The sequence below is a fragment of the Phocoena phocoena genome, chromosome 1 (genome assembly GCF_963924675.1).
Source record: "Phocoena phocoena chromosome 1, mPhoPho1.1, whole genome shotgun sequence".
Taxonomy (NCBI): Eukaryota; Metazoa; Chordata; class Mammalia; order Artiodactyla; family Phocoenidae; genus Phocoena; species Phocoena phocoena.
Window position 1 is genome coordinate 146,095,968 of NC_089219.1, and position 144,179 is coordinate 146,240,146.

Sequence of the window (144,179 nt, forward strand, 5' to 3'; positions counted from 1 at the left end):
AAGAATATAATCAGAGGAGCTCCTATGTGGGATTTGCAGTCCAGATTTCACTTTTGAAAGTGAAATAACTTGAGTTAATCCATGTAGTCTTGAGTTAATCCATGTGGTCCTGGAAATAGCATTTCCAACCTCTCACCATGTCCTGCCAATTTTACGTCCTAAATTTCTCTCAAATCCATCCTCTTCCCCTCAACTTCACTGCCACCACCCCAGCCCAAGCTACTGTCTTCTTTTGCCTGGATACTCCAACAATCTAACTGCTCTTATTAATTCCATTCCTGTCCTCCTATACTTGGTTTTCCATATGGCAGCCAGACTGTAATCTTTAGGAAAAATTAGATCACTAAGGTGACCAACCTCTTGGTTAGCCCAGAACTGTCCCAGTTTTAGCACTGAAGTCTCATATCCCTCAGTCCCAGGCAAACCGGGATGGTTTGCCGTCCTAGGATTCTGCTCAAAACCTGCCAGCAGCCAATCATCCTTGGGACAGAACCCTTTATGATGGTCTACAAGGCCCTATAGGACCTGTCTCTTGCCTTCCTCTCCAGCTCATCTCATACTAGGCTCCCCTGTGGGCTTACCACTTCAGGTACACTGGCTTTATCTTATTCATGAGAACTTATGCTGCTCCTTTCCATCTCAGGGCCGTTGCCTTTCATTTCCCTGCTGGGGATGTACTTTCTGCCTCCTTTCACTTAGGTAACTCAGGTTCATCCTTCACATCTCAGCTGAATCCTACCTCACTCTGTTACTCGCCTCTAACACAAGCTCTCAGAACATTTTGTTTCTTTCCTTTTCAGCACCTACCACGGTCATATCATTACTCATTAGTAGTTTAATGTCTGACTCCCATACCAGGCTGTAGACACTGTGAGTATAAGAACGTGTGTGTTTTTGTTTGTCATTGTAGCTTTAACTCCTAGAATGTGCCTGGGACAGAAAAAGGGCTCAGTAAGTATCTGCTTCAGTTCCAATGCTAATGCCACAGGCTAGCCTGAAGACTTTCTGAAGCATTTGCCTGCTTGTAGTCTATTCACCTTTTAAACCATGAAGTCCACTACTGCCAAACTTATCTTCTAGATGTAGATACCCTCTGACTTTTCACAGCCACTGTGTCCCATATTGGTCTGTCGCTATGTCCCTGTATATAATTAGAAAGAGTATATTTATTAAGAGCGTGCTGTACACCAGCACTGTGCTAGATACTTTATATAATCTATTTGCTCCTCATAACCACCCTTGAGGAATGTTCTCCCTATTTTACATATGAGAAGACAAAGGCTTAGATTAGGTAACTAATCTATTAGGGTCATAGGGCTGGGGACCTGGAACCAGGATGGTGCCTGATGCATAAACACTTGCATTTTTGGCTTTCAATTACATGTTTTATGAATTCGAGTTAGGTTTGGCTGTGCATGACAGAAAAGTCAAAGTGTAATATTAGTGACTTAAGGAAGATATAAAATTACATCTTTCTCATGTTAAAGAGACCAGAGGAAAGCAGTCTGGGGTTAGAATGGCCTGATCACCAGGGACCCAGAGTCCTCCTATGTCACTGTTTGCTCATGTTAGCCTGTGACTTCCAGCTTCTGGTCCAAAATTGTTACTTGAGCTCTAGTTACCCTCATCCCTATTTAGTTAACAGGAAAGTGGAAGATGTAAAAAAGGATGTGCCCCCATCCTTTAAAGGTATTTTAGAGAAATCACAGCTGATATAAACACTTCTGTTTATATCTCATTGGACAAAAGATAGTCATATGATCACACTGCCCTGTAAAGGAGGCTGGGAAATGTAGTCTATGTCTTGGCTGGCTATGAGCCCAACTTAAAAAAAGAATCCCCTGAGTCAACTATACTACAATTAAAAAAAAACTTCTTGTAAAGTAGAAAGAAAAAAATGGATTGGGGGAAATAACCAGCATTGTCCAAACACATGCTATAGCACATTCTACTTCTGATTTTCAAACCACCTACAATTTAGTTTCCTCCTACATAACCTTCTTGTTTTCCGTCCTTCACTCCCCTAAAACCTTTGCCGTAATAGAGCAGTTCACTTCTCTGTCTCCCAGACAAATCAAGCTCATTTTAAGTTTTACTCTCCTTGCTCTCTTTCCTTCTTGGGAAGGCCTCCTGTCTGCTTCCATAACACCTCCCATACTTTACCCACCCGCTCACCTCCTCCTCCATGGAGGTTCCACTGACTCTTCCAGTCAGTATACTTTCCCCTTGTTAGAACTCCAATTGCAAACATCAAATGTCCACATAGCGTCGAGGCATTTCATTATCTTCTATAAGTCTTTTCTGTATTACCTTTCTTTCCCCCAAATAGAATGGGAGAAGCAAAATTCTGGGCACATGGAAAACACCGAATAAGTAAATACTTGTTGATTAATACATTACAAAAGTCTTGTTTATATACTCAAACACTTACCTAGACCTCTGGTTCATTCATGATTGCAAGTTAGTCTACACAATGGGACTTCCATGGTACCTATTCCATGAAAATATATTCATCTAATGAATATTTGTTGAGCACACATTAAAGGCCCCCATGGAAGAAGGCTTGCTCCAGGTTATCCATTGGTAGCTCTCACCTGGTTTCAAGTTTTGAGGTGATGTATGTTGTTCGTTGGATTGCAGCTCACTGCTTATCAAATGTTATGTATACACAAACCACCTGGGAATCTTATTAAAATGCAGATTCTGATTCGGAAGATCAGGGCAGAGCCTGAGATTTTGCATTTCTAATCCATCCCAGGTGACACCGGTGTTGGCAGCCCACACAGTAAATAGCAAGGTTTGTAGGGACCTTCAGAGCACCTGCCTCAGATCACGTGAAGATGCTTTTTAATGCTGAAGATCCCCAGACCCCACCCCAGACCGACTGAATCAGAATCTTTGGGATGAGGCCCAGGAATCCACATTTTAACAAGCTCTCCAGGAGATGATTATATACACTAAAGTCTCAAATTAAAAAGAACTGCAGATGTTTCTCATGATTAGGCATATTTAAAAACATTGAAATAGAGTAGGTACATTTTCAGAAGAATGTCATTCAATTCAACATGACGTGGAGTTGCTGAAGGTTTACCAAAACCTCATGTAAGAACTTAAACTATAGAATTACTATAAGTTGAGTGGCTCCAAACTTTAAAAATCCCATCCTTTTGTTGCAGGAAGGGGGACCCCTTCCAGGGCCTGAGAGTGGGCGCTTGTCTAACACTTGGAAATGAATTGTCCGAGGAGACACACTTACTGACAAAGCAAGAGACTATCGGGAAGAGGCGCCCAGGCGGAGAGCAGGAGGGTAAGGGTGGGTTCACGTGGCTCGTAGTGTCGGGTTTTACGGTGATGGGATTAATTTCCTGGTTGTCTCTGGCCAGCCATTCTGACTCAGGGTCCTTCCTGGCAGCGCGTGCAACCACTCAGCCAAGATGGATTCCAGCCAGGCGGATTCTGGGAGGTTGGTAGGACACGTGGACTGGTGTCTCCTCTCTCCTTTTGACCTTTCCCGTATTCTTCTGGTTGGTGGTGGCTTGTTAGTACCGTGTTCCTTACCAGGATCTCCTGTCGTAAAATAATTCATGCAAATTGTTACTGTCTTTGCCTGGCCAGGGTGGGCGGTTTCGGTCAGTGTTCCCCCTAACACTTGAAGAGGCAGCATTTTAGCCTCACTCTTTTGCCGATAGCCTTGTTTAATTCACAGTACTTAAAACGGGAGCTTGTGCTGAGAAGACCTCATAATAGGAAACCAAGAGATGAGGGATTCTTTGTCGACGGTTCCCAATTTACAATCACGTTCTCTTTCAAGAGCATGTGGGTTTGCATTTCCCCATAGAAATTATGTTCTAGGTGAGAGGAAGTAGAGAGGCAGGGCCTGCCAGGTTTTGGGGTGATGGAGGGTGGAACCCTCCCTCCAGGGCCTGCAGCTGGCTGTGCTGGGAGGGAGGAGCTGGGATCCCCCCAGCCCTACTCTGGGGTTTCTCCAGGCTGTGTGGTTGCCAGTAGCTGATTCTTAATAATTTAGATCTTTATGCTTTGAAGACAGAAGTTAAGAGACACAAAGGATTTGAAAGCATGTTTTATAAACTGTTTCTTAAAGACATTTCAAGAGAAAACCACTTGTAAAGAAATTATTTCCTTACCCTATTTACTTCGTTCAACCAGTAAGTACCTGCCTACTTCAGGGGGTTATTGGTAACACGAAGCAAGGCGTGTGTGTGTGTGTGTGTGTGTGTGTGTGTGTGTGTGAGAGAGAGAGAGAGAGAGAGAGAGCGAGCGAGCGAGAGAGAGAGAGAGAGAGAGAGAGAGAGAGAGCGCACTTTGTTGACTGCAAGGCACTGGGAAAATGCAAGGTGGCATGATTTTCATTACAACAGTCTCAGCCAACCGGCTCAGTCCCCAAGATGACAAATCAATCTTAAACACACAGTTTGAAAAGGAGCAGGGTGAAAATTTCTGCTCAAACCCCTTATGATTTAAGCTGATGAGAACTTCGGAAAGAGCCAAGCTGCACTGCTGAAGACTTGAATAAGAGGGGAAATTTAACCCAGATAAGGACAAGTTATAACGCTTTAGAGGAAACATTAAACACGCTATCAGACCTGAATGACTTGTTAACTTCTGATGCATCAAATCGTCAGAGAGCAGGTGGAGCAGAGAAAAGGTAGGCTGGGCAGGGAAGCTGGACCTCTGTAACCTGGCTAAGGGACTGCATGGGGACCCAGGACACCATAGAGGGTCACCAACCATTGGCCAGAACTGAGTAGTTTCCTGGGCTGTGGGACTTTGAGTGCTAAAATGATGAAAGTCCTAGGTAAATCAGGAGTTGGTCGCCTTAAGACCACAGCAGCTGTTTCTGGTGCTCTCTGGGATGAACAAGCCATGTAACTTCCCCATACCTTCTTTCCTCTGTTCATAAGTGAAATTATCCTGTGTTCCTCTTCCACAGGGGAATTCCTCTTCCTTAACAAATATCACTAAATTTCACCACCCCAATGACAGAACAAAGTGTTGTTTTTTCTTTTCTTTTTTTAATTTGTGGGAAAACCCATAAACATAGGATACTTATGAGTTAAAAGCTTCCAGACAAGTTAGGAGTCCGTTGTCAATGGTAGGACTTGGAATTGTGAAAGAAAGCTTCAGACATGTGACTCCATGGGATCTCCTGAGGATAAATATGAGGTCAGAGGAAAGGGAGAAGAAGCTAGTACAAAGCAGATAGGGTACTCTTTCCAGAAGGAAGTCAGTGCTGGGAAATTCTGTGGACACAGTCCAGGGAAATTGCCAAGGTGGAATTCAGGTTAGCTGTAAGGAGAGCGGTTTTGTCTGGAAGCTAAGCAGAATCCAGGACCCTGAAAAGACCTAACTTTTCTGAGGGTCTAGAGAGGCTGAAGAAAGTAGATTTGGCTTTAAACTGGAGGATGGACTGTGGAAGGACAGAATGATTGAAAGGATCAAGCTACTGAAGGACCATCAGAGAAAGAAGTGAGAAGGAGGGGCTGGAACTTGTTTGCAGTCTGAGTGGGGTAATGTGAAATTATGCACCTGGAACTTCTCAATCTGTACAGTTTATATGCCGAGACCTCCCTGTACTGCAGGCTCAGAATCAGGCAGGTAATTGTGCTATCCACTGCAACAAGCATGCAGAAGGGATGTGTGAGAGCAAAGAATTAAGTCAAAACTGTGGGGTGCTCTCTATATAAATGCAGTAGTTATTCAGAGAAGGGACTCTGGAGTCCTGGACAAGAAGAAGGACAAGAAGACAGCCTTCCCGTGGTTGTTAAAAGATGGTCAGAGAGAAAGAAGGATGGCTTTCCAGGTAGGGGAATAGCCAAAGCAAAGCTACGGAATGTGTTTGTTTAAAAGTAGAGAAGGCTGGGCTTCCCTGGTGGCGCAGTGGTTGAGAGTCCTCCTGCCGTTGCAGGGGACACGGGTTCGTGCCCCAGTCCAGGAAGATCCCACATGCCGCGGAGCGGCTGGGCCCGTGAGCCATGGCCGCTGAGCCTGCGCGTCTGGAGCACACGGGAGAGGCCACAACAGTGAGAGGCCCACATACTGCAAAAAAAAAAGAAGTAGAGAAGGCTGGTTAGGAAGTAAATGAGAACTGAAGTAGAATTTGACAATGTTTCCCAGCCTTTCATTTCACGGCAGTCCTTGACAATGGTGAAAATAGGTTGGGGTAAATGGAGGCCACCAGTTTGTACCTTAGAGTGCCAAGCTCTGCCTTGGGAACCTCACTGAGACACAGCAGCGTGCATGGCCCGTTGGTTGATAAACTTTAGGATAACGAGTGAGGAATCTGGTGTTGAGGTCCTGAAGTAAACCAGACAGAGAGAGTCACACTTGATTTGCTAGGACGTGTAAAAGCAATGTCAAAACTTGAGCAGGAAAATAAAATGTTAAAAATGGTACTTTAAGCCAAATACTACAACCACATCATCTAGGATGGATTTGGAGTAGATGATAGCTTGAGAATGAGGAAGGAAGATATTTTAATAATAAAAGGGGTAATATTATTTTGTACAATTAGTGATTTAGCTGAGGTGCTTCTAGCCACTGAAACAATCTTTTTTTTTTTTTGCGGCTGCATTGGCTCTGCGTTGCTGTGCCCGGGCTTTCTCTAGCTGCAGAGAGCAGGGGCTGCTCTTTGTTGTGGTGCGCGGGCTTCTCATTGCGGTGGCTTCTCTTGTTGCGGAGCTCGGCCTCTAGGTGTGTGAGCTTCAGTAGCTGTGACTCGCGGGCTCTAGAGCGCAGGCTCAGTAGTTGTGGCGCATGGGCTTGGTTGCTCCTCGGCATGTGGGATCTTCCCGGACCAGGGCTCGAACCCGTGTCCTCCGCATTGGCAGATGGATTCTTAACCACTGCGCTACCAGGGAAGCCCGAAACAATCATTTTTAAAAGGTTGAAATACATCTTAAGATGAAGTATTAGCAACATTTATTGCTTCTGGCCATGGTTTGGATAATGATGGTGATGATGACAATGATGATGATGTCACCATTCAAGGTATCCTACTGTCAACTTAAAAAAATGAAATGATTTAGTCTGAATAAATTAAGTAAACATTGAATTCAATTTTTTTTCCTACCAAATATAAGGCACTAAGCTAGACATTGGAAAAAAATGAGAAAGACAGGTGATATGGAACCTCTAATTTTAGCAGAGAACTGAAATATAAAACATCCAAGCCTGTTACAGTATGGTAAGCATTGGGATATAAGAATGCACACAGAGGAAGAATGAATTCTGGGGGTGGGGCTGGGGGTATGGATCCTTTGATATCTTAGCTGGACCACGAAGATGAGTAGAATCAAAAAGACACAGAGAGGGAATTCCTGGTGGGGAATTCCATGCTTCCACTGGTTAGGATTCCACGCTTCCACTGGTTAGGATTCCACGCTTCCACTGCCGGGAACCTTGGTTTGATCCCTGGTCGGCGAACTAAGGTCCCACAAACTATGTAGTGCAGCACCACCACCCCCCAAAAAAAGCACAGAGAAGGGAAAAGCATGAACAAAAAAATGCATGAGCTCGTATGTGTGAAGTTGCACAGTACATCCTTTCAAGACGGTGTGAGAAGGGAGTGATAAGAGATGAGGCTGGAGAAGAGTAGCATCCTCTGAAACTTCCTCTCAATCTCTCTTTCTCTCACCCTTTTGGTGGAGAGTGGCTTTTCTACCAGCCTCTCCTAGAGAGGCACTGTAGTTTGTGGTCAGGAGAATGGGCTCTGGACCCTGAGAACTGGGAATCCTGTCGCAGCCCTGCCACTTGCTGGCTGAGTGACCTGGGGCAGATCACTTAATCTTTACACCAGTAAAATGTAGGCCCTTATAAGGTCTTTGTGAAGAATGAATGAGTTGATGCATGGAAAGCAAGCACTGAGAACAGGGCCTGCAGTGTTGAAAGTGATCAATAAGTGTCAGCTATTATTACTATTTTAACATAATCATCAACAACATGTCATTATTTTAGTTATTATGTTAGGAAAAGACAATTTAAAATCTGAATTTGTCTTATTCTTAGGGGTACTACATGATTTCGTAGGTTCTGTCAGCGAAGGAACTTGCTGAAATAGCCTCTCCAAAATATCTTACAAGAATACTTCTCCACTACAGTACCTGGGAATCTACCAACAGAAATGCTTTTAAGGAAGTCCTTTATAAAATGTTAATACTTCAGGAAGAGGGAATGTGGGTTTTAGCCATTAGCAACTCAGCAGGGATTAGTTTACCACACTAGGCAGGAAAGGCTGGGCTGAACTAAGGAAATGCAATGTTGGATAGGTGAGAAAGAAGGTTCTAGCTTAAAGAGTGTTGTCTGTTGGGGGTGGAGGTCTTAGGTGGGGTCTTCAGTGCCCCTTGGAAACTAGGTACCATTTCAGTATCAAGAGGGGAAAAGGGAAATTAGTCGAAGAGGAGAGGGACATAGAGAAGAAGAGAGAATTGTTTACTTCACAAAACTGTTTAGGGTCAACCTTGTTAATAACAAGAGTTGCTGAAATGGCTTAAATAAAACTGTAGTCAAGTCTTGTCTAAAACATTTTAAGGTTATAAGTCCTAACATATTTTATGTAAAATGATTATGGATACTAATATAGAAGAAAACTATATATTATATATTTCATATATTTAGGTATATATATATCTCCCTTTTTGTTTGAAGTTAAAGCTGACAACAGTCAGAATGCATGACTGTCTTGGGTGCTAATTTCTAGGTTGCAACTGTTTCTAGTGATGTGGGAGGCTGGTATCAAATCATTGCATGTTTATAAAACTGCTGGTTGGGTTTCCCCTGAAGAAATATGAGGAAATATTTCATTGGCGCTTTAGTGCAGAACCCGGTAAAGGTAGGTGAAATGTTTTTATAATTGCCACCAGGAAAAAGAGAGAGCCCAGGAGGATTCTTCTGCCCAAGGGAGCTCCTCCCTGGTTATAATCTAATTTGTTGGATGTATGTGGACCAGATGGGTGGAATTAAACCTTCCCAGGTGTTGTGGTTAGATTGTTTTAAAATGTCTGGAGACTCTTGGAAATGCGAGAAGTCATATTTCTCTTTCAAAGGACCATCCTCTTGTGATTCAAATGTGGGCTTTTGAAACTGAAACTATAAGTCTTGTGGCTATAGGGTGGGGTCTCCTTGTTTTCCTTCTTCCCCTATTGGGCTATACTATAGGAAGATGGCAAAATTCTTAATTTATGTTTGTGTTTTGATAAACCTGGCTCTAAGGTAGTTGGATAGGGGACTGGAGGCTAGTTAGTCATTGAAGAAGGCCCTTGCTTTCTATAGATCTTCTACCCTGGACAACTGGCCATCCCAACCTTCTTGTTACAGTCGTTCAGAGCATATATGCATCTGTCTGCCTGTGGTATTGTGAAAATAAGCAACAGAAAAATCTCAGGAGGCTGTCTCAGTAAATTGAAAGCTGGCGGGGCAAAAAAACCATATAGGCAAGAGGGAGGTATTATATGTAAGGTAAAAGAATACAAAACATATATCTTAAATGAACTCTGAAATACAAGAAATAAATATAAGCGTCATCTGAAATTGTTCCCTGAACAATTGTTCCCTGAAGAAGCTAGACCAAATGCAGTTCCTTATCCATGGTAGGCACTGAATTGTCTGGAAACTGAACACGCTGCTGTGGTCAAGAAAGTTAAAAAGATAAGCCCTCTCATTCATCCTGGGCAATGAAACAGGACATACCTACACCTGAAACACGATGTGCTTAGCATGAAGATAAGTCTAATGAAGTTGGAGCCAGTCAAGAGTGGACTAGCTGAAAGATTCAAGATTAGGGTTTCCACATCTCTCCCATAAAAAGCCACTGAAATGGCAGAATTCTGCAGTGTACACAGTAGAAGGATGATGTTATGGTTGAATTGTGTCCCCCTAAAATTCATATACTAAAACCATAACCCTCAGTACCTCAGAATGTGGCTATATTTGGAGATAGGGCCTTTAAAGAGGTAATTAAATTAAATGGGGTCACTAGGGTGGGTGCTAATCAGTGTGACTGGCATAAGGACTGTTGTCCTTATAAGAAGAGATTGGGACACAGAGACAGACACCAGACACCTGCATGCACAGACAGATGACTATGCGAAGTCACAAGGAGAAGATGGTCCTCCACAAGCCAAGGCAAGAGGCCATAGAAGAAACAAACCCTGCCAACACCTTCATCTTGGACTTCCAGCCTCCAGAACCATGGGAAAATAAATTTCTGTTGTTTAAGCCACTCAGTCTGTGGTATTTTATTATGGCAGCCCTAGCAAACTAATACAGATGAGAACAGATATGATTAAATGATTTAAAATCATGAAGGGTCAAGAAAAGGATGTGATTATCTCAGGATACCTCTAGGTCAGAGTTTCTTAAAGCATGGTCTGTATACCCTACCTGCATCAGAACCACCTATGACACTTTTTAAAAAGCATGTTCTCAGGCCCCTGTGGACCTAGAGTATTAAAATTTTCTGGTATGAGGTCCAAGAATCTTTTTTGTAGGCACCACAAGTGATGTTTTGCATGCTGAAGTTTGACACCCACTGTGCAAGGTCTTGCCCAACCTCTGGCATGACTGATTGGTACTAATTACATCTCAGCAAGTGCTGGAGTATCTGAAGCTCTGGCAGATGCTCTGTGATCCAGGAACCGGGTACAGATCACATGGTAGGTTATCTCTCTCCAGGTGTCAGCCAGTGTTTGCCAGTATGTGAGGAATGCTGAATGGGATGGACCTAATGGAATCTTAGGGGAGTTTATTCTTGATTCTTGGAAGAATATATGCCTTACCTGTCTTACCCACTTAAAAGTATAATGATATATTTTAAACAATAATCTACAGTACATATATTATTTCTCTCATGAGATTTATTTAAAGATTCTATTGCCTGGCACCTAAATTCTAAGAGGAAATACAAGGAATAGAAAGGTCATATTTAACTTTTCCATTGCTATACATCATTTGATCTTATATAGAAAGATCTCTGACAAGGTCTATGCCTTTTTATGCCCTGTAAAGTTAGAATATAATATTGGTGAAATAGATAAGCAACATATATAAATAAAAACAAATGAATAATAAATGGAAAGAAATCTAATAAATTATTTCAGCCAGGCTCTGTGCTTTCATATTTCCTCATCACCCAAGGGAATAGAAATAGAATATATTTTTTCACATGTTCGTAAGGCGAGTTTTCTTTTCTTCATCTGTGAGCCAAAGAGGAGCTGAAGTTAAGGGTTGAGAGAGAGAGAGAGAGAGAGAGAGAGAGAGAGAGAAAGAGAGAGAAGTCGTTGAGAGTCCAAAACAAACACAGTGATAAACATTTTATAGGCGGAATAAGTGGCATTCTGATTTAAACATGGCAGTTCACTAGGAACACAAAAAAATGCGCACCCCCTACCCCCATTTAAGGGATATAACAAGATTTTATACTTTTTTTTCTTTTTAATACTGAAATTTAGGTAGGCCATATGAGAATGTTCAGATGGGCAGGCCATTGAGCTATTTCTCTATTTTTCTTCTGGTGGTCCAACCTTTGAAACAGAATGCAGCTACAGTACCTCGGGAATAACCAGGCCTGTCCGGGGTACTTATGGCCACAAAATTTTGAGCACTTACTCAATGACTGTCACTGCCTACGTGCTTTCCCCTCCTTGACTAACTAAATTTCAGTGTTTCTGTGTGGACCGCCCATTCCCACTGGATTCTTTTGGGGGCGGAGGGGGCGAGAGGATGGATGGGGCATCATAATTGTCATTAATGTGCTTCCAGGTGCTTTCCAGGAACAAGAGTTCTGGCACTTAACATGAATTGATTTTAAACTCTAGACCTTAATACTCTGGGGAGATTCAGAAGAAAAGCCATGAGAGCAACTAGGTTTCATTAGGAAAGAAAAGAAGACATTCAGTCTTCAAGGAGACAGCTTTCCAGTTTGGGCAGCGATCGCGTTTGTCAGGAGAGAAAGCCTTAACAATGAAAAACGGCTGTTTTGGCTAAAAAGTGGCTCTCAATTTGGACCAAATCACTCGTGTGGTGTAAGGATTGGTGCTCATTCCTAGATCTTTCCGAGTGGCCCTCTTCCTCGGTCCCGGGCTGAGGCAAGTCCCGGCCTAGGGGCCAGGCAGCCCCAAGGGCCTCGATCCGCGGACAGCGGGATCCCTGGCGCCGGCGGCGCCGGCAGCGCAGGCGGCGGGTTGAGCAGGCGGACGACGGCGGCCGCGCCTTCATTAGAGGGCGCTCTGGGGGCGGCTCTGCAGCAGTCCCGACTCCCGCCGCTTCCTCCCCGCCGCCCCTCCCCGTCAGCCCCGGCGAACGCGGCTGGGCCCTGGGGATCGAGTCTCGGCACCGCCGTGGACGGGGCGCGGGGCACGCCGCAGCCGGAGCGGGGCCGGGCCCCGCCGCTCCTCCTTCCGCCTGCCATGCATTCTTCCGGCTCCTCTGGCTCCCGTAGCCCCAGCCGGTGCCGGGCCAGCCCGAGGTAACCCCAGGCTCGGTGGGCTCAGGCCCCGGGGCTGCGGCGGGCTGGGCCCGGGGAGGCGCTGGGGGGCCGGGGAAGGGGTGTCGTAGTCGCGTGGCCCGGGGAGGCGGCGGCGGCGGCGGCGGCGGCGGCGGCGGCGCCGGCAGCGGCATGAGGGACGAGAGCGCCGTAGGCCCCAAGAAGGAGGCGGGGGTGCTGGGCATCCGCCCGCCTCCCCGGGACCCGCCCCGGTGACAGGTCTGGCCTCTGAGTCCCCGCCGTCCCTCTGTCCGCAGGCAGCCGCGAGGGGAGTAGGGCGTCCGCGCGCCCGCTCGCGCCGCGCCTCGGCCGCCGCTGCCGGGTCCATGACCGCGACTCCTCGGCCGGGGACACCCGCCGCCGCCGCCGCCGCGCAGCACCGCGTCCCGGGCCGCCGACCCCCGGCCCCACCGGCTCCCGCGCTCCACCGCTCGCCGCCCGCGCCCGCCGAGGTGAGCCTGGCGCGCGGGCCGAGACCGCCGCCCTAACGCTTCCACATCGCGGAAACCGCGGCGGGCCCCACCCGCCCCCTGAGCTCTGCCGTCGCCTCCTCTTCCCTGCTTCTTTCATCATCCCTGGTTTCCCTGCCCTCTGGTCGGGGCCGGTGCTCCTCATCCCTGGCCCTTTGCCTCCACCTCCTTCTGCTATTGCTCCCCTCCCCCTACTCCTGTCCTTAATCCTTTTTTCCTTATTATCGCCCACTTTCTTCCTCTCACCCTTTTGCCTTCTTTTCTGCCGCCCCCCTTTTTTTCTGTAAAAAAAAAAAAAAAGGAACACAAAACCCGATTTGCCGCAAATGAACAATTTTAACTTAACTCTTTTTGCTAACGCGAGAGACCTTTTAAAGGAATGAATCAGTGCAGGAAGGGTCGTGGTGAGGATACCGAGGTCGCAGTGTCTGGGAGATTTGATCTAGAGGTCCCCGTTTTAGTCGTCTTTTCACTCGTATCGTCAGTTTGGAGATAACTGAGCGTGTGTGAAGCAAGTGGGTCTATTTTTCTTCGTTAAAGTCCAACAGAAGACTGCAGTCAGACGCGGTGCGGGCCGGCCGCAGATTAGTTGGTGGGAATAGTGTTATCATTTGCTAAATATATTATGACATAGCTGTGCCTCCGTGAACAGCTCCCTTGACCTTGTGCGGCTCCTCCTCCCTTGCTCTCTGTCCCCCTCTGGAATTTCCCGGACAGATCGCCGAGGTAATACACTAGGAAAGCTTAGACCCTCGATTTTTTCATTTATTTTTGTGCTGGAAGTGATTTCTCTGTTGGTGACTATCTAGATGTGTTTAATCCATTTTCCTTTTTAAATGAATTTTCTTTTCATCTCAGAAAGACAGGACAGTCTCCAATGCGAGAATGGCTGTGACTTTGGAAGAAGCTCCGTGGCTGGGCTGGATCTTGGTGAAAGCCCTGATGAGATTTGCCTTCATGGTCGCCAACAACCTGGTTGCTATTTCCTCCTACATCTGCTATGTAATTGTGCTTCAGCCCCTTCGACTGCTGGACAGTAAGCGGTTCTGGTATATTGAAGGAATCATGTACAAATGGCTTTTAGGAATGGTGGCTTCTTGGGGATGGTATGCTGGATATACAGGTAAGAGTGGGAGCACTTTTTTAATGCATATTAAAAATTTTGTAATGTTATGCTTAAGTCAGGAGCCATGATTTAAAATATGTATATATATATATATATATATATATATATATTACACTTTGGGTGGAAGATGCTTTGACTATTGAAAAAATAAATAGAAAACAATTCTATTGAGTTGTTTTTTTCCAGAATCCTAATTTAGGAAGAATGATATTTTCAGAAGTATAATTTCATAATTATATATTGGTAAATTCCTTAAATACTGTTTTAAAATGATTGACGTCTATTAAAACCAGTATGTGAAAGCGCTCCTAGAGGAGTAGGAGTGAGTTTTATAGGGCTTCAGGGCTTTGAAAATGAAGAGGTGAGATATTTAGCCCATAATCATTGGGCATTAAGAAAAAGTACTGAGCCCCATTTGTGCTAAGATAGTTTAATAAGTTTTTTCACAGTGTGTCGTACTGTGTTCACATTTGAAGCCAAGCAAAAAATGGCTTTCTTTTCTGTTATGTGTTTCTTTTGTTTACTAGAATCTATGTTTTATCTCATAATTCTATATTAGAATATTAAGTATAAGAAATTAAGTTTTATCCCTGTTAAGCTAATTTATCTTCTGAGTGTCTTTTAGTAGATTTTTATTAATTCTATTCTGAAGCGAACTTTTAAAGAACTGAATAAGTAGTGGTTTTTTTCTGTTTATAAGCCTTATGTGCTTTGAGAACTTATGCCCCTGCTGTGAAAATTCTGTATTGTTTATTATATTTATTTGACTTTTTTCCTTTAAGAATTAGGATAAAGAAAAAGGCACTGAGGTTTCTGGCATTTGTCTTAGACATTGAGACTTTATCATAGAATTCTATAGCTGATAAGCTCCTTAGCGCTAGTGCCGCAGGTGCTGTAGGTCGTATCTTGGAAGAGTGAGGAGGGTACTCTTAGGGTGGAACTGCACTGCAGTTCCCCATTGAAAATTTTCTGTCTCCCTCTTTCCTGCCCAGGCTACATCTCCAGATTTTATCCACACGTGTGAGGGCTGACAGCACACAGCTTTTATGGAGTCTGACAGTCTCTTGCTAGATCAGAGTGCTCTTAGTTGCCCCAGATGAAGCCTTTTCTCCTGTCAATGCCATTTATTATTCTGCAAGACCTGAAGCCTGGGAAATAGTGTAGGCATTGCTTCTTTGTTATGTGTCTTGTTGAGATCCCAATGCTCTTTAGATACAGTAGGTGAACTTTGAGTCCTTTTTTTGGGACCTGGTGGTAGCAGTAGTAGTGGGAGAAAAAAAAAATGAAGTTTTCATCTATGGTGTTGAATTCTTACCTGAACTGCACTGCTGTCATAGAATTGCTTTGCTCTGTATAGTCTGAGCTTTCCCCAGTATGCTATGCGGTATGAGTGGCTTTGTTCTTTGCACAGTATACTTAAGTTTGCTTGTTTTAAATGAGCTCATAGTATTTTTAGATACAAGTTCTAGAAGTTCACTCTACTTAAAAATAATGAAATTACTGAAACACTTGTGCCTGTGTGTGTGTTTGTGGAATATTTGCGTATAAGTATTAGCATGATGAGAAGCTTGAAAAAAATAATTTGGCATTTACCTTGAGATTGTAAGGAGTGCAGTGGTGCTGATTGAAGTTAAAGTTAGTTATCCTGTGGCCACAGCAAGGCTGCAGTGTATTTTTAAGCATATTTTCTTGGGGAGTCTCATCCTTGCTGCCTATAGAACTACGCATTTTCTTTTGCCACCTGCTTGGAAGGTGGTCTTGGCATGATCTGCATATTTTAGTCTCTCTGAAGCATCTGCTCTTCTTCAAGCTACTGCTTTTTGACCATTTGATCAGTTGGTCTCATTTAAATATAGGATATTTTAGTATGTACATTTTAAATGGTCTTTCTATAAGCAGAATACTTCTAGAGGGTCTGGTCATAACAGAGCACAGTCAAAAGGTCAAGCAAATGTAGGAATGACTTTTGTTGAAAGCCACGACTGGGTCTAAAGAAGCAAACATAAGCAAGGGTTGGTGAGCAGATGTTCCCAGAAGGGTCTAGGAGGTTGTATTAGGCTTTGTATAGATTATGTGTTTTATTTCTTACCTTTGTATCAAGAGGAGGGTGGGCCTAAGTTGTTTTTTTTCCCCTTTCCCTGTGCTTAAGTTTCACAGATGGAAAATTGAACGTTGCCAAAGGAATCCTGCTCAGCAGATCTAGTGTGTTCACGTTCTAGAATAAAAATTGCCAAACTTTGTTGAAAAGCCACTTCTGAGGAAACTTTAAATGTTAGTTAACTAAATATTAATTAGGAAGCTGAAAATTGAATATTGGTATAGAATATATTTTCAAATTGTGTCATTCTGTCTAAGGTAAGTCAATTGCTCAGCTTTGCTGCTGAGGACTTAAGTTAATTATCTAATCTACACAGCCCCAAATGGTAGCTGCCAGCCATATATGGCTATTTAAATTTAAATTAATTAAAATGAAATAAATTTAAAACTCAGTTTCTCAGCCACACCAGTCACATTCCAAGTGCTCGGTACTAGATGGCTAGTGGCTACTGTATTGGACAGTGAGATAATAGAACACTTCCCTCATCACAGAAAGTTCTACTGGATGGAGCTGATAAATAACAGGTATGACATTCTCCTTTTTCTTAGAAAAAAATGCATTTTATCTTTATAAAAGAATATTTTTCTCAACATCGTTCTAAACAGATTTCTTTTGGGGAGGACAGGAAGATTTATTAAAGTTTTATAAAATTGTCCTTTAATTTGAGGCAAATGTCACAAAAAATGAGTCCTTTAAACTCAGACATGCTTCTTGCATGGGGAATGGTGAGGCTAGTAAAGCCCAAGAGCTTGACTGGACGTTCTTGTACTTAATCTGCGTTCTCAGAGCTGGAGTACTGTCTGTGGACACAGAGGAGGGAAAGGGATTTTCTGGTCTTTCTGCGTGTTTCTGACTTTACATCTGTTCAGGGGAATACATTTCTTGAAATAACTGAGAATGTTGGGGTTTCTTCATCTCTAATATGCAGCTAGGTAGTGATGATTGTTGTTATCATATTTCCTTTAGTGGGAAGTGCTGTATAAGCATCTTATCTTGAGGAAAAGTTGTATACTGCCTTGCTCTCTTATTTCAAGAGCAAACCAAAAAAAACCTATTACCTTAATTAATGATTCACTTCTACATGCTTCATTCAGATCTGGGATAAATCAGTACACTCCCCTGCCCTCAATTTAAGTGAAGATTGGCAAATATCAGTGAGAGATTTTGTTAAAATAAGATGTTTATTTTGATTTTCATTCACTTATTTTAATAAATTCATTGTTCCCCATCCAAACACATTTAATTAAAGTCTCTTACACAAAATAATTTAAAAATATTCAATGTAAGTGGAAGCTCCAGAATTTCTTGTGTAGGATGATGAGAGTCTTTTGGGCCACAGTCTGTCTGGAAGAGAGCTGAGGTGCCAGGGGACTTGCCACCAAGCCCCCTGTGTTTTGCTTAGCAATAGCTCTTTCCCTTAGATCGGGTATTTACTTTAGAGAAAGCTGATGGAGATTAGGTTTAGCTTCCTCCCACTCCCCAGTTGACAGCTGTCATGGCTCTGTGTTAGTCTTTGGGGGTTATTTGATTATTTGATAGTGTTTTACTTATTTTTGCTGGGACATTCGTTGTGTGAGAAAAATTAATTATTAGGAATTATATCTGACTTTGACATTTTAGAGAGAGTTTTAAAATATACCTTCTAGAGCAGTATTTTTCCACCTTTGAGTCATAAACCAATTTAATGTGTCAAGATGAACATTTGAAAAAAGTAAAATAGAAAATAATTAAATAGAAAATACCAGAAGTGTACATGTCTGTACTGGGCAGTGCTACAGAATACATTTTTTACTATGAGCCCTGTCAACATTTGAAAGGCATTGTTCTCGTGGAAAGAGCACTGAAATTTAGGAGAATTCTGGGCATCAGCTGTCTTGATCTAGCTTTAACTTTAGCATCTCTACTTAACTAGTAGGAGGGAGATCCTTACCTGCTCCCTGCCCACCGGGCTGTGAGCTCTCTAGACAGAGATGTGGTCTTCTTTACAACCCTAGAGCCCGGTTCATTGCCTGGTGCTCACAGGGTACTCTGTAAGTGTCTAAATATTTCTTGAATGATCCCTTCTTTCATTCTTGGTCCCAGCTGAGCTGCCTTAGCTGCCTGCCTTCCTGATCTTGATAACAGACCTTTCAGGAAGGTAGGCAGCTAAGGCAGCTCAGTCTGTAATCAAGATCATTGCAATCCACAGAATATAAACCCTGAACTGGATCATGTTTTTCACACACGTGCGCGCGCGCACACACACAAAAAACCTACAATACCACATTTGTTAATTTAACACACCTTAATTGAGCTTATATTATGTGTGGGAACAGGTGCCCTGGAGGTGTTGAGATGCATAAAGACATAATCACTGACTTTAAGGAGTTCACAGTAGCCTTGGTGGGGAAGACAGTGCCAACAACAATGAACACATCCTGGTATAATGCTCTAATGGATGTGTACCATGGGATGGAAGAGGAAGGGCTCCTGATCTCGCCCCAGGGGTAGGTGGTAGCAGAGAGGGAGTAGGGCATTTAGGAAAGGAGCAGCTTTACATTCTTTTATTTTTTCCATTAGGGAAATATTTCTCTGTGGGGCTAATTCTATCATCAGTAATTATAATAGATTTAAAAGATTTGAATAATACATCAGTTTGAAATTTATATCTTTGTGATGATAATATTAGCTAACATTTATTGCAATATAAGCCAAGCAGTGTGCTATGTGTTTCAGTCATTTAATGCTCACAACAGTCTTATCCGGTTGATACTATTATTATCCCCCATTTTATTATTGATGTTGAAATTGAAACAGATTTCACAGTTACTTCCTCTTATGCATTAACTGAGTTGATGCTGCCACAAGTGTATTTTTGTATTTATAGAGCCGTTATTGACCTTTATATAATATTCCTAGAATGTTTCTTAATTTTTACTACCCATATTTTTGTTTCTGAGGCATGAAATCTCTTTCTGAAGCTACAGATCTTTAACACCTGAAAGCAATATTATAGCTGTGGATTTCTGCAAGAGGTTAAAAAAAAATTGTTGCTTCAACAGAATAATTTGTAGTATACTATAAATTTCATAAAATGCCACTTCCTTAAGATTCAGAGAACAACTCAAATTTTAGTATTTGAGTGCTTGACAGTAGATTGTCATCAGAATAAGGAGTTACTGCATGCTTTTAGATCAACAGCTTATCTTGACATAAATCCAGGTGAGGAGTTTTCAGTAGTGTTTTGATTTTTATATGGAAAAATTTTTATATACCATTAAAGGTAAATATTACTAAATTCTTTAAACTCAGAAATTTGATATCTAGTCTTATTTCAAAAACTGTATATAATTGAGTAATTTGTTATAGTTTTTAAAAATATATAAGGCATATTCATTCATGTACACATACCCTATACATGCACTATTACAGAAGCACATGAAATGTTATTTGCAGTTTTTGTTTATAGGTAAGACTTAGATTCTGGAGTCAGAAAGAGCTGAGTCAAATAATTCCTACTTTCTTTTTTTTACATTTGCCGTGTATATCTTTGCCCATCCTTTTGTTTTCAAACTATTTAAATTATTTTGATTTAGATGTATCTCTAAATCAGCATGGAGATAGGTTTTGCTTTATGAGTCAATTTGAAAATCTCTTTCAATATGAGTTGAATCCATTTACATTTATTGATATGTCAGACATGTTTTGTCTGGGCTCTGTCATTGTATTTTGTGTTTTCTGTTTTTAATTATATAAATGTTAAGTCTTTCACTGTGTAGTCTTTCTTTGCTTTTTTGTTCTTTTGATATTTAGAAAGGTTTGTATTTTTGTCTTATTAGTTACTTTATAAGATATTTTTAGTTCTCTATTCATAGTAACTATTAGCTGTTTTCTATGAAGAAAGGTAAAATTCTTTTAAAATACTCTCTTCTCTCTTCCCCTTTCTCTTCTGCATCACCCAGTTTTACTCAATAGTGAATAGTATTTATTCACAATTGTATTTACATTTGCACTATTATGTATGCTTTTACTTCTACTGCTTGATTTGTGAACTTTAAGGCTATCTATTGACTCCCAGCTGTTAACATCAAGGTAAGCAGTAAGTTTATTATACTTCCTGCTCACTTTCTTCCTTCACCCAATTTTTGTTATTTGAATTTATACATTGTTATAGCCTATAATGTTTGTGTTCTATTTTATCACCTTTATCTCTTTCTGTTTTAGTCTTACTTTTTCAGTTAAATATATATATAATGCTCACCCAAGCACTTTTGCAGAAGTTTTTCCCAGTTATCCTGCGGCTGGTTAAAGTTTGTCCTCTGGTGGTTTCTCAATAACGAGTCATGAAAATAATATGGGAATATTATTCTTACAGCATTTTCAGAACTTCTTTTTGTTGCTTTACACTTAGGATGGCTTAGCAGGTATAAAATCCTTGGCTCACTCTTTCTTTCCTTGAGTATCTTACAGGTGTTGTGCAGATGTATTCTGGCATTAAATGTTGCTGTAGAGATGTGTGAAGCCAACTTGAATTTTTTCCCATGATTAATGATTTGATCTTTTTGCCTATTGGCCCCAAAGGATTCTCTCTTTGTCTCTAATATTTGGTAATTTTACTAGGATATGGTGGTGTAGGATATACTGGCACATGTGTGCCTTTTAATACGTAGATTCAAATCTATTTTTATTTCAGGAAAGTTTTCTTTAGTTATAACTTTAAATATTTATTTTGTTTGATCATTTTGGTTTTCTTTCTTGGTGACCCTAATTATATGTCTGTTGGATCTCCCTTTGTATATCTTTTTTGTTTATTATTTTCTCTTTAATCCTTTTAAACACTTTTTCATTTGTTTGTTTCTGTCTTTAATGTCTCTTACTGTGTCTTCTGCAGTGTCTCTTTGTTCTGCTTTCAGTTTCTTCTTCATTTCTGTGATGCTTTTGTTTTTTCTTCTGTTTCTTCCTTGAGTTCTGCCAATTCATGCTTCCTTTGTTCCTGTTGTCTAGACAGTTCTTCCTTGAGTTCTTATTTTATTTATGCTTTGTGAGCTTCTTCATAGTGGGGTGGCTTCATTGATTTTCTTAAATTCATGCAAGAATATTTAGTTATAGTTTTTATCTTCTCCATTGTAATGTTTTTCTAGCAGTATTGTTTGACAGCTGGTACGTTATGCCGCTCGTTTCTACCATTTTTCTTATAGTATCTCCAAGTCAGTGCTGTGCCAGTTACCTTTTTATTCCCTGTGATTTAGTGAATTGGATTTTCCTCAGTTATTTGTAGGAGGTGTGGGTGGGGCCAAGGTATATTTCCAGATTTCTGCCTCAGAGAGAGTTTTTTTTACATATGGCGCATGGGTGTGTTCTCTGTGTTGCCACAAGTCCTCTGCCTCTCCAAACCAGACTGAGTCTAGGAGGCTTTTTGCCACCAATTCTGGACTTCCCACTCCTTCCTTTGCAGCTGTGACTGGAGGGACACAGCCACAGCATGCCAGTGTACATCCCTCTCCTTAAGAATGTGTGGTTTTGCTGTTGCTTTCTGAGATCTGCCATTATTGGGCCCTCCTCATCACATGCCACACGTTCTGTCTCTGTCTCTGCTCTCCACTCCCAATATAGATTCTGTCTGATATCAGCTTTGTTTGATCTCAGTCATATCTCATGTATTTTGGAGTTTTTATATTTTTCTTTTTCTCCTAGGCTTGCTGGAAAAGTTTTGTGAGGTTTTCTTTTCCTCTTTCTCCTTGTTGCTATGTATATTTTCCAGGAAGATTCACGTCTATAACTCTACTGTGTTCATGCCAGAAAGTGCAACATAAGACTTTTATTCAGCTATGTAATTATAATTCAGTCAACTCTGTCTCCATTCTAATGCATTACTAGTTGATTATTATAAAATGGAGACCAACTTTATTACATAATTAATTTTCTTTAAGGTCTGTCCAAAAGCAAGAAATAGCCTCCCCAAGGTTTTTTTCCTCCTAAACTGTTTTGGGTTTTGGTTCTCAAACTGTTTTGATTCTTGGAATACTTATCACTGGAGTATAGTTAAGATATCCACTCTGTTTCCACTTGGCTACAGTCAGAAAATGTCACCAAAATGAATGGAAGAAGTAAGTTACCTTTGATACTTGAGTAAGGAATATGAATGAAATGTAACATTACTACTGCTCTCTAGGGTCTGGTCTATAGACCACCTTGAAGACTTTAAGGATGACTAGTGCCCCCAAATTTTGAAAATATATTTATAGTATATTATAATGATTAAATATATTAAGTATATATATTAGTAAAATAAAAAGTGTATTATCTCTATTAAATATAGTATATTTATAGTTTATCTGTTACAAACTAGCTACAAGAGTTTCTTTTCAGAGTTTGCAAACTAGTGGCCCTATTCAGCAGCTGATGGGCTTTATTTGATCTTCGCAGTATTTCAACTTTTCTTTTAATTAGTTGCCAACATTTCAAAATTAGGGGGATTTCCCAAAATGCAAAAGATAAAACCAAGATTTCCAGCTCTTGAGAAATTAGAAATCTGGCTGTGTGGGGCTCTCACATCCAGCAGCAGTTTGCTGGAGCTAAGTGATGACCGCCTCCTTTAGATGGGCCTGTGCTCTCCACTTCACCCAAGAGCCCACGCCTTCCTTGTTTTACTCTGGGCCTGCTTTGCTCGTTTACATTACCTGCCTGGACCCCAGAGGCTCAGATGATGTTCATTAAAAAAATACTCAAGTAACAATTACTAGGCTATTTCTGCTGGGCATATGATAGTTTTGCATTTATATGCCTTAATAGTGCCTATATACTAACGAGTTCTACCATTAAAACTGAAAGCTTGTTAGTGACCTCAGCTGCTGATTTCATGTAGCAGAGGCCTGCGATGAAAACTGAAAAATAAAGTTTCATTAGTAAGAACTGTGGTCACGGGTTTTTCAAGTTTCATGTACCGTATTACTAGCCCAGTGAAATGTTTCCTGTTATTTGTGCACTCGTTAATTAGTAGAATGTCTCAATTCTTCTTTTGAATATAGTCATATAAAAATCTAGATTATTAAAAATTGGTTATTCTCTTTGCTTTTCATGTTTTGAATATGAAAAACAAAGCAAGTCTAGTTGATTTCTGTTTCTTTAAATTATAGTGCAGATAATTTTAAAATAGTATTGTAAAAAGCATGCATAAATTTTAGTTATGAGGTTATACTTTTTCTTAAGGTTTGGTAGATCTGATCAAGTTTTGCTAGTAAAACACTTTTCCCCAAACTTTTTTCTTTCTTTTTTTTTTTTTTTTTTTTTGTGGTATGCGAGCCTCTCACTGTTGTGGCCTCTCCCGTTGCGGAGCACAGGCTCCGGACGTGCAGGCTCAGCGGCCATGGCTCACGTGCCTAGCCGCTCCGCGGCATGTGGGATCTTCCCGGGACCGGGGCACGAACCCGTGTCCCCTGCATCGGCAGGCGGACTCTCAACCACTGCGCCACCAGGGAAGCCCCAAACTTTTTTATTACTCATTAAACTTTAAGAAACCATTATGAATCAGGTATATAAACACATTTTGCATATGCTATTAACTTGGAGTTTACATTATTTGACACTTTAAGGGATAAAACACCTGTAAATTTAAACACATCAAGATGTTTTTGAATCATCAAAAGACTAAACTATGATCAATATAACTTTACTATATATGTTAAAAATTTATATATACATATATAAATTGAGATAGAATTCACATACCATAAATTTCACTATATTTAACAAATAAATGATTTTTACTATAGTAACAATATTGTGCAACCATCAGGGCTGACTAATTCTAGAACATTTCATTACCCCAAAAGAAACCCCAAACCCTTTAGCAGTCACTCTCCATTTCCTCCTCCGTTCAACCCCTGGCAACCTCTAATCTCTACTTTGTATGGATTTGCCTATTCTGGACATTCATATAAATGGAATTGTACAATATTTAGCCTTATATGTCTGGCTTCTTTCACATAGCATAGTGTTTTCAAGGTTCATCCATATTGTAACATGTGTCAGTACTTTATTCCTTTGTATGTCTGAATAATATTCCATTGTATGGATAGACCACATTTTGTTTATACATTCATCAGTTGATGAACATCTGGGTTGTTTCCACATTTTGGCTGTTGTGAATAATGCTTCCATGAACATTCATATACAAATTTGGGGGTGAACATATGTTTTCAAATCTCTTGGACCTAGGAGTCCAATTGCTGGGTCATATGATAATTCTATGTTTAACTTTTTGAGGAACTGCCAAACTATTTTCCATACCAGCTGTCCCATTGTACATTCCTACCAGCAGTGTAGAAGAGTTCCAATTTCGCCATATCCTCACTAATAGTTATTATTTTCTGGGTTTTTGTTGTCGTTGTTGTTTTAATTTGGCCATCATAGTGGATGTGAAGTGATAGCTCATTGTGGTTTAGATTTGCATTTCCCTAGTGACTAATGATGTTGAGCATCTTTTCATGTGCTTATATATGTCTTTAGAGAAATGTCTATTCAAATCCTTTGCCCATTTTTAAATTGGATTATTTGTCTTTTTAGTATTGAGTTATAAGATTTTTTTCTGTATTTGATATACTATACCCTGTCTATTTTTTCACTGGTTGCTTGTGCTTTTCGTGTCATCTAAGGAACCACTGCCTAATCCAAGGTCACGAAGATTTACACCTATGTTTTCTTTTAAGAGTTTAGGTTTTATGTTTAGATCTTTGATCCATTTTGAGTTAATTTTTCTATATGGTGTAAGGTAGGGGTCCAAACTTCATTCTTTTGCATGTGGAGGATATCCAGTTGTTCTAGCATTGCTTGTTGAAAAGACTATTCTTTCCATATTGAATGATCTCGGCACCCTTGTTGAATATCAGTTGGCCATATGGGTTTATTTCTGGCCTCCCAATTCTGTTCCATTGATCTATATGTCTGTCCTTATGCCAGTACCACACTTTCTTTATTACTGTAGTTTTGTACTAAGTTTTAATGTTAAGTATATTTTGCTGTATTTTAATTCTTTAAAAATTCATGATCCTTTTTGATATGTATAATGACTTCAATAATGAGGCTAGTTCACTAATCAGAACTAGTTTAAAGCTGTTTTGGGTTTAAAAGTGTTTACTGAAAACCGTGTTTTTCAAGAATTAGCATTCATAATTGGGTTAAATCACCCCTTTTTACCTCTGTGTTGAGGAAATGCTTACTAGCTATGTATTTCACTAGGAGTTGTCTTAGAAATAGTGTGATTAGGAATAACGATATTTCTTTCCTGTTGCTCTGTCAAGAAAACAGGACCTTTATTGTAGAAGTATCTTGTGTGATTGACCAATCAAATGCTTATTGACTGCCTACTGCCAGTTAGCAAAGTTATTGATTTGTATAATGCTGTGTTAGAGAGTGTGATTTAGATTAATTTCTACCAAAAGGATTTTTGGCATAGTTTCTACTTTGATGGATGGCTTTGGGAATAGTTGAGTTTGCTATGAACTATGTGTTCAAAATGCTCCTGCGAAAAGTTTTCTGAAAAATGGAGCTCAATATACAGATTTCCCGCTCATGTGATGGTTCCATTTTTTAAAGTTAATTTAATTTTAAAGTTAATTGAGGTCTTTGCAGAGAAGAAAATTAACTAGAAGCTAAATTTATGTTGTAGAATAAAGTATGGATTACATGGATAAGGAAAAAGGATGTCATTTTGAATGAGTCACAGGCTGTTTTTTATGGGTGGGATAGAATTAGTTTTTGTATATGAGAGACTAAATTAGGCAGTCATTTTAAAGCTGAAATAATCATTTAAAGCTGTTTTAAGCCTCAAATACTTATATACAGGTGTTGTTTTTTTTTTTTTTTTTTTTTTTTTTTTTTTTTTTTTTTTTTTTTTTTTGCGGTACGCAGGCCTCTCACTGTTGTGGCCTCTCCCATTGCGGAGCACAGGCTCCGGACGCGCAGGCTCAGCGGCCATGGCTCACGAGCCCAGCCGCTCCGCGGCATGTGGGATCTTCCCGGACCGGGGCACGAACCTGTGTCCCCTGCATCGGCAGGCGGACTCTCAACCTCTGCGCCACCAGGGAAGCCCCCAGGTGTTGTATTTTTAACAAATAATAGTTATTGCTAAATAAGTATGATATTGGAGACAGCACGACATATTAGAAAAAAACATTGACCTACAAAACATTTTTTTTAATTTATTTATTTTTGGCTGCGTTGGGTCTTCGTTGCTGTGTGCAGGCTTTCTCTAGTAGCCTTGAGCGTGGGCTACTCTTCCTTGTGGTGCGCGGGCTTCTAATTTCGGTGGCTTCTCTTGTTTCAGAGCATGGGCTCTAGAGCGCAGGCTCAGTAGTTGTGGCGCACGGGCTTAGTTGCTCCACGGCATGTGGGATCTTCCCGGACCAGGGCTCGAACCTGCATCCCCTGCATTGGCAGGTGGATTTTTAATTACTTCGCTACCTGGGAAGTCCCAAAACATTGACTTATGAGTTAGTATGAGTTTGAGTCCTGCTACCACCCATTGTTAGTTGTATAACTAGTTATAGTTACTAGTTACTTAACTTACTGAACTAGTTACTTAACTTCTCTGAGCCTCAGTTTCACCATCTTTAAAAATGGAGGTTATAATATTTATCTCTTGTGAAGTTTAAATGTAAAGTGAATAGCATGATGTTTCTATAAATAATAATATTATTACCATTATTATTATCATTATATTAATGCCTAGGAAAACAATTATATTAACCTTTGGGGGAAAGGTATGTCTAAATGAATAAAAGCTAACTTTATGGAATAGTTTTAGAAATACATTTGAGGATATTCACACTTAGCTAATAGTATATCTCAATATAGTTCTTGTGCTATAATCAATAAATAAAAATAATTTATTATTAGTAATTTAAGCCATAGTCTAACTAAAATATTAACTGAATTTTATGTTTGTAAATTATGAAATGCTTCAAAGCAATTTATGTTTAACTACATTCTAATTCATTCAGTCACCTATTCTAACACCAAATATTTGAGTGCCTTCTCCATCAAGCACCATGCTGGTGGTGGAAATAAAACAGTGACAAATAAAACAGGACAGCTTCTGTTGACTTTTTCATGTGGGAGACAGAAGGAGTCACATGATAACCGTGTAATCACAAGTATGAAAACAACAAGTATAGAGGCTATAAGAATAAGTAACAGAGAGCTTGTTCTGGAGATGATGGTGTCAGGGAGGAATGGCCTCCTTGAGAAGGTGATATTGAGACTCAGACTTCAAGTATGAGTGGACCAGGTGATGCTGGGGGAGGGGCCACATATACAGAGGATGAAAAGAGTTTGTCATGTTTGAGGAACAAAGGGAAGGCCAGGTTGGCTGCATCATGGAGTGAATGAAGAGCAGAGTAGTAGGGGTGTTGGTGTTGGTGGGGGTGAGCCGATGAGGCCAAGTCCACTGAGGCCTTGTAGTCCTTACTGAGGATTTTGAAATTTATCCTAAGAGGAAACAATGCAAGGATTTTAAGCAAGGGAATGATGAACCCAGGTTCGTATCTGAAATTTGTAACTGTAACGATGAAATCAGATTCGTATCTGTAATTCTGCCTGTTTTGTGGAAATGGACTAGAGAGAAGTGAGAGTGTGCAGGCGATACCCTCTGGAAGAGTCTCAGCTTCCCCAGGTGAGGAGATAGTTGCTTGGCCCAAGGGTGACGGCAGTGGAGATGGAAAGGTGAACTAATTGGAGAGTTTTATAGGAGGAAATCTGTCAAGACTTGCTGAGGGATTGAACATAAAGGATGGAATACATGCGCAGGTGATGGGGGTGACCATGAGGTTTCTGGTGTGAGATTCTGGGTGGATAGGGAAGCCCACAGAAGGAGCAGTGTCGAGAGGAAGGATGAAAATTGAGCACAGGCTAAGTGAGAAGCATCTAAGTGTAGCTCTGAAGTAGACATGGATATGCAGTCTAGAACTCAGAAGAGAAACCTGAGCTAGAAAGATAAATTGGGAAATTACCGATGGTATTTAAAGCCATGGCGATGGGTGGGTTCACCTACGGAGATTGTAAGTACTGAATGATTAGAAGCCCAGGGTCAGACACTGAGGGCATGCCAACATTTGGAGGTTGGGGAGAGGAGGGTGGTAGAGCCTGGGAAGGAGCAGCTAGAGAAGTAGAATGAATGCCTGCCCTACAAGTGTGTGTCAGAGTCAGCAGTGTTCCAGGGCTGGGGCTCTCCATGAGAGCTGCTGAGAGTTTACCTTTTGTAAGATGAGAGCTGGTTTAGCCTTTCATTGATTTGGCAAGAACAGCTTCGTTGAGGTGGTAGAAGTGGAAACTAGCTTGGAGTGGGTTGGAGATGAATGTGACTGGAGGAGCTAAAATGGAAACATGAATGTATGACTTTGCAGAAGCGTGGCTCTGAAGGAATAGAGAGTGATAGTTGCAGGAGAGAAATTGGGTCAAGGGAAGGCTTTAAAATTTTTTTTTAAGATTTAAAAGTTTAGCTTTCAATCCACTTAGAGTTGTACCTGATGAAACCAGGGTCATTTACTTACATGCCTCAGGTATTTAGGAATCTATTCTAAGACTGAATGAGAGAAAGCTAATCAGGGCTCCATGATACGATGAAACATGGAAAGCACTTAGATGCTGGCTCTGGTGACAGAGGCAGGCAGCAAGGCAGGGCCTCCATACAGGCAGGGCCTCTATAATTTGATCCTGTTCTCAACTCTTATTCAGTAAGGCTGCTTTCCCTTGGCCCCTCTGCATTTTCTCATTCATATTCTTCCTGTCCCTAAAATCTGTTCTTCAGTTTCTTTGAAAATTTATCTCCTTGTCTAAGCCTATGATGTCCTTGCCCCCTACTCCAGTTTATACTGTTTCCTTCTTTCTGAACCTCTTTGGCATCTACTCTGTAACTGTGGTTATGAACCTTTGGGCTGAGAGTTTCGGCCGTGCTTCAGAGTTCTCTCAGGGGGTCAAGAATCCATACACATATTAAGTAACATCTGTGGTTGTATAAATAATGGGTCTTATAAATACATGTTAATATTTTTCAAATATATGTAGTTTCTGTTCTGATTAATAAGAAATCCCTTAAAAGCATTATAGACTTCACAGTTGCTTTTTGTTACAGATCTTTTCACTCATTGCTAAAAAAAAAACTAGCATAGATCTCTGCCACATTTTTTTTTAATTTAAATTAATTTCAGATTGCTGTACCACTCACTTTGAGAAACATTCTATTAATGATGGAGGGGGTAAATGTTACAAGATATAAAGCCAACTATTTATTAGGCTACTAATCTAGGACAGTAAGACAAGTGTTGGTGAAATGCTCAGATTTCATGTATCATTTCTCTGTGCACTGAGTGCCCATATTGCCAGGCCCAGGGCTTGTCACATTTTGTGACATTAAAAAAGACTCTTCATACTTGAAACAGTTAGGACTCACTGCTCTACAACATAAAACATTCAGAATTCTGCTTCATGTTTTTCACTGTTGATTTCACCTTTGCTGTTCCTGTCTCTTTAACTCGTCAGTTGCTTCAGGGCAGGGGCTGTGGCTCGTTCTTCTTCCTTATACCTTCATGCAGAGGTTGACAAGCTACAGCCCTTAAGCCAAATCCAGCCCACTGCCTGTTTGTTTTGCAAGTCCTCTCCAGTTCAGGAGGTTTTTATAGATGACGGTTTGCAACTGATTTTGAGCTGATGATAGGAAACACGAACTTTGAACCCCAATTAAGTAAAATCTTACCCCTCGCAAGAAAGAATTTTATTCTACTCATCAGTAGACCAATATTGCAAAAAGTTGTATTCAGTTATTTTTATATTTTGAATTTTGTCAATAAAAAATTTGTAGAAATGTGTTGGAAAACAAATTTGTTATGTAAATACCTATATAATATCCTCAATTTTGCCTCTTGGCCTGCATAGCCTAAAATGTTTACCATCTGACCTTTTAGAGAAAAAGTTTACTGATCCTTGCCTGATAGTAGTAGTTCCCAAATTTGTCTGCACATCTGCATTATCAGAGGAGCTTTAACGTGTACATGTATGAACTTCTCTACCCTGGAGATTCTGATCAATATATTGAGATGGAGCCTGAGAACCTATATTTTTAACAGGCTATTTAATTGTTTGGGAATCACTGCCTTTTAATGCATTTGTAGGGTTGAACTCCAAGAGATAGTGAAATGAATATTGGATTAGATATCATAGGAAAGCTTGTTATTTTCTTACTTCAATATTTACTAACTATGGGACCTTATCCAAGTAACTACTTGTTCTGCAGGTTTTAAAAAAATTTCTAGTTCCTTTGTTTATAGGTGGTTTTGCTTAATCTTCTACATAGTAGATCTTTTACCTTTTGGGGTTCATAAGAACCTCTTCTAGAGTCTGATGAAAGCTCTGCACCCTCCTCTCAGAAAAGTACACCTATATTAATTTCCTATGGCTGCCATTACAAGTGACTACAGAAGCACTTAAAGCAACAGACCTTAATTCTGTCACATTTCTGGAGGGCTGAAGTTCAAATCAAGGTGTCAGCAGGGCTGCACTCCCTGCAGAGGCTCTAGGGGGAGATTCCTTGTCTCTTCTAGCTTCTGGTAGCTCTCAGCATTCCTGGGCTTGTGGCTGCATCACTCCAAGCTCTACCTCAGGGTCCTGTGGCCGCCTCCTCTTCTCTATGTGTCTTCTCTGTGTGTCTCTTGTAAGGACACTTGTCACTGATTGAGGGTCCATCTGGGTAATCCAGAATTAGCTCCTCTTCTCAAGATCCTTAACTAAATCATATCTTTTACCATATAACGTAACATTCACAGGTTCCAGAGGTTTGACATGGGTATCTTGTGGAGTGGGGGTAGGGAAGCATTTTTTGGCTTACCACAGCACCTTTGCACGTGCTCACAGTTTTACAAACAGTTTCAACAGGTTTACAACTCTTTGAAGTCCATTTATGGACCCTATGGACTCCAGGTTTGAGCTCCATACTCAGTGAGAAGAGCTTTACACCTTAGTGTATTCTAGTCTATTTACTCTCTCCTCTACGTCATGTCTCCTATTAATACCAAACTAGAAATGATGTTTTCTTCCTGTGACTTAGATTCTTCAATTTATCATATGTTTTTTGAGTTAGTTTCTCTGGTTCCTTTAGGAACTATTTATCTTCTAATAAGATTTACTGTTAAAATAAAAGCCTTTTCCAATCTCTTTTACTTAATTCTGTTGTGAGGAGCCTGACTTCTATGTAAACTATAGATAACTGGTAATCCTTCCAGTGAGATGAAGAACTTACCTTGATCGAGTACCTGATGTGCCAGACCTTTTAGCAAATGCTTACATGTGGCTTCCTATAAATATTGAAAGCAGTCCTGAGAGGGAAGTAATATCAACCCCATTACACAAATGAGAAGAGGAAGACTTCTGGAAGTTAAGTAACTTGCTTAATGTGGGTGACAGAGCTAGCAAGGGATGGAGCTGGTCTTTGAATGAAAGTCTTCTACTCTAAAGCCCATGCTATTTTCATTATACCTTGAAAACAGCACACTTCCCTTTTAATTGAATGGTTAATAATTTCATTAGACAGGGGCTATCCATAGTTTGGTTTTAGGGTCCAACAGACTTAGATTTCAGTCAGATTTATAGCGCTTACTCACAGTATTATCTTTTACAGTATCTTCTCAGATTCTTATCTTTAAATAAAATTGATATAATGTAAAACAGATAACTAGTGGGAAGCAGCCGCACAGCACAGGAAGATCAGCTTGGTGCTTTGTGACCACCTAGAGGGGTGGGATAGGGAGGGTGGGAGGGAGACACAAGAGGGAGGAGATATAGGGATATATGTATATATATAGCTGACTCACTTTGTTATACAGCAGAAACTAACACACCATTGTAAAGCAATTATACTCCAATAAAGATGTTAAAAAAACATTATTCACCCACATAAAGAAAAAAATAAGATTGATATATGGCCTGTTATGCCTTATAGTGCTGCTGTGGCAATTGAGAGAATATGAGTGAAAGTCCTTTAAAATAAGAAAGTTTTCCTAATATGTGGTACAATTAAATCGTTTCTCATTTTATCATATTCTTAGTACTTTCTTCTTTCAGTATCCTAGGTTTCAAAGCTTAGGAATATGGCCAAGCCTCAATCCAGAGGGTATGTTGGCTCCAACCATGAACTTCTTTGCTTCAGGCTTCTTGGACAGTTGGCTGGCATGAATGCTTGTATGTGCTTTCTGCTCTTTCATTTTAAGGGGTATCCCCAATTTTGTCTAGCTCAGCGCCACTTAGGATATCTACGTTCGTGGTGATTTTCTGAGCAGTTCTCTTTTTAACTTTTTAACTCCTCTCATTGCCTCTTTGCCATGGGTTTGGTTAGTGCTCTGCAACTGTGCTGTGGAGAGTCTTCCCCTGTTCTCTGTCCTCCTCCCCCAACTTGTTCGCACCCTCATTCATCTGTAGGTAAGTCTGTTACCCAAAGCTAACATCCCATCTCTCTTGCTTCACGTTACTGATTACTATCTCCTTCTATCTTTGCTCTTAGTCTTCCAGGATATAAAGATACTAAAGACATTCTCACCTTAAAAAAAAAAAATCCCCCACTTAACAACTAGCTACTCTCCCAAATCCCTGCAGCCCTTCATCCCTTGCCTCCATCCCACATATTGTCAGTTCCTTTCCTGCTGGGTTTCTGTGGTTTGTGAGATAATGTGCAGAATTCTGGTGCTCTAGTAGCCTGGCCCAAGCCTACCTCTTAAGCTACATCTTTTGTTATTCCTTTATTCTTCCTGTTACATTGCAGGATGTCCTTTCTATCAAGAGCCAGTCCCCTTGCTTAGATTCCATTCCTTCCTGCTTGCCCAGGAACCTTCCTCCATTGTTAATCTCCTCTTTATTTAACTTTCATAAAAACTCTCAAATTTCCAATTACTCTTAAAAAATTGGAGGGTCTGGTAACCGGTGCCACATTCCCAGATATCAGCAACAGCCTGGAGCTGGATAGGTAGCTGCCCTCTTTGGGGGTGGGGCATGCACTCTGTTTTTCACACAGTCCCACTGCTCTCTTCTGTCATATAGGAAGCACACTTCCTCACTTATGTCACCTGCCTGGTGACAAGAAAAGGGATTTTATATCTCCTGGCCTAAATTGTAGTATCTGACTTCTAAAAGTACCTCTGTAATCTGACCTCTTATTTACAGATACAACCTCATTTTCCATTTTTTCCAGTAGCAACTGTCTGTTCAAGGCCATTTCCCCCATGTCTTTGGTATCTCTTCCCTTCATGTTTCAGCTCCCAATGATTTCTTCTTTCCCTGCCTCCTGTGGTACGTATCTTCATGTGTAATGCATTAATCTCCAATTTATCTTTTATTCCCAATAAGTGAGCAGACCTCTTGAGGGCAGGGATCATATTGCATCAATTAAAAAGTTTGCTTAAGTTTTATTTGGAAGAAAATGTATTTTTAAAAAAACTGAAATCTTCCAGCTCAGCGAGCTGCTGCCTCAGTAAGATGCTGGCCTGATGACAGGCACACGCCAGCTGAATTGATGAGGAACAGCAGATTCACAATTCCAGTCTCAAGCTTCCTCCAGGGCATAGATCTGAGGACTGGAAAGGCTGGCAAAATTGCTTGTACTATTTAAAATGTTCTCAGTTTCAGTCTTTTATTTCTGCCCTTCCATGCTCTCTCTTCTCTCACCTTTTACTTTTTCTCTCTTTCTTTCTTTTTTGCTAAGTTCCTATAGTTGAATTTAATGAGTTAATTACCTTGTGATAGAACCCCTGTATACGTTTATGTCCCCCGCAGTGGCAGAATCCTGTTTCTCTATGAAGAGAATAAAACTAGTTGGATGAATGAATACATCAGTAAGTGCTTTGGGGGATAGTGAGCAGGAGGTGCTGTAAATTAATTATCCTTACCATCTGTATGTTTTTCTTTGCAACTAATTCGGTCAGTCAAGAAGCAGCCGTAGAGTTCTGTTTCTTGTATTTGATAAAATATCTGTGAAGTGAGGAACTTGGATTCAGATATCTGTAAATTCCTTTCTAGCTGTAAACGTCATTAAAATCAAAACCCCTACCATATGTAATAGTCTGATTCTAAAACTACTTAGAGCTCTAGTAGCAAAGCAGAGAAGTACCTACATTGCCCTCTTATTTCCTAGCAATTTGGTGCAATCCTTTACCTTTAGGAGAAGTTAGAATTTCCCTTCTTCCAGTTACTCATTTTAGCAGCCTAAGACAGATAGTACTTAATCCCATTGCTTACACTTTTCCCAATGGAAACAAATTAAAGTACCTTTGATTTAAATCCCCATCTCTGAATTTAGTATAGTGTTCTGTTGGTCAACTTACACGTGAATGTAAGAAGCTATTTAAAAGGTTGAGAAAACAAAACTTTGAGCAAGTTGAGCGTTTTGCATAGAGTGAAGTACTTTTATTGGAACATACTATAAAAAGAAACGTAAGATGTAAAGTCTTAGCTACTTCAGCTCTCAGTGGTTTAATAAAATACATTTGAACCAAACTACTCAGGGGGAGAGGTTTTTAGTTAGTGAAAGTGAGAAAATGAACATTTAAGAAACAAACAAAAAGAGTGCAGTCCAGTAGTAGTATCTTCCATTAATACTTTTTTTTTTTTTTTGCGGTACACGGGCCTCTCACTGTTGTGGCCTCTCCCGTTGCGGAGCACAGGCTCCCGACGCGCAGGCTCAGCGGCCATGGCTCACGGGCCCAGCTGTTCCGCGGCATGTGGGATCCTCGCAGACCGGGGCACGAACCCGCGTCCCCCGCATCGGCAGGCGGACTCTCAACCACTGCGCCACCAGGGAAGCCCTTCCATTAATACTTTGATCTGGGGAGAAAAACCTTCCTGAATTACAAAAGTAATAAGTCAAATGCTGAAAACAGAAAAATATAAAGAAAAGAAAGAAAAATAACAGAGCAAGAATTATCTGTAGTTCTGCCATGCTTTAGTCATCATTATCCTTGGTAATCACATTCTCCCCCAACTTCTAACCCTGGCAATCCCTGATCTGTTCTCTTTCACTATAATTTTGTCTTTTTTGAGAATGTCATAAAATGGATTCATGCATTATGTAACCTTTGGAGACTGACTTCCTTCACTCAGCATGCCTTTGAAAGTCATCCAAGTTGTTGCATATATCATTAGAATGTTCTTTTTTGTTGCTGAGTCGTATTCCATTGTATGAATGTACCACAGTTTATATCCATTCAGCTACTGAAGGACATTTGGTTTGTTTCTAGTTTTTAGCAGTTATGAATAGGCTGGTACAACATTCATGTACAGGTTTCTGTATTAACTTAAGTTTTCATTTCTCTAGGATAGGAGTCAACAAACTATGCCCAATGGGCCAAATTTTCCTGTTGCCTGTTTTTATACGGCCCTATGAGCTAAGAATGGCTTTTACATTTGTAAAGGTTTGTAAAAAACAACAACAACAAAAGAAGAATTTGCAACAGAGACCATATGTGGCCTGCAAAGCTTAAAATATTTAATGGCTGACCCTTTGCAGAAAAAGTTTGCTAACCCCTGCTCTAGGGTAAATACCCAGAAGTGGGTTTCCTGGGTCAGATGGTAAGTGTATTTTTAACTTTATAAGAAACTGCCAGACTGTTTCCAGAGTGGCTGTACATTTTGCATTTCTATCAGCAGTGTCTACAAGTTCCAATTTTTCTGCATCCTTATCAAAATTTGGTATTATCAGTATGTTTAATTTTAGTCATTCTAGTAAATGTATAGTGGTTGCTCATCATGGTTTTAATTTGTATTTCCCTAGTGGCTGATGATGTTGAACATCTTTTCATATGGTTGTTTGCCATCCTTATATCCTCTTTGGTGAGGTGTCCAAGTTTTCTGCCTGGTTTTTACTTGGGTGGTTTGTTATCTTACTGCTGAGTTTTGGAAGTTCTATAAGTATTCTGGATACAAAGACACAAATCCTTTGTTGGATATGTGATTGCATATATTTTCTCCCAGTCTTTTCATTCTCTTAACAGTGTCTTTTGCTGAGCAAAAGGTTTAAATTTCGATGAAGTGCAATTTACTGATTTTTTTTTTCTTTTATGAGTTATTAATTGTTGTATAAGGTATAGGTTTAGGTTTCATATTTTTCTAACATTGTTTTTTGAAAAGACTATTCTTTCTCCATTAGATTGACTTTACACCTTTGTCAAAAATCATTTAGCCATATTTGTGTGGTCTATTTCTGGACTCTCTTTTCTGCTCTGTTGATCGGTGTGTCTGATCCTTCACCAATACCATGCCATTTGATTATTGTAGCTTTATAGTAAGTTTTAAAATTGGATAGTGTGATTCCTCCAACTTTATTCTTCCTTTTCAAAGTTATTTTGGTTTTTCTGGTTTGTTGGCCTTTCTTTATAAGTTTTAGAATCCAATTGCCTGTATCTGCAAAAGTTCTTTTTGGCATTTTGATTAGAATTGTGTTTTACTTGTAGATCAATTTGTGGGAGAATTGATATCTTTAATATGTTGAATCTTTCAATCCATGAACATGGTATTCATTTCATTTTGGCCTTCTTTAATCTCTTTCATCAGGACTTTGTAGTTTTCAGCGTACAGATCCTGTCCGTGTGTTTTAGATTTATACCTAAGTATATTTTTTGAGCTATTGTAAGTGGGATTTAATTTTTTAAAATTTCCTATCATTCATTGCTAGTATAAAAATATGATTGATACTTACTGTTAGTAACTTTGCTAAACTCACTTATTAATAATAGGAGCTTTTTTGTAGATTAATTGGGACATTCTACAGAGACAGTCATGCTATTTGTGAATATGGGCAGAATTATCTCTTCCTTTCCAACCTGTATGACTTTCATTTCTTTTTCTTATTTATTCATTTATTTATTTTTGCATTATTGAACTGGCTAGGGCTTCTGGAATAATGTTAAATAAGAGAGGTGAGATTGGACATCCTTGCCTTGTTCTCAATCTTAGGGAGAAAGCACTCATATATAACTAATACTAAATATTATGTTAACTATAGGTTTTGTGTAGAAACACTTTATTACATTGAGGAAATTCCTTTCTGTTCTTAGTTTACTGAGAGTTTTTTTCATGAATGTATATTGGAATTTGTTTAGTGCTGTTTGTGCATCAATTCATGTGTGTCTTGGTCTGTTTGAGCTGCTATAACAAAATGTCACAGGCGGGGTGACTTATAAACAACAGAAATTTATTGCTCATAGTTCTGGAGGCTTGGAAGTCCAAGACAAGGTGCCAGCATAGTCACCTTCTGATGAGGGCTCTCTTCATGGTTCATAGCCTTTTCACTGTGCCCTCATTTGGTAGAATGGGCTAGACAGCTCAGTGGGATCTCTTTTATAAGTGCACTAATCCCATTCATGAGGGCTCAACCCTTATGACCTAATCACTTTCCAAAGTCCTCATCTGCTAATGCCATCACCTTTGGGGATTAGGACTTCAACAATTGAATTTTAGGGGCACACAGACCTTCAGACCATAGCAATATAATCATGAGGTTTTTCTTCCTTAGATTGTTAATATAGTGGACTATTACACTGATTAATTTTTAATATTCAATCATCCTTGTATTCCTGTGATGATAAACCTTACTTGGTTGCAGTGTATATTATTGGATTCCATTTCCTAACATTTATTGAGGATTTTAATGGATATAAGTCTATAGTTTTGTTTGTTTGTTTGTTTGTTTCTGGTTTTGGTATAAGGGTAATGCTGGCCTTATAAAGTAAACTTGAAAGTTTCCCGTTCTTTTCTATTTTCTGGAAGAGATTGTTTAGAATTGGTGTTATTTCTTTTTAAAATGTTTGGCAGAATTTGCTAGTGAAATCATCTGGGCCAGAAGAATTATTTTTTGGAAGATTTCTGACTATAAAATCAATTTATTTAATAGGCTGCTTTATTTTCTGTCTTTCACATTAAAGGCTTTTTCTGGGTATCTGGTAATACCTGACCATCTGTTCTTATTTAAGAGTAGGGGACTATAAAGTTGATTGGTAGCCCTGTTTGTGGCTGCGTCTTGTCCACACTAAGCCTCATTGTAAGATAATCTGATTGGAATACTTCACTGGAGAATCCTAAATGTCAATATTTTTAGATCTTTTCTCTTGAGCTGATCAGATTTCCTAGAGAAGACTCCTCCAAACTCTTGCTGCCATATCCTGGGGCTGAGTGGGTAAAGATTAGGCATCAGAGGGCTTGATCTTTGTTTTTAATAAGCGCATGTTCACTTAGTCCTCATGTTGGCTGTACTATTCTCATTTGTTATTTAACCTCACTCTGATTTTACCACAGGATTATATTGACCTAAATCATTTTGAACTTTCTAACGTAGTGGTTTTAAATGGATAGAGGTGGGGGTGGGATGTTTGGAAATGTGTAGGCTCTTGAGGGTTGTAACAGAGAATGTTGGCCAGGTGTGCTGAAAGTTTTGCAATGCTGATGACTGCAGGAAGAATTGCTTCTCCCGAGATACCAATATCTCCCCTGTTGGAAACTGTCTAGGTTTAAGTTAAAGCAAATCTCAATACCAGTTAGAGTTAATTATCACTTATTATCTTTGACTTTCTTGCTCTTTCTTTTTCCATTCTTGCCAGTGGTGATTTAGATTATACTGGTATTTGAAATTAGCAACTATTTTAAAGTTTTCTTTTAAGCAGGTGGCTAGAGTGGAAGTGAGAAGACTAGTTAGGAGGTCACTTCAGAAGTCCAAGAAAGAGGTACTGATGGCTTGGCCTAGAGTAGTAGTAGTAAAGAAGGAGAGACAGAGGTTGCAGGATGTGTTTTGGAGATAGAGTCCAAAGGACTTAGAGATGGATTAAATATGGAGAATTGAGGAAAGGGGGGAATCAAAAGTGGTCTTAGGTTTGGTCTTGAACTGACTGGGTGAATGATGGTGTCCTTCGCTGAGATGGAGCAGACTAGGGTAAAGAGCTGGTTCAGTATCGAGCACATTAAATTTAAGATACCTGTATCCTGGGCCCAAAGACAATGTTGATTTTTTTTTTTTTTTCTTAGATACTCTTTGCCTTTTTAGACTTGTTTATTATTCAGCTGTCATGCAAAAAACTCTTGATCCTTGGCTTCTGCACCATTCCATATTGTTGCCGCCCACTAACCTTATTTGTTGAGGACTTTGTCCACCCCACTTCTTGGCATAATCATGGGCAACGTCAGGGGCTGTGTGGGCAACTTACCCGTTACTGTTCTCAAGGTCCCTTGGTGTAGCCTGCCAGCAGTGACAGCGTGGTACAGTGCTTTTGAATCCCAGTTCCCCTATTGCCTAACCGTGTGACTTTGAAGATACTGCTTAGCCTTTTGTGTCTCATTTTCTTCAACTGTAAATTGGGGATAACAGTGTCTGTACATTTGGGATTTTGTGAAGATTACATAGGAAAATAATGTGAATTATTTTCTCTGACTAATTATTAATGCCTGACACATAGTAAGCATTCTATGAATGTTGGCTATTAATTATCTATCTACTTAATAATATATGCTACTATTATTCTTTTAGTTAAGCAACCCCTCCAAAAGCTACACCTTGAGCCTTGCCTCCTCAAATTTAACCTCTTAAATTAAATTAAATTAATTAAAGTGCCAAAAGGCACTGACCACAACTTCCTAGTATGTTCAGTATACTTGTTTTAAGAAAATAAAACAAAACTCGTCAGGGCTAAAATTCCAGTGGTTCTTATTTACAGACAGACATACATTAGATTCACCCGGGGGCTTTCTCACAACGTCTGGGCCCTATCTATGGGGGTTTGAGTAGGATGGGTAAAGGTGGAGATGGGGGATGGCTTCAAGTATCTCTACTATAGTAGCCCTCCCTCAGTTTTCTTTAGTGACTTACCCCCTTGCTTGGTTCCTTTCCTCACCAGTCTCCTCTCCATTAATCAGTACCTTAAACTACTTTCTCACGGCTACCCTTCATGTCCTCACTCCCTTTTTGTCTTCCTCTGCTAACCCCTAACTTTGGATGAGTCCAACCCACTCTGCCTCCATTGTGTGTTACTGAAAGCCACAGTTCTTGAGCTACGTGAGATTCTTTTATGTGTTTTTTTGCTCTCTAATCTTTACTATTCATATTAGAATACCTAACCTTACGTGACACGGTAGTTGTATGACTCTTTTAGTTAATAGTGATTTCAAAAGTAACTTCAACTGTCATGTAATCTAATTGCCCAGGACGTCTGTGATTCTGTCATTTATATCTCATTCATCTTCACAATATGTTTGAGTAGCATAATGATATTAATGTTTCTTAAGTGAGTCACAGAATGGTAAAATAGTTTGCGGCATCAGCTTGCAGGCATTTTTTTTTGAACTTTGAGAAGTAAGCTATTATGGTCGTGTATAAAGCAACCTTTCTTCTCTGCATTAATTCTGTTTTGTGGGTCAGTATAACAGCTTTAGCATCACTGTTTTAAAGGAAATTGTGATGGTTTATTGTTTTTATTTTCTTTTTGAGATGTGAACGGTCATGATCAATTTTAGTCTAAAACTTTTGGGGGGAGGTTTATTAATGTGTGTGTGTGTGTGTGTGTGTGTGTGTGTGTGTGTGTGTGTGTAGTAGGTGATAATCTTTGGCTTTTAACAAGAATTTTTAAAAATTCAATTACAACTAGGGAACTTTTCTTCCAGTTCTTACTCAGTTGTTTTTCATTCCCTTTGGAAGTAGTGGACCTGACCCAGTTCTTTTTTGAGAATTCCTTTCACAGAACAGTGTGTTAAAATATTTTTGTCCTTCTAATCAAGTACAATGTAAGAACTGGCAGGCATCCATAGCTTCTGTTCTTTAACATGAGAATAATTCTATTCCTTGATTAAGATACTGGCTCCATTATTATACTTACTGGTTTGGATAGCAGGGTATGATTTGAGGAACATAGCTATTTCATACATAAAATAAATGCTTTTTCTCTACAAGCATTTTTTAATCTTGATTTTGTTAGTCATATAACTTTCTAACAGTGATCTTTGAAGTATATAATGGTTTGGTAAAAGAAGAATACCATAGATACTGGAAATGAAATTTATTGTTGAATAAAATTTAGATTATTATAAAATCCAGCATGACTTTATTGCTACGTCAGGATAATTTTAAAAAGTTGATCCTTCTACCTTCACTTGTTTGATTTAGTATGTGTGTGAGTCTTAGCAAATTGACATGTAGTTTGAAAATTAATTTCAGCTAAGTTATGGCTGAGAGATAAAATATGTATTGGATTAACTCTTAATGATTATACCCTGAAAGTATTATAGAAATAAACATTGAGAACCCTTTATAATACGTAATGGTAGATTTCTGTGATAATGTTCTGGATGTTTAAAATACAGTGCTGTTGTTCTTTTCCTGTAGTTGGTTAGAAAAAAACTATAATTTGGGGGGAATAGAATGGAAAAGAGAAAGGATGGGGAAAATTGAGGAGGGTGGAGTATATTAGTTTCAGAGGGCTGCCATAACAAAGTACCACCAGCAAAGTTCCTGTGGCTTAAAACAACAGGAATTTATTCTCTCACAGTTCCAGAGGTTAGAAGTCTGAAACTGAGGTGCTGACAGGGTTGTGTTCTGTCTGAAGGCTCTGGTGGGAAGGATCCTTCCTTGCCTCTTGCTCGCTTTGGTTGGTTGTCTGCAGTCCTTGGCTTGTAGACACATCACTCCAGTCTTTGCCTCCATTGTCTCATGGCATTCTGCCTGTGTATCTCTGTCCAAATTTCCCTCTTTTTATAAGGATACCAGTCATATTGGATATAGGTTTAGGGCCCATCCTAATCCATCATGACCTCATCTTAACTTGATACATCTACAAAGCCCCTGTTTCCAAATAGGGTCACATTCACAGGTTTTGGTTGGATGTAAATTTGGTGGGACACTATTTAAGCCAGAACAGAGAGTTCTAAATTCAATTTTTATTTTGAGATTTAAACCAACACACTAGATTTATCTACTTTATATAAAGCAAGTAAGATACATTTTAAGTAGAAAACTTATTTTTATTTGCAGTTATATTCACACATATGCTTTCCTACTGCACAGGCCTAGGTATCTAGTATTTTCCATTCATGTAGCAGAAATTGCATTAAAGGACTATTTGGTTATGAAACATCTATTTATATAGATGTGGAACTAGAAGACTTTCCACATTACCTCTTAATAGCCTAATACTTATAGAACCAAGTTAGACTTTTCTTGAGTGTTTTAACTGCATTAGAATAATACTTTTGTTCTTATTTGTTTTATATCCACAGTGCCTGATGCTGATTTATTGAGTGAAGAATGAATTAATGAAAGAATGGTGGTGTGTGTGTGTGTGTGTGTGGGTGTGTGTGTTTGTGTGTGTGTGCGTGCGTGCGCACGTTCATTGAAGAGTTGTCAACAGAGATGTGATATGAGGAGTTTTCATTTAGTAAATATGTTCTCTCTTCACACGCTGTTCTGCACTTTGCTTTTATTACTTATAGTATATCATTCCATATTAGTGTAAAAATGCTATGATTACATAATATTGCATTGCATGGATATATTATAATTTATTTAACTAGTCTCCCTTTTTATTTTTAATTGTGACAAAAGACACACAACATAAAATTTACCATCTTAACCATTTTTAAGTGTCAGTATTGTTAAGTATATTCACATTATTGTGTAACCAATCTCCAAAACTTTTTCTTTTTTTTGCTGTACACGGGCCTCTCACTGTTGTGGCCTCTCCTGTTGCAGAGCACAGTCTCCGGACGCGCAGACCTAGCGGCCATGGCTCATGGGCCCAGCCTCTCCGCGGCATGTGGGATCTTCCCAGACCGGGGCACGAACCCGTGTCCCCTGCATGGGCAGGCGGACTCTCAACCACTGCGCCACCAGGGAAGCCCTAAAACTTTTTCATTTTACAAAACCAAAACTCCATACAAATTAAACAACTCCCCAGTTTTCCCTCCTGTCAACCACCATTTTAGAAATTTCTATGAATTTGAGCTAGTCTCTCTTTTTAGTTTTCATCTTTGCTCTTATAAACAATGCTGCAATAAAGAGCTTTGCATATGTGTCATTTTACACATGAATAAGTATATCTGTAAGATGAATTCCTAGAAGTGGAATTGCTAGATAGAAGGATTTTCACATTTCTTAGTTCTGATATATATATCGCCAAATTGACTTCCAAAACTCTTGTACCAATTTATACTCCCCCTGCTCCCACACACAGTGTATATCAGCTATTCAAGTATGTTTCAGTAAAGTTACCTTGTCAGCTAAACTTCATTGGCAACTTGGGAGAGGAAAGGCCGCTGTGAAGGAAAGTTGGTGTTGCTGGGCTGTCCCCAGTGTTCTACATCTATTCCTTAAGGATTACTTGACATCTGTAATGTAGTTTCCATTCTGCATTCATTTTAAAAACTTAAAAACTGGGCTTCCCTGGTGGCGCAGTGGTTGGGAGTCCGCCTGCCGATGCAGGGGACACGGGTTCGTGTCCCGGTCTGGGAGGATCCCACATGCCGCGGAGTGGCTGGGCCCGTGTGTCCGGAGCCTGTGCTCCGCAGCAGGAGAGGCCACAACAGTGAGAGGCCCGCGTACCGCAAAAAAAAAAAAAAAAAAACTTAAAAACTTTCACCGTACAGTGTAAGCTATTTGTGTGTTAGTAATAACTTCTGAGAGAATGATTGGAATACCTCACTTTGCAGGTAGGTACCACAACTGAATATATGTTCAGCCCAGCTGAAATTCCCTTAATACAAATCTTTAAGATCTTTAAAATGAATGCATAGATACCTTGCTTTAATGGCTGGTATTTTTTTTTTTTTTTTTTTTTTTGGCTGCATTGGGTCTTCCATGCTGCGCATAGGCTCTCTAGTTGTGGCGAGCAGGGGCTTCTCTTGTTGCAGAGCACAGGCTCTAGGCGTGGGGGCTTCAGTAGTTGTAGCATGCAGGCTCAGTAGTTGTGGCTCGCGGGCTTTAGAGCACAGGCTCAGTAGTTGTGACGCACGGGCTTAGTGGCTCCGCGACATGTGGGATCTACCCAGACCAAAGCTCGAACCCGTTTCCCCTGCATTGGCAGGCAGATTGTTAACCACTGCGCCACCAGGGAAGCCGTTAAATGGCTTTTAATAAAAAAAAAAAATTAACAGAACTCTTTTCTCAAATGAACTCTTATGAGCAGCTCCGCTGTATTGGGGTGACAGTGAAAGGTGACTGTGAAGGAGGGAGGCTGGCAGAGGTAAAACAGGTGAGCAACAGGTCTCCCATCCCTATTTCATCCAGAACTATTACACACGGGTGACTCAACTTCTTTCCTTACAGCAGTGAGTGAGATGAGTGAATGCTAACATATATTCAGCCTCCGGTAATTCACATCAGACATTTGAGGAACCTAGAACCTTCTTTGTAGAGTCCTGATGTGTGACACTGATGCTCAGTTTTATTTTTTTGCGTGTAGTAAATTTGGTATAAAATGAGGTGTAACTACCTGGAGATATCACTGTTTTCCTTAAAGTGTACATATAGGCTTTGGTGCATTGACTTTTCATCTGGAGATTTTTAATAAATGTAACATCCTTAATTAGTTTTCTTGTAAGATGAAAATGCTTACACATTTTATAATATTTGCATATTTTATTATAAAGTAGTATTTAAGGGGGCTTTGGGAACCACCTCCCAATGACGATCAGTATTAAATTTTGAATTCATTTCCTCAGACTTTTTTCAATGTATTAAGTTGCATGTAAATTTTATTCCTTCTTTGAAAAGATGGGATTATATTATATATACTGTTTTGTGGTATGTTTTGTTTACTTGATAAGAAGTCCTTTTGGGTTAGTGTATAGAGATATCCTCCATTCTTTTAATGGGTTTATACTCTTCCATTATATAAAAATTATCCATTCCCCTGTTGGTGAACGTGTAAGTTGCAATAAATATCCTTTGTACATATCTTTGCCTGTTTGGACAAGTGTTTCTATAGGATAAACTCTTAAATAGAATTTCTAAATCAAAGGTATGGCCGTTTTACATTTTAACGGATATTTTGAGTCTCTATAAAATATGAACATCCTGATTTTTATAGGAAATAAACTTAGTTCTAAACTTTTAGAAGTTTTAGCTAAGTGATGTATCATCATTAATGTGCACCAGTGTTTCTAATATACGTCTTCTGGAAATGTATAAATTTTTTAAATGACAGCTTTGAAACTTTTTGTTCTTACAGTGATGGAATGGGGGGAAGATATTAAAGCAATTTCAAAAGATGAAGCAGTAATGTTGGTGAATCATCAGGCAACAGGAGATGTGTGTACTTTGATGATGTGCCTCCAGGACAAAGGACTGGTAAGCCATCCTGAAGGCAGAGATAGACTGCAGAAAGGGGAGGTTAACAGAGAATCAGTTGACGGATCTTACCACAGTTGGGAATGTAGACTTACACTTTAATATGTATACTTTTCATGAAAATTTAGAAAAATTTAAAAAGAGAAATATACTATGTATATAACTCTAAATTATTCTAAGAGAGGATTTTACAGACCTAAAGAAAAATAACTGGGATAATGTGGATTATATCTCCACAAAGCTGTTTTTTAAAAAAGATGACTGAAATGGAAGCAAAGTTAATATGGTTCAGCATGGGGCTGTCTCGAGGTGAGTGGTGGATTGCCAGTTTGAGAAATACAAACACAAAAGGCAGTTTGCTTAAGGTAGAAGAGTAAAATTGGACAGGGAATTAGGTGATCTTGGGGATCTTTAGCCAAAAGAAAGTAAGGTAAATATTATTTTGGATTTCACTTAGAAAGCAAATTGAAAGGAAAGATATTAGGGCCATTTTATTCAGTGTTCTAGGGCTGTGTTTGAACTGTTGATTTCACATTGCTTATATTGCTAACTAAAACATACCTGTAAACTGGGAGGGTTTAAAATAAAGTCAGTCCTTAACATTAAAAGAATTGTTACCTTAAGAGTAGGTAAAGCAGTTATGTTCATAGAAAAGTAAATAAATAGAAAATATATAAAATTAATGGAATTAATATTTAACCTAATAGTGAAGAAACAAAACAATAGGTATTTTATAAGTGTTTCATATTTATGGTCACCGACTATAAATATAGAATACCATCCTATAAGATACTATCCCCTTAAAGCAGCTAATAGTCTAGTGGTAGGTGGAGAGAGGGAATAGCAAACAATACTTAATTGCAAACTGAGAAATATTCAGTGGAAAGTGAGCTCACCATGTACTTGGTGGATATAGAAAACTTTGTGGAGGGGAGAGGACGTAAACTTGACCTTGAAGGGTGAGTAGAATTTAGTTAGGCAGAGTAGTGAAGCAAGGGCCTCTTCTTTAGTGAAATAATCTTGGCCAAAACACTAAGGCATGGATACGCCTGGTGTGTTTATGTCCCAGAGTTTGATTCAGCAGCTCAGGGGTCAGAAAATGAGGGGACAGGAAATGGAAAATATGTTTGCTTATTATGGAATCTGTTTTTGTTGTTTATCTGAAAAGCAGAGGCATAATTTTGCTATAATGTAGAATAAATTCAGTCCTTTCTTACATTCAGAATCATATTCAGAATTGTTATATCACTGTGTAGATATATTTGCATTATAATAATATTTACTGCCTGTCCCCTAAATTCTTGATGTTAAAATTGTGTAAAAACTAGTTTGTTTGGCTTTGTATGAAGGAGAACATTTTTATGCTTACCGATAAGATACTTACATTTATAGTGATTTTTCTGAGGGCCTACAGTGTCTTCTATTGGTTTTTGAATCTCAAAGAGTGCTTAAAACGGTGACTATAAATATGCCTAACTTTGTTACTCTAACTCCAGTTTGGCAGAGATGAGAACTGTATTAACCAGGGTATCAGGTAATCTGAGATTCACCGATACTGTGGACAAAAAAAATTTTGGTTTATTTGTTTGCTCTTGTAAAAAGATTTTAGTTAGTTGGTCTTTGGTTCATTTTTCTGTCCAGAGTTATTTTGTTTTTATTTTCAGATTAATTATACTAATGTTACTATCTAATACTACAAAATAATTTGAAACCTTGAAGAATTTTTTATCTTGTTTCATAAAGGAGTAATTGAGAAATAAAAAGGTGGAAACATGAAAATTTCTGCCTTCTGCGTAATAAGTATAGGGCAATATTAATTTACATTCACAAGTAGGAATGTTTACTTGATTACTTGCATACTCCATGAGCACTTTCAAAGAAAGAAAGCTAATGCTAAATTGTGGACCAGTTTAAAAATACTAGTTTAATGGTGATGTGAGTATAACATAGCTTTTTTTTTTTTTTTTTTTTTTTTTTTAAACATCTTTATTGGGGTATAATTGCTTTACAATGGTGTGTTAGTTTCTGCTTTATAACAAAGTGAATCAGCTATACATATACATATGATCCCATATGTCTTCCCTCTTGCGTCTCCCTCCCTCCCACTCTCCCCATCCCACCCTTCCAGGCTGTCACAAAGCACCGAGCTAATATCCCTGTGCCTTGCGGCTGCTTCCCCCCAGCTATCTACCTTACTACGTTTGTTAGTGTGTATATGTCCATGACTCTCTCTCGCCCTGTCAAAACTCACCCTTCCCCCTCCCGATATCCTCAAGTCCGTTCTCCAGTAGGTCTGCGTCTTTATTCCTATCTTACACCTAGGTTCTTCATGACATTTTTTTTCCCTTAAATTCCATATATATGTGTTAGCATACGGTATTTGTCTTTTTCTTTCTGACTTACTTCACTCTGTATGACAGACTCTAGTTCTATCCATCTCATTACAAATAGCTCAATTTCATTTCTTTTTAAGGCTGAGTAATATTCCATTGTGTATATGTGCCACATCTTCTTTATCCATTCATCCGATGATGGGCGCTTAGGTTGTTTCCATGTCCTGGCTATTGTAAATAGAGCTGCAATGAACATTTTGGTACATGACTCTTTTTGAATTTTGGTTTTCTCAGGGTATATGCCAAGTAGTGGGATTGCTGGGTCATATGGTAATTCTATTTGTAGTTTTTTAAGGAACCTCCATACTGTTCTCCACAGTGGCTGAACCAATTCACATTCCCACCAGCAGTGCAAGAGTGTCCCCTTTTCTCCACACCCTCTCCAGCATTTATTGTTTCTAGATTTTTTGATGATGGCCATTCTGACTGGTGTGAGATGATATCTCATTGTAGTTTTGATTTGCATTTCTCTAATGATTAATGATGTTGAGCATTCTTTCATGTGTTTGTTGGCATTCTGTATATCTTCTTTGGAGAAATGTCTATTTAGGTCTTCTGCCCATTTTTGGATGGGGTTGTTTGTTTTTTTGTTATTGAGCTGCATGAGCTGCTTGTAAATTTTGGAGATTAATCCTTTGTCAGTTGCTTCATTTGCAAATGTTTTCTCCCATTCTGAGGGTTGTCTTTTGGTCTTGGTTATGGTTTCCTTTGCTGTGCAAAAGCTTTGAAGTTTCATTAGGTCCCATTTGTTTATTTTTGTTTTTATTTCCATTACTCTAGGAGGTGGGTCAGAAAGGATCTTGCTGTGATTTATGTCATAGAGTGTTCTTCCTATGTTTTCTTCTAAGAGTTTGATAGTTTCTGGCCTTACATTTAGGTCTTTAATCCATTTTGAGCTTATTTTTGTGTATGGTGTCAGGGAGTGATCTAATCTCATACTTTTACATGTACCTGTCCAGTTTTCCCAGCACCATTTATTGAAGAGGCTGTCCTTTCTCCACTGTACATCCCTGCCTCCTTTATCAAAGATAAGGTGTCCATATGTGCGTGGGTTTATCTCTGGGCTTTCTATCCTGTTCCACTGATCTATCTTTCTGTTTTTGTGCCAGTACCATACTGTCTTGATTACTGTTGCTTTGTAATATAGTCTAAAGTCAGGGAGCCTTATTCCTCCAGCTCCTTTTTTCGTTCTCAAGATTGCTTTGGCTATTCGGGGTCTTTTGTGTTTCCATACAAATTGCGAAATTTTTTGTTCTAGTTCTGTGAAAAATGCCAGTGGTAGTTTGATAGGGATTGCATTGAATCTGTAGATTGCTTTGGGTAGTAGAGTCATTTTCACAATGTTGATTCTTCCCATCCAAGAACATGGTATATCTCTCCATCTATTTGTATCATCTTTAATTTCTTTCATCAGTGTCTTATAATTTTCTGCAAACAGGTCTTTCGTATCCTTAGGTAGGTTTATTCCTAGATATTTTATTCTTTTTGTTGCAATGGTAAATGGGAGTGTTTTCTTGATTTCACTTTCAGATTTTTCATCATTAGTATATAGGAATGCCAGAGATTTCTGTGCATTAATTTTGTATCCTGCTACTTTACCAAATTCATTGATTAGCTCTAGTAGTTTTCTGGTAGCATCTTTAGGATTCTCTATGTATAGTATCATGTCATCTGCAAACAGTGACAGCTTTACTTCTTCTTTTCCGATTTGGATTCCTTTTATTTCCTTTTCTTCTCTGATTGCTGTGGCTAAAACTTCCAAAACTATGTTGAATAAGAGTGGTGAGAGTGGGCAACCTTGTCTTGTTCCTGATCTTAGTGGAAATGCTTTCAGTTTTTCACCATTGAGGATGATGTTTGCTGTGGGCTTGTCATATATGGCTTTTATTATGTTTAGGAAAGTTCCCTCTATGCCTACTTTCTGCAGGGTTTTTATCATAAATGGGTGTTGAATTTTGTCGAAAGCTTTCTCTGCATCTATTGAGATGATCATATGGTTTTTCTCCTTCAATTTGTTAATATGGTTTATCACATTGATAGATTTGCGTATATTGAAGAATCCTTGCATTCCTGGAATAAACCCCACTTGATCATGGTGTATGATCCTTTTAATGTGCTGTTGGATTCTGTTTGCTAGTGTTTTGTTGAGGAGTTTTGCATCTATGTTCATCAGTGATATTGGCCTGTAGTTTTCTTTCTTTGTGATATCCTTGTCTGGTTTTGGTATCAAGGTGATGGTGGCTTCGTAGAAGGAATTTGGGAGTGTTCCTCCCTCTGCTATATTTTGGAAGAGTTTGAGAAGGATAGGTGTTAGCTCTTCTCTAAACTTTTGATAGAATTCACCTGTGAAGCCATCTGGTCCTGGGCTTTTGTTTGTTGGAAGGTTTTTAATCACAGTTTCAATTTCAGTGCTTGTGATTGGTCTGTTCATATTTTCTATTTCTTCCTGATTCAGTCTTGGCAGGTTGTGCATTTCTAAGAATTTGTCCATTTCTTCCAGATTGTCCATTTTATTGGCATAGAGTTGCTTGTAGTAATCTCTCATGATTTTTTTTATTTCTGCAGTGTCAGTTGTTACTTCTCCTTTTTCATTTCTAATTCTATTGATTTGAGTCTTCTCCCTTTTTTTCTTGATGAGTCTGGCTAGTGGTTTATCTATTTTGTTTATCTTCTCAAAGAACCAGCTTTTAGTTTTATTGATCTTTGCTATTGTTTCCTTCATTTCTTTTTCATTTATTTCTGATCTGATTTTTATGATTTCTTTCCTTCTGCTAGCTTTGGGGTTTTTTTGTTCTTCTTTCTCTAATTGCTTGAGGTGCAAGGTTAGGTTGTTTATTCGAGATGTTTCCTGCTTCTTAAGGTGGGCTTGTATTGCTATAAACTTCCCCCTTAGAACTGCTTTTGCTGCATCCCATAGGTTTTGGGTCGTTGTGTCTCCATTGTCATTTGTTTCTAGGTATTTTTTGATTTCCTCTTTGATTTCTTCAGTGATCACTTCATTATTAAGTAGTGTATTGTTTAGCCTCCATGTGTTTGTATTTTTTACAGATCTTTTCCTGTAATTGATATCTAGTATCATGGCGTTGTGGTCGGAAAAGATACTTGAAACAATTTCTAACATAGCTTTTTGAATTCAGGAATTCCTGTAGCGCCTGTCGTTGTTCCTCAGTGGGGGCACTGCTTGCATTTTGGTAGGACGGCACTGTTGTTCTCCACTGTCCTGCTGCACATTGTTTTCCTTACCTGGCTGCAACCTACGACATGCTAGTAGAACTCCCTAGTCATTGTGACAGCCAAAATTGTCCTTGTAGACTTCTAAACGGGAAAACCATTGACTCCACTAAAATTTCAGAAGGATATGAAGAATGGAGCCATTCATGTAAGCCTCCCCAGATGTTTTGACATGTAGAAAATTCGTGCTTCCGGGTAAAGAATAATTGATGTAGAGCACTTTTGTCCCTTGGAAATACCTAACAACGTTCTGAGTGACAGCCTGTGAAACGTTGACAGAGTTGATTCAGGCAGCTTGTGTTTACTGACCTCATTTTTTCAGAAATATGAAACAAAGGATTAGTTATATTTTCTAAACGTGCTGGTACCTTTTTAATAAGTATCTGTGAAGTGAGGAGTCTTGCTCTTTTGTGGCAATTGATGATAAAACCAAGAATTTTTATTTCTATCAATAGAACTTTTAGATATGTAATAAATATTTATTGACTTGTAACATTTCCCCTAAAATAAGTTAGGACAGAATTATCCATACAAATCTCAGAAGCTAGCTTGGCTGTCTTACTGAATTTGTTTTTTTTACGTTACCCTTCTAACTGAGGCGGTAAATCCACTATAAATGTAAGATTAAACATAAAAGCTAGTTACTTTAGTGTTGGTATTAAACCCAGAGAGCAATAAATTGCAGCCACACTTCATTCTGTGTATAAAGCTCAAAGGTGTTACAGGTTGACTCCACTTGCTTTTTGTTTTGTTTCTTGGGGCACTTTCCAGCAAATTCCATCTAGTTCAGATCTCAATTTATCTAAACAAAGTGGTTATCGTTACAAAGCAAAACAAGATTCAAAAATGAGATGTTGGTGATTATTTTATTCTGCATTAATTGATTTGGGAATCAGTCTTTCATGTATGTATCTTTATTTTTTTTAAGTTATTTTATATGGTAAAACTGTTGGAATAGGAGTCATGTAAATGAACTATTCAGTGATACTGAAAAATTACATCAGAAGCTTGAATATTATTTGTGGGCTTTTATAATGTTTTTGTAAAAGCAGCACATGGATGTCAATGCTTAGTTTTTTCCTTATATGTTAGTTCATACAATTTGGTGCTCAGAGATGAAGTTTACATTTGTTATTCCTATAGGAACCAAAGTGGAACTCTGTTGCTTTCTTGATGGAGGCTGTAGTTTTCACTTTATTTATTTAAGGCTTATAACAAGGGATGCTGTTATCTCAGCAGGGGAGAACAATTAACCAATTCATTTACTAGATCCTGTTTACACTTACTTTTAATTTTGAAATTTGCTTGAAATAAAGTCTTCTGCTCTTGATATGGCTGTTAACTCTTATCAGCAGTGGATAATATTTTTGTGTTTAAGAAACTGAGTATTTTTATGCTGGCAAAGAGTAAGGCCTTGTATAAACTAACAAATACTCTTCATGATATAATAGAATGTGTAAATCATTCTACTAAATGAATTTTTAAAAATTTTACAGTGTATTTATTGACTAAATGAATTCTTTAATGTTCTTTTATTTTGGATATTTTTGTATTTTATATTTTTATAAATTTTATATTTACATCTTTATATTTTATGACTTTTAATATTTTAGCCATTAAGTTAAGGTCACATTTTATAAAGCCTTAGTGCTTATTAATTAAATGTGGAGCCCTCATTTGATAACTTAGGCATATTGTATTGTTTCAAAATAACTTTACAAGTTATGTAAGAATTTCCAAAGGTTTTGTTTACATAGAACAAATTGGAAATCATTAAGTTCAAATTTAAGAAGTTAATTCAGTTTTATTTGTTACCCAGTGATATGTATATACCTGTGACCTAGGAATCCAAGACTTGGAATCAAGACCTGTAATTTTTTTTTTTTAAGCACTAACATAACAATAAATATATTATGTTTAAATAGTCTAAATACAGCAAGTTAAAGAAAGATTGGTGGAGTAGATAAACATATTATTCAACAATATTCTGTCTAAAAGAAACTTACTTCAAATACACTGAACTAGTTAGTTTTAAGGTAAAGGATATAAATATAAATTATATATATCATGAACACATTAATCAAAGAAAACAGTGAGATTGGCCATATTAATATCAGAAAAAGTAACCTTCAACGGAAAGAAAATTAATAGAAACAAAGAGGACCGTTACATAAAAGGACCAATTTTCCAGGAAGGCATAACAATCTTAAATGCATAAACACAAAACAACAAAACCTCAAAATGCATGAAGCAAAAACTGATAGAGATGAAAGGAGAAATAGATAAATACAAAATTATAGTTGGAGATTTTAATACCCATCTGTCAGCACCTGATAGAACTTATAGACAGAAAATCAACAATGATCTGGAACTCAACGACACCATCAACCAATAAAATCTAATCAAAACATGTAGAATACTACACCCCAAAACACAGAATACACGTTCTTTTTAATCATCTGTGGAACATATACAATGATATTCTATGTCCTGGGCCATAAAACAAACTTCAATACATTTTAAACATTGACCTAATACAGAATAGGTTATCTTAATATAATGAAGTCAAATTAGAACTCAGTAGCAGAAAACAGCAGAGAAATCTCAAAATCCTTGGAAATTATACAACACATTTCTAAAGAATGCATGAAGACCTGTAATTTTTCATGTAGTGCTTTATTTGTAGAAGTAACATTAGATTTAAGATAGGTTAATTAAAATTATGCTTGGATGATTATACTTAAAATTTAGAGACTGGCTAGACTATAGTCAGGTTTTTTTTTTTTTTTCTATTCAACATTTATTTCTTGCTTTTAAATATTTTAGGTTGTTGCTCAAATGATGTGGTTGATGGATCATATTTTTAAGTACACAAACTTTGGAATTGTTTCTCTAATTCACGGAGACTTCTTTATCAGACAGGTAAGTAATGAGCATTTTTTTCCACAATGATAGCCTGATCAATCTGATTCTTTATTGTAAAAAGAGGCATCACAAAACCAGTTATAATAGATAGAGCCAGCTCTAGTTATCTGAGGGAGCTGGGAATCTTTTTCCCTAAAACATTTATTTCAGTCTGAATTTGAGTATGCATAAACATTAAAATGCAAATATTTTAATCTCTACCCTCCTCGCTTCTAAACAGTTTACCAAGCGCCTGCCACATTCTCAGCTCTTCTGCTTCTTAGCTGTGTGAATTGGGCAAGTTATTTAACCTCTCAAAGTTTCCTCATTTTTCAAATGAGAATAATGGGTACTCCTCTCACAGAGTAGCTGTGTGGATTACATGAAGTAATACGTGTTACACGCTCAGAACAGTCCCTGCTACTTTCATCAACTTCATCATGACTACCACTATCATCATCTATATTATCACTGTTATTTTTATTTACAAGTCACCGTTATATGATACAGAAGGTATCTATGTTAGCAGTTGGGAGATTGTTAAATAAATAAGATTACCAGTCGGGAGAATGTTAAATAAATAAATAAGAGGAAATATTTTGCAAATTCATAGTATGAAAAGTGAGTACGTCAAATTTCTGTAAATCCAGAAAAACCTTAGAGGAGAAGATGATATGTGGCATGCATTTAAAGAATGAGTACGGGTTTGATGGAGGAAGGTGGATTGGGAATGGGTCGTAAGCATTAGGGATAGTTTAGTATAGGAAAAAGAATAATACCCTCTCATCAAGTCAGCATACAGGGACTTCCCTGGCAGTCCAGTGGTTAGATTCCGCACTTCCAATGCAGGGGCTGCGGGTTCAGTCCCTGCTTGGGGAACTAAGATCCCACATGCCCCGCAGCATGGCAAAAAAAAAAAAATAAAAGAAGTCAGCACTACATTATAGTGTTTCCCTGATATGCTACGTGCTTTATTTTCTCAAAAATGGATAACCAAAATATGATATCAAGAGTTTTTATGTATGATAATGCTACACTTATCTGGTGTTTATATATTTAGCCACTTCACCCTGGATGGTGCAGTACCTTACACATAGTAATTACATAATGAATTGCTGGTGAATCTAATTAAGCGTCTTCTGAGCATCACAAATTCAGAAATAAGCTAGAAGTGTGTAGAAAAACTTCTAAGCTCTATGAAAATAGGTCTCCCCAAACACATATATTTTACTTTGCTCCAGACAGTTTTTTAAATATTTATTTATTTATTTAGCTGCACCAGGTCTTAGTTACAGCACACGGGATCTTTGTTGTGGCATGAGTACTCTTAGTTGTGGCATGCATGTGGGATCTAGTTCCCTGACGTGGGATCTAGTTACCTGACCAGGGATCGAACCCAGGGCCCTCTGCACTGGGAGCAGAGAGTCTTAACCACTGGACCATCAGGGAAGTCCCCTCCAGACAGTTTTATATACAGAACATATTTTTGTTTTTCATGTTCTGTGTAATTGTCTAGTTTTTTCTGGAAACACCCTTGGTTTTTCTGAGCAGAGAGATGGAAAAAAGCAGGCACTGGAACCCTAGGAAGAATTGGGAGTGAGGATTGGCCACAACAAGGTTGAGACAAAATAAACAATGATCAGAACAACTTAAGGAAGAAACTAACCTAATATCTTAGAGTGTCACTGGAGGCGAAGACAGGAGAGATTTACAAATTCATTTCTGAAGAGCAAAAATTTTTTCCCTGTTTGATAGTAATAAAAATCTATAACATGGGGGAAGGGGAGAGAAAAAAAGTATTAATGTTAAAGAAAATCTCTTGGGACTTTGCTACTAAACATTTTTGACAAGATATTTCCAAGAATATTAAAAATATTTTACATGTACTCTAGGGAACTTAAAAGTAAAGCTTAATTATAATCAATTCAATTCTGTAAATTAGCTAAGAAAATTGTTACTTAGTTTGCATTTAGAATAATTTAGTCTAAAGACTGAAAGTGTACAAATTATTTTGGGGAGCTTCTGTAATTGTGTTGGCTGGAAAATTATTAGCAAATTGACCATACTGAAAGGAAGAACCTCCTTATATTTAGTCATGGGTTTTGGGCTTTCCTAAAAATGCTTCTAGGTTCCTCTTTTCGGTCTCCAAGTTATCCTCTTTCCTCTCTTTCCCTCACAACTAAGATCCAGTCTATCAGAATGTCCTGTTAGCTTTCAGATTTTTCCCTGAATGTGTGCACCTCTCATCGATATCCCACAGTTGAATCTCATCAAACTCCCTTGTCCAGACTCTACAGGAGTCTCCTAACTTATTTCTTATAGTCTTTTTGTCACTGGAGCCAGCAGGTTTTTTTTTTTAAGTAAATAAGATCATGACTCTCCCTTTTTGAAAACTATCTAATGATGTTCCATTCCAAACTACTACTTAACCAAGCTCAAGGCCTTTCTTATATGTCCTCTGCCTCTCTCTGCAATTTTCAGCCACACTGACCTTGCCACAGTTCTCTGAACATGCCAAACATGTTCCCACCTCAGGGCCTTTGTCCTTTTTCTCCTCATCACCTGGAGTACTCTGCCACTCATCTTCACATGGTTTATTCCCTCACATTATCAGCTCTTTGCTCAAATTTCACCTCCTTGGAGCTGCTTTTCCTGACCCTGTTGAGCGTCTCTAGTCTCTTACTCTTCTTCCTAACCTTATCACCAGTTGCATTGGTACATATGCACATATACATACGTATTATATATCTTCCCCATTCAAGTAAGCTTCGTGAGGGTCTCTTATTTCTCTATCTCCAGGACAGTGCCTGGCAAGTAAGTAGTAGGTACTCAGTAAATACTCACTGATGATGAATGAATGAACTTTTCGGGTACAATTAGAGCAATTTTTTTCTGCAGGGGGAAGGGTTTATTTATGTAAGTGCTAATAACTTACTTTTTCCAGTATGGTCAAAGGGGGAAGTAAGTGGGGGGGAAATCACTATTCTAGCCTATGATTGGGATTTACTCTAGAAGCAGTTATTTCTATTTAATTTTACAGCCTTTAAATTTCAAATGTGACTGTACTTACTCTATGTGTGTCTACCTTCTAGGGAAAATCTTATCGTGACCAACAGCTTCTTCTTCTCAAGAAGCACCTAGAAAATAATTACAGGAACAGAGATCGAAAATGGATTGTTCTGTTTCCAGAAGGGGGCTTCCTCAGGAAGAGGCGAGAAACCAGTCAGGCATTTGCCAAGAAAAATAACTTGCCATTTCTTACACATGTCACTTTGCCAAGGATTGGGGCAACAAAAATTATTCTGAGTGCACTTGTAGCACGACAGGAAAATGGAAGTCCAGCAGGAGGAGATGCTAAGGAATTAGGTATGATGGTTTTTAGCATTTTTTTCTTTTCTTGGAATTAAAGGATTTTCTGGAGTTCCAGAAGATAACATTGTTCTTTTTTATATTTATAATTTTTGTCAAACAGAAATAATACTGAGGGAGAAGATGAAAATATAACTTTTTATTGTTTCTACAAAAGTAGTCCATGCTTACAATAATTTATTCAAATAATATAGGAATGTATAAAGTCGAAGGTATCTCTCCCTTACTGTACACCTTACTCGTGGCCATTCCCACTGCTGCAGTCAACATTCCTGTAAATATCCTTACAGATTTGTGGAACATGTCTGTAGTATTAATTTGTAGAAGTGGAATTGCTGGATTAAAAGATACAGGAATAGAAATGACAAATTTGAGAAACTAGTCATAGATATGCAAATGGAATTATAATTATTTATATTTTTTGCAGTTACCAAATTTAGAAAGTTTTTTTGTTTTTAATACAGAGAATGAGTTTAATGAAGTTTGGCAGTATTTACTAAGAGTCTTAAAATGTTGATAAATTACTCAGTTATTCTACTGCAAATAATACTTATCAAAAGGGAATGATCTGAAATACTGGCAAAGTAGTTTATCACAGCATTATTTCTAATGGCAAGAAATTGGAAATAGCCAGAAGAGAGAACAGATAAGTAATTATTAAATATCCATCTAACAGAATACAACACAGCCATTACAAATGATGTTTATTGGCTTGGAAAATTCTTATGCTTTATAATATTAACGGGGTGGGAGAAACATACAACTCTTGTGTAAACAATATGAGCTCAAATATGTAAATAATAAGGCAGTAGAAAATCAGTGAAAGGAAAGATTTCAGAATATTAACAGTGATTGCTTCTCTGAGTTGTAACATTATGGATAATTTTTCTCCATTTCTTAATACTTTTCTTAATTAAAAAAATATAGTGAGTATGTATTACTTTTCTGGCCAGTAAAAAGTAAACCATACTCAAAGATGCAACTGTGGACTTCCCTGGTGGTGCAGTGGTTAAGAATCCGCCTGCCAATGCAGGGGACATGGGTTTGATCCCTGGTCCGGGAAGATCCCACATGCCACGGAGCAACTAAGCTCATGTGCCACAACTACTGAGGCCTATGCTCTAGAGCCCGTGAGCCACAACTACTGAAGCCTGCGCACCTAGAACCTGTGCTCCGCAACAAGGGAAGCCACCACAATGAGAAGCCCAGGCACTACAACGAAGCCACAACTAGAGAAAGACCGCGCGCAGCAACGAAGACCCAATGCAGCCAAAAATAAATAAATAAATAAATAAATTTATTTTAAAAAACAAACAAAACTGAACAAAAAAGATGCAACTGTCTTGGAGATAGCCTAGTGAATTGTGCATATTTACAGAAGATATTTGTGCCAACAGCATGAAGACTGTTTTGAACTACTTTATCCAAGACACTATGAAAGTTTGGTGATAAATTATAAATTAAAAAGCTGAAAGAAACTTACTAGGCCTGTTTCCGTAACAACATTTTGCTATTTCTTTTAATATTCTTCAGATAAAATAAAATGGGAATGATTGGCCCTCAGAAATATGTGTTATTTTAGGTGATGGTAAGGACCAAACATGGAAATAATGCCCGTGAGATTGTGCTGAGCTTTCCTTTCATTTGTTTTTTCCAAACAGCTGCCTGGCAGTCAGCTCTCTTAATGTTTCATCATCTATTAAAAAGACAAATTGAAAGAATCTTTTAATAGAAAAGGAAGGTTCAGAATAGCTTCACTGCTGGAGAGACACTGTGGCAATGTCAGCCAAGCCAAAGCTTGAAGGCAAAGGTCTTCCAAATAGGATTAATTGCACTAATAAATACCGCTGCTTTTAAGTAGTTTTACCCAGTCAATACCCTGTGGTCTAGATCTCAGAGAAATGAATGGGCACTTGTCATACTGATTACACAAGAGGGAAGAAAAATGGTTTTTTCTTTTGGAGAGAAACAATCTCTGTTTATAACCAAAGTGAAATTGTTTATTACTTAGTTAAAATTTAGGCCTCTCGCCTTCTGAGATGGCCCACACTCTGTCTGTAGAGTGTTATTCTCCCAGGGCCAGTCTTGCTTTTCGAGATGGACAGCATTCTGTCTATGGAATGTGTATCTCTCTAAATAAATCCACTTCTTACCTATCAAGAAAAAAATTTTTATTCTAGCAGTTCAGGAAAATCATAAGAAATTTTAGAAAACCGTATACCCCCAAACTAGTTTTACTTAGATTTTACCATTTGCTTCTCTGCTTTGGTATGGACATTTTGTGTTTTATTTTCTTTAGTATTCATACTCACTATTTAGTATTTTATTCCATATAAACACAAACCATGCCTTCATGTCTGTTTTAATGTGGGGTCAGTCCCTACACATATAAAAATAAAGTTGTATCTAATTAACTTTAAGTTTTTATATATTTATTTATTTTGGCCGCCGCGTGCGGCACATGGGATCTTAGTTCCCCGACCAGGGATTGAACCTGTGCCCCCTGAAATGGAAGTGCGGAGTCTTAACCACTGGACCGCCAGGGAAGTCCCTCTAATTAACTTTAAAAGGATTAGTATTTTTTTTGTTTATTGTATGATTTAATAGATATTAAACTGAACTCTGGTGATTTTTCCCAACCATTTTATTATAAAAATTTTCAAACATACATAAAAGTTGAAATAATTTTGCAGTTAATATCCATGAGCTGGCCAACTAGATTTTATTATTAACACTTTACTATATTTGCTTTATCACATCTCTCCCCATCCTTCTATCCATCTATTAGTCCATCTTGGTTGTTTTTTTTTAATGCATTTCAAAGTAAGTTGCAGACATCGGTGTACTTTACCCCTAAACATTGTAGCATGTACATCACTGGTAGCTTGTTAAAATGTGTCTCTTTACATACATTCTGTTCCTTTAGCAATATGTTATTTAAAAATTAAATTTTTTAAGCTTATGTCTTATATGATTATTTCTTCCCCTTCAGAATGTTGTCTAAAATTTTAAAAGAATTTAAGGCCAGTTTTTAATTATTTGATATTTTAAGTAAAATATTATTGATTCCTACTGTACATTTGGCCTTATATTTAAAAATAAGTTTTATTTTTTTAGGGACCCTTTAAATACTTCAAACAAAGGATAGACCATTACACTTTAAAGTCTAGCTATCAGCATTCTCTTTGAGAATTCCCGTCTCAATTCTTTTTTTTTAACATCTTTATTGGGGTATAATTGCTTTACAATGCTGTGTTAGTTTCTGCTTTATAACAAAGTGAATCAGTTATACATATACATATGTTCCCATATCTCTTCCCTCTTGGTGTCTCCCTCCCTCCCACCCTCCCTATCCCACCCTTCCAGATGGTCACAAAGCACCGAGCTGATCTCCCTGTGCTATGCGGCTGCCTCCCACTAGCTCTCTACCTTACGTTTGGTAGTGTATATATGTCCATGCTTCTTGCTCAACTTTGTACTCCGTGCTGGGAATAAAAACAGCGCGCAGAGGACCAAAGTAAACAGAACTTCCCCAGCCCCTCTCACAACGGTAGTTACCTGTTGTACCTACCAAAGGGTAGACAGATTTATTGCTTTATTTTTATATAACTCTTGCTAAAATGGGAGGAGTTTTTTGTTTGTTTTGAACAAGAGCAGCAACTGATGATCATCAACAAAATGCTTAATTTTTTTGCCTTATTTCAATATTTATTAATGCTTCCCAAGTATCAGAAAACTTGGTGTTTGTATTATATTGTGTTATATTTAGTGAGTGGAGTTTTTTGTTTTAAGGTCTGCTTTTTGCTTTTGTGATGTGATACTTTAGCTACTGACTTTTTTTGTAGGCCAGTTTTTATGAGTGATAAAATGTAAATTAGACCTAGATACTGCATAATTGTATTGAATGCTTAAATGATGCATGTCCAATAAACGATAGCACTCTGTTGTTTAATTTGTTTGAGATTCAGCCATTTTATAATGTAATAGGAGATGCTTAATTTCATCCGAAGTGCATCATATAGAACAGTAACGCCAAAGTTCATTCTCTTAAAGCAAAGGACATATCAGTATGCTTTATAATTCTATACTAGGTTATTTGCTGCAAATAATATAAAAATTGATCCAATTTTATATTGTTCTCAGACAGCAGATCAAAAGGCCTCCAGTGGATAATAGATACAACCATAGCTTATCCCAAAGCTGAACCCATAGATATTCAAACCTGGATCCTTGGATACAGGAAACCAGTAGTCACACATGTACATTACAGGTAAGAATTACACGTTAGTACTCAGCGTAAAGCCAACATAAAGTACTATCTCAGGACATTGTGAATGTTTTAATATTAAATTATAATTGATAGTGAAAACAGTTGGCTCAAAATCATTCTTATGCTGAATTTTTAATATGAAAATATCATTTGAAGTAGTTATTTTCACTGAGTGATAAAAGTCTCTAAAAATGGCATTCTAGAGGCACTATGATTATTTGATCGCCTAACACTCTTGAGTGAAAGTAATTAACTTAAAGGGCAAATATCAAGGATAAATATGTACTCAACTGGGGTAAGTAGATTTGTATTAATAGAAATGGAATTTGTTTTTAAATCATTAAGTCATGTAAGATTTTCTAAATGATTGAATTGATAATTTAGCAATGACTTACACTTCCAAATTTTTAATATTTTAATATGCCTATGTCTTTTGCATGAACAACAGCAAAACCATTTATTGAATATTCTGCAACAGCTCCTTGAGATTTTTTTAATATAGACCTTTCTTTTTTTAAAGTGTTTGAGGTAAATGTGTATAGGTATTCATATCAAAAAATGATGCTGATAAGACCTGGATAGAATTGATTGCTTTATAAGCCATTTATCTCCTCGTCAAAGATCTCAACACATGGCAACTAAGTTACTAAGGGAGTAGTTGGTCCCAAGGAAGATCACAATTGCCACAAAAGCCTGCCTTTAAAGAGGAAAACTACTCAAATTATATATCCATTGGAAGTAAATAGGTAACATATTTTCATAGGTGTAAACCATTAGAGTTTTCAAATATAAAAACGAAGTTAGGGCTTCCCTGGTGGCGCGGTGGTTGAGAGTCCGCCTGCCGATGCAGGGGACACGGGTTCGTATCCAGGTCCGGGAAGATCCCACATGCCGCAGAGCAGCTGGGTCCGTGAGCCATGGCCGCTGAGCCTGCGCGTCCAGAGCCTGTGCTCCGCAACAGGAGAGGCCACAACAGTGAGAGGCCCGCGTACTGCAAAAAAAAGAAAAAAAATTAACCATCACAATAGTCTACATAGAAAACCCGAGAAACTGAGTTCACCTTCTATTTATAGAGTTTAGCAATCTTGATATAAAATCATCACAGAAAAAAATCAATATTATCCCTTTTTACTGACATAAATAGAAAATGTAATTTTTTAAAAGATACTTATCTGAGAAGCAAGAAGACTATAAAGTATCTACCAATAAAACTTAAGAAAAAATGTAGAAGACTTTTATGAAGGAAAATATAAAACTGCATCGAAGAACATAAAAGACCTGAATAAGTGGAAAGGGATACTGTGTTCATAGAGGGGAAGGCTGAAAATTACAGAGATGTCAGTTCTCCCAAATTAATCTATAAATTTAACATAATTGCAAATACATTATATCCAGGAGGATTATGATCAGAATCCAGGAGGGTTTTTCTGGAAACTTGACAAATGGTTCTAAAATTCATTTGAGAGAGTAAAGATAAATGAATAGCTACGATAGTGTTGAAGATGAACAAGACAGAGGAATTCTTCCTGCCAGATGTCAAGGCTTAGTGTAATTAAAGCAGTGTGGTATGAGGGCAGGGTCAGATCAATGGAAAGATTAGAAAAGCCAGCACATTTACTTGGGAACATGTGTATGATTGATGATTTTCTAATTATATTTCTTATAGTTGACAGTTATAAAGGTGATATTTGAAGCCCATCCCATAAAGTAGTGTTACTTCTTAGATACTGCATTTAAATTCTGAAAAACACAATCAGCGAGACATCATATACCATATTTCACCCATTAAGATACATGTTTTTTCACATGTTAACATCTCTGAAACTGAGAGGCATCTTAAAAACCAGTATAATAAAGGCTTAGTTATAATTTAATTGTATATTTGGCATGCAGCGCTTAAAAATCCAAAAAGTAATTGCTACCTCTCCCCTGTCCCCCCCCATCCCCCCAAAAAAGGCAGCGCAGTGACTGCTGGATGGTTGGTATTTGACTGTTGACAGTGAATGCCTCTGGGGAGGGAATCTTACTTCTCTTTGTACTATTTTAGGCCTTTTTTTTTTTTTTTTACAGTGTGAATGTATTAATTGAAAAAAGAAATTGCCCACAATTTAGAATTTTGGTTTAATAATCATTTGAGTAATTGCAACAAAAGCATTTTTGTCAGGTAGTTATAAGAATTTAATAAGTTCACATTTAAAATGCATACTATTTAATAGATACCAAATAGATTTTACCCCTTTAAATCAAGGTATTGAAATGCTCAAATTATATAATCTAGATTTTCATATTCTAGTGTTTCATCCATAATTTTTGTGAGGCTTAAATTTCTATAATAATTTTTTAGTATAAAATCTAGAATAAAGTAGAATATAATTAATATAGTAAAAATCAGTTATTCAACATAATGAGGTTTCACGTCACCTTTTCCCAGTAACTGTGAGTAACACTAAAGTGGTTCACACCTAAGTGGTATACACAGGTACTAATGATGCCGGTTTAGAGGTTTACCACCCTCAGCCCTGGCCCCCAAATTACTTACCTGGGAGTGAGGTCATTAGATTGCCTCTTGAACTAAAAGTGGCTTTTTTCCCCAGGAGAAGGAAACATTGTCCTGTCTTCAGTTTTTCTTATGGGCCTTTTGTCTATCAGCACTTACAATTATTGCTCATTTCACCTCTACTTCTGATTCTCTTCTTCCTGTCTGCTTTTCTTGTCATCTCTTGTTTTCTATTGCTTTGCCTCTGGGCCCTAGCTTTTCCCTGGAAAAAGCTGGATGTTTTAGTCATAAGTCACTATTCAAAGCTTCCAGTTGGAAAATGGAAAGTTACACATTAAATTTAATCTTCAAGTTTTTAGTTCTGCTTGACTGATTTTATTTATGTTCACCACCCCCAGGTTCTTTTTTCTTTTCTGCCCCAGCAGTTGTTTTCCCTTTTCTTTAAGAAAACAAGCGTTTTAATTTGGCACCATTCAGGATGCTGGTGGTATTAAATAAGTGGTCTTAATTGAGGCTTGACTGTATTATGGATTGAATTCTGTGTTTCTGTAATGAAGTTGAAGATTTGAAAGAGGTGAATCATCATTTCAAATAAGATAAAATCTCTATCCTCTAGTTAGAAGATATGCTTAATTTCTTCTTAAATGTTTATAAGAAGTTATAGATATACATGAAAGAAATTTTTAATGTTAACATAGAACCAAGACATAACCTAAAATCTGATTTGCTAAGTCATTTTTCAATATATGAATCTGGACATAATAAGCTTTGGAAATGAAGTGCTCTATCCCACCTTGTTGGCCCTCTGGGGGCTCACCATGTCTTTTTTCACTTTCAGATTTCTCTAGAGTCAAGGACAAATGCCTGCCATTGGTATTCAAAAAGTGCTTTTCATTTTCTAATTAAGTTTTGTTGGAAATATTATGTCCCCCAAATTTTCAAAAAAATTCTTAGAGTTTAAATTTTAAGTGAATAGTGGTTAAGCATAACTCTCACTGATCATTATTTATATTTTAGTTACATAAAGTCATTGGATTGGATCTGAGAAGTAGAAAGGGCTAGCTAGGTCTTTTTGTCTAACCTTCCATTTAATACAGGAATACACACACAAACACACAGAGATTACTTAAGTATAGACCTTCTCTAGGAGCCTGTTTTTAGTCCTCTTTTTTTTTCCTGTGGAGGTTGAGTCCATAATAGGAGACTATGTAGCAGTGGATCCTCTGTAGGTGTACCTCTAGCTCTCAGTCTTTCTGCCGGGTTCCAAATCCTCACTTAACTTCCTTGCCTCCACCTGGATACCCTGTTGCTTCTTCAAACCTAGTATGTCTAGAACTGAACTCATTTTCCTTCACACCAACTTGTTTCTCCTGGCTTTCCAATTGGGGTTTATGGTGACATCATTCTGCCCTCACCCAGAATAAAAATTTTGGAGTTCTTTGACTCTTACACTTTAAAATTTTATCCTCTTTCTCAAATCCAGCCACCATTTCCTGTGAAAGGTACCTCTGCAATGTTTGTTTCTATTCCCTCTTTTTATTTCAATGCAATAGCCTAGCTCAGATTTCATTACTTCTTACCTGGAGTATATTTGCCTATTAAATATTCCCTTTATTGACAACCCTCAGAAAGGGAGAAAATATTTGCAAACAAAACAACTGACAAAGGATTAATCTCTTAAATATACAAGCAGCTCATGCAGCTCAATATCAAAAAAACAAACAGCCCAATCCAAAAATGGGTGGAAGGCCTAAATAGACATTTCTCCAAAGAAGACATACAGATTGCCAACAAACACATGAAAGGATGCTCAACATCACTAATCATTAGAGAAATGCAAATCAAAACCACAATGAGATATCACCTCACACTGGTCAGAATGGCCATCATCAAAAAATCTACAAACAATAAATGCTGGAGAGGATGTGGAGAAAAGGGAACCCTCTTGCACTGTTGGTGGGAATGTAAATTGATACAGCCACTATGGGGAACAGTATGGAGGTTCCTTAAAAAACTAAAAATAGAACTACCATATGACCCAGCAATCCCACTACTGGCCATATACTCTGAGAAAACTATCTGTCATACAGAATGAAGTAAGTCAGAAAGAAGAAAACAAATACCGTATGCTAACACATATATATGGAATCTAAAAAAAAAAAAAAAAAACAAATGGTTCTGATGAACCCTAGGGGCAGGACAGAAATAAAGACGCAGACGTAGAGCGTGAACTTGAGGGCATGGGGAGGGGGAAGGGTAAGCTGGGATGAAGTGAGAGAGTGGCATGGACATATATACACTACCAAATGTAAAATAGATAGCTAGTGGGAAGCAGCACATAGCACAGGCAGATCAGCTCAGTGCTTTGTGACCACCTAGAGGGGTGGGAGGGAGGAGTATGGGGATATATGTACACATATAACTGACTCACTTTGTTATACAGCAGAAACTAACACCATTGTAAAGCAATTATACTCCAATAAAGATGTTAAAAAATAGATTCCCTTTATTGATATTGATACTTCACCCTGTGTTATTTATTTCACTGCTATTCTCCTCTTCCTAAAGCATGGTACCTTTTTTTTTTGTTTCTTTTCTTGTTTCTTTATTCCTTTGTTTCTGTCTTTTTTCTTTTCTTTTTTTTGTTATAGACATTGGTGGGACACTTGGCAAAATTTGAGTGAAATCTGTAGATTGTAGATTAGGTAATAGTATCAGTGTTGATTTCCTGATTTTGATCATTGCAGCATGGTTATATAAGAGACTGTTCTTGTATTTAGAAAATGCTCATGGGAGTGTTCAGGGGGCACACCATCTGTAACTTACTCTCAAAAATTGAGGAAAGATCATATATATACATATATATATATATATACATATATCAGAAAATATATGCATCAGAAAATATATATATGGAGAAAAAGAATGATAAAGTAAATATGGGAAATAATGATATTTGGGGAATCTGGGTGAAGCATATATATGAATTCTTTGTACTATTTTTTGTAACTTTTCTTTGAGTCTGAAATTATTTCAAAATAAAAATTATTTTAAAAGTCATTAGGGAGATATGGAAAAATCTCTGTACCTTCCCCTCAATTTTGCTGTGAACCTTAGACTACTCTAAAAAAAAAAAGCCTTAAGAAAAATTTTTAAACGTCATTAGACTCATGGAAAACATAATAGTGATTCTCTTAAGCAAATATACCAACCTTATATTTTGCTTACTGGATAGTTCAGTTCATTCCGCAAGCATCTGTGTCTCAAAGGATGTAATACGATAAAAGATACAATAAATAAATTTGTGGTGTAAACAATGCCATCTCATTGTTTATGCCCTCAAGTGGCATGTTAGTTTGCTATGGCTTTGACTCTTCCAAGGAGCAGGACTCAAGGGGAAGGCGTAACAGGCTCAATTGTCCCTGACTGTGAAGGGAAGCAGTAGTCTAGGTGCTGAGTATTTGCCATCTCCCTTTCTACAGAAACCTTAAAAAGTCACTCAAAATTCTCTCCTATATGACCCTAGGTTTGCTACCTTAGAGCCTTGGTTTATTCCTCTATTAAAGTGGAAAAAAGTTTATATCTGAGTTGCTGAAATTTTTTTTCACATAGCTGAGTGGGTTTTTTTTTAAACCTTTCTAGTGGATGCAGGAGGAAGCTACAAATATTGTTTTAGAATGTTGAGGATGAGGCCTGAGCAGCTTACCTAAGGACGATGGCTCAAAGCAAAACTTCTGGGAATTGAGTGCTGGGAGATCTTCTGATACGTTAAATTTGACAGGATCTGTTCTTGTCCATAAATCTATTTTTGGTGACAAGCAGTTTCCGCATTTCTGAGTTATTCTTGTCATACCAGCCCTGGTGGTGTCAGTTAACTGTACCTGTGGTATTGTGGCTGTCTCCAGATGGCACCTCATCATGTTTTATGCTGGCGGATTACTTTGCATTTAATTCAGTTCAGCAAACTTGAGTTCCCACAAAGGAGCAGGCACTGATGTGCACATGGGTATGCAAAGATGAGTATAGCACAGTCTGATAGAGGAAACAGACACACAAGAAAATAAATAGAACATAAACTAATAAGCATAGTTATGAAGGACAGCGTTGGCACTGAGGAGGAATTATTATCTGTAGGAGAGGAGGAGGAGGAAGCCAAAGGAGCAGAGGACAAAGGTAGAAGAAAGCCAAATCCTTATCTTCCTTAGTAGGAAGTCAATGAATACACTTTAAATTGGACAGTCTAGCATGTTTATAAGCAATGTGGAAGTGAACAGCAAAAGAAAGTTGAAAGGGGTTGTATCTGGGGAACAGGGATCTGACGAGGGAAAAAATAGTCTATTATTTTTCATTGTGAACCTTGTACTGCTCTGATTCTTGAAAGCTATATGCATATTGTTACTCTGTTAAAAATTTGTTTTAAGTTTTTTAATCCTACTGACTCTTTTAGGACAGCTCAAGTGATGCCTTTTCCATGTAGCCTATGTCATAAGTAGACATGCACACCCCTTCATTTAAACTTACACAGAAATTGTTTAAACTCCTTATTTAACATTTACCACATTCTGATTTTAGACTTTTTGCTTGTCTGATCCCTCTGCTAGGTTATTAGGTTTTAGAAAGCACAAACAGTTTATCTTCTTCAGTGCTTATTAGCTCCTAATATGTAGTTGACATAATTGAATTGAGGATTTAGCCATGGTGTTTGTTAGCTCACGTTTGGGAGTCTTTGTGGCATGAAAATTCTAGTGAGAATGTATAAGGTGCCAGCTAAGCATTATTTTATATCTTTTTTTTGAAAGTATAATTTATCTAGTGCTCTTAAATCTAATACTGTGGATTTTGGTGGAATACTCTGTGTTTAAGAGCACATTCTGGATTACTGATAATAATTTTTATTTCTTGAAAATTAAGAGCTAAGTTTTCATTGGATAGCTATTGGTATTGGAAAGATTTGTTTCTGTTATTTATTTATATCCCACAAGAACTCCTTTTATTTGATTCCAAGAGGACTGGTATTCAGTACATTTGACACTCTGCCATATTAGAAGATTAGTTGTTTTAATATTTTAATCCCATGGTGACCAAGGAATCAGAGTAATAGAGGTAGACTGCTCTTGAGGGAGCATTTGGTCTGCCCTCCTGGCTGCCTCCTAAGGCAAGAGAATGTCCCAGCTGCTCTAGGCGAATGGAAGGGTAGGTTTTCGGTTAAAACACAGCCCCACTCCCACACTCACCCCATTTAAAGCAATAGGTATTTCACCAACCTCACCACATTCTTTCAAGAGTTTAATTGGTAAACCCAAACTTCCTCTATTAATTCAGCCTTATATTCAATGTCACTTTTCTCCTTATAAAGCTGCTTTAAGTACTATTTCAGGAAATCAGGAAATTCTTTTTCTTCCTTCCTTCCTTTCTTTCTTCCTTTCTTTCTTTCATTTATTATTGGCTGGGCTGGGTCTTTGTTGCTGTGCGCGGGCTTTCTCTAGTTGTGGCGAGCGGGGGCTACTCTTCATTCATACTCTTCATTGGGTCTTTGTTGCTGTGCACGGGCTTCTCATTGCTGTGGCTTCTCTAGTTGTGGAGCACGGGCTCTAGGCACGTGGGCTTCAGTAGTTGTGGCACGCAAGCTCAGTAGTTGTGGCTTGCAGGCTCTAGAGCGCAGGCTCAGTAGTTGTGGCTCACGGGCTTAGCTGCTCCGCAGCATGTGGATCTTCCCAGACCGGGGCTCAAGCCCTTGTCCCCTGCATTGGCAGGCAGATTCTTTTTTTTTTTTTTTTGTGGTACGCGGGCCTCTCACTGCTGTGGCCTCTCCCGCTGCGGAGCACAGGCTCCGGACGCGCAGGCTCAGCGGCCATGGCTCACGGGCACAGCCGCTCCGCGACACGTGGGACCCTCCCGGACCGGGGCACAAACCCGCGTCCCCCGCATCGGCAGGCGGACTCCCAACCACTGCGCCACCAGGGAAGCCCGCAGGCAGATTCTTAACCACTGCGCCACTAGGGAAGCCCAAGGATATTCTTTATCTCTATGGTTCTTTCTTAGTTATCCTTAGGTTGATTAGACCTGCTTTTATATTTATAGAAATAGTATATTTTTAGAGGTTAAAAAGTAATACAGGGCTTCCCTGGTGGCGCAGTGGTTGAGTCCGCCTGCCGATGCAGGGGACACAGGTTCGTGCCGCGGTCCAGGAAGATCCCACATGCTGCGGAGCGGCTGGGCCTGTGAGCCATGGCCGCTGAGCCTGCACGTCCGGAGCCTGTGCTCCGCAACGGGAGAGGCCACAACAGTGAGAGAGGCCTGCGTATTGCAAAAAAAAAAAAATTATAATAATACAAATAATTTCCCAAACCATTGGACTGTACCTAGTGTGGTAGAGGTAAATAGTTTAAAGAGCACTACTTATATTACAAAACTGTGTTAAGACAGTATTAAATTATCTAAAAGTAAAAAGTCAGTAATACCATTCATTTAAAAAATAAAATTTGATTTTTAAGTTTAAATTGTTAATTTTTAATTTTAAAACATTCCCTAAATCAACTATACTACAATTTTAAAAAAAACAAAAAACACTTCCACGGAAGAAACAAACAAACAAAACATTCCACTAGTATCAGGATGATGTTAACTGACTTTCCTAAAAATCCAAATATTAAGGACATTTAATTTGGCAAAAAGAAAAATAAACAAATGATTAAATTTCCTGAATAGTTATATTTCCTGCATAGCTCTGGGCATCTCCCTGTGTCCGCTGGCTTTATTCTGCTGGAGTCTGCCTCATACATACATAGTTCAAGGGTTACCCAGAGATCTAAGTGGGGATTGTACTCAGAAGTCGTGGCTCCCACTCAGTGCTTACTTCTTTCTGGGATTCCTCACTTTACAACTGCTATGGTCACCCTAATCTCTGTCCTCCGATTCTTCAACCAGTAAGACTTACGTAGGGGAACTATTCTCAGGTTAAAAGCTATAAAAACTGGAAAACCAGTGCCATTCCTGTCTGCCAAGTGTTGACTCTGCTCCAATCTGCCTGCCTTTAGTCACTCTCCAGTGCCTTCCACCAATTACTTTTTGCATTTTGTCCAGAATTTATAACTGTTACCTATGAATTACTCTACAATTACAAGAAGCAGAACTCCTCTCATTTTTTTCTTTTTTTTTTTCGGTATGCGGGCCTCTCACTGTTGCGGCCTCTCCCGTTGCGGAGCACAGGCTCCGGATGCGCAGGCCCAGCGGCCATGGCTCACGGGCCCAGCCGCTCCACGGCATGTGGGATCTTCCCGGACCAGGGCACGAACCCGTGTCCCCTGCATCGGCAGGCGGACTCTCAACCACTGCGCCACCAGGGAAGCCCCTCTCTCATTTTATTGTAATGGATGTTAAAGATCACAGGGAGAGGTGACTTTTAAGAGGTGAAAGAATAGATTTTGCTCTTAAGTATGCCCCCCATTAACTTCTCTGGCCTTTTAAAGTAGTACTGCACTGTGCCAAAATGACTATAAACATAGGCACCAAAGTCACATGGCAGTACTTACTCACATGTTTATCTATGATTCAGAATATTTTTATTAAGGTTAATATTAAAATGAAAACATAATCTGTTTTCTTAAAGAGAGCTCATAGATGGATTCCCAAGAATGTGTCCCCAAATTGGCATATCCCAGTTGTGAAACACTGCTAGCCATCTTCTATACCTAAATCAGTGCCTTCTGATTTTATTATTCTCCAGCTTAAAAATCTTTCTGTGAGAGGCATTCTCATAAATTGCTAGTATAAAGTGGTATAATCTTTATGAAGACAATGTACCAACATCTTTCAAAATTACTAACACATTTAGCCTTTGACTTAGCAGTTTCACTTCTGGAGTTTTATCCTATAGATATACACATATGAATGGACATTTGCACGGTGTTATTCATTGTAACATTGTTTATAATAACAAAAGATGAGAAACTGCCCATCAATAGTGAGTAGAGGAATTTAATGTTTACCGTGTATTAAGAGATTGCAATGAAATTAGAAAATATTTTTAACAGAATGATAATGAAAATATGATCTATAAAAATGTATGGGATACACCTTAATCTGTGTTTAGAGGAAAATTTATAGCCTTAAAAGCTTCCATTAGAAGAGAAGAAAATTGAAAATCAGCGATCTAAATATCTATCTCAAGAAATTAGAAAAAGAAAAGTAAATGCAATCCAAAGATAGTAGAAGACAGGGGATAATAAAGGAGAATTTACTGAAATAGAAAACATACAATAGAAGGAATAATGACACCAAAAATAATTGGTTTTTTGAAAACACTGTAAACTTGATCAGCTCCTGGCAAGGCTGATCAAGGGGGAAAAAAAGGTCCATGTTACTGATATCAGGAACGAAAAAGGGGACATTATCTCAGATCCTATAGCCATTAAAAAGAAAAATTAAAGGACATTAAGTGCAGTTATTTCAGAGCATCAAAAAGAGGGAATACTTCCTAGCTTGTTTTATGAGACCAGCATAACTTGGATACCAAAACCTGAACCAGGGATGTTATAAGAAAGGAAAATTTATAGGCAAATCTCTTACATGATTATAAATATAAGATTCACCCAGCAAAATATTTTAAATGCATCATATTATATACCGAGACCATACATTCCAGGAATGAAAGTTCGGTTTAACATTCAAAATCAGTCCCTTTAATTAATCACATTAACAGAATAAAGGGAGAAATTATATAAGCATTTTGGTAGATGGAAAAAGTTGATAAAATGCAACTCTTATTCATGATAAAAAAGAAAACTCTTGGGCTTCCCTGGTGGCGCAGTGGTTGAGAGTCCGCCTGCCGATGCAGGGGACACGGGTTCGTGCCCCAGTCCGGAAAGATCCCACATGCCGCCGAGCGGCTGGGCCCGTGAGCCATGGCCGCTGAGCCTGTGTGTCCGGAGCCTGTGCTCCGCAACGGGAGAGGCCACGACAGTGAGAGGCGCGCGTACCGCAAAAAAAAAAAAAAAAAAAAAACAACTTCACCTGTTCCGAAAACCATTCCTACTTAAACCTACAAACATGGGGAGACAGGTATTTCTCAATAATTATTTGTAGATATAGGATAATCTAAAGCTAAGTTGTGGTTCTGAATGATTTTGACTTCTGAATTAAAGTAGTTTTTGCTTTTTTTCTGACTCTTGATAGGATCTTTCCAATTAAAGATATACCCCTGGAGACTGATAACCTTGCTGACTGGCTCTATCAGCGTTTTATTGAAAAAGAGGACCTCTTATCACATTTTTATGAAACAGGTACACAGAGTCCTATTATACATGTTCCTGATGTTATGATAGTTTCAAAGATGTACTTTAGGGGAGATAACCATTTTTCGATTCTTCAGATACCCTAAAGGAATCACAGTATTTCTGTGTTTAAGAATTTCAGCTTAGAATTTTTATAAAGACAAATTTATGTGAAATTTATTCAGGCTCTTCATCAGCCAGTGTGGAAAGATCAAATGGTGAGTATCCCTTGTATAAATGGATCTAGTTCAAGAGAGTACACAGTCTGGAAGACGGCCAGCATACATTTGCGATTATATGGTCTGTTTTATGAGACGGCAAATATCATTCATGTGTTGGCATTGTACTTGATTGTTTGACTGATACCGTCACCATACAGTTGTTTCAGATCACTTTTGACTGCATTTTCAGGGACTTCCCTGGTGGTCCAGGAGTTAAGACTCCATACTTCTACTGCAGGGGGCGTGAGTTCAATCCCTGGTTGGGGAACTAAGATCCCGCATGTTGTGCGGCCAAATTAATCAATAACTGCATTTGCACGAGCTTTATTCGTTTCTTTACATGGAGGGATAAAGTTTACATGTTAAGTTTTCATGGATATAACCTTATTACATTTTTCTCCTAGGGAGACATTTACCCTAAGATCCCTTTTCTATACTCAATATTCTCTACGTTCTGTGACAACTACAATGAGCGAAAAAGACCTAGGAGGCAGGGAGGGGAGAGGGAGGAAAAAAAGGAAGTTAGGAAAGAAGGAAATAACATTGGTAGAACACCAGGCATACCAAAGTGCTTTCACAGTTAGCTGTGCCATGGGTCTATTTTCTAGACCCTGCAATAGGGATAAAAAGATGAAGAGAAAGTTGTCCTGGGCCTGAGAATAGCCATGGGGTTTTAGATTAGTAGAGGCCCAATTTTCTTCCCACCTAGACTTTTTTGGTACAGAATTAAAGTAGATATTGAATCAGACTATAGAAGGTCTAATACTAATTAAGCAAAGGCTGATACTGTTAATTACCTCTAAGGATTTTTTCTTTATGTTTAAGGGTTGTTTCACTTTGTCCTCAATAGGATTCCTTCCTCAACTTTCCGACCCTGGGGCTTTGGAGTAGTGCATATTAATATGACAGAAGTAAGACATTGTGTATGCCATTAGAATTCCTAGTAAGACTAGTTGAACAAGATGCCTCTCTCTGCTGTGTGCATTCCTTGGTCTTACTCTAGAAATTTCTTTCAAGATGAGATAGGATGGATATCTAAGAAGGCATCAAGTGATTAAAAGGCCAGCAAGATCTGTCTTCTTTTTCAATCTCAATCTCTTTATGATATTTGGCCTAAATAGTAGCAACAATAATAGAAACTCTTTTTAAGAAAGCTATTTGTATAACAGACCTTGAAACTTAAAAGCGTTCTCTGTAAATTGTTTGTGAGAAGCAAATCCTCTCTTGAATCAGCTTATAGTAGGGGATTATCAGCAAGGACAAAGGCTATTTGAAATGCTGAAGAGTGTTTTCAGGATGACCTTAGGTAGTATTGCTCCAAAGTGTCTAGCCTTCCTTTCCAGAAGAGAATTTACAGACATCTGTTTACTTTGTGTTTCTCCTTTTTATTATTAAGACATATTCCATAAACCATATTGCCTTTTGAAAATAATATCAGAAATTTACAACCCCTTTTGTGGCAAAAACATTTAATTTGTAAATAGAAGAATTAGTATAAATTATGCTATTCTGGAAATATTTTCTTTTTCATTGGCCTCGCCACATGGCTTACAGGATATTAGTTCCCCGACCAGGGATTGAACCCAGGCCCTTGGCACAGAGGGCACAGAGTCCTAACCACTGGACCGCTAGGGAATTCCCTGGAAATTATTTAATTGAGTCACACATCCTGTGTCCTGGCCATTGTGGAAATCTATAGGGATGCAGTGGAAAACAGTGCAGCCATAGTGCCTTCTGTCATGCAGCTTATATTCCAGCAGGAGACAGAGAGTAAACCAGTCTGTAGAAAAAAGAAAAGGTAGATTGCAATCAATACAGATTGTGGAAAGTGCCAAGAAGGAAATAAACACGGAGATAAGAGTGACTGACGGGGGAAGGGGAGACTAGATGGGTGGTATTTTTCTGATATTGGAAGAATGCAAGGAGCCTGCCATTCACTGAGGTGGAGGAGGAGCGTACCAGCCAGAGAATAAAGGCAGGAAAAGGCTTAGCGGTTTGAAAATTGTATTTCAAATGATATCTCTCTTTAAGAGCAACAAGAAGTCACAGAAGATGCTTTAAAGAAAACAAGAGCAAAAAACTCTAGTTAAACTAATGTTCAACTTTTATTCTAGGACACCTACCACCACAGTAAAACAAGTTAATATTTCTGTCTTGTCTTTTAGGGGCTTTTCCACCTCCCAAGGGCCGTGAGGAAGCTGTTTCCAGGGAAATGACGCTCAGCAATACGTGGCTATTTCTCATACAGTCTTTTGCATTTTTGTCAGGCTATATGTGGTACAGCATCTTTCAGTATTTTTACCATTGCCTGTTTTAGGAATTGACTTGGACTTGTCAAGGTCACCACAGGAGCTTGGACTTTCATAAGCGTGCATTGTTTTACATGTACAAATCAGAATATTAAAAAAAAAGGAAAAGGAAATTCAATGGATGGATTAATATTTATCCCCCTTTGGGATATTTTAAAACTCTACTAAAATGAGGATCAATAATATAATGACCTGCAAATATGTTTTAAGGACTTTTCATGTTTTAAAAAGATACACTCCCCCACACATTTAAGCAAACATCACTTTTGGAGAAGAGGAAATCATAAAATCATCCTAGAAGACTCTCTGAGACAAATTCTGTTGCCACCAGATATACCTGTTAATCTAGTTCAAGCTCAGAAAGTTGTATGCATCCATTCCTTTTAGCTAGTAGTCTCTGTTAGGCAGTGCTGTAGAGCGCCCTCATCTCCACCAACTCTTGCTGTGTTACTGGTAACCTCGAGGGGAGCTGGTTGGCACCTTCTGAAGAACTCTTTCCCTGTTGTTCGCAGCGACACTCCGGTCCTCCACAGCTACATGAAGTTCAGTGTCAAGCATACTCTGGGGGACAAAGCAGTGTCCACTGGACATATTCTGGTACTAGAATGTGTTCTTCAGAAAGACCAGCTCAGTCCAATGCTGTGTTTACATGCACTAGTGCTTCCCCTTGTATGAGGGGTGGGTCATTTGATTTATCTTCTTGTATAGAAGACATATCATAGGTTGATGATTGTCTTTTACAAAATGCACTTTTATCAGATGCATATATAGCAAAGGATTAGTACTATAACCTAAAAACAAACATAAGCGTAATCAGTGAGTGGGATTTTTGAGAGGCTGCCTGTCTGCACGTGGATCTGTGCTCTGGCGCTCTCCAGCGCTGCCTGCATTGGGCACCAACCACACTGAGGCTTCCGTCCCACTCAGAGCCTTTTTTTTTTTTCTCCATTTTGCATATTAGCATTAAATGCATATGGGGATGGTTGAAACAAATTAAGGTAAGACATTTGAATGATCAGTTTAAGGTGAAATAGACTAGTTTATTAGAAAAATAAGAGATAAGCCAGGCGCTGGCTTCCAGTGGTGACAAGTTCTCACATGGCACCCCCGGAACCTGTGTTCCCTTAGCACATCAAGGAGCTGCCCATGTCAGAGTGGTGTAACCAGGAGAGAGACCAGCAAAAAGGCTTCTCAGTCTCTTCCAATTGCCTTTGGAAAGGATAAAGTCAAGTTTCTATTTCTAGAAAACTTCTTTTTCTTAAATGTGTCACTATGTTCACGTGATTGACCTCATAGTAGAACCAAACACTTCTCAAAAAGTGCTGGCATGCCATCAGCCCATCACCTGCACTCCCAGTGTTGAGAGAGAGGCTATTTTTTGGCTTGGGACTATAAAACTATTTAGATCCTAGTGAGTCAGTGGTAGTTATCTGTGATGTGAGCATTGTAGGTTCCCCTATCGCCACTAATCGTACAAATGACAATTTTGAGAAGTAGCCAGAAAATAAAAGTAAAGGCTAGTGTTATCTTTTTTTTCAATAAACCAAAAAAACTGGAAAGATGTGAATTTTCTCCCAGTTATGTGGGAAAGGCAAAGCAACACCAAATCAAAGCCCACAGCGTCTTCATCTTTAGGGTTGATTCAATGCCTATGTGAAATAGAATGATGTGTTACCTGAAATACCTCATTGAATATTAGACTACTACTGGTGAAATGCAGAAGACAGTGTTAATGTGTTTAGTTTGGTAATGGTTGTTATAAGATGCAGTTTTTTGGAAACCTAAGCATTTCCTTATGTGTTTTACAGTGACAGTGAATAGGTGAAGCCAATCTCAATATAGAGGTATGGATAATGATAGGAAGACGGATAGAAGCTTAAAGATGCTTTTGTTCGAGGCCCAGCAAACACTACTTGACAAGATGAATAGAAATTGTTCATTTGAGAGATTAGTCAGCCATCTGGAGGATAAGTTGCTCACTGTCGAGTATGGCATGCACAGTCCTAGCCAATAGACCTTTTCCTCGTTGCTAAGTAAGCCACAGATAGCGTGGCCAGTTCGCCCATCCAAGAAAAAAAAAAAGAGAGAGGAATGCATACATGCATATATAAATGTGGTTTAGGGCCACTTTTGCCATCACTGTGCTCCAAAGGAACGTGGTATTGTTTAATATACTGTATATGTTAAACAGACTATTATGTAAGATGCTTTACTTTTCAAGCGCCGTCATTTCAACAGTCTGTAGAGTGACAAATACCAGTAGATGTGTGAGTTAACTTTTGAAAATAGATCTGTGAGTTGTAAATAGATGTGTATTTGATCTGCCCTATCCCTCTTTGATTCTTCATCAACATGTTCTCTCTCTTCTGTTGGCAAAATGTTTGAGAGCTTTCCGTTATCAGTGCTTTCCGTTATCAGTAACTGGAGTTCTCCTGCTTGTACTAGAGAATGTAAAGAGAGAATCCATGTTTTTATATGGCAACCAGGGAAGCAGCAATATGCCACTGTACAGAACTGAATTAAAAGTCCTAATTTGTATTTTCTTTGCAAAGTGAGATCAAAGGATGTTTAGAAAATATACATTTTGTCAAGGGGAAAGAAAATAAAACTGTGCCAGTTTTATGCCTTGTAGAATCTCAGCACTTCTTGGTCTCAGCTGATCTGCCTAGATTCACACAGCAGAGAGGGTTGAGAACTCCCTGCTGGACCCTGGTCTCAACGAGTCGCAGTGAGGGGAGCACCTGCTTGGCCACAGGCAGGCGCAGTGACTACAGAAGTGACCACCCCAGCAGTTCATGCTTAACTTCAGAAACTCTCATTGGTGTTGAAATATACAGATATTGTGGAGAAACCTATATGCCAGTAGAAGGTAAAGGAAAATTACAGAATGGAAAATGATGTTTTGGGTGGGCAAACGAGTTGAGAATCTAAATAGTAGATTTTTTTTAAAGCTAGCTATGAATTCAGATCTGTCATGTTATTAAGTAGTTGTTAATATTACAACCAACCCTTAATTTTCCACAGTAAAAGAACTAGAGATTACTGGATAGTTAATCCAGTAATAAGTCATAGTAAGCCAAAACTCTAATTGTATTTAGGTGTTTGAGTTTTTATTATCATCAAACTTCTTTTCTTCTAGGGATGCATATTAATTTAAAAAAATGATTTGAGTTTATTAGTTTCTATTGCCTATATATTTATGACTGTTAATGAGTAGTGAAAAGATTTGGAAAGACAGCTTCAGGAAGAGGAAAACACAAAAGCCTAAATAATCCATGGGCCAGAAAAGGAATCCATGAATAATCAAGAGTTGGCGGTATTGTAATTTTTCTCGAGCCTTTTTGTGAAAATGAAACGTTAAATCACCAGATGTAAACCTCAGAACATCCCTGTAGCGTTAATAGTGTTTGGATCGGTGTTAAGAATGCCTCTCATTCTTTGCTCACGTTACTCACTTCTGGTGGATTTGTCTTAGTAACGTTTCTTGACAATCACTTCCCTACAGACTGTTCTGAACTATTGGGACCTGGTTATAATCGTAGAAAGTTAATCATGGATAGCCTTATTGGATTCTTTTTATATTTAAGAAAATTTTATTTGCATTGCTGAATAGGAAGAGTCAGCTATTTCCTTCATTACATAGGACCTCCTTCCAGAGTTACCATTATGAGTATGTCAGCTCTGGTCCACAAAGGATGGATAAAAATGGTTCTTCTTATTTTTTTGCAATGTAGTGCTGTGAATTTTACATCTGTTAACATGAAAGGCAAAGTCAAAGCCACCCTGGGCAGCAAGTATACTGGTTCACTTTATGAGACAGTAGAGACTAATACCTTTGGGACCAAAACCACCTAAATGGGACATTTCTCAGTCACAGAGGGGCCAGGTGTTCTCTGGAACAGTCGCTGGTTGGTGCTTTATTGTAATCATTTTGCATTGGTACCCAACGATTAGGAACTGGACCCTGGGGATAAGCTGAGGGTGCTGAACTGTTGGGGGAGGCTGACTGTAGCTACATGGAAAATAAAATAAGGGTTTTTCTGCAAATTTCCATTTGAGGATTTTTACATTTAATATTTTTTTAAAACAGTTAAAAGAGCAAAAAAAAGTTCTCAGTGTAATCTAGTTGCGAGGTATGCACACATATTTTGAGTGGCTTTATTTTTATTGTGTAAAACTGTTGAACACATGACTGTGATGCACAGATTCTTTACATGTAAGGAGTCTGTGCATTTTACAGTAACTCATTTCATGGTTGGGTAATGAAGCAGTTGTACATTGAATTGCCATTGTTGTGTTAAGTGCTTTCATCTTCTTTACAGTTATTACAAAGTTGTATTTATTTTATACAGGTGGATTTTCATTTTCCTGATGCCATAATGTTTACTTTAGCTTGTTGACCTGTCTTTCTTTGTGTATCTGCATGTTGTAATATACGATAAGAATGAATGTAAAGGCTGTGGCAACTGTAATTAAATTTTGCAAAGGGCTGGTCACATGTGGATCTGGTTTATGAATGCATTTGGGATTATTTTCGTAACCAGATCACCTTTTCAGAAATTTAGATGTGAACACCAAAAGAAGCATTTTCTCAACAAAAATTAATAGCTGGTTCTATTTTTTTTAACCTAGAAAAAATAAAGTTGATTTTTTTCAAGTAAAGTGCTTTTAATTCTTAGTAGTGGGGATGGGTGGTTGTATTTTACTGGAGATATTTAGGCATTAACATCTGTGGACGTGTATCATGGCAGTTGGATGCTGAGGGCAAACTGAAAATCCAAATGAAAAAACATTGTACTTCCTCCTTTGGTTTTAAACTATTCCCCCCACTCCTTCCCACTTTCCCCATCCAGTGGTATACTGGTAAATGTTGAATAGACTGCTCTCCTAGAAAAAAAATTCTGTATTCAAGTGTGCGTACGTTTGTTAAAATTTTGCTGATAGCGAGGACATATAAACACAGTTAACAAATAATAAAATATACTTTATTGTAAATCCCATATAGCCAGTTGATTCTCCCAGGATACTTTAATTGATTTTTGCTGAACTCTCGTAGCCAATCTATGATTGCAGTTCAACCATGATTTTAAAAATGGAATTACATCGTAATCCACTTATTTCTCAAATTTATTGTCATTCAATCTGATACATGATCTGTTAAACTATTTCTTACCCTTGTACAAATTATACTCATTAAAGTGAACCACTTTTAGCTTCAGCACTCATTGTAAGCTTATATAATTTAATTTTAATAACAACTGTTTAGCAACTGCTGGCAAAACTCTAAAATTTAACAATCAGCTGTAGGGAGCCAGTAGGGGCTGTCCAGCACACCACTGCCCTGTGCTGTTTTTTTTTGTTTGTTTGTTTGTTTGTTTTGGCGGTACGCGGGCCTCTGTGGCCTCTCCCGTTGCGGAGCACAGGCCCCGGATGCGCAGGCTCAGCGGGGCCATGGTTCACGGGCCCAGCCGCTCCGCGGCATGTGGGATCTTCCCGGACCGGGGCATGAACCCGTGTCCCCTGCATCGGCAGGCGGACTCTCAACCACTGCGCCACCAGGGAAAACCCCTGTGCTTTTTTTTTTTAATGTAACTGTTAGTGTTGAGTAAACTCACTGCTCTCAGGAAATTCCTATCACTGACCCTTTAAAGGGTGGGAAAGCATTAATATCTGTCCTACAGAGCGTGCTTTTGATTTGAAGAATTTGACAACAGCAGATCTTTCCTGAAGTACATGGGAAGCTTGCATATTTCTAAATTTTGTTCTTTGCTTTCATTTCTCAAAACGAAGTAAACTGATAACAGGCATCTCTAAGATTTTGTTTTGAGCACTGAAAACATTTATTGTTTAGGTATTTTTTTGGACAGTATGTTTGATCCCACTGAAAATTTTAAATGCATTTAAATATCTTACACAATCGACCAAATAAGTTAAATAGTTACAGTTCAGCCTACCTCTTCTTTTTCCATCTGGATTTAGGCTGCTGTTTTGGTGAGGCTGTAATTTTTTCCCTAGTGTGGTTTCTGTGGAAGACAACAGACTGAGGGCAAAGGCCTGAAAGCAGATTTAAGCACTCTGAGATCTGTTGCTGACCAGCCCTATTCTGCATGAGTTGGGAAAAAAAGAAAAGCCATTGCTTTTAACTTCCACTTAATAGGAAAATGTTTGTTTTTAGAAAATGTTTCTTCCTGCTGAAAAAATGTATTTTTAAAAGGAAAAAATTTCCTCTTTTGGCTATAAGAAAAAGTCAGCCATGTGAGCAGGTGTGACCATATCATAACAGGCTGATACAATATAAATCAATAAATTTTTACCTTTCAGGACTTGGATAACCTTGTTCTTAACTCTTAGAGGCTTGAGAAACGTTAAACTAAGTATCAGTTACCCAGAGCACATATAAACACACGCACAAATGTATTGTGAGAGGAGAGTTGGCTAACCACTGGAAATGAGACAGGCTCCTTTCCTAGTCAGAAAAATACTCTTCATTAGGTGAGTAAACCCATTTTCCAAAGGAAGAAATTGGAACTTTTTTTTTTTCTTTCTAGAAATCATGAACATATCACAAAGCTCCTTCCTGAGTTTTCCCCTGGAAAGTTTCTGTTGCCTCTCCTTGGAATACTTTCTGCCTTTTAGGTGTGAGATTCACTCTAGAGATGGTGGTAAAGTTCTCACTGCTGAAGAGGGAACACTGGGCCGTCCTTGCGATTATAGTAGCTGTCTTAGTGGTGTCATTGAGAAATCACGTGGCTAGGATACCTCCCCTAAAATATCCATTGCTGCATCTTCATGCCTTTGTTTCGTTTTTGGTGCAAAACTCCCTGAAAAGGTCTTCAGTTTTTATTCGTTAACTAACACCTAACACTCTGTCAGGATCAGCTGATGGACAGCTAAGGGAAAAGAAAATAGATACCTAGAAGTAGGGGGAGTTGGGAGGGGATTAGAAGAGCTTGGAGTACTAGAAAGAGGAACCCAGGAGTGTTAAAAAACAAAGAAAATGCCTAAGTCCGCTGTCTACAAACAGGTACGCACACCCCTGATAACGTGAGGACCCCAGGGAGTATTCAGACATGGTGGTCTTCAGGAGGTCGACTTCCATGTGAACTGTCCTCAGACTGCCATTCCTGAGGGCTCACCTCTAGAGGATCCCAGCTGCCATCTTACATACTCTTGCCCTCTTAGCAGGAGAAATATGCCTCTGAGCCATTAGGCATCTCCAGGATGCCAGACAAAGGGACAGTTCAATATTGGTGACAAGGAGCCTCTTGTAATCAAGGAATCTAGAGGCCACAATAGGGCTTTTTCTCTTTCCCTGATATGTACACTTTTTAATAGGGACAGAGGATGGCATTGGAAATGAGGCATCTGGGCCCGTATTGGGTCTGTTGAACTCTGATATGTTTAGTGTGGAGCAGTGAGAAGAATGGCAGTTCGGGGCTCCCTCAAAGCACAAAAGTAGCAGCAACCAAGACTTCTTTTGGCTTAGAGCCAGGACTGGCACAATGTCACTTTGGCTAAAGTGAGTCACAGGGCAATATGGGAGGGTCTACAAAAGGGTATGAACCCCGGGAGGCATGGCTCATTGGGAGCCATCTTTGAAGATCAGTTACCACAGTAAAAAAAAAATTCCTCAGCTATTTGAATAATTAAAGGACGCTACATAGGTCTAGAAGAGCTTTCTCACTTCGACAAGTTTGCCCATAATTTCAATAGCTGGAAATTTTTTGAGTTTCCAAATACTTTAAGAGGATTAGATCTGTTGATCCATCACTCATTCGTATAAGTCACATTAATCAAAGGAACACCCATCTAAAACAATGCAGGTTTTGTTTGGGAGTAACCTTTATATTATCTTTGGCACTGATTGATGTGTAACTCATTAGCCCTTAGAATTTCAGAGCTACTGGAACTTTAGAAATCACCTTGTTTTGAGATGGTAGATTTCATTCTGGTGCAATTTTGGTCCATTGCTGGTAGCCTCAAATGGCTACTTAATAGTATTGTGGGGACTACAACCAGGTCTTTTGATTTCCATTCAAATGTTTTCCTCAAAACAGCAGATTGCCTCCGTTGGATTTCTGTTTTTAGTAAATAACAGTTAAATCTAAAGGATTAGGTATGCTTGTTAAAGGGGTAATGGACCTAAAAGCTTCTATAATTTCCTTTTCCCCCGATTTTAAAATAAACATAATAGTTCCCAAACCCTAGAAGATTACTTTTTAATATGTGTTCCCCTCAGCTGTTGCAGAGATACAACTAGCCACTAAAAAGTCGGAAATCCATGCTTTTTATCTTTTTGGATATGGACATGAAATGTATTTTTGCCCTGTAGAGTACAACATAAAGAGAATGCCTTCGTTTCGGACTGAAGGGGATAGAGATTTCAATCTCATAATGATTCCTTTCATTTCTGAATTCCAGGTATGAAACTGGCAGCAGGTAGTAAATTCATGACTACCTCTAGTGCCCGAATGGCCCTCCATCATGGTGGCCTCTGGGTTCCAGGGCTTGTCCAAGTAGGAGCCCGCAGAGAGGCAGCAGAACCCAGGACTTGTCCCATGAGCTTGAATCTCAACCCCTTTGGCAAGTTTCTTATCCTCTCAACCTCATGCTCGTGTGTTAAATAGGAAACTTTCAAAGAGGTATTTTCAGTGTTAAATGAGATGGTGTATGTGAAGCACATCGTGCTGAATGCTTAGTAATGGAGGCTGTTTTATCCCACCCCAACTAGGTTTAGCAAAGGGTATAAATTATTCCTACACCTAGCTGTGCCTAAGGTCCAAATAACCTGTTCGGTTCATTAGAATTGTATCACTGCGGCATAGGCTATAATACCCACCATCTCATTTTCCAGAGCCCTGGGTCCTTTGGCCCAGGTAAACTGAAATGCAATCAGCATAGCCAAGCTCCTGACCTCACCTAGTCAGACCATATCTAATTATCTAAGGCTCCAGACAGTAGCAAGAAAAGGCTTTGTGGTCAGAGAGCCAATTAGAAAGGTGAGGAGACTAGGGCCTAAAGAGGAAATAGGACCTGTTAGAAAGAAGACATTACATAGTCTTAATAGGGACCTATTTTTGCTTCTGAGACATGATGTCACTTGTGGTGAAGACCTTGAACTAATTATCAAAAGGGAGGGAAATATAATTTCTAGTAGTTAGAAGCTATCCACCAGCCCAACAGTTCTCTATGAATAATTTATATCATCCTAAATATAAAAGCCTGCATTGACAGCATCCTAAAGATATAGGAAGCTGCACTAATTTTGAAAACCTTTTCCTTTCTAGGTGCAGAAGATTCTGAGGTTTATATCTTGAGAACTGACATTTTATCTTCCAGTCCTAAGTGCGGTATACTCAATTCTTGGAAATCTGGGTACCAGAAGGAAGCGGGCAGATTAGAATCGAATGTTGCCTGTGGTTATGGAGGTGTCATGGTAAAGTACAGAGGAACTTTAGGCAGAGCCGGGACAGCAGGTATGGGTTTGAGGCCTGGCTCTGCTGAGGGTTGGAGTGGAGAAGTGATATAAAGGTGATGTTTCAAAGTCCAGTCTGGCCCTAAGGGCCTTTGATTTCCCAGCCTGATAGCTAGCAGGCTGTTCAGTCCACTACTCACAGAACTTCTTCAGAGTATTGACACCAGAAGGTGGAACTCCACAAGAAAGAGGATGAAGGGCAAAGATGAGAGTGCAGAACAGGTCTCCTAGAAGAGATTTGGAAACACCTAGAAGCTATCGGCCGGTGATGACACATGGAGATACATCTGTGCCTGCCCGGGCATGGTACTATTCAGAGAAGTCCTGGGCTGGCTTCTAATGAGGAGATCCTGGCTTTGTTTTCCTAAAGAACTACTGAAAAAGGCAAGGGACTGAGTGAGTTAATGAATGTGGAATTTATAAAGCAGTTTCTCCTTGGAGGCAAAGACATGATCTAGTTGACTACTCAACCTGCAGAATCCACTGCCTTTTAGATCAGGAATAGTCATTGGAATAGATCTGAATCCTGTCTGAATAGTGAGGAAACGTGGTGTGTCAGGCGAAGGCACTGACTCAGACTGACTTACTCTCTACTGAAAGAGGAAGAGGAGTGACAGGAGGCCTACCTGCCCGTCCCCGCTGGAGCTACCTGTCTTACCCAGATTTGGAGGCCCCATGGGTTTTTCATTTGAAGGGTATTTATGGTTGGGGTCGGGTAGGGAGGAGAGGTGGTGGGCACAGAACAGAGCAACAGAGGATCTGAAAACCACGGACGGGAAGGAAATGAAAGTAAAGGCTTTTGCTTTACCTGAGTAAGGGAAGCAGGAGAGCACTAGCCCTACTGAGCAGGTGAGAAGCAGCAAGCCTGGCCACGTGCTCAGCCACAGATACCTGGGCAGCGCAGGGTGTGCTCACTGGCGAGGCAGCATGTGAGGCTTATTCTACCTGTGCAGCCCCTCCAGGGGCTCCAGCTCTTCACGTCAACTCTGCACCCACCGGGCAGACAGCAAGCCAAGGACAGCCCTTCCTGCCCACGCAGGCCCCTGGGTCCCGGGGACCTCCACTCTCAGGTAGTTCCTTGCCCTTCCCACTCCCTCTGGTGGCTGCCCTTCGAATCCGAGGACACGGGTGAAGGGCTCAGGATTTTCTCAAGGGACCTATTTCCCCAGTCTGGGGCGGGATGAAACCACATGGTTCTAGAAGCTTCTGCCTCTTTCCTTGCCTGGCCCTTTTAGAAGGGCCGTGTGTTCTACCCACTTTCCTTGTATGATGGACTCTTCAGCTGTTTGAGGTTGTTGGGTTTCTGTTTTGTTTTAAAATTTCTGTGTTATTTCTTTGGGCAGAAACGGAATGAGGTTCTGTGATCCTGCTTTATTCCACCATCGTTAAACAGAAGTCTAATGCCTCAGCTCAGTTTTCTGAGTTTCAGTTCATTGAAAATCTGCTTAGCTCATGCCATTTTCATGACTGTTATTCAAAGAAAGCACATCTGAAAAAAAGGCATTATATTCCCCACAGCCCAGGGGGGAAAACAATATAGTCCTAGAAAGAATTAAGGAGTTTTTTCTTCTCCCTTGATAGGGGAAGTGAGATTTCAATTGCTGATAGATGGAAGGGAAAGGCTGAGTGGGGCAACAAAGGCTGTTAATCTGGAAGTTACAATTTCCTCAATTTCTACGCCTAAGAAAACTCCTATCGTGTCAGAGGGTTGGTGAGAATCCAGTGAGATAATCCTTGTGAAAAGGTTTGGAGAACCTCAAAACACCCCACAAGGGTGAGGGGCAGTTACAATTAAAATCGACAATGAAAGGAGTCCTTTTTGGCACTAGAAGAATTCACAAAGAGGCTTGGGTAAGCCTGTGCCAGGGGTGCCGGGCAGGAGATCATGACTCCGGGGAGCGGTTGGACCAGCTGGCCCCTAAGGCCTGTCTCACCCCAGGAGCCATTGTCAGTCACACTGGCTGTGATAAAAGCTCCCACTGTGCCTGCATTTTCTGCTCTGCTCAGGGGAGGGAAGAAGCTGAGCCCAGCTTGGCCAGAGGACAGGGTTCCTTTCACCCTCATCATTTGCAGAGGCCTCTCCCCGAGATTCAAGCCACCAGGCGGGACCAGCTACACAGTTCGTGGGACTTAGTGCAAAATGAAATGTGGAGCCCGTGGTTCAAAAATGTAAAGGTTTTCAAGATGGGAAACAACAGAGCATTTAACCAAGTGCAGGTCACTGGTTTATGAAGTCAGCCTTGCCACCAGGACCACCAGGGAGGAAACAGGAACGGAAAGGAGCCAGGCCCCTGGGGGTCCTCAGGGTCCCCGCTCTGTCCCTCTCCCCAAGGCACTGCACAAGGAGCCCTTATGGAGGAGATAAGAGTCCCAAACACAAAAAGCATTGCCGTGAGCCAGGCAGTGTTCTAAGCATGTCCCACACAACTCCTCTAACCTTCACAACCCCGCAGGTAGGTACTATTATTATCGCTGTTTTACAGATGTAGGAAATGACACAGAGTTTAAGTGACTTACCCAAGATCACCCAACCAGCAGTGGCGGAGCCAGAATTCAGATGCCGGCAGTCTGGCCTCAGAGTCTGACCTCTTAGCCGCTATGATTTCCTCTTTTTCCAGGGGAGTTCCGTGCAATGGCTCAGACGGGGGAACAGTTGCAGGTGAAACTGCTGCAGGAATGGAAGTGGATCACCGGCTGTAGCCTCTTCTCCTTTATTGCCCTTAGTAAAACCACACCAGACCCACCGAGGAGGCGGGCAAGGCTGCCGGGAGCTCTGGCTGCCCAGACGGGCAGAGATAACCATGCATCTGAGGGGTGTCTTAGTTTGGGGTCCCTCTTGAGCAAAGCCTGAGATAAGGTTTTGGGTGCAGGTAGTTATTTGGGAGATGATTCCTGGAATGAGACAGGGAGCAGAGGGCATGGAAAGGAAAAGGAACGAGGAAAAGTAATATTGGGGACATTTTTCAGGCCACCATCACAGGCAGTGGCAACGCAGCTCTGCCGGAGGCGGGCCGTCACTCACCACCTCCTGCCCCACCCACCCCCCGTTGGTGAGGGGTTGGCCCTGTGGCTGGTAACGTCCCCAAACTTGAGGGTTGCCCCTGCAATGAGTGTCCTCCAGCCACTCCCCCCACATACAGTAAAGAAGCCCCCAGGCCAAAAGCAGAAAGACTCAGGGTGCCTACTTGAGGTGAGTGTGAGTCCCCAGGAAACCTGAGCCGTCCACTGCAATGACAGCTGAAGACAGTGGGCCAGGGGTCTACGGTGAGGGACACCCAAGAGGTCTGTCTAGGGGCTACCAGATTTCCCTAGGAACTGGCTCCCCATAGGGGCAGGGGGCAGCAAGAAGCTCTGTGGACAAAACACCATTTGCATTCTTCTCCTGTGCATCTCTTTTGTTTCCTCTCCCTTCCTCACTGACTGCAGCTGTTTGTTATTTGAGACATCTTCTCAGCCCGCCCCCTGCCCAGTCACACCACGGAACCAGCACCAGAACCCGGGAAAGCGGGACAGTGGGGTGGGGCCCGTCAGCTGTTGTTTGCTGGGTGTGTTTACTGGGTGGACTGGAAAGGGGGTGAAGGAGAGGAGAGAGGACACAGCTCTGTCACCCTTCCAGCAGCATGTTGACACACCCCAGGTGGCATCACTGAGATTAGCTGTGGCCCTGCTGAAGGGCTTCGGAGAAGGGGTTAATCCCAGGAGGTTTCCTGGAGAAGGAGATTTGAAGCCGAGGCAAGGATTCAGAGTGAACCTTTGCCGTTGGCAGGCGAACCCTGGAGACCCCCCCACCCCAGGCCCCTCAGCCCCATCCTGCTCTCGGGGAGCTCCCTGGCTTCTGGCCTGGGGTGTCCAGGCTGAGTCAGGGTTGCTGGTTCAGCGGGCCTGCCCCTAGCCTCTTGCCAAATCCTTTCTTCTCTTGGCCCCATTTCCTCGAAACTGCTTTCTAGGCTCTGATTGCCTCCCATACTGTTCTGAGAAACTGGTTGACAAGCTGTCTGTCTAGCCCAGAAGCCCTGAGCCTGGGCAAGTTTATGATTGTTTTTTGGTTGTTTGACTGTTTCAGATCGATTTATGATTTCTATGCATCTGTGAGGGGAAGAATCCAGGCCTGGGAAATAGGAACCTTAGGGTGAGGTCCCAGCTCAGCTTCTTTGTAGCCAGCGAGGTCACATTGCCTCTGTTTCCACATCTGCAACAGTAACCAGCCCTGCTACGTCCACCTCACAGAGCTGTTATGAGACCAAAGGGAACAAGACCTGGGACTGGGATCTTTGAACCCCTGGAGTTGTATGTGAGTGGAACATAATAACCATTGTTTCTGCCCTTGCGCCTGGCATCGCTTTAGACCTTCCTGGCACACGCAGTGGACTTTGTTATTTGGAACTTGTTCACTTGGCAAACTCCTGCTTGTCTGGAATCTAAAATGGACACTCACACAGGCCAGCTGTGAGTTGTCTGGGGTCGTGGTGCGATGGAAGGGGCACGCAATCCTGGGCCAGAGCCAGGAACTCTCCCTCCAGATCCAACTCTTAGGAGCTCCGCGGCCCTGGGCAGCCTCCTTGATTTCCTAGAGCCTTGCATCTGACAAAAGGGCTTATTATGCCTGCCCTGTCTGCCTCTCGAGTGCTCATGAGGGACAAGCTAGATGAAAAGGGCCAGCTAAATGCTCAAGTTTTGTGTAAATGTTGGGGGTCGCTATTGAGGAAAGGCTTTCTGACTTGATTCCACAGCACACATCCACCCACCAGGCCTGATGAGATCCTGAAATGCTTCCTGAATCTCCTGAGAAAGTCAGTGCACAAGAGAAAGACGTTTCCTTTTATCAACCAGGGGTACCAGTAGCTGTCACCGTTTCGGTGGTGGTGGTTGTATGAAGGTATTGGGGGGTCAGAAAGAAGAAAGGAAAGGGAGTGGACTTTGAGTCCCAGAAAAGGAAGAAGAAAATGGTAAGTCTTGGGAGGGATGGCAGGAGCCAGAAAGAAGGAGCAAGACAGAGCCCACAGTGCAGAGCCTGGAAGGAGGCAGCGAGAGAGGCTGGGGGCTGTGGTAGGAGATGCAGGAGGGGATGGAACAGGGGCTGCAGGAGGGGATACAGGAGGGGATGCAGGGGGAGATGCAAGAGGGGATGCAGAAGGGGATACAGGAGGGGATGAAGGAGGGGGTGCAGGAGGGGATGCAGGAGGGGATGCAGGAGATGGTGCAGGAGGGGGTGCAGGAGGGCCAGGAGAAGACGAGGCAGCACATGTGGCAGGTAATCTTGGCTCCTGCGCCCGCAAGGGCCCTCCCCCCACCCATGAACCATGGATGAACCATGATTGGTTTGGAATCTCATTCTGTACCAGTAATCAGCTTATTAGTGTAACCCAGTCCCGGGCAATAGAATCTGAGAGTTAGTCTATTGGGGGCTTCCGAGAAAGAGTTTTTCATGCTTGATTAAAATTAAATAGATGAGGGAGCCTCTTCCCTCCTCCCCATCAGCAACTTCCCCGGTGCCTGTGCCCTCCCACCTGATATTAAGCACCTGAGCTTGACAACAGCTGGTTCACGTTTCTAACCGGCTCCCACACTGCCCGCACCTTCCTGTGGTGACTGGCGGTGTGAGAGGCTAAAGCCTGGAGTGGCTACAGCCTTCTAGTGACAAAGTCAAGAGCATGGTAGAGATGCCAACCCAGAGCCTGGACAGTGTCAAGCTGCTGAATCTTGGAATTCCTTCCAGGCTTCTCAATGTGTGAGACAAGGATCGGTTTAAGCCACTTGTAATCTAATATTCCATTGACAAGAGGACCGGGGTAAAATAACACTGATAATACATGCCATTGGAGGGAACGTTACAGTTTGCACTGCATTTTTATATACACTTATGCTATTTGATTGTCACAAAAGACAAGAGGATAAGTGACCTTATCCTTTTTTTAAAACACACGAGGAAACTGAGGCCAAGGAGGGGAAATGACCCCCCAAAGTCTCACAGCTAATTGGTGGTAGGTCTGATATCATAAATCAGGGTTTCTGACTCTTGGCCCAGGAGACTTTGCACTCTGCCTGCGAGAGACAGAAATCAGAGCTAAACAGAAGCAGGTGCAAATGCCCGCAGACACTAAACTGGACGGTCAGGCAGCTCCTTGCTCTCACCTCCCAGAAGAGTCCAGGGGAGAATAAAAGAGAATCTGATCATCAACTCTTGGTCAGACATTGGGTTGGGGAACTGAGACCAGGGTGTTACCTGACAGCATGGGGTGGGGAGGTGGCCAGACGAAGAACGTGGTAAGTTCCTCCACCACCCCCAGAGGAGCTCCCTCACATCCTCCCGCCTTCCTTCCTGCCTTTTATTTTTTCTTTCTGTCAGCAATCATGTACTGAATACTTCCCGTGTGCTGAGCATTGTACCAAGGAGCTGGGAATGTGGCAGTGAACAAAGCAGACAAGGTCTCCCGGAGCTTATCTTCTAGTCAGGAGAAATATGACACAACTAAATACAGCTGATCCTCCTTGATTTCAGATTCCATTATTTGCAAGCCCACCTATTTGCTAGAACTTATTTACAACCCCAAGATCAATACATCCAGTACTTTCGGAGTCATTCAGAGACAAGTAAAGGGCAGTGAAAATTCTGAGTGGCTGATGTGCACATTCAGATGAGGTGGGAGCTTCTTGTTTCAGCTCTCATACTATAAACAACCGTCCTTTTTGGTTTCGTTTTGCGGTACGCGGGCCTGTCCCTGCTGTGGCCTCTCCCGTCGCGGAGCACAGGCTCCGGACGCGCAGGCTCAGCGGCCATGGCTCACGGGCCCAGCCGCTCCGCGGCATGTGGGATCTTCCCGGACCGGGGCACGAACCCGTGTCCCCCGCATCGGCAGGCGGATTCTCAACCACTGTGCCACCTGGGAAGCCCATGGTTCCCATTTCTAACCAGCTCATTTCCCTTGCTACTGGGGGCTGGGCATCCAGTGAGGAGACCAAAGGCCGGGCTGGCCTGAGGTGGAGCGGGATTAGAGAACACGGGGATTTTCAGAGTCTGCCATCGCTTTGGATGAGGGGGCAGAGATGGGAGGAGGCAGGGCAGGCTGGCAGCCCAAGGCTCTGGTAATAGCTGTGTTGTCCCCAATAAATCAGGAAGGGGTGATCCTCACTGCCCGAGGGAGCACAGTGAGGCAGTTCACGCACACAGGCTCTGAAGCCTGACCCTTGGATTCTGCTCGTAGCGCCGCCACTTTCTCACTGCGGCGCTCAATCTCTCCATCTGCAAAAAAACGCCGAGAGCATGGTGCCCTCATGGAGCGCTTAGAACAGTGGCAGCAAGTGGGGGAGCACTCAGTGGTCAGTGTCCAGAGCTGTCCACGTAACTTCCTCCTCTGAGCTCAGTGATGATTTCCAAGCTGCAGGTCACACCTGCACAGATGACAGAGAGGTGGCTACGGCTGGATTAAGGCTATGGATGTGGCGACAACATAACGAAGAGATCCGGGCAGCGCTCAGAACCAGGCAAAAAAGATCTCTGAGTTCAATAGGTTTCTGTGGAATCACTGTGCTGATTGTAATAACATTCTTGATCCCATAATGCTGTGTGTTTCTCACGCTTTTCATCTTAACCTTATGTATCGTTTCCTACGGCTGCCATAACAAATTACCACCAACTCAATGGCTTAGAACAACAGACATTTATTCTCTCACAGTTCAGGAGGACAGAAATCTGAAGTCCAGGTGCCTGCTGGATTGGTTCCTTCTGAGGGCTGTGAGGCAGAGACCTCCCTGTTCCTCTCTCCTGGCTTCTGGTGGCTTCCCTCAGTGCTCACCATCCTTTGGCTTGTAGGCGCGCCTCTCCAATCTCTGCCTCCGTCTTCACGTGGCCTTTTTCCTCTGTCTCTCTGTGCCCTCTCTCTTTTTATAGGGACACCAGTCGCTGGATTTAGAGACCCCCTAAACCCAGGATCATTTCGTCTCAAGATCCTTAATTAATTATATCTCCAGATGCTCTTGAAACAAAGTCACATTCCGAGGTCCTATGTAAATATGAATTTTGGGGAGACACCATTCAGTCCTTTACAGCTTCCACTCGCAGCCTCTCTCTGGAGCAAGAATGACAGGTACTATAATTCCCTCCTCATGCATTGCGAAGCCAGGGTCTAGAGAGAAGTGAACCAGCCTGTGGTCATATAACTAGTGGGTGGGGATGGATCCCAGATTTCAATTCCTGCCCCACCACCCAAGTTTTATTCCCTTTAGATAAGTGCCTTGTGAGAGAGACACACAGGGAGGGCAAGACGGAGCTTTCGTCTTATCTGTCCCGCTCTCCTCCCTCTTCCAGAAAATTGGCTTGGCCTTTTCCAATCATGTGGTGCCACGGAGACAGCCACGCTCTGACAGAACCACCACTGCCCAGCACAGGGGTTGCCCTGGGACCCAACACCCGCCCCAAACTGAGCGCCATGGCACCACCACTGACTGCCCTTGACTGGTCCAGAGATGGGCATGTGAGTCAAACTGAGGAAAACAGAGCCTCTTCTTAGCAATTTAGACCTCGAGGCCTGAGAGCATGAGTCTCAGTTTTATTCTACTGGCCAGGCCGGGAGAGGGAGCCTGGAGCCGTGGGTGGCCATGAGGGACAATGCAGACACAAGGTGTGCAGAGAGAGGCCTGGGGACACTGCAGGTCTTGTTGCGGCTGTCCCTAGGCCCTTCCCATAGCTCGGTTACTGGAGCCAACTTATTAGCCCTCTTGCTTGCAAACACAACACCCCGAATTATCATCTTAGCCCCAAAAGATATGTCAGCTCACTTTGCCCATAAGGAGGTCAGCAAACAAAGTTAGAAATCATTTGGTTTTCAATTTAACGTTAGACAGCAAAGTATTTATTTAAATAAATAAATTGATTTAATCAGGGGGTTAACACAAAAGTGTTGATGGAGCTCTGTTTTTATTCAGTATGAAAGAGCAAAGGTGACATTCAAACAGTTTCATGATTTTAATGGCTACACCCTGTGACAGGCAGACTCCTAAGATGGTCCCCAATGACTCCATCCCCTGGTACTCACAACCTTCCCTTGAGTATGAGCTGAACCTAGTAACTTGCTTCTGACAAATACAACACAGCAAAGGTGATGGAATGTCACATCTGTGATTAGGTTACAAAAAATTATGTAGCTGACTCTGTCTTTTGCTGACTTTGATGAAACCAGCTGCCATGGTAGAGAGGCTGACCTGGCAAGGAACTGAGGGTGGCCCCCAGCCAGTAGCCAGCAAGGGACTGAACCCTGCCACCACCCATGTAAAGGAGCTCGGAAGTGGATCAGGCCCCAGAAACCTAGTTACAGCTGGGTGACACTCCCTGAAACAGAGGGCCCAGCTCAGCTGTGCCCAGATTCCTGACACACAGATACTCTGAGATAATGCGTGTGTAATATTTTAAGCCACTAATGGTTGGAGGGATTTGTTACAAAGCATTTCCTGTATACACACACACACACACACACACACACACACACACACACACACACACACAGCAGACTTCAGTGTGCAGTGATAGACAAGATAGAAAGTTCTGTCAACTGAAGAAAAACGCACGACCTAAAAGTTGTGAGTTAAGTTTTATTTGGGGACCTGCTGAGGACTATAGCCCAGGAGACTACAGCCTCTCAGGTTGCTCTGAGGAACTGCTCTGAAGTAGTAAGGGAGGAGCCAGGATATAGAGGAGTTTTTTTGCTGGAAAACAAACAAACAAACATGTAGTTAAACACCTAAAGATTATTGCTCATCACAAAGAACAGACATCTCGAATTAATGATTTTAGTACTTTTCTATGCACGGGAAGAGGCAAGAATCTGGGATCATTTGAAATTATTCCTTAGATTTGCATCTTAACTATCTAGGGCCAGTATCCAAAGCACAGAATGCATCCTGCTTTTCTATATCCTGAATTCCCTTAAGGGCATGTGGTCGGTGGGTGGCTGCAGTGGCTAAAGGCTTGATCCTTGTAGAACTGAGATGACGGGCAACCTTCTTTGTTAACAGGCAACATTCCCTGTTCACGGTTCCATAGAGTGAGGGAAAGTGAAAAGAGGAGCTGGAAGGATAGAGAAAACAGAGCATGAGCCCTGGAAATTCAGGAGGAAAACACCATTGTTTCAAGAGCCTCGCTAAGGCCTTAGAATGTTTTTTGTTTTGTTTTGTTTTCAGTTATGGGTGCGTTTAAATTTGCCTTAGTGGTAGGAGGTGGGATTCATTTATTCATTTGTCTTTTCATTGATCAACAAATATTTACCCAGTGTCTATAGTGTGCTGGACACCATCAGCGCAGCTGGGGTAAGAAATGAAAAACAGGGTCATGCTCCTGAGGCATCCACAGAGCCTATGTACACAGAGCATATGGTCAGAGCCAGATGGTGCACAGTTATAATGCAGAGATGACTGCTATGAGCAGGGTGTGTACTATGGATGGAAGCAGAGAGAACTAGGTCTAACCCAGCCTGGGCTGGGTCACAGAAACCTCCCAAGAGTGGATGCCTTGGTCTAAGTTAGCAGGGCCCACCATAGTAGTCTTTGCAAGAACAGACCTGGGCCTGAACTAAGACAGTGTCATAGAATGGAAAGGAATGGCTAATGTGGAGGGGATCCAGGGAGAACTTGGCTGAGGGAGACAGACAGCCCCAAGTTCCCCAGATTTCAGCTCATGGAACTGGCAAGATGGGGATGGCATTAACTGAAATAAGGAAGAAAAGAACAGTTTTAGGGCCAAGAGGATTTTTTCCCAAATATAAGAATCTGATCATATAAATACATGATGTAATATTTTCCCAAGGTTCCCCATAGCTTTTAGGATAATATTTAAACTCTGTTGTTCAGCACATATGGCCCCCCAAATTCTTTCTTCCTCTCTAGGTTTATTTCTTGCCACTCATCCAAGTTCATCCTTAGATCCAGCTATAGGAAACTACTAGTAATTCCTAGGCACATTCCATGGCTGTTGTATAGGTTTGTACATGCGATTCTCTCTGTTTAGAAAGTTCTCTATTACGAATATTGTTGTTTTTGTGTTTTCAGTATCCCCTCCTTTGGCTTGCCTCCCCTGTCTCTTTCTGTGTGGCCCTGATGGAGCTACCAATCACAGTATCCTGCTCCCCAGCCCCAGGATTGGGCAGAAGATCCAGGCCTCATCAATCATAGTACCCCAGCCCTCAGTGATTGGTCCAGGATTGGCACATGACCCAATCTGGACCAATCAGAGCCCTTCTCTGGGATTTCATATATGGGTGCTGGGATAGTTTTCTCTTTCTTGTGGGGCCAACAAACTGAAGTGATGTAAGCCTGGAACTTCCTGTGGCCATGCTCCTTCTGCCCACTGAAACACAGAGGAAGCTTAACTGGTTAGGAGAGAATGAGTCCAACATGGAGAGACAAGAAGAGCAGCAGATCTGAAGGCTTTTTTTTTTTTTAAATACATCTTTATGGGAGTAAAATTGCTTCATAGTACTGTGTTAGTCTCTGTTGCACAACAAAGAGAATCAGCCATATGCATACACATGTCCCCATATCCCCTCCCTCTTGAGCCTCCCTCCCATCTTCCCTATCCCACCCCTCTAGGTCATTGCAAAGCACTGAACCCATCTCCCTGTGCTATGTTGCTGCTTCCCACCAGCCAACTATTTTACATTCCGTAGCGTATACATGTCGATGCTACTCTCACTTTGCCCCAGCTTCGCCCTCCCACCCCATGTCCTGAAGTCCATTTTCTATGTCGACCTCTTTATTCCTGCCCTGCCACTAGGTTCATCAGTACCATTTTTTTTTTTTTTTTTAGATTCCATATATATGCGTTAGCATACAGTATTTGTTTTTCTCTTTCTGACTTACTTCTCTCTGTATGACAGACCCTAGGTCCATCCACCTCACTACAAGTAATTCGACTTTGTTTCTTTTTATGGCTGAGTAATATTCCACTGTATATATGCGACACATCTTCTTTATCCATTCATCTGTTGATGGACATTTAGGTTGCTTCCATGACCTGGCTATTGTAAACAGTGCTGCAATGAACACTGGGGTGCATGTATCTTTTTGAATTATGGTTTCCTCAGGGTATATGCCCAGTAGTGGGATTGCTGGGTCATGGGGTAGTTCTATTTTTGAGGCTCTGAAGCCACTTCACCTGGTCGGCCAAGTTATATAGTCCTGGTTTGCTTAAGTTAGTCCTGTCACTTAAAATTGAAAGAGTCCTGCAGCCAGAATCCCAATTTCTTCTACCCACTTCTTATACATCCTTTAAAACTCAGTTCCAACCCAATTCCTCCAGAAAGACTACTGTGACCGGTTGCTCCTCCCCTCCCAGTTTGATGCACTTCCCTGGGTTCTCATAACATTCTGGGCAGATTTCAGTTACATTCCTTAATAATCAGATTAGTAAGTGTTGGTTTACATATCTGTTTACCATCAAATAAGCTCTTTAACCCTCATTGTACTCACCTTATTGCTCAGTGTCTGTCACAAAGAAAGTATTTTACAAACGTTTGATGAATGAGTCTGCCTGTGGAATATTCAGGTGCCCAGGAGAGTTTGTGGGTATATAAATCATGGGGGTGTCTCTGTGTCAGTGGAGCAGGTGGAGACAAGTGGAATGTGGGCAGGGTGCAGCGTGGAGGGCGTGTTGCCCTCAGTCTCTTTCCAGTGGCTGATCCAAGAAGGGAAGGAGAGAAGGGGGCTGGTGAGGGACAAAGGGGAATTTAAGATACCCAAGTCCCAGGTGTGTTTATACATTGAGGGAATGGAGCCAGTGGAGAGAGAAGGGTGCGGATTCAGGAGAACCAAGGCATGGGACACGGGGAGGGGATGAGCCCGGAGCACAGGTAGAGAACAAGGAACAGGCACGAGATCAGCAGACCCTCCAGTTCGGTCAACAGCAGAGACAGGGTGGGGGAGTGAGGCACCCACACCGGAGTAACCTCATTCAGCAGCCCCACAGGCTAGTGAGGTTGGGCAAAACAGAGCCGCCTTCTTTTTCCTAAGGCTCCCAGAGCATTCAGCTTCCTGTTCCCTAATTACCCTCCACCCCCAGCAAGTGAAAGGCCACTGCTGAGCTTAAGCGGCCCTATCAGGTCACTGGCCTCCTGCCGGCTGCGGCTCCGGAGCTCCCTGAGCTCTGGCCAGAGTTCAGGGTAATCCTTGCATTGTTCGCCTTGTTGTTGTTACCCGACCTAGGAGATCAGGTTCCCCCGGCATAGGGTTCACCCACTTTGTCCGGGGCCATGTGATCCCGTCCAGGGAGGAGCAAGGATGTAAATTATGGAGGAAACCTCAGGTTCTCTACAACTCCCTAGCGATTCCGATCTGCCAGGACACCTGAGCGCCCCGGTCCTGGGGGCCCTGCAGCGGGGACTGAACAGAATCACTGCCCGGGCCTCCAGTGATTGAATCCCGAAGGTTGGTGGCTCGCTGGGGCCTCGGCAGCCAGGATTTCCCAAGATCTGTAAGGGAGAGTGTGCAACAAGTCACTGAGAAACCCAGCTCAGAACCACTGCTCCGGGGCCCTCCAGGTGTGGGAAGGTGAGGAGGAAGCAATGCCTGTTCCCTTGGGAGGAGCCCAAGGGAGGCAGGGTCTTCCCTCAAGACAGGCTCAGCCTCATTGTAGAAGACAGGCTCCCTGCCCTTGGGGAGCTCCTGGGCAGAGGACACACACACACACGCCCCCTTGCTCTTTCCAGCAGCATCAGACGCTGTGTTTCCTTACTGGGGCAAAGCTGCAAGGGTCTAGCTAAAGTCCCAGACTACTTTCTGGAAAAGAGGAAAAGAAGGCGTTCAGTGTTCAGCCCCTCCAAGCATCCTTTGGCTTTGGTTGTCAGGAGACAGCCCATGCTCCGGGCTCTCACTTCCCTGCCCTTTAACAACTGTGATCACACTCGCTGTGTTTTGTGGGCTCTCAAAGACTGCTGAGCCTGTGTGTGTGTGTGTGTGTGTGTGTGTGTGTGTTCGTGTAAGCCTCGCGTGCATCTCTACACACCTGGCAATCCAAGTGCACATCTGCGCATTTACATGTGGATGTGACCTTGTGTGGTAATTCCTGCGTTTGCCTAAGTGGTCCCTATACACACACAAGCATGTGCAGGTGCACGTGGTGGGTGTCCTCTTTCACAAACTCACTGAGCATTCCTCTACAAGGTTTTAACGTCCAGCAACATGATGATGTCAACACGGCGGGCTGGACGTTGAACTGAGTCTTGCCACTCCCCTGGCTTTGCCCGGAGCTGACCCATGTACCCTAATGGCCCAAAGTGCCCCCCTACTCAGCCTGCCTTGAGCCCCTAAAGAACTCTGATTTGCTACACCCGAGACTTTCCCGGAAGGGCTGAGGATGTCTGCTGTCTGCAGCTTCCACTTGACCTCAGTTCATCTGGTCATTTACTCCTCAATCACTGAGCTCCTGCCAGGCCAGGCCCTGTATTAAGAGCCAGGAATACAGAAATGAGTATTTCATGGCCCCTGTCTTCATGAAAGGCACACTCTAGTCAGGGAGAAAGGCCCGGACACAACCAGCGGTGTTCAAAGGCAGACTCTGATGAGATCATGGGAGGGCAGAGAAAGAAGTCACTACCACACCCTGTGGGACCCGGGATGGTTTCACTGAGGCCCCATTTAACTGGGACTTGAGTAGAATTTCGACAGGAGAATGTCCAGAAGAGCATTCCAAGCAGAGCGATGATGTGATTGGAGATTAGAAATGAGGAAGCCCATGGAGTGTCTGCTTTCAAACCCTTCCTTAGGGCTGAGTGTGGCACGACTCTACGGGAATGCAAGTGCAGGGCACCCTTTGAAGGTGTGCAGACTGGGGATGGGAGTTCTGAGGAGCTGCTGTGACAACGGTAAACAAGGGAAAAAGGATTCATAAACTCATGGGCAGATGGTGTGACAAGGAGATGCGTCATCTATCTCACTCCATCCAGGAAGACTTCCTGGAGGATGTGTGGCCTCAGGAACAATCAAGGCAAGAAAGGGCAATCTGAAGGGATTGAAGCAGAACTTGTGACACATGAAAGCAAACGGGTATTTGGGGGAGAATAACCAGGCAGTAAAATGTGATGGACTTAAACATGCTTTGAAGAAAGGGTAAAGAGGAAGGAGGAGGCTCAGGTCTTACCTGTGCTTGAGCAGCACCCAGCCTGATAAGAGCAAGCATAGCACCTGCTGGGAGCTCCTAGCCTGATGGAGGGACATAGAAATTAGGCTTCTAAGACACCAGACATCAGGCAACAAAGGTCAGTGATACCCAAGAGATGCCCCAGTTTACAGCCTTGAGAGAATGTCTAAGCCACAGTGCAGGGAAGGGGAACCGAGGTGGAACCCAGCAGTATTTATGAAGGGGGAGAAGGAGCTGGGGGTCTGGGGAGACCCAGGCAGCTATAGTACATGCAAGAGAGTATCTAAGAGGAGAGAGTTACACAGAGAAAACCCTGGAAATCAAATTTTCAGCAGAGCGTAGATCAGCATATGTGTGTAAGGCAACTACCCGTGGCTGGGGAAATAACCACCCAAAAAGATAAAGGAAAGAGTGCCCAGAGCTCACACAGGGCTGGGAATACTTCCTACTCCCACCAGACTGGAAAAATTCATAATTTTTTTTTGACTTTATATTTTTTATTTTATTTTCCCAGTTTCCATCCCCATTACTACAAAGTACAGAATAATATTCCCACATTTATACTTCTGTCTCAGGTACTGTAGTATTAAGGATGTGTCCTTCTTTTCAAGGTTTTGGTAGAATAAACTTCGAGGTAACAGATCTTGATAAGGACCTTCTGAAGCTGATTTCAGGAAAGGTAATGCAGAAATCTGTAAGTAAGCCAAAACATTCAGAATAATGTCACCTAAATCCTCAGAGTTTTATTTCGATCTTATTTCTAAAGGTATATCTTAGTCTCCAAATTCTATCTCCCATTTCTCTGAGATGGTGTTATTTAATACATATTCTCCAAATAGGGTACAGTAGAGGTCAACTTCAGTCAAGTCTGAAACTCTCAAATTACCCAGGGAAGAAATTCATAATTTATGGGGAGATTACTCAGAAGGGTCTTGCTTCAGTAGTGAAAAACAGTTAGCGCTAGACTAAATACTGCTTTCATCTCACCTAACAAATCTTAAAGACCTGAAAGGATAAAACTGCTGCATCCTGCAACAAGTTCAAGGGCATTTATATGAATACAAAAATATCTAGCGCCCATCAAAGTGAAACTCCCAATGTCTGGCATCCAAAACAAAATTACCACTCCTGTAAAGAAATAGGAAAATACAACCTATGATAAGGAGAAAAAGTCGTTGAAACTGACCCCACAATTAGGTGATCAATTGTCCTAGTTTGCCTGGGGCTACCCCAGTTTTAGCACTGAAAGTGGTACACCCCAGGAAATCCCTCAGTTCTGGGAAATCTGGGACAGTTGGTCACCGTACCTATAACTAACATCATACTTAGTAGTGAAAGACTGAATACTTTCCCCCTAAGATCAGGTACACAGCAGAATGTCCACGCTCACTACTTTTACCAACGTTGCATTGGAGATTCCAACCAATGCATAAGGCAAAGAAAAGAAATCCAAACTGGAAAGGAAGAAGTAAAACTGTTTTTATGCTCAGATGATATGATCATCTATGAAGAAAATCTGATTGACTCTACAAAAAAGTCACTAAAACTAATAAGTGAGTCTAGTAAGATTGTAAGATACAGGTAAATATCCACAAATCAATTGGATTTCTACACACTATCAGTGAACAAGCAGAATTGAAATTAAAATAACAATATCCTTTTCAATAGCATCAAAAAATATGAAATAGGGATAAACATGACAATAGATAGAAAGACCTGTATGTTGAAAACTATAAAACATTGCTGGGGGAAATTAAAGAAGATCTAAATAAATGGAGAGATATACTTTGGTTATACTTTGGAAGACTCAATGTTGTTAAGCTGTTAATTCTCCCCAAATAGATTCAACACAATTTCCCCAAAATCCCACTAGTCCTTTTATGTAGAAACTGACAGGCTGATTCCAAAATTCACATGAAAATACAAAGGACCTAGAATAGCCAAGACGACTTTGAAAAAGAACAAAGTTGGAGGACTAACACTACTTGATTTCAAGACTTATTATAGGACTTCCCTGGTGGCGCAGTGGTTAAGAATCTGCTTGCCGATGCAGGGGAACACAGGTTCGATCCCTGGTCTGGGAAGATCCCACATGCCATGGAGCAACTAAATCTGTACACCACAACCACTGAGCCAATGCACCACAATTACTGAAGCCCGTGCACCTAGAGCCTGTGCTCCGCAACAAGAGAAGCCAGTGCAATGAGAAGCCAGCGCACCGCAACGAAGAGTAGCCCCCGCTCACTGCAACTAGAGAAAGCCCACATGCAGCAATGAAGACCCAACACAGCCCCCCAAAAAAGACTTATTATAAAGCTATAGTAACCAAATAGAGCCACATAGATGCCAGTAGTGTGGTGACTCCTGTCCCCCCTCCATGAAAATCATATGTCTACCTGGAACTTGTGACTGTGACCTTATTTGGAAAAAGGGTCCGTGCAGACGTAATTAAGTTACGGATCTTAAGATGAGATCATTCTGGATTAAGGATTGGCCTTAAACGCAATGACAGTTATCCTTATAAGAAGAAGGGAAGACACAGAGATGCTTGGGGAGAAGGCCAGGTAAAGACAGAAGCAGAGATTGGAGTTACACTGCCACAAACCAAGGAATGTCTGAAGCTGGAAGAGGCAAGAGAGGATTCTCCCCTAGAGCCTCCAGAGGGAATGCTGCCTGCCAATACCTTGGTTTTGGACTTCTGGCCTCCAGAACTGGGAGAGAGTTAAATTTCTGTTGTATTAAGCCATCAAGTTGTGGTACTTTGTTAGGCAGTCCTAGAATCCAATGCATAAGTAATATTCTGCAAAGGTGCAAAGGCAATTCGGTTGAGCAAAAATAGCCTTTGAACAAGTGGTGCTGGGAAAATTGGATATGCATATGCAAATAAGTAAATTTGGTTTCATACCTTTTAGCATATATAAAAATTAACTCAAAATGGATCATAAACCTAAATGTAAAACCAAATCTATAAAATATCTGGAAGAACTCATAAGAAAAAGCCTTTGTGACCTTCTGTTAAGCAAGGATTTCTTAGACATGACATGAGAGCATGATCCATAAAATTAAAAATTGATAAACTAGACTTCTTAAAATCAAAATTTTGTACTTTTCATAAGACGCCATTAAGAGAATTAAAAGACGAGTCACAGACTGCAGTGCATATATTTGATAAAAGACTCATGTTTAAATTATATTTTTAAAAATTCTCCAAACTCAATAATAAAGACACAAACAACCCAATGTTAAAAATAGACACTCCACCAAAGAAGATATACAGATGGCAAATAAGCATATGAAAAGATGCTCAAAATCTTTAGTTAGGGAAATGGAAATCAAAACCACAAAGTACACTTATTAGAATGTCTGTGATTAAAGACCTTCAGTGCCAGGACTTCCTTGGCTGTCCAGTGGTTAAGACTCTGCGCTTCCACTGCAGGGGGCACGGATTCGATCCCTGGTTGGGGAAATAAGATCCTGCATGCTGCACAGTGTGGCCAAAAATTTTTTTTAATTAAGAAAAAAGTGGCACAGTGGATAAGAATCTGCCTGCCAATGAAGGGGACATGAGTTCGATCCCTGGTCCGGGAAGATCCCACATGCCGCGGAGCAGCCAAGCCCGTGCGCCACAACTACTGAGCCTGCGCTCTAGAGCCCGTGAGCCACAACTACTGGAGCCTGTGCGCCACGACCACTGAAGCCCATGCGCCTAGAGCCCGAGCTGTGCAACAAAAGAAGCCACCGCAATGAGAAGCCCGTGCACTTCAATGAAGAGTAGGCCCCGCTCGCCGCAACTAGAGAAAGCCTGCGCGCAGCAACAAAGACCAAATGCAGCCAATAAATAAATAAATAAATATATTGGAAAAAAAAAAAAAAGACCTTCAGTGCCAAATGCTGGCAAGAATGCGGAGGAACTGGAATTCACATGCACTGCTGGTGGGGATGTAAAATGGTACAACCAATTTGGAAAACAGTGAGACAGTTTCTTAAATAAACATGTACCTTTTATGTGATACAGCTCTTCCACTCCTAGCCATTTACCCAAAAGAAATGAAAGCATATGTCCACACAAAGACCTGTACACAAATGCCCATCATCAGTTAGATGGACAAATTATGGACTACTACTCGGCTACAAAAAGGAATGAGCCAGTGATATATGCAAAAATGAATGAATCACAAAATAAGTAAGCTGAGTGAAAAGAATCTGGAGCAAAAAAAAGTATATAATGTACCATTCCATTTATGTAAAATTTTATAAAATGAAATGAATTTGTAGTGACAAAAAGCAGATCAATGGCTGCCTGCGGGGGGGGGGGGGGTGGATTAGGGAGGTATGGAGGGGGAGGGGGGAAATTGGAGGGGAGGGTGGATATGTTCATTATCTCGTGGGTTCATGGGGTTTACATATGTCACACTTATTAAAGTGCATACTTTAAATAGGTACAGTTTATTGTATGTCAATTAAGCCTCAAAAAGCTATAAAAGAAGAAAGAAGAAAAACCGATGTCTCCAGCGCTCCCAGCATTACTGCTGCAGCCACTGCCTAAGGATGGAGGGCAGCGGGAAGGGGTGAGGTGCTGAGGGGTCCCGCAGCTCTTACTCTTAGGCAGCCATGCAAGCCCCCCGCATCCACGCTCACACCCTGGACGCTGGGTGTAAGAGCAGCAGGCTGTGGTCCCCACTCCCCAGTCCCTCCCTCAGGAGACCGCTGTGCTTGCCTGGGGCCGGCCAGAGGGGAAAGTTAGGGGAAATGAGGTCATTAGAGGCCTTGGAGCGAGAGCCCAAGAGAGTTAATACAAATGTCAGAAAACATTTGGTCCAGCAGATGCTGTAAAACCCCTCATTAGTCTTTGCTGCCCATCTGCAGCTGGATCTTTCCACAGCATTGGGGGACTCTGCTCAGTTGCCATCCTGCAGTCACAGAGGGGGGACAGCGTGGGGGGCAGAGTCCAGGACCAAGGATTCCCTGGGGTAGGACCCCAATATAATTGGGGGCTATACTTCCTGGATTCACAAGGGTGTGATTTTTTTCCTGTCAGTACAGTTGTTTATTAAATGTCATTACATTTTATATTGTCGTAATTCTTTAAAAACGAATACATGTTTTAAAATTGCTATGAGGATCTATGTACTCAACTCGAAGGTGAGACAATTTGCCACCGTATTCCCAGAAAGGCCTGCCGAAGGACTTGGAGGTCGTTTATTCTGTTAAGAAATTCAGAAAACTCTCCTGCACTCGGCTTATCTGGTTTGTACCAAAACTGAATCCAGCTCACCCTTCTGCTAGGTAAAAGCCTCAGAAATTCCAGCCTGCTGTACATAAGCTTAAAATGATTAGCGTCTACGTAACTGGGAGACGTTGGTAGTTCTGCTGGGACCCAGATGCTCAGGTCAACGAGCCTTGAGGAATTCCTCCTTCTTGAGGGGCATATTCCCAACATCCCAGAATAGACTCCCCTCCCCCAAAACACACCTCCACCATGTCATCCTGTCATCTCCGTCCCCTTTCTCTGAAAAATAGATCTTCGGATTCGTCCCCTTCCTGCCCTGCTCAACCTGAAGCATTAATAATGATAATAGCGGACACGAGCGCACTCAGACAGCCAGGCACGATGTGAAACCTTTATATATATTACGCAGCAAATCCTTACGACAACCCTATCAGCTGGGTAGCGTGATGATTCCTATTTTACAAACGAGGAAGCTCAGGCAAAAAGAGGGGAGGGGTGTACAGAGTTTCCAGCTTTGGGTTTTTGTTTTTTTTTTTTTAGTTTAAGAGTTTTTCATTGTGGTAAATTACACACAACATAAAATTTACCATCTTGGCCATTTTTTAAAATGTACAGCTCGATAGTGTTTAAGTACATTCACATTGCTGTTCATCCATCTCTAAAACTCTTTTCATTTTGCAAAACTGAAACTGTATACCCCTGAAACAACAGCCCCCCACTTCCCCCTCTGCCCAGCCCCTGACACCCACCGTTCCACTTTCTGTCTGGATGGATTTGACCACTCTAGTGACCCCCATATAAGTGGAATCATACGGCATTTGTCCTTTTGTAACTGGCTTACTTCACCTAGCACAATGTCCTCAAGGTGCATTCATGTTGTACATGTGACAGAATTTCCCAAAGTTTCAGTTTGGCAGGACAAAAAGGATTCTGGAGATGAGTGGTGGGGATTTGCACAACGATGTGAATGTACTTAATGCTGCTGAATTGTACGCTTAAAAATAGCTTACATGCGGCTTCCCTGGTGGCGCAGTGGCTGAGAGTCCGCCTGCCGATGCAGGGGACGCGGGTTCGTGCCCCGGTCCGGGAAGATCCCACATGCCGCGGAGTGGCTGGGCCCGTGAGCCTTGGCCGCTGAGCCTGCGCGTCGGGAGCCTGTGCTCCGCGACGGGAGAGGCCACAACAGTGAGAGGCCTGCGTGCCGCCAAAAAAAAAAGGTTTAAATGGTCAAATTTAAGTTATGTGTGTTTTACCACAATTAAAATAACAACCACAAAAATAGGCGAGAAGATGTGCCCAAGGGCACACAGTAAGTGTCAGACCCACACCCAAGTGGGCAGGCTCCGGCATCCGGCACTGTGCTTAACTGCCACTCGGAACAGAAGCGACACATGAAAAGCCTGAAGTCCCGAGGCTTTCCAGGCCATCACACGGATGTGGGCATGGCTGCAGATTCAGGCTTGGGGGTAATTACCAGCAGGAGTGGGCAGTCCACGCAGGGCTCTCAGTGGAAGAGGGCATCAGATGCAACAGGATGCTGGGGCCTCCGGGTCAGACAGAGAGGAAGACAGAGAGGAAAGAACCCTGTGTGGGGAGGGGAGAGAGCCAGAAGGTCTGGGAACCACAGGATGGCAGAGCCTGGGTTGAGCTGGGCAGGGAGGGCCGCAGGAAGCTCCGTGAGGACAGGTATGACAAGAAGCCTTGTTTAATGGGGGCAGGGGTAGGGCTAACAGGAGGTGGGACACCTTCTTCCCTTGCCTCTGTGGGGCTCCCGGAGGAGCAAAGGAGCATCGGACCCTCTTCTGTGGGCGGGGACTAGGGGAAGAGGGGGGCAGGGAGAGAGGGACCGAAGCTGAAGGGGCACAGTGGCCGACTCACCAAGACCCCAGCACTCTCCATGTATCTTAGACATGACTGTGCCCTGCCTTGGCGATCATTTTCTTCCCATAATTATATTTCACCCGGTTTGAAATAAGGAGTGGACTACCACTAAAAAATATGTCTTTCATCAACAATTTTAAGTGGTTTTTCAAGAATCCCGATAACAAAAAGACATATAAATCATGTCATAAAAATCGGGATCATTGGCAAAAATACATACCTGAATGTAAGGTCAACAGGAATAGATGACGGTTTTTCTCTCTCTCTGATTTGTCCCTGGCCTGGCATATCTTTTGCTGGGGTGTTAGCCTTCTCGCCCTATTTTGTGAGCCTCATTGGGTGGGGTGGGGTGGCAGGAGAGCACACCATGGAATATGCCAGAGCCTTGTTGGTTATCTCTGCAGGGCTTGGGGTGGGATTAGGGTCGGGAAGCCCACTGCAGAGGGAAACCTAAGTCAGGAACAGACCAGGAAGGTGCCACCTGTGCATGCAGGTGAGGCCGCCACATCCCAGCCGCTCCAGGGCTGTGTCCTAGCAGGCAAGGACTTCAAACTGGGCTGTGGCTCCCCCTCTGGGACAGGGTGACCTTGGCATGGTGGCCCAGCGACCGGATTTCCTCCCAGGGAATCCTTGGAAGGAGCTGAGGAAGAGCCTTGTTTGGCCTCCATCCTCTGAAGAGGTGTGTGCGCCCCGCCTCCCGCCCTGTGCCAGAGGAGGCTGGCCGGACTCTGCCCAGTTGCACCATGCGGCCAGCCCTGGGAGTCTTAATGCCATGGGGGGCCCCTCCAGCATCACCCAGTTAAAAGTTCCCAGCAGAAGAGTGGGGCGGGGCAGGAAATGCACATTCTGGGAATTAGCTCAGTGTGTGCATACATGTCCCGTGGTTTTCTTCTTAACTGCTCAGGGCAGCTGTCTCTAGCAGTGGCAGAGCTGGTTCAAGCACAGAGCTTTATTACAGCTTTAAGCAACCTCCTACTCCCTGGGTAGCTGAACAGAGGTGCTTAAAGGGCCCTAACCAAGAAGTCAAAGAGGCAACATGAACACCAAGACTGTGCTCCCACCCTGCCTGGTGTCTGGCTCCTCCCGGGAAATCCATGACTCCCTCCCCTTTCACACACACCTATTTATCACCTCGCCCTCCTGCACCCACTCCTCCTCCAGTGCCCACAGCCTTCCTTCTTCAGATCCTGCGCCAGGCACTGATTTTGCACTGTCTGGTTTCGTGATGACAGCGTGCGTGTGTAGCCTTATCTGAGGCCATACTTCCTAGAGCAAGTCGAGGCCAGATTCCTGACAACTCTTGCCTATAAGCCCTCAGGGTCACAAGACAGTGAGGTAAGCAGACTCACCAGTCCTGCTGGGCGGCAAAAAGCACCTGGCCAGCCAGCCAGCCTGTCCAAGAGAGGCCTCCTCGGGTCACGCTGAGGTTTTTGACCAACTCCCAGCGCTCCAAAGCTAGGGTAGGTAGGCCTGCTCTCCATATGCAGACAGGAGAACAACATCATAATGAAAGAAAAACTAGCTGCTGTTTACTGTACTCATGCCAGGTCCCAGGCACTTACATGCACTGATTAATACCCTCCGTATAACTTTAGAAGTCGGTACTGGAAGTTGTGCTATTTTTATGCCCTTATAAGATAGGAGAACTAAACCTCAGAAAGCAGAGAGCCAGTTCTCACGCTGGACTCCATTTGTCCGGACTGCCATGCTTGTACCTGATACCAGTATTTCTCATCTTGGGGGAGCGTGTGGCAACTCCTGAGGTCCCCACGCCAGAGGTCCTGATTCAGTAGATCTGGGGCCGGCGGCACTAGTGGTCCCGGGAGTGACCCTTCGAGTTGCACTGCCCTGAACTACACTTAGGGCCCCCAACCTCCAGCAGAGACCACCCGAGTCTCTCACAGCCCTGTGGTGTTGTCACCTCATGGTCTTTATCTAGGAAATCCAGCCACTGCAGGAGTTATGTGTCCCTGCCACCTTGGCTAGAAAGCACCTCTCCCGAAATACCCGGCTGCAGGGATGGGGCAGACACAAACTAACATCCCTGTCTGGACGCAAGACACACAGCCTTTCACGATCGGCAAGACCCTTCAGAGCCCTACAAGGCTGCTTATCTATAACTGAGCCGTGCTTGTCTTCAATTGGTGGAAGCAGGTGGGGGTCAGGGTCATGGTTCGCTGGGACAACAAGACCCCAGCTAATTGCTGTTTCTGTCATTGCAGCTCTTACCACTGTCAGAACTAACCCTGATTTCAGCACTGTTTGACTAATGTCTTGTCCTCTGACCGTATGAAAGTGCCGTGAGGACAGGTCTTTTGTCTGCCTCGTTCCCCACTGTTGCCAAACATCTAGAATAGCAGTTTGCACACAGGATGTGGGCAAGAAAGACATGGTGAAGGGATAAACAGATGGACAATGGATGAATGAAGACGTGAACGACCAAATGCAAAGAGTCGTGGACAGGCCCTGGAGAGGGCCGAGCGTGACTTGTTGAGAATCTGGAATAGAAACTTGAATAGAGAAGCCAGAAGATTCTGTTCTGGGACACTCAGCTCCCTCCTTTCCTTCTCAAAAGAAGCCACCTTTTCACAGGTATGAGAGGTGGGGCCTGGTGGCCTGACCACGCAGCAATATGGGCAGAGGTGTGCTTGCCTGCTAGGGCTGCTGTTACAAGTATCACAAACTGGACGGCTTAAGCAACAGAAATTTACTGTCCCACAGCTCCAGAGGCCAGAAGTCTGAGATCCAGTTGTGGGCAGGGCCAGTTCCTTCTACGGCCTGAGAGGAGAATCTGTTCCATCCCCTCTCCTGGCTGCCGGTGGTTTGCAGACATATATATATAATTTTTTTTTTTTGCGGTATGCGGGCCTCTCACTGCCGTGGCCTCTCCCGTTGTGGAGCACAGGCTCTGGACACGCAGGCTCAGCGACCATGGCTCACGGGCCCAGCCGCTCCACGGCATGTGGGATCTTCCCGGACCAGAGCACGAACCCGTGTCCCCTGCATCGGCAGGCAGACTCTCAACCACTGCGCCACCAGGGAAGCCCTGCAGGCATCTTTGATGTGACTTGGCTTGTAGAAGCATCACATTTCTCTGTCTTCATCCTCACTTGGCATTCTCCCTGTGTGCCTGTCTGTCTCCAAATTTCCCCTTTTAATAAGGACACCAGTCATATTGGATCAGGGCCCACTGAAATGACATTGTCTTAACTAATTACATCCACAATTATGGACTCTATTTCCAAGGAAGGTCACATTCCGAAGTACCAGGAGTTAGGACTTCAACGTATCTTTTCTGGGGGGGGACATATTTCAACTTATAACAGAGGTATATTTAGCAGTTGGGCTTCCAGGCACAATTTCCAAAAGTAGGTCCTTTTCTTTAGTTTCTAGAGGTGGTCTGTTGACATGACTTTTAAGTCTGTAAGGAAAATATGCTGCAGGCAGTGTGAAAGTAAGACCATGAGAAGACCCGCTGAGGAGGTGGGCCAAGGTGCTTGTCCCCAGGGCAGTGGGTTTCAGACCACACCAGCAGAGCAGCTGCACCTGCTCCCTGGGATTGGCAGACAAGGCGGAGGGCCTGGTGGGGGCCAGGGTGCAAGCCCCATCCCCCAGGTGCTGCCAGGACCCAGCTCTCCCCTGGGAGGCTGGCTCCCTGAGCCTAGCCCACTACACTGCCGGCAAGAGCAAGAGTGGCCAGAGGAGGGCTTCCCTGGTGGCGCAGTGGTTGAGAGTCCGCCTGCCGATGCAGGAGACACGGGTTCATGCCCCGGTCCGGGAGGATCCCACATGCCGCGGAGCGGCTGGGCCCGTGAGCCATGGCCGCTGGGCCTGCGCGTCCGGAGCCTGTGCTCCGCGGCGGGAGAGGCCGCGGCAGTGAGAGGCCCGCGTACCTCAAAAAACAAAACAAAACAAAACAAAAAAAACGTGGCCAGAGGAACAAAAAGGCTAATGCTCCCCTTGCAGACTTCCCTTTCTGGTGCTTCCTGTGCAGCGTGCAAATTTCAACACTGCCGCCTCTCTGCCACCTCTTTTGTGTGGTGCAGGAAGGAAAGAAGGTCACTTCCGGACATGGACCCACTTGGGCCAGGCTGAGCTGCTGCAGAGTCACCCCACAGCGCTCGCTGCTGTTTCTGGGCCTTTTCTCCTGCCTTGCTGCCAGTGTTCCTACCGCCCCCCTCACTTCCTCCCAAGGCCCATCACTGCGCTGTGTGGGGTGCTTGTACTGCGGGGAAGGAGGGCATCTCTGAGTCTCTTCTATATTCTAATTTTCTTTCTTTCAATCAGGCTCAATAAACTTAGTTTTAACGCTTTGATCAGTAGATCTTAATGAAGGCAGCAGCCAATAATTACATAAAACAATGTATTGGAGAACTGCTTTCAATTCCACGCACCATGCCTAATTTAGTGACTGTAGGCAGAATTCGGCTGGTTTCGGATTCGTCAGAACAGGGGCTTGCAAGGTCATGAAGATAGAGAGTTCTGTCACCACACGCGCTGTGTGGCTGGTGTCTGCCCACCTGTGACCCTCCGCTCACCTCGCTCTGCCCTGCACTCTACTCTACCCTCCCGGCCACCTCATCTACACCCACATCTGTGGCTGCCACTACCATTTACCTGTTGCTGACCCCATATCTCTATGTATCTCCTTCCCGGATCATCTATCTGCCTTGTGTCAGAATCCCCAGTGGGAGGGCCACAGGCACTTCAGAGGCTCCAAGTCTGGGTCGGCATGAGCTCCTCCCCAGAGCTGCCCCTCCCTCCTCCTTATCTCCGTGGATGGTGCCATCATTTGCCGGCCTGCACACCCAGGAGCCTGGGTATCTGCCTCAACTCCTCCCTCCCATGGGCATTGATTTTTCGTGATACAATTTCATCTCGGTGGTCAGAAGATACAAGACCATTAAAAATCATGTCCAAGCATGTGCTGGTATATTTGTATTAAATGCCTATATCTAAATCTTACAGGCCACTTTCTTCTCCTCATGCCCACGGCAGGTGACCTGGCCCTGCACAGAAGTCGCCCTGGCGTCCCTGCCCAGGTGGCTTCTGGAGAATGTCACGCAGTGCAGCAGTCTGATGACTGCAGCCCTGGTCTGGATTTGGTCCTGTCTCCACCCTGCCATGTGCCCTGTAATTTGGGTAGGAAGGGGGACAGTGTCCCCCACGAGCATGACAGTGTCATGCTGGTCCTCTTCCCCTCACAGGGCTGATGGCGGCATGAGGGCCCTTAGGGGCTCCTGGAGACACAGGACTTCACCAATATTTGATAGAGCCTGGGAAAGCCTGGAGGCTGCTCCAGGAAGGCTCTCACACATAGTCTACACACAGTGTTTTGGGGAATGCAGCCATACCCTGGCCCATGGGTTTAGATTCCTTGAACTCAGAGTGTGTGGGTTTGGAATACAGTATACTCTGGGCTGGGTAGGGAGAGGCTTCTTAATTAGAAAATGTATTAAAATAAGTGCAGCTTTATTTCTTTAGCAGTGGTTAGGATACGAACTTTGGAGTCGGGCAGAAGCAAAGCCAAGGTCAGTTCTGGCATTTTCTAGTGGTCTGAACTTGGCAAATCACTTAACCCCTGGACCCTTGGTTTCCTCATCTGTAAACAGAGATTATTATAGTATCTGGTCTTCAGGTTGTGGTGCCTTGTGCCTCGGCTGGCACGCAGTCAAGGCCCCAGAAGAGTAGCTACATTATTGTCACTGCTAGTGTCACAGTTTCGCAGGCCACTGGAGAAGGCGCCTGGCAGGACCCCTGATGGGCCTCCTTTAAGGAACCACTTGTCATTGGCACACAGTAACTGAAAGCTCCAAGATGCTGCCAAGCGACTTGAAAAGATGTGTTAGAAATCCACATTTCGTAAAGGAGAACAAAATTTTCAGTTCGCAGAGCTTAGAGATCAGGCTGACTTTTTCTTTTTTTAAATAAATCTTTTATTTCTGAAGAGTTTTCAGTTTGTAGAAAAGTTGTAACGCTAGCACAGAGTTCTCACATACCCCACACCCAGTTTCCCCCATTGTTAACGTCTTACATTAATGTGGTCCCCGGGTGAATGGCTGATGCTGCATAGCCTCATCCTGCCCCAGCCTTGTGTGCCCAGGGCAGGTCCTCCCTGTCTCACCAGCTCCCTGCTGGGCAGGGCTTGCTGTGGCCCAGTTGTTCAGTTTCTGTCTGGCTTCCCTTTTTCTGTGGCGAGGCTGTGAGAAGGCTGCAGACTTTTCATTTATAAAAACAACCCTCGGGGCTTCCCTGGTGGCACAGTGGTTGAGAGTCCGCCTGCCGATACAGGGGACGCGGGTTCGTGCCCCGGTCCGGGAGGATCCCACGTGCCGCGGAGCAGCTGGGCCAGTGAGCCATGGCCGCTGAGCCTGCGCGTCCAGAGCCTGTGCTCCGCAACGGGAGAGGCCACAACAGTGAGAGGCCCGCGTCCTGCAAAAAACAAAAACAAACAAAAAAAAACAACCCTCCTCCCCACCTGTATCCTTCCCTCTGTGTGCAGAAATGCCTACCCTTGGTATACAGCCATCCAGGGTGATGAGCACGCCCACCGAGCCAGGGGTCTTGCTGACCCCTGACTTGTCCCCCTGCAGGCACTAGCTCCGACCAGAGTCCTTGCAGGAGCCTATGGTTTCTAGGTGGTCCGGAGTGGAGGGGCTGGGATGAGGGAGCTTCCTCAGAGTCTCGTGAGCCAGACCTCTAAGAATCTGTAGGGAAGGTGGGCACATTTCTGCTTTCTCTTTTTCAGATGAGAACTGTTATAGTGGCCTGAAACCTTAGGCTTAACCATCCTGAGCTTCGGTTTTCTTTCCTGAAAAATGCGAATAAACTGACACTCCAGTTATGGGTACGTGGTGAAGAGTGAAGGGCACAGTGCCTGGCACAGAAGAGTGGCTGTTATCATTCCCGGCTCCACGGGGCACATCCATCAGGCCGGGTATACCTGTGCCCTCAGCTCACCAGATGCTCCAGGACAGCCCTCTGCTGCTGCCCAGGGTCAGGGGCAGTGTGAGGGTGGCAACGTGGTGATGCAACAGCCTGGCCTGAACCTGAAGAGTTGTATGTTTGACAGTTGCTAAGACCTGCTCAAATTAGGTCTCTATGCACGACAACATTGCTCCAGAAAAACAAAAGTGCAAAGAACATTTTCTACTTAAACTGTGTTTTAGGAGGACTCGGGAAGATTGGTATTTAAAATAATCAGTAGCAAATTCTTTTGTAAAGTGATGAGTGGTTTGTGTCTCCAATCATCCCCTTCCCAGTTACTGTGTGTGGTGAATTCTGATTTCAGGTGTTGGGTTCTCTTAACTAAGAGATTTAACTAACAACATTGTGCTTTGGGTTCAAGCTATGTGTTTGGGAGACAGATATATATATATATATATATATATATATATATATATATATATATATGATTTCTCATAATATTCAACAAACAAAGAACTCTGGCAGAATATGCAGGAGTCTGAAGTTCACTAGAGGCCATGTGACAGATCTCCCCAGCAGAGCTTCCAGATGTTTCCTGAAAAAGAAGAGAGGAAGAGTGAGGTCTCTGCATCATGTCTCAAACCTGAGTGAAGCCAGTTCTGGAACTTGAGGCTTGTGGGGGAAGGAATAAGGTCTGAAGGGCCGAGGACCAGGACCTCTCCTCTCCTCAGATACCCTCTCTGCCCTGTATGGGTAGCTGAGGATGGGAAGAGAAGGAAACAAGGGAGAGAGAGAAGGTAAGAGCAGAAAAAGAAGGCTGGCAGGCACCTGGGGGCTGTTTGCACCTGCTCATCAATGGGGAAGTGGATTTTAAAACACCCCCAAAACAGCCATGTCTTGGCCTTGCTCCCCTTGCCTTGTCTTGAGAGATATGTGCTCAAATACCCTCGAATGCAGGCTTGAGAACCCACCCGAGGCAGGATGCCACGTACAGGCAGAGAGAACAGAAGCCAAGGAAATGAGCCAGGCCAGCGGAGGAAGTGTTTGCCCTTAGCCATGTTGGCCAGGGTGGCCAGGTTGGATAAAATGCCCCTCAGGAAGCCTTGGCAGTCAGCAGAAAGTCTAGGGATTGCGTCGTCCTCCAGGGTTCCACCCAGTGAGAGAATTGCACTAAAGACCCTAATAGCCACCCTGTCTGGGGCATCTGCAGAGGGGCAGACACTACATACATTATTGCATTCAACCCTCAGTGAAGCCCTGGGAGGTTGGCACCATCTCCCCCCCAACTCTACAGGGTCAGTGCCGTGGTCTCACCCAGCTGTGTGCCAGGCTGGGCATCCACTTCAGGTCCAGATGATTCGGGAGCAGAAGCTCAGAGCCCCTCTTGCCGCGGTGTCTAACGGTTGCAGTAGCTGAGCTCTCTGGGGCCCAGTGAGGGTGGGGAAGTCTGATCAGCAGGCAGATGCCAGGCCTCGAGGCGCAGCTGTTAAAACAGAACCTAAAGTAGACGTTGGGTGGTTGCCATTGCTGTTGAAAATCCTCTCCCCCTTAGACGAGACCAGTTAAGTCACACAAACTAGCCGTCAAGATCCTGGATCCCGTACTGGACGCCACCAGGCCTTCGGTTTGGATCTGCCGCTCAGCACCCTGAGTCGGTTATTTAACATCTTTGTGTCTCCAGTTCCCCATCTGTAAATTCCCCATGGGCATTTGTGAGATGGAGCGAGACAGGCTTACCGGGTGCTGGACCTGAGCTCAGTGACCGGTCCACTGGTCACCGTACAGGCTGTCGCTGCAGGCTTTCCTTTCTGCCTCTGCCCTGGGGTGTCCTCCCAAACGAAAGGCAGCAGCACGGAGGTGACCCTCTAGCTGGGCTTTGTTAAAGGATTAGCGCGGAAAAGCAACACAAAGGGCGCGGACTGAATCCAGACTCAAGTTGGCTGCTGATGGGAGACACCTGGGAGCTCGTGGAGGTCCCTATAGTGGCACAGGCCCGAGCCGGTGTCTTTGAGTTCTGCCTCCTAAAAGTCGAAATGAAAGTTCCTCCTCTGACTTCTTTCCAAACCCTCCTCGCTAAGCAAACGCAGCCTCTCCCAAGGTCTCCGTGGGTTGCATTCAGGTCGCCGTGGCCACCGTGCTGGCAGTGGCTGGCAGCAGCTGGGAACCTGGGGCAGGCGTTGGCTGTGAGGAACCACTCGCTCCTCTGGGTGACATGTCATGAGTGTGTTACGTGACGTCAGCTGCAGGCTGGTGTCATGGGAGTGGTGACAATGAGGGTGGAAATGCCTCCAGGAGAGGTCACTCATTCTCCAGGGGCACAGGACCAAGGTGCAAACAAACAGAAAGGCCGGGCCCGCAGCTGCTCTGGAAGGCTGTGCGGGGCTGTCCACACACACACACTCTGTTGCCCACCCTCCCCATCTGGTCCAGCGGCAACCCCCGCAGGCTGGTCTCTGCCCCACTCGACTTGCAAATGCTCTCAGGGAGGTCACCTGTGCTCTCCAAATCCAGTTTTCATTTCTGCCCATCCTTTCTGTGCTCTTTTTGCAACATCCGGCCCCATGGACCACTCCCACATTCTTAAAACGATCTCCTCTATTGGAACCTGGGTTAGAGATTATTTCCATATTGCCTTCTACCCCTTTGGTCATGTTTCTTGGTCTCTTTTGCTGACTTTTCTTCCTTTACAGCCCAGTATAACCTCCAGGCTCCCTTCTCCGCCACTCTTGGGGCATATTCATCCCCACACCTGGCTTCTGTCACAACCTACTTCCAGTTCTCTGGCTCCAGCCTAGACTACTCTGTTGAGACTCTGCATCCAGCTGCCCACTGGCCAGTCCCCCCATAGGCCTGTGGGCTCATCATGCTCTCAGTATCCCCCACCCCAACCTGCTCCTCCTTCAGCATCGTCTCCTGCAGTGGAGGACACCGCCATCCACCTGGTCACTCAAGCCAGGAGTTGTCCTCCCGACTTCCCCTACATAGTGTTGCTCACCGTATCTCATCTAATCTACCACCCAAACGGTTCTAGACTCCCTCCTTCTCCTCCATTGCCTCATTTCAGCCGATATCATTTCCTCCTGAGTTGTTACCATAACCTCTCGTAACATATTCCTGTCCTCCCACGTTCATTCTCTATCTTGTTACTGGGGGATCTTTCTAGAGCACAGCCTGGTAATATTCGTCTGCTCAAAGCTTCCACTGTGACTCCATCACCTTCAGAAGATTGCCTCAACTCCTGGGTCATCCTGCTTACCTAACTGGCTGTCTCACGAGGTAACCACAGGCAGCCTTTGGTCCGCTAACCTGCAGGCCATGGCATGCCTTCATGTTTTCAACCACAGTCCCCTCTCTCCTAATTCTAATTCATCCTTTAGATGTAGTTCAGGGGTCACCTCCCCCAGGAACACTTGCCCTGACCTGCACTCCCTGCCATCCCTATCAGAACCTGGCTCCTCCCTCTGGGTTCCCTTGACATTTAGGTAAGCTCTTGCAGAGAGATTATCACACTGAATAGGGAGAGCTGATTTACACGTCTCACCTTTCCAGGGGAACCTCTTTGAGGGCAAGTGCTGATCTTTTATCTTTCTATCTCCAGCACCTGTCACTGTGTCCGTTACTCAGTAAATGTTGCTGATAAAAGTCAAGAATGAAGAGGATGTTGAGAAAGCTAATGCAGACATAGCTTCTTAATAAAAGCTGTTATCTGGGGTCAAACCAAGGGCTAAGCAGACCAGCTTTCCGGCTCTGATAGCAGTTCCGGTGAGTTTTCAGGAGGAGGGTTTTCAGTTTTCAGTTTTCATGTGAAGCTGGAAGGATCATTAAAGGTCATCACATTTAAAACCCTCATTTTACAGGGAGGTGAAGTGGATTCCCTAGGTCATACAGTTCATCAAAACAGAACTAGCCGAACCTGGGTCCCTAGACCGTTTGCTCACTGCTCCTACAATTTCACTGTGCTGCCCCCTGAAGGGAAAATTAGGAGTGTTCTCTAAAAGCTCCTGAAGTCCCTTAGATACACATTATGGCTTCAGCATCTGTGATTCGTTCTAACTTTCTTCTTAACCAATTTATATTACCAGTATTCTTAGAGATTTGATAATATATATCCTGAATATACAAATATCATTAAAAAAAACATAAAATTTGTGGGTGGCTCTTTGTCTGAAAGCTGATCCTTGTATTGAACAAAAGTCAGCCTTTCCCTAACTTGTACCCTTGGGTGCAAGCATGACGCTATCCCTCTTTAAAATGTGACAGAGCTAGAACTAGCCACAATGTGGTCTCAAAGAAAAATTTCTTGTCATCCTCTTCCATCAGCTGCCTGCCATTAAACCCAAAGCTGTCTCTTAGCTTCATCTTGTCCTTCTGTTTAGATCAAGTGGTGGGTCGCTATTAGGGTCAGTCTCCATAACACCTCATTCTTTCCTCTAGAACATGGTTATTTATTGAGCACATACTTTGTCGTGCACCTTTTTTTAACATCTTTTAGCTTCTACTCTTTCGAAAGAATCTCTCTCTCTCTTTTATTTCTAGAAATCTTTATTAAGCACTTTAAAGAATTTCCATAATCCATGACTTCAGATGGCTCCAAGTAACTGTGTGAAGATAAGACACACAAACATCTTTTCTGAGATTTGCAATGCTAAATATGCAAATCTCGAAGTGACCTCTCAGGACAGGTCTGGGGGTGGGTTGGTGCAGACGTACTGACTCCTCATTTATCATGCGGTGATTTACAGCCCTCTAGTGGGTCTTTAATGCAACATATAAAGGGAAGCCGAGGGCAATGGAGTATGATGGCTCATTTGTTTGTTCCTTCGCTGGTACATTCTTTCAATGTACAAATGCCAACTGAGTGCCTACGACGTTCCAGGCACGTTTTAGGTGCTGGAGATACTGCCGTGAACAAAAGAAACAACAAAAAAATCACCTGCATTAGTTACTTAAGACGAAGAAAACAGTGAGTAGAACAAGTCTGGGACAAAACTCGAGTATGAGTTTGGACACGTTAAGTTGGAGGTGCCCATTAGTCTTCCAAAAAATGTGTTGGTGTCTTTGGGAACACCTGTAGAGCACTTGTGAGCAGAACACACAGACATAGTGCAAATAATCTCTTTATTTGAGATTTCACCAAATTTAAATTAAAACTGACAACAATCAGCATATTTAGCAAGAAAATTGTGAAGACACTGAATCAGACCCTGGGTGTGGGAGCCTGGTTATAGACAAGTTCAAGCCTTGGTCCCACCCTTATGGAGCTGGTCATCTCTTAGTTTTCTCTTTCAATGTAGTCTTTGTAGTCTTCTCCATTTCTGTCTCAGTTCTTTGTTTTCTTAATTCTTAGCAGAATTTGTAATGGTTGCATTTCTCTGTCTCCTTGGTACATCTACTGTCTCCACCTCCAAGACTGCACGTCAGTCCCACTCACTGGGGTATCTTCAGCACCTGGCGGGGCCTCGATTAATATTTGTTGAAGGATGAGTTTTCGATTTAATAGGTCAGGTAAGATAGATATACATGAGCAGCAAGTAATTCAGACTATTATATGGCACATCCTAAATGAGTAAAGAACACAGTTAATTGCTCTTTTAGGAGGTCACCGTGGGTTGAGGGCAGCCAGGGAATTTTTCAGGGAAGAAACTGGGCTTGAGCTGAGTCTTAAAGGATGGGTGGAATATGAAGGAAGGAGGGAGGAAGTGATGGGGGAAGGGGTATTTCCTCTAAAGTGTTCCTGATCGACCTCCACATGCTCCTCAGCCATTAATGTCTCTTTCTTCTCAGCGTCTAGGCTGTCCTGCCCCTCACTCCCACCCAATGATATGGGCTAACTTTGGCATGTTTTTAGGGTTTGTCATGCCATACCCATGTCACTCTTTACCATCTCTGTCTCTTCTAATGAACACTCAGCATATTAATTCCTATCATTATATCTGGCACATAAAAAGTGCTCAATAAATATTTGCTGAATGAACATATGTGCCTAGGAGCCACTCTCCATACTCTTGGGATGGCTCTTTACCCAGTATTTAGTCTCTGCCACAGGGCTGGAGGCTATCGAAACGTGAGTACTTGAGGGCTCATCCAAATTCTTACATGATTATTAATAAGCTGCTTTCTCATATTTTCATTTAACAAAGATTTTTTGCATGCCTCTTTTATTACAGGGCTTATGCTAGCTACAAGGAATTTGAAGTTGAGCCACTGTGAGATCCATATAAACAAATAATGATAAATAACAAGTTAAGGTGGACTTATGTACAAAGTGGTTTATGAACACTATAGATGGAGGAATTGCTTGTTCTAGGATGCTAGGAAAGGCTTTCCAGAGTACAGGAGAGAAAGTTGGCACTGAGTCTTGAAAGACAAGTTGTGTCCTCTAGACAGACATGATCAGGGGTAGGGGAGTGGATAAGGGAGTGGGATGGACAGTATTCCAGACAAATGGAGTAACAGGTGCAAAGGTGGTGGTGGTAGGAGGGAACTGAGAAAGTGTGCCGGGTTTGGGGAATTGGGGCAAAGCATCAGAGCATAAGAATGGCCAGAGAGAAGGTACAGGGTTGGATTTGAGGTGGGCCAGCGAAAGAGCTCCAGGGATGTCAATCTTTAAGAGGTACTAAAATAAAAAAATATAAAGCCAATTAACTGAGCCACTTGTGGCTCCTTACATAACTTTTGAAAACTAAACTGGTTCCATTCCCTTGAGGTAAGACAGTGCCCTTGAATGTTACTTTAAAAATCTCCTGGCTGGCAATTCCAATTATGTTATATTCAGTGCAGGTAATAAATTCCTTATTTTTAACATAAAGAGGTTTGTAATTCTTATTAATAGGAAATCAAGTTACTTTCAATCCCATGCTGATCAGATATTTAAAGAAAATTGACCTATTTATGCATTGCCAAATTATTAGCCTTCTTGTAAAGTACTCCTCCACCTTTGGATGGAGGTCTCCAGGTCCCCTCTCCCAGGTAAAAGTGGGACTGTTCCATCTCGCTGGGCGAGCTGAAAGTGTTTGTCTCTGTGCATGCCCAGAAAAGGCTGCATTCAATGAAGTATTGTCAATCAACTATGTGCTTGGCACCCCTTATAACCTATTTGGTAGTCTTTTCTAAAAAAAAAAAAAAATTTGTAGGAGTCTTAAAGGTAAACCTCTCTCTGCCTTAGAGCCACCATATTCTCCTGGGTATTCCAAAACATCAGGGACTTCCATATTGCACCCTGAGGTTTTGTACACACCCTCTGCATGTTAAACAGGCCTCTAAGTTTGGTGTTCAAAGATATAGTCTCTCTATGAGGACTACATCCTAAAGTTATGTGTGAACTTTAAATCATTACTATGAGTATCCACTGTTTTTGCATTTATTCTTCTCTTCCTGGATGTTGGAACTAAGCAAATACTATAACCTTCCTGTGCTTCCATTTCCTCATCGGAAATAACGCCAATTCCTGCTTTATTACTTTACAATACATGTAAAGTGCTTGTCCCGCAAGCACTGTACACAGTCCCGCAGCACTGTCAGCACTTATTCGCGCACCCTTCAGGGAGAGACAGTCCTTTTCATCTCTGTACTCAGTTCTCACCCAGACTTTAGCGTAACCCTGCCCCGGGCTCAGGGTACAGGAACCTGAGAGAGGAGGGCGCGTACAGAGAATGGGTTGTGTGAGAGGTCAGAGTGCAAAGGCAGCTGGTTGAGGCAGTGAGCAGAAAAGTCTGAAGAGCGGTCTCTGGACTTCGGTTGCCTTGGCGACCTCAGCCAGAGGAACAGTGTGGCGGGGAACCGCCTGGCACTGCGGCTTTCTGTGCCCCGCCCTCTCTTTGGTTTTAGCCCCGCCCCTTTCTCCCGAGACGTCGGAAGCAGACGCCGACACCGACGCCGACGCGGTTGCCTAGCGATACACTTTTCCCAAGATGCCCAGGGTGTTGTGTTCTTCTTAGCCAATCAGAGAGGCGAAGCGGCCTTACCGCAGGCCAATAGACTGCGAGGCGGGGGCCCGCGACGGTTAAACTGGGCTGGAGACTGGGGCGGCCTGGCGCTGTGACTTGAGGTCTCCGACTCGGTGGTGGCATATCCGCGACGGTGGTGCGACGTTCAGGTGTTCTGCGCGGGTCTGGCCATGCCGACTCGGGCGGAGGACTACGAGGTGCTGTACACCATTGGCACGGGCTCCTACGGCCGCTGCCAGAAGATCCGGAGGAAGAGCGATGGCAAGGTGAGCGCGGGCTCGGTGCCTGTCTCCGCCCCCGCCGCGGTTGTGCAAACTGCGGGGGGCGCGCCCTCTGCCGCCGAAGGGAAGCGAGGGGCCTGGGGCTGTGCGTCTGGAAGGCAGGGTGCTCAGAAGAGTTAGCCATCTCCCCTCAGGTCTGTGTCGGTCCTGGGTCTCTCAAGGGATGGGAAACTGTGTCCCTTTTTCCTTTTTTTTAAAAATTTTTCATTTGTGAATCTGTCCTTAATCTTTAAATAAAATTAATAGAATGTGCCAAATAGAATATTGTCAAATACATAACACCGCTTTGCTATTTACATGAGATTGCGCATTTTTATATATTTATGTTATAGGTATATATATTTTTTCCGTCTTTTTTCCTTTCTCTTCCATTTTCTTCCTTTTTCCCAATTTGACCTGCTAAGGGCCTTCAGTTGGTGACAGCTAGCTGACTCCTGAGCTGTTTTTTTTTTTTTTTCGGTACGCGGGCCTCTCACTGTTGTGGCCTCTCCCGTCGCGGAGCACAGGCTCCGGACGCTCAGGCTCCGGACGCTCAGGCTCAGCGGCCATGGCTCACGGGCCCAGCCGCTCCGCGGCATGTGGGATCCTCCCGGACTGGGGTACGAACCCGTGTCCCCTGCATCGGCAGGCGGACTCCCAACCACTGCGCCACCAGGGAAGCCCTCCTGACCTGTTTTTAGAGAAGAGCCCTCTCGGTCATGACCATCAGCACGTCGAACTTTTATGTCTTGTAGTCAGAATTCATTTAAAATACCCATTATTCGGATTGTTGGATTCAGATTTCCCAAGGTGTGTAGGTAGACTTTACACAAAGAAACAATGGAGAGGAAATTGGCTCTGACGGAAGGACCTTTACTAAGTTTAAGTTCTCTTACCTTGGAAATCTTGACTTGGAATGCTCGAGGACTTTGACTACCTCTACCCCAGCTTTGACCAGCTTTGACTAAGCAACGGAGGTTAGGGGGTTGGGGGAGGTCTAATGTACCTCGTCACTCTCTGTTGCATCATTTACTGCTGAAAAATTGGGGGAAGATTATGGAAGTAAACTCAGGGGTCCTTAGGTTCATTGAACTACATTAGATGATGTCACTGTATGATCTACTTACTAGAGAAGTAATTTTTAAAAGTTTTTAAAAAGGTTTTGAGTATAATGAGTTTATTTGTGCCTTGGAAATTTTTATTTCAGATCTTAGTTTGGAAGGAACTGGACTATGGCTCCATGACAGAAGCTGAGAAACACATGCTTGTTTCTGAAGTGAATTTACTTCGTGAGCTGAAGCATCCAAATATCGTCCGATACTATGATAGAATTATTGACCGAACCAACACAACACTGTACATTGTAATGGAATATTGTGAAGGAGGGGACCTGGCTAGTGCAATTACAAAGGGGACCAAGGAAAGGTAAAATCTCTTAAATGGGCCTAGTTTTGCTTCTGTTAAGCATCCTGTATTAGGATCAGGGACAGAGTACTTAGTAATGCGGAAGAGTCTTCTGGTGTTTGTTTGGTGGGTCCACGGTACTTTAGAAAATCCCTGGTACGTCAGCACCCATATTTCATATCAATTTATTTCCCTATGTGTACACTTTGAAAACTAGATAATTCACATCATCCTATCTTTGTTATGGTTTTATTCAGAAGTTATAGGCTGTATTACTGCTTTGATTTCAGGCAATACTTGGATGAAGAGTTTGTTCTTCGAGTGATGACTCAGTTGACTCTGGCCCTAAAGGAATGTCACAGACGAAGTGATGGTGGTCATACTGTGCTGCATCGGGATCTGAAACCAGCCAATGTTTTCCTGGATGGCAAGCAAAACGTTAAGCTTGGAGACTTTGGGTTAGCTAGGATATTAAACCACGATACGAGTTTTGCAAAAACATTTGTTGGCACACCTTATTATATGTCTCCTGTAAGTATTTCAGAATTTAGGTGCTTTTTAAACATCTTAATGCTAAACACTCAACTTTTTGTTTGTTTAGTAATATCCAATAGCCAAGAATTAACAATACTGTTTTATTTTAAATTTATATTTTTCCAAATGGACCACCAGACCATTAAGTTCCTGTATTAGCAATATAAATCAAGCTTTCATCGAATGACTACCAAGTGCTAAGCTCTGGGATCACAAAGATGAGATAGGTTTTGTCTCTGCCCTCAAGAGCAGCACTTCCCAAAGTGCCATAGGTCCTGGACACCAGCTGGAACTCATCTGGGGTGATCGTTTAAAATGCACAGTCCTGAGCCCCAAATCCAGTGAATTTGGATCTCTGGACAGGTCTTTGTGCTCAACTCTTTTTTTCTCTGTTTGTCCTCCACCACTTTTTATTTTGGACTTTGTATTTTAACAGACCTTCTAGGTGATTCTTGTGCATGGAGGTTCAGGGCTCAGGAGGCTCACTCACTTCTGACAACATATTTTTGCGGTGTTAACTTTTTGTACTTATTCTTTTTTTATTGCCTTTTCCTACAGTGCAGCTGCAGAGTCCACCCATTTACCTGTTTCCTCAGTTGCTGAATATTTTGTTTCCAAAATGTCTCACCATTCTAAAGAGCACTGCTATGCATGTCTTTGTATGAATTATTCTTTCTTCCTTTTTGGTTATTTCCTTGGTGTTTAGCTCTTGAAATGAAATTTCTGGGTCAAAGGGTATGAACTGTTTATGGCTCTCTAGTGACTTTTGAAGAGCTTGAATCAATAAGTGATAGCACTAATGTGTTGTATATGAAAGATGAGCAGATAAAGATGGAGAGAGATTTATTTTTTTAGCTGTTCACAAACATTTTCAGGATTTTCTCAGTCTTTTTTAGTTATGTTAACCAATCTGACTACAGTATAAAACTTTGTAAATTAGTGATTTTTTTTTTTTTTTTTTTTTGCGGTACGCGGGCCTCTCACTGTTGTGGCCTCTCCCATTGCAGAGCACAGGCTCCGGACACGCAGGCTCAGCAGCCATGGCTCACGGGCCCAGCCGCTCCACGGCATGTGGGATCCTTCCGGACCGGGGCACGAACCCGCGTCCCCTGCATTGGCAGGCGGACTCTCAACCACTGCGCCACCAGGGAAGCCCAGTGATTTTGTTTTTGACTCAGATTAGACATGGCCAGAGCAGTGTCGTTTTCTCACTGGATCAGATTCCAAATAGAAAGCCTTTGATATAAAGGAAAATTATCCAGAGGTGGTTCTTGGAAAAATTGAAACCTGCACAATTCTTTTGTTCCTGTTCCCCCCTGCCCTTGTAAATAGACCAGTTTAGCCTTCCCTATGGGATTGTCAGGAAGCGGTACCAGACTCCCCTGTTGGACTTTAAATTACTAAGAAGACTTCTGAAGATTTCAGTACAGTACTTGCCTCTGTGCCCTCTGTTGAGAATAAGAGCCATGGTGGACTGTTGTTACTGTACGTGTGGAAGAAAGGCAAACAATTAAAATAGGGAGTGAGAATATTACTTACTACTGTGGTATATAAGTGGGCTAAGGGAAAAATATATAAATGAATGATTCAATTAGCCATTTATGTCTATATTCATTTAAATGTGGGCTAGATGTTATTCTAGAATTTTCTCTGGTTCTTTTAAAATGGAGTTTCTAGATTATGAATTCTTTGAGGGTAGAGGGTAGAGCTATCTCATGTTCACCTTTAACTTGCCAGTGCCTTGCCTGTAGTAACATAATAAATATTTGCGAATGAAAAATAAGTGAATGAATTATATATGACAGTGTATTAGGATAACATCATTGCCTTTTTTCCATTATAAATTTGAATATAAAGTATAAAGTACCATCTTTTTGTTGTTATGATACAAGATCTAATGTAAGAGTAATCAGCCTTTTGTATTTGAAATTTTTGTTATAGATATAAAATATTTATAATATAAAATTTGTTCCCTTCTTTTCCTTGAGTGAATATTACCAAACTTTAAGGTTCCATTTTTGTCCCAGGACTAATTTTATAAGTTTTAAAACAAAATGAACTTTAAACTCCTATTTTCTTACCTTTTTTTTTTTCCCCCCTTAAGGAGCAAATGAATCACATGTCCTACAATGAGAAGTCAGATATCTGGTCACTAGGTTGCTTGCTGTATGAACTGTGTGCATTAATGTAAGTATAATGAAGACAGATTTTTAGTCTGAGGTTAACACTTAGAGAGATTTGTCACCTTTCACCAGGGTCAGCTTTTTGAGCATCCATGCACATTCAAGTCTGAAAGAATCATACCGTGGGTTAAAATTAAGGTAGATGGACAGGTTAAAAAAATTATTTACAAATTAATAATATAATCCCTGAGGCTGGATCTAGACTTGTTCAAGCTTCTAACCTGGTTAGATGTTTCTCTGTTAGACTGAGCTTAGCTCAAGGGGAGAGCATATAGGTCAAGCCTGTGGAAGAAATGAAATAAAGATCTAGAGAAGCAGTCTAGGGTTTGGACAGGAAAGAGTTCTGATTCTTTCCCTTTTTTCTTTCTGTTTTTTCCCTTCTAAAGTATTCTGTAGAGCAGTGGTTCTCAACCAGTGAAGGGGAATTTTGCCCCCCAGCTTTGCCTCCCATGGGACATTTGACAATGTCTGGAGACATTTTAGTTGTCACAACTAGGGATAGCTACTGGCATCTAATGGACAGAGGTCAGTGATGCTGCAAAACATACTAAACAATGCACAGGACAGTCCCCAAAACAGAATCATATGGCTCCAAATGTCAGTAGTGCCAAGGTTGGGAAACTTAGCTACAGAAGAAGATCCCAGAAGTAGAAACATAAATACAAACTGGACCTTAAACTCTGCTTTTGGTTTGCTTCTTCTTATATATTTTCATTTTTACATTTAAAAAAAAATTTTTTTCCCCAGGCCTCCATTTACAGCTTTCAACCAGAAAGAACTAGCTGGGAAGATCAGAGAAGGCAAATTCAGGCGAATTCCATATCGTTACTCTGATGAGTTAAATGACATTATTACAAGGATGTTAAATTTAAAGGTAAAGTTTATAAGATGATATACTGTATGTTTCCATCTCTCAGCTAAGTTTTGCAGTGTATCCTCTCGTGGAGCAATGAGTCTAAAGAAACATTAAATATATTTCTTTAGCTAAATCTACTGTTACCACGAGTGAAAACATGTATCCTTGGCACATTGCAGGCCTGCCTTCTGTGCTTTCTTTGTGTCTCATCCCACTCTGCCATGCTAACAGATGGTTGGTAGCAAGGAGAGATTGCAATAAGGATCCAAATCCTCAGTTCCCCTTGTCCTTGCCTACCTCAAAGTGGCAGGTGGTACAGGAAGGGGCCAGGAATAATACCTTATTACTCTGCCTCTAGCTCTGAGAGATTAGAGATCATTAGAGATGGAAATCGTGGGGGAGGGCTGACTAAAAAGAGTAGAGGGGAAATAAAGAGATTATGTAGAAAAAAATCTGTCAGTGGGATGGGGAGGGAGATGTCCTAGGGATCAGGCTGGGTAAGAATAGAGTTAAATGCTGTGGGAGTTCAAAGAGAAGGAAGGATGCAGGTGAAGTAACAGGATTGAAGGTCGGTGAGAGAGCACCCTGCTTAATGTAGTTTGGAGATGCAAGGGCAGTACGTGCCCTGAAACAGACCGACCCTAGCAACGCTACCCAGCACAGCACAGGGATTGAGCCTTCTTAGGTTAAAAGGGGAACAAAGGTAAGTTAAAATCTGCATTACTTTGTGGACCCAGAACCTCATGAGTTAAAGCCACCAGTGAGCTTATTTTTCAGGTGTTTAAGACCCATGTGTGTGTGTTGGGGCAGGGGGGGGAATGGGCAAAATGGGCGAAGGGGGTCAGTTGCATGGTGATGGATGGTAACTGAACTTGTGGTGGTGATCACTCTGTAGTATATACAGATGTTGAACTATAATGCTGCCAAGTAAGAAAAGAAAAGACCCATCTGTAAAGGAGTCCTTTCTTTTGTCTTGGAAATATATGCTGTTTTAAATGTAACTGCTCTTTCAGGATGAGTAGTCCATTATGTAATGTGCCTGTAACACCGAATATTTTTTTCCCAGGATTACCATCGACCTTCTGTTGAAGAAATTCTTGAGAATCCTTTGATAGCAGACTTGGTTGCAGAAGAGCAAAGGAGAAATCCTGAGAGAAGAGGGCGGCGACTAGGAGAACCAGGAAAGTTGCAGGACTCCAGCCCTGTATTGAGTGAGCTGAAACTGAAGGAAATACAGTTACAGGAGCGGGAGCGAGCCCTCAGAGCAAGGGAAGAAAACCTGGAGCGTAAGTCTGAGTGGGGGTGAAGCACAGAGAGCTCCAGGAAGCTTATTCTAATGTATGTGAAAATCTATCTGAACAGAGGATCTCACGTCTGTGTTCTATTAGAAGGTTTTTATAAATACTTGCGAAACCAAGATATGCACATCAAGCTTGCCGCACCTTCACGTTGAGCCTCTTTCTCTGAGATCAGCTGTTGTCGTCACATTGTTGGGCCCTAACTGTGACAGCCCAGCACAGTAGCCATCACACTGTACTGCAGAGTCACTCTTTTCTTTATCTTTCTTAATATATGGACCCTGAGGTTTCCCATTGTAAAGAAGGTCTTAGAATTTGCCAGCGCTTCTCCCTTCTGATACACTGCTCCAACACAGCCCGGGTCTGAAATCCTACAGTGTGTAAGACTAGATGTATCTGGGCAGTTCCACAGAGCATGTGGGTACAAGATATTTAAATACTCTGATGGGTATTGACGGACTGGGTGGTAATGAGTTTTTGATGTTGAAACTCTGTCTACTCCACTAAAGTGAGAGCTGCTACCCAGGTTTTAGGATTCTGCAAGGCAGCAGCAGCAGTGCAGCTCTGCATTTTGACATCGAGGGAAGAGACGGGCTGCGACTGTCTCCTTCCCCCCTCACGGCTCACCCAATCTCGCTTCTGCAGCTCAATGCCAATGCAGACTTCATAAGTTTTTTTCTATTTAAACGTACTTACAAAGCATCTAAATGCGTTTGTTAATGTTTTACTTCCTAATGATAATTGTCTAGTACTGTGAGATACGCTGTCTGTGGGAGGTACAGCCTGTGCTTACCTGAAAATCTTTGTCTCTTCTGTCAAAAGAATTCTTTAAAAAAAAAAACAAAACCCACAAAAAACAAACAACCAAAAACTTTTCATTAAAACTTTCCCGAGTGTTTTGTAATTTCACAAAGCAGCTGAAATCTGAACTCTCTGAATGCTGGGCCATGAATAAATAATAGCCTTTGTTAGTACCACCTAACTGAGCTGTGGTTTTTTTCCCTTCTATTTGGGTGCTGTCATTCACCCAGAGGGAGAAGGGTTTGTACCGCAGCTGGGTAATGCCCGGAAAATGAACTGTTGCCCCTTCTCCGCGGAGAGCAGGGATGGCAGTAGCTCTTTGTTTTCCCCCATGAGTTATTCCCACAAATCACAACCAAAGGTTGAAGCTGACTTTGTCCTTGTGCTTAAGCCAGTCCTTAGGAGAAAACCTAAGACAACATACAACATACTAACCACACAGCATTATGAAACGGGAACAGTCCGGTTGGCTGGAGTATACAGTAGGAAACCCTTCACAAAACATGACTCATCGGAGGTCAGGCTGTTAGCCTTAGCGATAAGGAAAAGCGGTAAGATTACCAAATGTGAATTGTTTATGCCACTTGTTAATTTCTTTCTTTCTCGTTCCATTCCCTTCTTAAAGAGAAGGAACGTGAGCTTTGTGTTCGTGAGAGACTGGCAGAGAACAAGCTGGCCAGAGCAGAAAGTCTGTTGAGGAATTACAGCCTGCTGAAGGACCAGAAGTTCCTGTCTCTGGCGGGTGGTCCAGGTATGAGAACCAGCTCAGAGACCAGAAGTTGGTGCCACAAATGAGGAAATGGGCACCAGCGTTGCCCCGAAGGTGGCTTTGGCAGCCCTTTAAATTTCCAGAGTCTTGAATTTTATGATGGAGTGAATTGAATATATGCATTTCAGTGGAGATAAAAATTGTGTTTTAGCAATGACTGACTTAACTGTGATCAGAGACATGAGGCAATGAGTCAGGATGATTTCATCTTCGGTTTTATTTGCTTTATCAAACTGTGTTCAGTATTTGATATTTATTTTTAAAAACTAGTTCATTTTTAAAAAATGCTGTGCCTTTCAGGTTTTTCTCTGGGTATATTTTCAAAACTCTACATTTCTCTCCATTTTCAAGTGAAAATCCTAGCATTTTACTATTACCACACGACCAACTCATATTTGCCACATCCTGCATAGAAAGTATGGCTTAAAAGGTGTGATAAGCCAACTGAAGAATAGGCCATCACTTTTGGATCTTTGCTAAGACCCGTTCCAATTGAAACGTGTATGTCAAAGTGTGACTGCTTAATACCTGCATATGCTCTGTAATACGTGATGGAAACAAATGAAACCAGTGATGGAAGTAAATCTCGTTTTTCTCAATATTGCTATCTACCATTTCGGTATTTTTATAATGTTTATTTCAGCTTCTCTTAGATTCCACACTGCCATCCATAAAGATAAACTAGACTTAAATCATGATTACTGTGATAGAGTGAGGAGGAATTTTTATCTGGGTAAGTGTCATGCCTCAGGCCCGTTGCCGAGAATTATATGGAAGGTCCTGTTGGGGACGGCTCTCCCAGTCAAAGAGTTTATTTACATCTTGCCCTGAGAGTCTTTGAGCAAAGGGTGAGAAGAGCTGGCGAAGGATGATGTGTTTCACTTCGTAGGACACGTAGGTAGAAGAATCTACCGGTATGCGAATCATGGCAAAGACTTAAAATGAGCTGTGGGAATGGTGTCCAATGTGGGTAGGAGGTGTTTTAAAGTACTGAGCATGTCAGAGCCCTAAGAAAAGCAACAAAGCGGTGGGGAGGGGGTGCCCTTGTGAACTCAAGACAGTTGGAAATATCCTCTCCCCATCCTTGGGCTATAGAATTCAGACCTGAGGAAAACAAATAAATTGAGATCATGACAGTAGGCAACAGCATCTTTTTAAAGGCTCTACTTAGTCTGTTGAGTGAAATACGAATTCTTTTTTTAAACACTTTCTTATAAAACTGTCTTATTAGTAGGATTTACAGTTGTCACTGTCTGTTTACAAATGTATAGGTGTTTGTGGTAATAAAGGTGGATCTATTTGAAACAAGAGTTGAGGCCTAAAAGCAGTCTCCTAAAATGCTTTGCAGAGAAGCAGTGTATGAAATAGGAAGTTGGGACAGTCGGAGGGCAGCGTTTCTCTGTGCAGCCTGCTCCTCCCTCAGGGCGTCTCCGTTTCTTTGGACTGGAACATTCATCTCTAGATAGTCACGAGACTTCTTACTTCCTCACTCTCATCAGGTCTCTGCTCAGAAGTCACCTTATTATGCAGCTTCATCACTGCCAACACCCCCAGCACCTCTGTCTCCCTCTCTCCGTGTTCATTTCCTTCACAGCACATACCTTCCTCAAGTATTCCTCTTGTGGGCTTGTTTATTTGTTTATGGTCTATCTCCTCCTACCACAATAGGGCCTTTGTTTGGTCCACAACAACCCATACAGTGAGCTCAGTAAATATTTGAACGTATTTCCTTTAAATGAACGCAAAGGAAAAACAAATAGATTTTAGAATTCAAACCTTCAAGCCCCCAACCCCCAGATAGTTGTCAGTTCCTAATAGTGTAGCCACTTTAAGTAGATTATTATTTTTTTCATGTTAAAAGTACAGTTCACTCACTGTTAACTCGATTTACTTTTACCATGCTGAGTCTTGCTTAGGTTCTTTTTGGAAGAAGTGTCTGGTCAGTTAAGCCGCTTTAAAATGTGTTCTGAAGTATTTAGCCAAAACTGTAGGTGCTCGCTATGAAAAAGAGCTTCTGCTTCCATACTTTTCTGGAAGTAATGTGTTCTAGGTAGAATGGCACTTGCTTTCAAGCATAGAGATAAATAACATTGGTTTCCAGAAGTTTTATATTGTGGCCCATAATCCTCAGTGCATTTAACCTTAAGAGGAATGTTGATTGTGAGAGAATAAAACATAGGTTCCTTGAGTTTTGGCTACAGATTAAAAAGCTGATTGATTTCTGCCAACCTCATGCCCCTAACCTGTTAAAAAAGAGACAACAGATCCAAAATGGAGTCACTGGTCACCAAATGTCACCAAATCAGGACTTAATACCTAACTTACTTTCAGTTTCAGCCTCTCTCAGGAATGGAATCTTAAACCAGTTAATCTGGAATTACCTGGTCAGCACTAGTGAGGTCATCTGCCTGATAGACCCCTGCCGTCCCCTAAAGGACGGTGACCATGCCACAGACAATCCCCCCTTTGCTGGTGTAACTTCCTGGTCCTGCCCCCTTCTACCTATAAAAGCCTTTCCTTTTGTACAGCTCCTTAGAACTCCTTTCTGTCTTCTGGATGGGATGCTGCCCGATTTATGAATCGTTGAATAAAGCCAGTAAGATCTTTAATATTTGCTCAGTTGAATTTTGTTTAACACTCCTATCCCAGAGAGAATAAACAGGTACCCAGATTTCACATGCAAACTGACAATAAATATTTTGGTAAGTTTGATAAGTATGGAGGAGTTCATCTCCTGTTCATGAAACTCAAAAACCTTTTTCTTTTTTTTTCTAAAGAACTTTTTGATCTTACATCCTCGATAATGAAGAAGAAAGTTCATTTCAGTGGGGAGAGTAAGGAGAATATCATGAGGAGTGAGAGTTCTGAGAGTCAGCTCACCTTCAAATCCAAGTGCAAGGACCTGAAAAAAAGGCTTCATGCTGCTCAGCTTCGCGCTCAAGCCCTGTCAGACATTGAAAAAACTTACCAACTGAAAAGCAGACAGATCCTGGGCATGCGCTAGCCTGACCCAGAGACACAGACCTGTGTACAGTGTTTAATGTTGCCAGCCCTTTCACGATGGGTATTCTACTGCTATAGCCTGTATACTTGGTTCTGCGAGCCGTGCCTTTTCTATAGTAAGCAGGGTGGTTTGGTATTACTCTTGCTGTTTTTCAGCAAGAATTGTACCAATGGGGCTTCCCTGGTGGCGCAGTGGTTGAGAGTCCACCTGCTGATGCAGGGGATGCGGGTTCATGCCCCGGTCCGGAAGATTCCACAGCTGGGCCCGTGAGCCATGGCCGCTGAGCCTGCGCATCCGGAGCCTGTGCTCCACAACGGGAGAGGCCACAACAGCAAGAGGCCCGCGTACCGCAAAAAAAAAAAGGTACCAATGTCCACTCCTTTCATTTTTCTTTTGTAAAGAACGCTTCATAGAAAGAATAACGCTTTCTTGGCCAGTTGGGTTTTTAATCCTGTGTGTGATTACTACTGGAACATGAAATGTTATATTCTATATGTTGGGGTGGGGAAATGATATTAGAAAAAGATATTTACCCAGGAGCAGCACTTAGAAGTTTTAAGAGACTGAAGTGGTGTGCTTACAATTGTCACGTCTAGAGTTAAAATTTAAGTCTGAGGTTTTAAATGTTCTTGAGCTTAGAGAAAACCTAATTGGATATAGATTGGTCACTAATACCTTGACATCTCGCTTATAAATATCCCCTTGCTCTGTAGTTTAAATCTGTCACCTTTTGTGAAAATCCATCACTATGATGTCTCTACTCTTTTTCTTTCCCTTTTTGTCCTGTTTAACAGTATGTGAGCTGTCTGTCATTTGCCCACTCTTTTTTCACTAAATAAAAGAATTCTTTAGTTTTCCTGTATCCATGTCGCTTGTATTTGTTGATCTTAGTTGGAGGGAGTCTGTGTTTATGATATTTAGGCATTGGAGGGTAGGGAAGTGAATGTGATGCTCTCAAGAGCTATACGGCACTTTACTACCCATCTCATTTGTCCATCTAAGCCAGTGGTTCTTACGGGGGCAGTTTTGCCCCCCAGCGTATATTTGCAATGTCTGGAGATATTTTTAACTGTTATGATTGGAGGGAGGGTGCTACTGGCATCTCTTGGGTAGAGGCCAAGGATGCTGCTAAACATCCTGTAGTGCACAGGACAGCCCTCACGACTAAATGTCAGAGTACCACGCCCGAGAAACCTGATCTCAGCTGAAACTTGTTGGAATATACCCCACCCTTGAAGGAAACTTATTTTGGTTTTGATGGATTTTTTTTACATGTCTGACTTTTAATATGAATTAGCAGTCCTTGCTCTGCCCATCACATTTTTCATGTGACGTTTTCCTGGCAATGCTAATCCTTTTAGCTTAATGAAATAAGACCAAGTTATGAAGGGTTATAATGTCATAAATGGGAAGAAATAGCTCCTTTATTAGTTATCTTATTATAGGTTTATTACACCATTGATAACGTAGTTCTATCAAAGATATAATATCGAAATACAATCAGAAACTGATTACCAGGCCTTTATGGTATACCCACAGATTAATCCTAACAGAACCACTTTGATGTAAATGTTGAGTGTAATTTGCAGGGCCCAGTGCAAAATAAAAATGTGGTTCAAAAAGCAGGAAACAAGTACCATTAAAAGTACATATGGGACTTCCCTGGGGTGCAGTGGTTAAGAATCCGCCTGCCAATGCAGGGGACACGGATTTGAGCCCTGGTCCGGGAAGATCCCACATGCCGCGGAGCAGCTCCGCCCGTGCGCCACAACTACTGAGCCTGTGCTCTAGAGCCCGCGAGCCACAACTCCTGAGCCCGTGTGCTACAACTACTGAAGCCCGCGCACCTAGAGCCCATGCTCCGCAACAAGAGAAGCCACTGCAATGAGAAGCCCGTGCACCACAATGAAGAGTAGCCCCCGCTCGCTGCAACTAGAGAAAGCCCGCGCGCGGCAGCAAAGACCCAACGCAGCCAAAAATAAATAAATAAAGTTTATAAATAAATAGATAAAAGTAAAGGTATATATAAAGCCTTGTCCTTTCTTCCAAGGTCCCTCTGCTTATTGTGGTGGTGTTTGCTATTTAATTTTATAAGTAAAGAGAATTTGAAATGTTAAATTATTAGCATGAACTTTACTATTCATCTTTTATATAGTGTGATGCCAGTTTTAAATGCAAGTAGCAGCACATTTAGCTTATCTGTGGGATCACTGAAATTATTTAATTCATATTTTGTGACTCAAGCTGGCCAGAAGAGACACACACACATGCCTGTGACAGGTGCCTGGGGACGCGTGACTCTGGCGCCTGCCCTACACACTGCTGGTTTGGAGAAGTGGAGCCCACAGCCTCCACTGCAGCAGATAGGTCCCCCCAAGGATCTTACACCTCCAAGCTGGGATTTTCTTTGTACCTTGATCAAGGTGCCTGGATCGCCCCTGCCAAGATAAGGCCTCTAGCTGGCTGTCCACCAGCCATGCTATGGGGCTGCCAGCCCAGGACGGGGGGAAAGGCATTGGGAGGCAGCTGCCGCCAACCCCTCTCCAGAGAAACTTCTGGGCACCCTTGCCCTGCCCATGCTGAGGCCCCTCTGGGAACAGAGTGTGGGAGGCTGGGTGGGGCTCGGTGCCCCAGGGGCAGGAGGCGGGACCATGTGAGCTGAGGTCCTGAGCCCATACCTGCACCCCTGCCCCACTGGACTTGACTTACAAAACACGAATTCAGCAACACATGATGAATTTCAAGACTGCAAGCACAGAGCATTAGACTCCAGGTGGACCTTTCTGAATGCCAGCTCCTTCTATATGTGAGGCCTATGTGACTACACTGGACCCACACTCGTGAACCAGCCCTTTCTTTAGGAAACTCCTTTTTTACCTTAGGAAATGAGGTTTCTTTCCAGTTTTAATCCTGTGGCATGCAGAGCTTCTCTAGTTTCCCCTATCTCAGACTCCACCTTTGCTTTCATTCCTTCCTTCAATCAACCAACCAACAATTACTGAGCACCTACTACAGCTAGGCACTGTTTAAGGTGCTGAAGGTACAGCAACGAAGAAAGGCTAAAATCCCTGCCCTCAGGGAGGTGCCGTTCAAATGGGGCAAGATAGTAAACAAAGAAGAAACAAGTAGGGGGAGTCATTGCTGAGTGTCACTGAGAGGAATGAAGCACGAAAGGGACGGAGGACTGGGCGGGTGCAATTTTAGAAGAGGTGGTCATTAGTGTTGAAGTGGGGTGGAGGAGAAAAGGAAAAGGGAGGTTTGAGTGGGGTATGTGGTCGGGGAAGAGATATCAGTAGGGGAGGGGAAAGTCGAACATGACTGGGAGATGTGATAGGGCAGTACTTGAAAGCGAGCAGAAGCTTGGAAACTGAGGAGTGATGTTTTTATTTGCTTATGCATCTCCACCCCTAAAGCTCGGAACATCTGAGGGTATTTGGGCAATGATGGTCGTAATCTAAGAAGAGGATTTCTTTGACGGGGGAGCCGGGAGAGTCCTCCCAAATGATGCTTCTTCAGCATCACTTTCTAAGATATTTCTAAGGTGCATTGCATGACATCAACACCATACTTACCATTACAGCCTTTTATTGTTTAAACAATAATGAATTTCACCAAGCACAGCCTACTCGTAGGCATTTGAAAAAGGGTCATTGGATTTGAGAAAGATTAACCAGATGCTCTGAGGGACAGCAACCACAAGGTGGCACCATGGGTCTGTTAGACCGGAAAGCCCACCCTGTCCGTGTAGCCCGTGCAGTTGGTTTGCTACTGAGAGATGGCACGTGGGCCTTGGTTAAATGCCTTATTCTCATGATTTCATTCAGTCCTCACAACACCCCCTGAGAAGCTGGCATCATTAGCGTCACATTCTACATGGGGGAACTGAGGCTCAGAGATCACAGCTGGGAAGAAGCATGGTTGGCTTCTGAAATATTTCTGACTCCAAAGCTCATGCCCTTGACTATAACCCTCTACTGGCCTGCCTCCACAAGACAGCAAAAGTTTACCTTTGTCCCCAAACCATCTAGTTTCCCCTAATGATGGGTTAAGGGTGAGATAACCCATAGCCTTACCCAAGACACTTGAATGACGCTGAGCCGGCATGGCTAGGGTCCAGGGGCCTTTCAGACCTGCTTGCTTGGGGAGACAGGTTACTGTTTGGGGAGGGTGTGCCCAAGAGGTGGTTTTCCAGTGACCCTCACAGGACCCCAGGCCTTCCCTTCTTTTCTCAGCATCTTCTCCAGGGCCACCTTACTCAGGCCTGTCCTCCCTGGAGATATTTTGTTTCCAGGTGACTTTCCTTCCAGGATAAAGCCCGTATCCCTCAAAGACTCCAGGTAAGGCTGCCCTCCCAGAATGAACTGAGGATGAAAGCAAAAGATGATGCAAGGAAGTTGATTAGAAAAGAATGGAGAGAATGTCTATGTTCCAACAAGAAAGGATTGTCATTCATTGGCCTTGATGGCTGGGAAAATATGGATCCATACTGGATGGATGGATTGCACAGCGAGGAGGATGATGAAAGGTGATGGAATCCATGGGTGTGTGAGGGCCCGCCTTCCCCGTAACCCCGGCTCACCCCACACTGGAAGGGCAGAGGTCAGCGACCTGGGAACCCCCCACATCTGAAAGGCTGGGTTCAACACCATACTCAGAGGGGCCGGTAGGGGCACCCTTGCTTACCTCCACCAAGGCTCCTCCTACATTTCTGACACCATGGCCACAGCCAGGGCTCTGAGGCTTCACAGCTCTGCTGGAGCTACTGAAACCCTAGACATCTAAGGCTGCCCATCACTTGACACCCAGCCAGGAAGGAAACCCCCCTCCTCCCACCTGCCCCGACTTTCTCTTGAGACAACATGCTGGCCCTCTTGATACCACTGGGTGCTCCTTAATCTTAGCCACACGTTTACAGGAAATGTTCACAGCAGTTGATTTTATTCAATACATTTGTTTTTAAAGTCCTTAAATTATGAAGTGATAGCATCAATGTAAAAAATCTTAACAATATGTCCATTGCATTTTGTTCAGAGTTTGTGACCAGATTTTAGAATGTGATTTTTCTTTGCAGCTTAATATGTGACCAGTGAAACATTCTATGAATTACAGGAGACAAAAAAAATCTACGTTCTTTTGTAAGACATGATGGTTAGTTTTCTCTGGACAACCCTGACTGATACATAATGTGTATCTTTTGATATGCATATTTAATTATGTCCTTGCTTATTATTCATCTGTTTAGTTTGTTAAAAACTCAAAATGTGTCAAAATGTTTCACTGCTATTGTTTTTCTGTTTCTTCTCCTATTTCTAACACCTTTCCCTTCAATACATTGAGATAGTGTTATTTGTCACTTAAAGGTTTATGAAAGTTTCAGCTTTGAGAATTATATCCTTGTTAGTAAAATGGTTCTCATTGTGTAAAGATGTTTGTAAAAATTGTTTTGTCTGACATTGATGTTGTTCACAATCAGTATACTGTCACTGATATTGTTTCTTGTTAGTTGCATTTGCATAAAATACTTTTGTTACGTTTACTTATAAATTTTATTGCAATTTTGTTAAATAAGTTTCTGATGAACAGCATATAATTAGGTTTTGTTTTTTTTTAAACACAGTCTAAACGTCTTTGTCCTTTAATGGAGGAATTCATCTAACTTAGATTTATTTTTGTAAATTGTAAATTTGGTCTTTGTCCTTTTGTGGTATTCTAATCCATTAAAAATGTTTTCTTGTTATTTCTGTTTTCAACCCTTTGATAAACTACATTTTCTCTGCATTTATGATTTATAGTTTTTGGAGCATATAAGCAGTTCCTAATTATATATGTAAGTAGTTCCTAGTTTAAGTATATCATTGGTTTCCAACAAATTTTTCAAGAGCACTCTGTTAACCTGCATTTCTTTACATTGAAGTGGAGAAATCAACAGTAAAAAAAAAAGATTCTAACAATATAGAAATATATATAGTAAAAATTAAAAAGTAAAAGTTCTCTCACCCATGATCCCACTTTCTGTCTCTCTTTCCAGAAGCAGCTGTTAACAGTTTGGTGTTTGGTGTTTCCTTCTAAACCTCCTGTGTGTGGCAGGGTTGGGAAGGGCTTTCGAGTGGGGAGTCTCTATGTATGGAGGTCTGTGGTGTGTGTGCGTCTACATATATGTATCTATCTGAGTATGTGTATTTAAAACACACACATAGGATCTTTTTTTTTTTTTAACATCTTTATTGGGGTATAATTGCTTTACAATGGTGTGTTAGTTTCTGCTTTATAACAAAGTGAAGCAGTTATACATATCTCTTCCCTCTTGCGTCTCCCTCCCTCCCACCCTCCCTATCCCACCCCTCCAGGCAGTCACAAAGCACCTAGCCGATATCCCTGTGCCATGAGGCTGCTTCCCCCAGCTATCTACCTTACGTTTGTTAGTGTATATATGTCCATGCCTCTCTCTCGCCCTGTCACAGCTCACCCTTCCCCCTCCCCATATCCTCAAGTCTGTTCTCCAGTAGGTCTGTGTCTTTATTCCTGTCTTACCCCTAGGTTCTTCATGACATTTTTTTTTCCCTTAAATTCCATATATATGTGTTAGCATATGGTATTTGTCTTTCTCTTTCTGACTTACTTCACTCTGTATGACAGACTCTAGGTCTACCTACCTCATTACAAATAGCTCAATTTCGTTTCTTTTTATGGCTGAGTAATATCCCATTGTATATATGTGCCACATCTTCCTTATCCATTCATCCGATAATGGGCACTTAGGTTGTTTCCATGTCCTGGCTATTGTAAATAGAGCTGCAATGAACATTTTGGTACATGACTCTTTTTGAATTTTGGTTTTCTCAGGGTATATGCCCAGTAGTGGGGTTGCTGGGTCATATGGTAGTTTTATTTGTAGTTTTTTAAGGAACCTCCATACTGTTCTCCATAGTGGCTGAACCAATTCACATTCCCACCAGCAGTGCAAGAGTGTTCCCTTTTCTCCACACCCTCTCCAGCATTTATTGTTTGTAGATTTTTTTTTTTTTTTTTTTTTTTTTTTTTTTTATGCATTACGCGGGCCTCTCACTGTTGTGGCCTCTCCCGTTGCGGAGGACAGGCTCCGGACGCGCAGGCTCAGCGGCCATGGCTCACGGGCCCAGCCGCTCCGCGGCATGTGGGATCTTCCCAGACCGGGGCACGAACCCGTGTCCCCTGCATCGGCAGGCGGACTCTCAACCACTGCGCCACCAGGGAAGCCCTGTTTGTAGATTTTTTGATGATGGTCATTCTGACTGGTGTGAGATGATATCTCATTGTAGTTTTGATTTGCATTTCTCTAAAGATTAATGATGTTGAGCATTCTTTCATGTGTTTGTTGGCAGTCTGTATATCTTCTTTGGCACACATAGGATCTTAATACATGTACTACCCTTTTATTTGCTTTTTTCAGTTAGCAATAATCCTTTCTTTTTGGTGCATATAAACTCTCTTCATTCTTTTCTGAATAGCTCCTTTGTGTCAGCTTTTGCATTTATCCCAAACTCTTTCTAGGAAGGTAGCCTTACCTCCAGTTGAGGAAAACATCATACCTGGAGTACCCAGCATCTGGAGAACACAGCCCCGTCTCAAGAACTCGGGGCCTTGGGGATGAGGTTGGCACACACCTTTGAAATACTTATTCCCACAAGGCAGTTCACCTGCTCCAGTCACAGAATCACTGGCCCCAGCTTGGCCCTTGAGAACTTTCTTGGTCAATTAACTAGGGAAATGATGGACCCAGCAAAAGGAATCCTCTCAAGCAGGGCTGACTGTCCCAGAGCATGCTGGGTAAATCCCCATGATGCTTGATGGAGACTCCCAGGGTTTGGAACAAATCTGACATGAATCTCCCCTCTGCTCCTTCTCAGCACAATGTTGGCCCACCTGCCAAGAGAACCACATCCAAGGGCTTCCTACTGGGGGTCAACTCTGAACACAGAGAGCTGAGAGCCTCACTTAGACACTCAGCAAGGGCCCTGCCTTTGGCCTGTTTGTTTAACCTCTCTGAACTTCAGTTTCCTCATCTGGAAAAAAGATTGAGTGGGACAGGGACTTCCTTGGTGGCACAGTGGTTAAGAAGCTGCCTGCCAATGTAGGGGACATGGGTTTGAGCCCTGGTCCGGGAAGTTCCCAACGTGCTGCAGAGCAAAAAAGCCTGTGTGCCATGACTACTGAGTCCGCGCTTTAGAGCCTGCGAGCCACAAGTACTGAGCTCACATGCCACAACTACTGAAGCCCACATGCCTAGAGCCTGTGCTCTGCAACAGGAGAAGCCACTGCAATGAGAAACCCGTACACCGTAACAAAGAGTAGCTCCCGCTCAACGCAAATAGAGAAAGCCTGCACACAGCAACAAAGACCCAACACAGCCAAAAATAAATAAATAAATAAATAAAAATAAAAACACCAGCATCTCCTTTAAAAAAAAAAAAAAAAGATTAAGTGGGACAAACTGTAGTCAGGGACCTAGAATTGTACCTGTCCATGAATTTATTTCCCCTGACTTCGGGAAAGATTTTTAAGTAGCTTATAAGAAAATAAAATGCATACATTAAAATTAAGGAAGAAAGATGGAGCCAGGAATGGGTTCAGTGTGAGGGTTGCACATAATTAAACACTAACTATTGTTGGGCCACAAATTTGACTTTAAGCTTCCTAGCAGCCAAAACAAAAGGGGGAAAATGATTGGTTATCCCCTATTGGCCTAGAAAATAAAGGCAGTCTGCTTGCTCAGGAAATGTGGGCCCATCGGGGTGCTAAGGTGAGAGGGTCCCCCCTTTGCACCCTTGTGAAGAGGACCCTCTACCCCACATGTGGGATGCTGGCATCACCAAAGCTTGATTCAGTGAAAGCTGTGATAACTGGTAGAGCAGTTTTTGAAATAGTGTGTTTTCTCTTTCACAGTCCTGTAACTTTGCCTCTTTCCCCACCCCTATTTTCATGAAGCATGCCTTGGGGAGGATCAGGCCTGTTACAGTAAGAATGTTGAGAGAGACCACCAGTCCCTCCCATCAGGAAGCTTGCACAAGCCTCTTAGATAGCCTCATCCACCAGAGAGCAGACAGCAGAAGCAAGAAGAACTACAGTCCTGCAGCCTGTGGAACAAAAACCACATTCACAGAAAGAGACAAGATGAAAAGCAGAGGGCTATGTGCCAGATGAAGGAACAAGATAAAACCCCAGAAAAACAACTAAATGAAGTGGAGATAGGGGATTTCCAGAAAAAGAATTCAGAATAATGATAGTGAAGATGATCCAGGACCTTGGAAAAAGAATGGAAGCAAAGATCGAGAAGATGCAAGAAATGTTTAAAAAAGGCCTAGAGGAATTAAAGAACAAACAAACAGAGATGAACAATACAATAACTAAAATGAAAAATAAACTAGAAGGAATCAATAGCAGAATAACTAAGGCAGAAGAATGGATAAGTGACTTGGAAGACAGAATGGTGGAATTCACTTCTGCAGAACAGAATAAAGAAAAAAGAATGAAGAGAAATGAAGACAGCCTAAGAGACCTCTGGGACAAGATTAAACGCAATAACATTTGCATTATAGAGGTCCCAGAAGGAGAAGAGAGAGAGAAAGGACCCGAGAAAATATTTGAAGAGATTATAGTTGAAAACTTCCCTAACATGGGAAACGAAATAGCCACCCAAGTCCAGGAAGGGCAGAGAGTCCCATACAGGATAAACTCAAAGAGAAACACACCGAGACACATAGTAATCAAATTGGCAAAAATTAAAGACAAAGAAAAATTATTGAGAGCAGCAAGGGAAAAACGACAAATAACATACAAGGGAACTCCCATAACATTAACAGTTGATTTCCCAGCAGAAACTCTACAAGCCAGAAGGGAGTGGCATGACATATTTAAAGTGATGAGAGGGAAGAACCTACAACCAAGATTACTCTACCTGGCAAGGATCTCATTCAGATTCGATGGAGTAATCAAAAGCTTTACAGACAAGCAAAAGCTAAGAGAATTCAGCACCAGCAAACCAGCTCTGCAACAAATGCTAAAGGAGCTTCGCTAAGTGGGAAACACAAGAGAAGAAAAGGACCTACAAAAACAAACCCAAAACAATTAAGAAAATGGTCATAGAAACATACATATCAATAATTACCTTAAACATGACTGGATTAAATGCTCCAACCAAAAGACAGCCTTGCTGAATGGATACAAAAACAAGACCCATATATATGCATCTACAAGAGACCCACTTCTGACCTAGGGACACATACAGACTGAAAGTGAGGGGATGGAAAAAGATACTCCATGCAAAAGGAAATCAAAAGAAAGCTGGAGTAGCAATACTCATATCAGATAAAATAGACTTTAAAATAAAGAATGCTACAAGAGACAAGGAAGGACACTACATAATGATCAAGGGATCAATCCAAGAAGAAGAAATAACAATTATAAACATATATGCACCCAACATAGGAGGCACCACAATACATAAGGCAACTGCTGACAGCTAT

General features: G+C 41.9%; 2 protein-coding genes across 3 annotated transcripts; both read left to right on the forward strand.

Moving 5' to 3' along the window:
• Positions 1-12,760: 12,760 nt before the first annotated feature.
• Positions 12,761-76,077, forward strand: LPGAT1 (lysophosphatidylglycerol acyltransferase 1). The gene is made up of 8 exons (XM_065892507.1): positions 12,761-12,951; positions 13,828-14,092; positions 45,404-45,522; positions 53,973-54,068; positions 57,143-57,416; positions 61,563-61,689; positions 73,361-73,467; positions 75,845-76,077. Exons 1-8 carry the CDS (start codon positions 12,826-12,828, stop codon positions 75,994-75,996), a joined length of 1,266 nt encoding a protein of 421 aa, XP_065748579.1. The 5' UTR covers positions 12,761-12,825; the 3' UTR covers positions 75,997-76,077.
• A 46,560-nt stretch (positions 76,078-122,637) lies between these two features.
• Positions 122,638-133,833, forward strand: NEK2 (NIMA related kinase 2). Of its 2 annotated transcripts, none has more exons than XM_065879554.1 (8): positions 122,638-122,834; positions 124,036-124,253; positions 124,523-124,763; positions 126,871-126,953; positions 127,697-127,823; positions 128,872-129,091; positions 130,530-130,655; positions 131,025-131,257. In XM_065879554.1, the coding sequence occupies exons 1-8, from the start codon at positions 122,739-122,741 to the stop codon at positions 131,084-131,086; spliced, it is 1,173 nt and encodes a 390-aa protein (XP_065735626.1). In that variant the 5' UTR covers positions 122,638-122,738; the 3' UTR covers positions 131,087-131,257. The 2 variants fall into 2 exon arrangements, with proteins under 2 accessions (XP_065735626.1, XP_065735617.1); XM_065879545.1 differs by lacking the exon at positions 131,025-131,257 and adding an exon at positions 133,451-133,833 and having other exon boundaries at positions 122,739-122,834.
• The last annotated feature ends 10,346 nt before the right edge of the window (positions 133,834-144,179 follow it).

Excerpts from the sequence above, each read along its gene's own strand:
- NEK2 (XM_065879545.1), top strand. The coding sequence starts at position 122,739 with ATGCCGACTCGGGCGGAGGACTACGAGGTGCTGTACACCATTGGCACG. Across the intron at positions 124,764-126,870 it reads CACCTTATTATATGTCTCCT|GAGCAAATGAATCACATGTC; the intron begins GTAAGTATTTCA and ends TCCCCCCTTAAG. Across the intron at positions 129,092-130,529 it reads AAGGGAAGAAAACCTGGAGC|AGAAGGAACGTGAGCTTTGT; the intron begins GTAAGTCTGAGT and ends CCCTTCTTAAAG.
- LPGAT1 (XM_065892507.1), top strand. The coding sequence starts at position 12,826 with ATGACCGCGACTCCTCGGCCGGGGACACCCGCCGCCGCCGCCGCCGCG. Across the intron at positions 12,952-13,827 it reads CGCCGCCCGCGCCCGCCGAG|AAAGACAGGACAGTCTCCAA; the intron begins GTGAGCCTGGCG and ends TTTTCATCTCAG. Across the intron at positions 61,690-73,360 it reads GTCACACATGTACATTACAG|GATCTTTCCAATTAAAGATA; the intron begins GTAAGAATTACA and ends GACTCTTGATAG.